Source organism: Oncorhynchus nerka, linkage group LG22, assembly GCF_034236695.1.
Source record: "Oncorhynchus nerka isolate Pitt River linkage group LG22, Oner_Uvic_2.0, whole genome shotgun sequence".
Lineage (NCBI taxonomy): Eukaryota > Metazoa > Chordata > Actinopteri > Salmoniformes > Salmonidae > Oncorhynchus > Oncorhynchus nerka.
This window is the reverse complement of record NC_088417.1, coordinates 10413556-10557734: the sequence shown is the minus strand read 5'-3', so window position 1 is coordinate 10557734 and position 144179 is coordinate 10413556. Positions and strand designations below refer to the sequence as shown.

At 44.9% G+C, this 144179-nt stretch overlaps 1 protein-coding gene and 1 pseudogene across 1 annotated transcript; both read left to right on the top strand.

The window, feature by feature from the left end:
• Positions 1-913: 913 nt before the first annotated feature.
• On the top strand, positions 914-5676 carry LOC115104538 (diamine oxidase [copper-containing]-like). The gene is made up of 4 exons (XM_029625898.2): positions 914-2712; positions 3452-3740; positions 4702-4834; positions 4978-5676. Exons 1-4 carry the CDS (start codon positions 1164-1166, stop codon positions 5245-5247), a joined length of 2241 nt encoding a protein of 746 aa, XP_029481758.1. The 5' UTR covers positions 914-1163; the 3' UTR covers positions 5248-5676.
• Positions 5677-44899: 39223 nt separating this feature from the next.
• LOC115104481 (solute carrier family 12 member 7-like) lies at positions 44900-135413 on the top strand (annotated as a pseudogene).
• Positions 135414-144179: the final 8766 nt, after the last annotated feature.

Here is a 144179-nt window from a genome sequence, read left to right as displayed (position 1 = left end):
TTGAAACAGTGAAATAAAGAGACTCAATGGGAGTTCATTATACCAATTGTGGTTTGAATAATCCTTAATGAGCATACAGTGAAAGTGTTACATTCATTCATTCATTCATTCAGACTCTCTGTGAGCAGTAGAGTATCTCAGACCTCCTGCATATTAGGGGAACATTACTCGTGTGTAATGAACCACTATCCTTTGCCAGGATAAATATTTGACTTATTAGGTATAGTAAATTGACATCAGCATTCCACACAAATGGAATCAGTTCAAAACCACTTGATTCTAATTTTGCCTGGGAGCCTCTTCACACGCAGACCAGTGGAATAAATTATTTATACAGTACTCCTGAGATTTCAACACTTTTACAATCCCTTGTTGACCAATCACATTCCATTGCTGCCAAGCGGAAGGTTATATATAAACACATGTTCATTGAGCCCTGTTTTCATACTATAGGTATCTTCTATCGGGACTGCAAAGGGAAGGATTCAACTGCTTGGCCCGTTCTGGTTCTGGATAAAGCAACATTGTTTCACTCTGTGCCCTTCAACATTTGAAGTACATACCTCAAGTAGGTCAGTTTCTTTGTTGCAATTGGCTACAGCGCACTGATTTGCGTGCTTTTTTAAGTTCAGCCTCATCACAGCATATCACAATATTGCATAAATAGGGTTACAGAAGCATGTTATAACATCTAACTGTAAAACATAAATCCCAGATTCACCTGGGGAGGAGGAGGAGGAGGAGGAGGAGAAGGAGGAGGAGGAGGAGGAGGAGGAGGAGGAGGAGGAGGAGGAGGAGGAGGAGGAGGAGGAGGAGGAGGAGGAGGAGGAGAAGGAGGAGGAGGAGGAGGAGAAGGAGGAGGAGGAGGAGGAGGAAGGTTGCGTTGCCAGATGTGGAGAGAACGGGGGTGGGGGGAATGTGTCTGTATCTGGATGCCAGATATGCTGTAAAGTATGTTTTTCTTTTCAGCGCAGGAAGCACTGGATGAAACAGAGAAGGGATGCTATAAGATCAGTAGAGGGTTTACTCAAGGGCATTTATTAGATAAGCGTCAGACATAGCTTAATAGCTCATGTGCAAGGGTCGAACAGGAAAAACAACAGGGTTGAGAACACATTCTGCACTGTCTGTCTGTCTTCTCTCCCAGTTGTGTCTCAGTAGACATGGCCATGAGGTGCTTCTGTCTGCTGCTGGTGCTGCTGCTCGCTCTGGATGTGTGTGAAGGTGACCGTGGTCGGGAGTGGGCTCACCACGGGGCATCAATGTTCGCCGACCTGACCCCCAATGAGATGCGCGACGTCCGGGACTACCTGCAAGGCAAGCCAGAGTTGGGACTGACAGCGGCCCGGGGCAAGTCCCTGAAGAAGAATAGCATTCTGCTGATGGAGCTCCACCTGCCCCGCAAGCACGAGGCACTGAGGGCCCTGGATCGGGGCCAGGCCAAGCCCATGCGCCAGGCCAGGGTGGTGGTGCAGTTCGGGAACCAGTCCCAGCCCAACATCACCGAGATCATCGTGAGTCCACTTCCCTTCCCTACCTCGTACAGGGAGAAGACCTTCAAGGGAGACAAGCCCATTCGGTTTGAGTCACGGCCCATTACAAAGGCTGAGTACTCGCACATCATCGACATCTTGCAGAAGATCACCGCCAAGGTCCACAAGGTGCTGTTTGAGACCACGGGGGGATTTTCCTTCCACAACTGTACCGACCGCTGCCTGACGTTCGCTGACATTGCACCCCGTGGTTTGGAGTCAGGTGAGAGGAGGACCTGGATCATGCTGCAGAAGTTTGTGGAGGGCTACTTCATCCATCCTGTGGGCTTTGAGGTCCTGGTGAACCATAAAGACCTGAACCCTGAGCGCTGGACGGTGGAGAAGGTGTGGAACAATGGCCAGTACTTTGACAAGGTGGAGGAACTGGCGGACCAATACGAGAAAGGAACACTGGAGAAAGTCAAACTTCCTGACCATGACGACAAGGACTTGTACTCCACTTACATTCCCCGTGGGCACAGCAACACCCGCACCGACATCCACGGCCCCAAGCTGGTGGAGCCCCAAGGCCCTCGCTACCATGTGGATGGAAACTTTGTGGAATATGCAGGCTGGTCCTTTGCCTTCCGTGTCCGCTCCTCAGCCGGCCTCCAGATCTTCGACCTGCGCTTCAACGGAGAGCGCATCGCCTACGAGGTCAGTCTCCAGGAGGCCATTGCCTTCTATTCAGGCGATACCCCCGCCGCCATGCAGACCAAATACATTGACGCCGGCTGGGCCATGGGCACCCTGGACTTCGAGCTGGCGCCTGGCATCGACTGCCCTGAAATCGCCACCTTTCTAGACCTGCACCATTACTACGATACGGACAAGCCTGTACATTACAAGAATGCCCTGTGTGTGTTTGAGATGACCACGGGGATGCCTCTGAGGAGGCACTTCAACAATAACTTCCAAGGGGGCTACAACTTTTTCGGTGGTCTGGAGAACCATGTGCTGGTGCTTCGTACCACCTCCACCGTCTATAACTACGACTACATCTGGGACTTCCTCTTCTATCAGAACGGAGTGATGGAGTCCAGGGTCAGTGCCACCGGTTACATCCACGCCACTTTCTTCACGCCTAACGGACTACACTACGGGTCCAAGGTGTATAACTACGTTCTGGGCAACCTTCACACGCATCTCATCCACTACAAGGTTGACCTTGATATTGCTGGTGAGTTCTGTTCTATCAATCTGGTAGAGTGATTATGTCATTCAGGATTCAGGAACCATATTTTGTAATGCTGTGAATGGTTGCTAAGTATCTATCTGTAAAGCTACAAAGTTATGTCTATATGTACATACAGCAATTTCTAATAACAAATGGGCTGGTATAGTTTCAAAATAGAAAGGAAATGAAATACCAAACAAATGAAGGTGACAATGTTCACACATACAGGCTTGTGTTCTAGCCTTTGTTTGATCTGACACACTTCTAGGGAAAACGTCCAATTCTTGAAGGTATTTTAGATCTTTGGTCCGACATCATCATGGCTGTTGCTCCTAGATGGTTTATGATTGTTGCTCCCAGCCAAATACAATAACATGAGATTATGTCAGACATTGTGATGAATCATTGACAAGAAACCCAAAATAACCTTTCATATCATGTGCCATGGGCAAAACAACTGGTAAATGTGTAATTATATGCCTAGTCTGTGCAATCTCAGAACATTACTTCAGTGCCTAGGTCCACTGCATTTAAACTCAACAAAGGGCAATAAAGGGAGGTTTTAAATGCATTCACTATTGCATCTCAATTCTTCTTTTGAAATTGAAATGGAATTAATTGCAAACACCAGCCCTGCTTGACCCCAGCCCTGCTTGACCCCAACCCTGCTTGACCCCAACCCTGATTGACCCCCAACCCTGATTGACACCGTTAATATGATTGCTTTTGTCAAACACTCCAGGTCGGAAGAACAGCTTTGAGTCGATGAACCTCAAGTATGTGAACTTCACGAACCCGTGGAGCCATAAACATTCCGTCGTCCAATCCAAGCTCGTCAAGACCCAGCACCAGACGGAACGCGGTGCTGCCTTCCGCTTCGGCAAGAAGTTCCCCCGCTACGTGCACTTCTACAATCCCAACGAGAAGAACAAGTGGGGCCACCAGAAGGGCTACCGCATCCAGTACAACTCCCACGCCGACAGTGTGCTGCCCCGTGGCTGGATGGAGGAGAACGGCATCAGCTGGTCCAGGTAACGACAACACACAGCTAAAGGGACTGTTCACCCTAAACTCAAAGTGTACTAGATGTTTTCATCAAATCAAATCAAATCAAATCACATCAAATGTATTTATATAGCCCTTCGTACATCAGCTGATATCTCAAAGTGCTGTACAGAAACCCAGCCTAAAACCCCAAACAGCAAGCAATGCAGGTGTAAAAGCACGGTGGCTAGGAAAAACTCCCTAGAAAGGCCAAAACCTAGGAAGAAACCTAGAGAGGAACCAGGCTATGTGGGTTGTCCAGTCCTCTTCTGGCTGTGCCGGGTGGAGATTATAACAGAACATGGCCAAGATGTTCAAATGTTCATAAATGACCAGCATGGTCGAATAATAATAAGGCAGAACAGTTGAAACTGGAGCAGCAGCACAGTCAGGTGGACTGGGGACAGCAAGGAGTCATCATGTCAGGTAGTCCTGGGGCACGGTCCTAGGGCTCAGGTCCTCCGAGAGAGAGAAAGAAAGAGAGAATTAGAGAGAGCATATGTGGGGTGGCCAGTCCTCTTCTGGCTGTGCCGGGTGGAGATTATAACAGAACATGGCCAAGATGTTCAAATGTTCATACCTCAATCAACATCAGTTCATCCCACACCATCTGTTGAGTAGTTCCCACTGTAGACAGAGGAAATCTGCAGGCCACTACCAAAAATGAATGGGAAAGATTGGCACCATCTAATTATATGGTGGGGTAGTATGGGTACTATCCCTTTAAAGCTGAGGTAGGCGAAACCGCACCACTTCCTGCCCCAGGAGCATTTGTTATTGTTTTTTTTGTTCGGAAGCATCCATCAACGTGGTAAGAAAATAACAGTTCTATCGACGCATGCAGTGATCTGTAACGATGGCCCGAGGGTTTCAGATTATTATAGCGTCTGACATCTACTGTCAGGCAGTTCAGATTCGGTCTGGAGTCTTATCTTCCTCTGTATGTAGATACCCGTTGGCTGTGACCAGACACAAGGACAGTGAGCCCACCAGCAGTAGTATCTACACTCAGAACGACCCCTGGGAGCCGGTGGTCTCCTTTGAGGACTACATTCGCAACGATGAAAGCATCATTAACCAGGTGAGACCTATTGTTACCAATAACTCAACTCATTCTCAGACTCAAAACAGAAGCTTCGCTACCCTGGATGGCATTGCAATTGTATAACAACTAAATAATAAGTCCAATTAATCAATTAATCAATCAACCTGTCTCCTGTGTAGGACCTGGTTGCCTGGGTGACGGTGGGCTTCCTGCACGTGCCCCACTCAGAGGACATCCCCAATACGGCGACGCCCGGCAATGCCGTGGGCTTCTTCCTACGTCCCTTCAACTTTTTCGACGAGGACCCCTCTCTGGCGTCCCGCAGTACCGTCATCGTCCGGCAAGTCAAAGAGGGCAAGCCCAAGGTCCAGAGATGGACCCCAGAGGTTGTAGGTCACTGTGTGACTGACAGGCCTTTCTTCTACAACGGCACATACGCAGGAGTCTGAGGTGCAACTGACAGGGAAGACACATAATGGAGGTTCCATCCTTGGTTCTGAGGGTGGAAATCATGTAAATGTGAAATAATATATTCTGACACAGGCATTAATAAAACTAATATTATGTTGATATCGTTCCTGTTTAGATGTGAAAGAATAACATTATTTTTTATGAGTATGCAAATGTATTGCAACAATTTACCATTCCTAGACACAGGCACATTTCATTAGAAATGTTCTAAAATCATAACTCACCGACACATTTTACCATTGTGCATACATACAGTAACAGTCAAAAGTTTGGACACCCCTACTCGTTCAAGGGTTTTTCTTTATTTGTACTATTTTCTACATTGTAATAGTGAAAACTTGAAGACATGAAATAACACATATGGAATCATGTAGTAACCCAAAAACTATTAAACAAATCAAAATATATTTTATGTTTCAGATTCTTCAAAGTAGCAACCCTTTGCCTTGATAACAACTTTGCACTCTCTTTGTATTGGTGGGAAAGTCAATACTGGCCTGTGACTAATACAGGGATTCAGACAATGTTCAGCTATCGGGACTATTTGATCTGTTCTTCCCAGTCTGGCCTGGAACAGTCCCCAGTCTGGCCTGGAACAGTCCCCAGACTGTTCCTACTCTTGTCCCCAGACTGTTCCTACTCTTGTTCCTTTCCTTTGTATGTTTGGCAGCATGAGTGAAGGATGCTTTGTTGCGAAATAGGAAGCCAATTCTAGATTTAACTTTGGATTGGAAATGTTTGATGTGAGTCTGGAAGGAGAGTTTACAGTCTAACCAGACACCTAGGTATTTGTAGTTATCCACGTATTCTAAGTCAGAGCCGTCCAGAGTAGTGATGCTGGAAAGGCGGGCAGGTGCAGGCAGCGAACGGTTGAAGAGCATGCATTTAGTTGTACTTGTATTTAAGAGCAATTGGAGGTCACGGAAGGAGAGTTGTATGGCATTGGAGATCTTCTAGAGGGTTCTTATGTCATCCATCTTAGAGAAGCATTATCAACCTTAGAGTGAGGTTCCCTGAGGAACAACCTATGTACCCGAACAGGTAAACACTAAGTCTAATATACAGTAGATTGCAACATTGTTTTGACCTTTTTAAAACTTTGACACAGGGTTAATGATTGATATGTGACATAACCTACAGTCTGTTAGCCATAATGATAAGCAGTAGGGGATGAATACAAACATGAGTTTTGCAAAGGAGTGAAAACTCCTTACACAGATCAATGCTACAGTGGTCTAAGTGACATTAACATGACCAAGTGTTCAGCAACAGAGAAACCAAAAACACAGTGTTAATAATTAGCTTTATACAATATATGTTTGGAGGGCCAAATATACTGTCAAAGCAGTCCATTGATTAAAAAGGAAATCAGTTTCACCGATTATCAGTGGTTGGTGGTCAGGAACGAGTCTGGGAAGATGTGAGTAGCTACTGCCATCTAGGGGTTAAATGAGAAACAACTTTAATTTCTGCCTTAGAAAATACAGTACTTACTGTATCTGGGTGGCAGGGTAGCCTAGTGGTTAGAGCGTTGGACTAGTAACCGGAAGGTTGCAAGTTCAAACCCCCTGAGCTGACAAGGTACAAATCTGTCCCTGAACAGGCAGTTAACCCACTGTTCCTAGACTGTCATTGAAAAAAATAATTTGTTCTTAACTGACTTACCTAGTTAAATAAAGGTAAAAACAAATCTGTGTATGGGAAAGGGGGATTCCTAATCAGTTGTACTATAAGAGGTAAGTATATAATTTCATGTGACAACACTGAAGAAATGACGCTTTGCTACAATGTAAAGTAGTGAGTGTACAGCTTGTATAGCAGTGTAATTTAGATGTCCCCTCAAAATAACTCAACACACAGCCATTAATGTCTAAACCGCTGGCAACAAAAGTGAGTACACCCCTGTAATTTGTATCACTTCTTACTTATGTCATGCAATAAAATGCAATTAATTACTTAAAAATCATACAATGTGATTTTCTGGATTTTTGTTTAAGATTCCGTCTCTCACAGTTGAAGTGTACCTATGATACAAATTACAGACCTCTACATGCTTTGTAAGTAGGGAAACCTGCAAAATCGTCAGTGTAACAAATACTTGTTCTCCCCACTGTATATACACACATACATATGAAGTGGACAGCAGTAGTTATGTAGGATGAACCATGACTAGAATACAGTATATACATATGAAGTGACGCACTTCCGGGTTGGAGCGAGCGGTCGCATCTGCACTCGGTCCGCAGGTAGTATTACATTTCATTACATTTCATTATAGTACAACGGTTTGATTTGTCTAATCTTAGCAATTTCTTCTTAGCTAGCTACACAGCCGTCTTTGTATCATAGATAATTGCGTAATTATCGTATTTCGTCGTCCTAACGCAGTCTACACTGCCCTGCAGCTAGCCAGCTAGCTAACGTCCACCGTTAGCTAGTCCACCGTCTACCGATTAGCAGCACAACTATTACACTCAACTGAACGACTTGATTAGTGTAGTGTTAGCTAGCTACATAGTTGTCTTTGCTGTCTTCGTACCCAAGATAATTGTGTAGTTTAGAGTGTGTAGTTTTATGTCGTCCTTAACATAGGAGACTCTGCTAGCTAGCCAACAGCTAGCCAACGTCTACCGAACAGAACTTCTGCACTCAACAATCCGGTCGCATTTCGCTTCGCTCCACAGGTAGTATCACATTTTTCATTTCATTTCATTACAGTACAACGGCTTGATTTGTTTGATCGTAGCTAGCTACATAGCTAGCTACATAGCCGTCTTTGTATCAAAGATAATTGTGTAGTCTAGAGCGATTTCCTAGGTTAGCTAGCCAGCTATTGTCGTTCTTTAACGCAACGTAACGTAATCAACACTGCTAGCTAGCCAGCTAGCCCCGAATAGCAGCACAGTAGAAACTATTACACTCAACGGAACGACTTGATTAGTGTAGTGTCAACAACGCAGCCAATGCCAACTAGCCTACTTAGTCAACAACGCAGCCTCTGCCAGCTAGCCTACTTCAGCAGTACTGTATCATTTTAATCATTTTGGTCAATAAGATTCTTGCTACGTAAGTTTAACTCTCTGAACACTCGTGACGTGTAGTCCACTTGTCATTCCAATCTCCTTTGCATTAGCGTAGCCTCTTGTGTAGCCTGTCAACTATGTGTCTGTCTATCCCTGTTCTCTCCTCTCTGCACAGACCATACAAACGCTCCACACCGCGTGGCCGCGGCCACCCTAATCTGGTGGTCCCAGCGCGCACGACCCACGTGGAGTTCCAGGTCTCCGGTAGCCTCTGGAACTGCCGATCTGCGGCCAACAAGGCAGAGTTCATCTCCGCCTATGTCTCCCTCCAGTCCCTCGACTTCTTGGCACTGACGGAAACATGGATCACCACAGACAACACTGCTACTCCTACTGCTCTCTCTTCGTCTGCCCACGTGTTCTCGCACACCCCGAGAGCTTCTGGTCAGCGGGGTGGTGGCACCGGGATCCTCATCTCTCCCAAGTGGTCATTCTCTCTTTCTCCCTTACCCATCTGTCTATCGCCTCCTTTGAATTCCATGCTGTCACAGTTACCAGCCCTTTCAAGCTTAACATCCTTATCATTTATCGCCCTCCAGGTTCCCTCGGAGAGTTCATCAATGAGCTTGATGCCTTGATAAGCTCCTTTCCTGAGGACGGCTCACCTCTCACAGTTCTGGGCGACTTTAACCTCCCCACGCCTACCTTTGACTCATTCCTCTCTGCCTCCTTCTTTCCACTCCTCTCCTCTTTTGACCTCACCCTCTCACCTTCCCCCCCCTACTCACAAGGCAGGAAATACGCTCGACCTCATCTTTACTAGATGCTGTTCTTCCACTAACCTCGTTGCAACTCCCCTCCAAGTCTCCGACCACTACCTTGTATCCTTTTCCCTCTCGCTCTCATCCAACACTTCCCACACTGCCCCTACTCGGATGGTATCGCGCCGTCCCAACCTTCGCTCTCTCTCCCCGCTACTCTCTCCTCTTCCATCCTATCATCTCTTCCCTCTGCTCAAACCTTCTCCAACCTATCTCCTGATTCTGCCTCCTCAACCCTCCTCTCCTCCCTTTCTGCATCCTTTGACTCTCTATGTCCCCTATCCTCCAGGCCGGCTCGGTCCTCCTCCCCGCTCCGTGGCTCGATGACTCATTGCGAGCTCACAGAACAGGGCTCCGGGCAGCCGAGCGGAAATGGAGGAAAACTCGCCTCCCTGCGGACCTGACATCCTTTCACTCCCTCCTCTCTACATTTTCCTCTTCTCTCTCTGCTGCTAAAGCCACTTTCTACCACTCTAAATTCCAAGCATCTGCCTCTAACCCTAGGAAGCTCTTTGCAACCTTCTCCTCCCTCCTGAATCCTCCTCCCCCTCCCCCCTCCTCCCTCTCTGCAGATGACTTCGTCAACCATTTTGAAAAGAAGGTCGACGACATCCGATCCTCGTTTGCTAAGTCAAACGACACCGCTGGTTCTGCTCACACTGCCCTACCCTGTGCTCTGACCTCTTTCTCCCCTCTCTCCAGATGAAATCTCGCGTCTTGTGACGGCCGGCCGCCCTACAACCTGCCCGCTTGACCCTATCCCCTCCTCTCTTCTCCAGACCATTTCGGAGACCTCCTCCCTTACCTCACCTCGCTCATCAACTCATCCCTGACCGCTGGCTACGTCCCTTCCGTCTTCAAGAGAGCGAGAGTTGCACCCCTTCTGAAAAAACCTACACTCGATCCCTCCGATGTCAACAACTACAGACCAGTATCCCTTCTTTCTTTTCTCTCCAAAACTCTTGAACGTGCCGTCCTTGGCCAGCTCTCCCGCTATCTCTCTCAGAATGACCTTCTTGATCCAAATCAGTCAGGTTTCAAGACTAGTCATTCAACTGAGACTGCTCTTCTCTGTATCACGGAGGCGCTCCGCACTGCTAAAGCTAACTCTCTCTCCTCTGCTCTCATCCTTCTAGACCTATCGGCTGCCTTCGATACTGTGAACCATCAGATCCTCCTCTCCACCCTCTCCGAGTTGGGCATCTCCGGCGCGGCCCACGCTTGGATTGCGTCCTACCTGACAGGTCGCTCCTACCAGGTGGCGTGGCGAGAATCCGTCTCCACACCACGTGCTCTCACCACTGGTGTCCCCCAGGGCTCTGTTCTAGGCCCTCTCCTATTCTCGCTATACACCAAGTCACTTGGCTCTGTCATAACCTCACATGGTCTCTCCTATCATTGCTATGCAGACGACACACAATTAATCTTCTCCTTTCCCCCTTCTGATGACCAGGTGGCGAATCGCATCTCTGCATGTCTGGCAGACATATCCGTGTGGATGACGGATCACCACCTCAAGCTGAACCTCGGCAAGACGGAGCTGCTCTTCCTCCCGGGGAAGGACTGCCCGTTCCATGATCTCGCCATCACGGTTGACAACTCCATTGTGTCCTCCTCCCAGAGCGCTAAGAACCTTGGCGTGATCCTGGACAACACCCTGTCGTTCTCAACTAACATCAAGGCGGTGGCCCGTTCCTGTAGGTTCATGCTCTACAACATCCGCAGAGTACGACCCTGCCTCACACAGGAAGCGGCGCAGGTCCTAATCCAGGCACTTGTCATCTCCCGTCTGGATTACTGCAACTCGCTGTTGGCTGGGCTCCCTGCCTGTGCCATTAAACCCCTACAACTCATCCAGAACGCCGCAGCCCGTCTGGTGTTCAACCTTCCCAAGTTCTCTCACGTCACCCCGCTCCTCCGCTCCCTCCACTGGCTTCCAGTTGAAGCTCGCATCCGCTACAAGACCATGGTGCTTGCCTACGGAGCTGTGAGGGGAACGGCACCTCAGTACCTCCAGGCTCTGATCAGGCCCTACACCCAAACAAGGGCACTGCGTTCATCCACCTCTGGCCTGCTCGCCTCCCTACCACTGAGGAAGTACAGTTCCCGCTCAGCCCAGTCAAAACTGTTCGCTGCTCTGGCCCCCCAATGGTGGAACAAACTCCCTCACGACGCCAGGACAGCGGAGTCAATCACCACCTTCCGGAGACACCTGAAACCCCACCTCTTTAAGGAATACCTAGGATAGGATAAAGTAATCCCTCTCACCCCCCCTCCCCCTGAAAAGATTTAGATGCACTACTGTTCCACTGGAGGTCATAAGGTGAATGCACCAATTTGTAAGTCGCTCTGGATAAGAGCGTCTGCTAAATGACTTAAATGTAAATGTAAATGTAAGTGGACAGCAGTAGTTATATAGGATGAACCATGACTAGAATACAGTATATACATATGAAGTGGACAGCAGTAGTTATGTAGGATGAACCATGACTAGAATACAGTATATACATATGAAGTGGACAGCAGTAGTTATATAGGATGAACCATGACTAGAATACAGTATATACATATGAAGTGGACAGCAGTAGTTATGTAGGATGAACCATGACTAGAATACAGTATATACATATGAAGTGGACAACAGTAGTTATATAGGATGAACTAGAATACAGTATATACATATGAAGTGGACAACAGTAGTTATATAGGATGAACCATAACTAGAATACAGTATATACATATGAAGTGGACAACAGTAGTTATATAGGATGAACTAGAATACAGTATATACATATGAAGTGGACAACAGTAGTTATATAGGATGAACCATGACTAGAATATAGTATATACATATGAAGTGGACAGCAGTAGTTATGTAGGATGAACCATGACTAGAATACAGTATATACATATGAAGTGGACAGCAGTAGTTATATAGGATGAACCATGACTAGAATACAGTATATACATTTGAAGTGGACAGCAGTAGTTATGTAGGATGAACTAGAATACAGTATATACATACGAAGTGGACAGCAGTAGTTATATAGGATGAACCATGACTAGAATACAGTATATACATATGAAGTGGACAGCAGTAGTTATATAGGATGAACCATGACTAGAATACAGTATATACATATGAAGTGGACAGCAGTAGTTATGTAGGATGAACCATGACTAGAATACAGTATATACATATGAAGTGGACAACAGTAGTTATATAGGATGAACTAGAATACAGTATATACATATGAAGTGGACAACAGTAGTTATGTAGGATGAACCATGACTAGAATACAGTATATACATATGAAGTGGACAGCAGTAGTTATATAGGATGAACCATGACTAGAATACAGTATATACATATGAAGTGGACAGCAGTAGTTATGTAGGATGAACTAGAATACAGTATATACATATGAAGTGGACAGCAGTAGTTATATAGGATGAACCATGACTAGAATACAGTATATACATATGAAGTGGACAGCAGTAGTTATGTAGGATGAACTAGAATACAGTATATACATATGAAGTGGACAGCAGTAGTTATGTAGGATGAACTAGAATACAGTATATACATATGAAGTGGACAGCAGTAGTTATGTAGGATGAACTAGAATACAGTATATACATATGAAGTGGACAGCAGTAGTTATATAGGATGAACCATGACTAGAATACAGTATATACATATGAAGTGGACAGCAGTAGTTATGTAGGATGAACTAGAATACAGTATATACATATGAAGTGGACAGCAGTAGTTATATAGGATGAACCATGACTAGAATACAGTATATACATATGAAGTGGACAGCAGTAGTTATGTAGGATGAACTAGAATACAGTATATACATATGAAGTGGACAGCAGTAGTTATGTAGGATGAACTAGAATACAGTATATACATATGAAGTGGGTAAAACAGTATGTAAACATTATTAAAGTGACATCGGATACCAGGTCAGACAGGAGAATTATACCAGATAGGACAGACTGACCCTGTCCCCCCGGCACAGACTATGACAGCATAGATACTGGGGACTGACGGGGGGACACTGTGGCCCCTTCTAAAGTTAACCGGGGACGGGGTCAACCAGGCAGGATGTAACCCCACCCACTTTGTAAAAGCACAGCCCCCACACCACCAAAGGGATATCAAGAGACCACTAACCTAATACCCTGAGACAAGGCCGAGTATAGCCCACGAAGATCTCCCCACAGCACAAGGGAGGGGCGGGGGTGCAAAACCAGACAGAAAGATCACGTCAGTGACTCTACCGGCATGGGAGAGCGAGAGCAAGCCAGTGACTCAGCCCTGGTAATAGAATCTCAGTGGCGAGAGGGGAGCCGACCAGGAAGCGTTTATTTTTTTCATTATTGAGTCAGTACAGAACCTTTAAGTTGTGGTCTTCTTGTTTTAAATATATGTAGTTCTCTCCATGAGATGTTCTTGTCTACTAATGCTCTGTATTTTGTCATGTTTCATGTTTTGTGTGGAACCCAGGAACAGCTAATGGGGATCCTAAAAAAATACCAAAAGAAGAACAAGGAGATTAGCATGTCTTGGGGGTATGATCTTTGACACTGATTCCGGATTATCCGTAATCATGGTAACATCCAGATTAATGTAGGAGTGTTTAGACACATATTCTATTCTTATTTACAATAAAAGTGACTCCAAAATGACACAATTCATTATTTACCATTAATTTCTGTCGGGCATAAAATAATCTGAAACACGACCAAAAACAAACTGCAAATGAATCCAACAAGTTTGTAGAGTCACAAGCTTAATGTAATTATTGCGTGCTAGGTATATGTGACCAAATACTAAACTTTTGACTACTGGGGTGACAATAATTCTGACCTCTACCTTTTTGAGAAAAAAAAACTAAATGTCTTTCTCTGAGCAATTGTATTAGTATAAAATAATATAATTTAAAAAAAATGTTGAGCATACGATATAGCTCAGTATTTTAATTATTTATTTTATACAGGCTTTATTGCCCAAAAAATTGGTGGGTAAACTCACTGGTCGTGGTGAAAAAGGTAACGCTCCCTAAAAGCATTTTTCAGCAAAAGGTTGTTCAACTGATTTCATCAAGATTCTAAAGCTCCTCATTGTGACGTCAGCACTTCCAACTGACGTTCTTTGTATATTGGGCAACACCCCTGGTTATGTCTCTCTGTGTTGACCCTCCACAACACCCCTGGTTATGTCTCTCTGTGTTGACCCTCCACTACACCCCTGGTTATGTCTCTCTGTGTTGACCCTCCACTACACCCCTGGTTATGTCTCTCTGTGTTGACCCTCCACTACACCCCTGGTTATGTCTCTCTGTGTTGACCCTCCACTACACCCCTGGTTATGTCTCTCTGTGTTGACCCTCTACCACACCCCTGGTTATGTCTCTCTGTGTTGACCCTCCACTACACCCCTGGTTATGTCTCTCTGTGTTGACCCTCCACTACACCCCTGGTTATGTCTCTCTGTGTTGACCCTCCACAACACCCCTGGTTATGTCTCTCTGTGTTGACCCTCCACTACACCCCTGGTTATGTCTCTCTGTGTTGACCCTCCACAACACCCCTGGTTATGTCTCTCTGTGTTGACCCTCCACTACACCCCTGGTTATGTCTCTCTGTGTTGACCCTCCACAACACCCCTGGTTATGTCTCTCTGTGTTGACCCTCCACTACACCCCTGGTTATGTCTCTCTGTGTTGACCCTCCACTACACCCCTGGTTATGTCTCTCTGTGTTGACCCTCCACAACACCCCTGGTTATGTCTCTCTGTGTTGACCCTCCACTACACCCCTGGGCAGAGCCACTGGGCCAAGTGGATAACAGTCTTAGACAGCATGAGGGATGCCACTGGGTCAAGTAGATAACCGTCTTAGACAGCTTGAGGGGAGTATTCTCTTCACACTCAAGAGTTGAGTCTAAGTCTAGAATAGGTTCCTGTTTATATTAGCCACATTTTATCCATCAATATGAGTCACGGGTGGGAGTCCCACATATGTCTGAATGATGAGTAACAATTAATGCATGGGTGACATATCCTGGTGGAATTCATTCAACAACAATCAACACCACATTAAGATGTTAACCAGTAACACAAGTTTTCCACAAGTGTAGGGTCATCATCACAATCTATACCCGTTGACTTTAAATGTGGGGGTGTGAAAGAGAGTACGGTTTCCTGTCTTATGGAGGCGAAATAATACCCTTCGAAGGGAATCAAATGTCACCTTTTTGTGAAGCCCTGAGGAGGGCAAACCATGGCAAAAGTTAAAAGACTGCATAGTCACTGAGGAACACGCAGTACCAGTCAAAAGTTTGGACGCACGTACCTACTCATTCAAGGGTTTTTCTTTATTTTTACTATTTTCTACATTGTAGAATAATAGTGAAAAAATCTAAACTATGAAATAACACATATGGAATCCACATATTCTTCAAAGTAGCCACTATTTGCCTTGATGACATCTTTGCACACTCTTGGCATTCTCTCAACCAGCTTCATGAGGTAGTCACCTGGAATGCATTTCAATTAACAGGTGTGCCTTGTTAAAAGTTAATTTGTGGAATTTCTTTCCTTCTTAATGTGTTTGAGCCAATCATCTGTGTTGTGTCACGGTAGGTGTTGTATACAGAAAATAGCCCTATTTGATAAAAGACCAAGTCCATATTTTGGCAAGAACAGCTCAAATAAGCAAAGAGAAACGACAGGCCATCCTTACTTTAAGACATGAAGGTCAGTCAATACGGAACATTTCAAGAACTCTGAAAGTTTCCTGAAGTACAGTCGCAAAAACCATCAAGAGCTATGATGAAACTGGCTCTCATGAGGACCGCCTCTGGAAGACCCAGAGTTACCTCCGCTGCAGAGGATAAGTTAATTAGAGTTACCAGCCTCAGAAATGGGCAATTAACTGCACCTCAGATTGCAGCCCAAATAAATGCTTCACAGAGTTCAAGTAACAGACACATCTCAACATCAACTGTTGAGAGGAGGCTGCGTGAATCAGGCCTTCATGGTTGAATTGCTTCAAAGGAACCACTACTAAAGGACACCATTAATAAGAAGAGACTTGCTTGGGGCAAGAAACACGAGCAATGGACATTAGACCCGTGGAAATCTGTCCTTTGGTCAGATTTTTGGTTCCAACTGTTGTGTCTTTGTAAGATGCAGAGTAGGTGAACGGATGATCTCCGCATGTGTGGTTCTCACCGTGAAGTATTGAGGAGGAGGTGTGATGGTGTGGGGGTACTTTGCTGGTGACACAATCAGGGATTTATTAAGAATTCAAGGCACACTTAACCAGCATGGCTACCACAGCATTCTGCAGTGATATGCCATCCCATCTGGTTTGTGCTTAGTGTGACAGTCATTTGTTTTTCAACAGGACATTGACCCATAACACACTTCCAGGCTGTGTAAGGGCTATTTGACCAAGAAGGAGATTGACGGAGTGCTTCTTCAGATGACCTGGCCTCCACAATTACCCGACCTCAAAGCAGTTGAGATGGTTTGGGATGAGTTGGACCGCAGAGTGAAGGAAAAGCAGCATATGTGGGAACTCCTTCAAGACTGTTGGAAAGCATTCCCGGTGAAGCTGGTTGAGAGAATGCAATGAGTGTGCAAAGCTGTCTTCAAGGCAAAGGGTGGCTAACAGTTTTTTTTGTTACTACATGATTCCATATGTGTAATTTCATAGTTTGATGTCTTCACTATTATTCTACAATGTAGAAAATAGTAAGAATAAAGAAAAACCCCTGAATGAGTCGGTGTGTCCAAACTATTGACTGATCCTGTATCTAAAAGTGTAATATTAAATACCATCAATCTGCAGAATCAAAAAACCTTTCACTTACACGTTTGTCTAAACAGGAACATTTTTGTCCTCCAATCATGACTCTCAAAATACTTTCTTAATCTTCATCTCACCGTGACATAAAGATGAGGAATAGAATCAGCTGGGAGCACTTAGCAGAGTCATGGATGCAAGACTGGCTGGCAAGTGGCCAAGAATGTATTATTTTAATCTCTACACTAATTTGATGTCCATGTAAGTGCATCAACAAGTAAGCTTGAGACACTTTGACAGACGCATCACAATTATTTTGATAGCAGTGTCACGCCTCGACTAGCTATAAAAGGCCTATATGGGACACTCAAGTGTATATGCATACTGCACACTGTACGTGCATAGATATGGTAACTGGTTTCTATGTACAGTGTTTAAGCACGATCAATATGTCAACATGTGAGGAGAGAGAGGGGACGGGGTAGTGTGGGACCATGCTGTGCTCTAGCAGCCCAGTGCTGCCTCCATGCAGTGGGGTTGGGCAGCCTGTCTGTCTCCCCTGGTATGTCAAACATCCAATTCCTCTTTGTCCACCTCTCAAAATAACCCAGAACAGCTGAGACAAAGCCTGAGAGAGCCAGGCAGGCAGTGTCCGGTCCAATCCACTCCGCAGGGGCGGAAAATGGAAACAAAGACCCCCAGGGTAGTGATCTTAGAGGATCTATTAAATCAATAAGGCTCGAGGGGGTGTGGTATATGGCCAATATACCCCATGGCTAAGGGCTGTTTTTAGGCCGTTTTTATACCACAAACCCCCGAGTTCCCTTATTGTTTTTTAAATCTGGTTACCAACGTAATTAGAAACAGTAAACAAGTACCCGTGGTATACGATCTGATATACCACGGCTTTCAGCCAATCAGCATTCAGGGCTTGAACGACCCGGTTTAAAACTAAGCGATAATACATGAGAGGCCATGTGTTATGACATTTCTACCATGGTTGTGAAGTGGTCATAGCAACGAGGCGAAGCCGGCTATTACGCTGACATGAAAGGTTAGAGACCCTTTTTACACAGTACATGACATACAGTATGATTGTATCACAGTAGGTAAAAACAAATGGTTTTCATTAACATGCCACACACTGTAAAAGAACATAGCCAGCACCTGGCATTCATTCCCCCAGGAGTTATGAGAGCTTGGGGGCATGCACGTCAGTGAATTTGGAAACACAGAGAAGGGTTGAGCCCTATTGCATCATTTCCTCCACCCCCAAAGGTTGTTTTGATCCATCTTTCAGGCCTCTCTTTTCATTGTGACCGGGGACATCACCGCTGTCACACAGCCCACAGAGAGGCATGGGGGCTGGGGCCATCACCGGTGTCACACAGCCCACAGAGAGGCATGGTGGCTGGGGACATCACCGCTGTCACACAGCCCACAGAGAGGCATGGTGGCTGGGGACATCACCGCTGTCACACAGCCCACAGAGAGGCATGGTGGCTGGGGACATCACCGCTGTCACACAGCCCACAGAGAGGCATGGGGGCTGGGGCCATCACCGGTGTCACACAGCCCACAGAGAGGCATGGTGGCTGGGGACATCACCTCTGTCACACAGCCCACAGAGAGGCATGGGGGCTGGGGACATCACCGCTGTCACACAGCCCACAGAGAGGCATGGGGGCTGGGGACATCACCGCTGTCAAACAGCCCACAGAGAGGCATGGGGGCTGGGGACATCACCGCTGTCACACAGCCCACAGAGAGGCATGGGGGCTGGGGCCATCACCGCTGTCACACAGCCCACAGAGAGGTATGGGGCTGGGGGACAAAAGCCCACACTGACCCTACTGCTGCTGCTGCTGACGTGGCTGCACCAGAGAGGAAACATCTGAGGACCCTGAACCACCACATTTCATAACCTAATGATGGAGGATGCCTGCTCATGCATTTACATAGCCAGTCAATACAGCCATTGGAGCACGAGTGCACACACACACACACACACACACACACACACACACACACACACACACACACACACACACACACACACACACACACACACACACACACACACACACACACACACACACACACACACACACACACACATACACATACACACACACACAGCAGTCCCCTCTGAATAGAGAACACCCCTGGGATTCAGTTACAGACAGGATCCCATCTGCAAGTAACCTCCCCTCCCCACAGCTGTGTGTTGTGACAGAGAAAGCACAATGGCAGAGCAGTTGGGGGGGGGGGGACCAGTGCTGAGTAAAAGGTGCCTTTCAGGGTACTGTAGTACTGTACACCGCTGACCCACATTTAGACATCATATCTCAGGTTATTACACTGACATGAAAGGGTAACCTTAGAGGTCAGAGACCCTTTCTACACCCGACATGACATAGGATTGTGTCACAGTAGTAGGTACGTCAGATAGGACTCTGGTAAGATTCCCAACTTATTTATAGAATCTACATAGCAGATATGCTATAGCATGGAATTATGTCTTACCTGTTTTAGATTAGAGGATAGAGTCTGGCAAGTATTTCATAACCAATTCATCCTAAAACTAAAGCTGTACAAAGACAAGCCTGAGCTATGTATCACAACAACAGAAATATTGCATTTATGATAAAGCATAAATCCCCACATAACCCGATAACAACTCACTCCTCTTAACAGTAGAGTGAAACTAAAGTGCCGGGGTAAGTAGGACAAACGCATCCTCCAAACCACCTAACAATCGCCTATTAAGTGACTGTCAGGAAGCCAATTTGTTTTATTTCCTTCTCTGAAGAGTCGAGTCACTATGACAACAGCCATCGGAGAGCACTAGAGTGTCAAGAGAAAATTAAGGGGTAGCAACCATGTTAGTTACGACTCCTCAGTGGGCAGCGCACAGTCTGGTGCTGTTATGAATTGTGACAATGAAATACACAGTAGGATCTACAGAACACAGCATAATGTCTTAGGCTAGATGTTCTTACCAACTTCTTTCCAGTGTTGTAATCTTTCATCCCGGGTTAGCACAGAAGTAAAATCTGGTGTATTACGGTCAGTCTCTCCTAGATAGTCTCTGCTCTTGTAGGTTTTTCTTTGGCCCTATACCCTACTGTCTCATCCTCAAGGTACAATTAGGCTTGATTTCTGTTAGGCGACACAGATAGCTATGCATTGCATACAGTATAATTTCCCTAAATAATTAGTGCCTTGAGCTACTGTAATTTGACCATAGAGATGCATTTCACACTTTCATCTGCCACATTTGGGTGTAGCCGCCTGCAACCACTGGCACGCCTGTTCCTTGCCCGTGTTCTAATCTCTATCACAACTATCTTAAGTAAGGAACACTTTACAGCCTACAGTAATTGATACCAGCTACCATTTAAGTTTAATTGAGTAAACTGGGAGTAAATTTAGCATCCTAGGAGGAGTGATGAAGGACAAGCTACCAAAATGAAGGCCTTCACTGAGACCTGGACTACTGGATCCACCCAGTAATACAGCTAAGTGTTTGAGGAAGGAACTCACGGAATAAAACCACATAAAATGTATCTCTGTCTGGATTGTGGGTGGATTGATTCCTTTGTGTATTAGATCCAAATGGATCTGTCTATTTCAGACATTTTAATGATATGCCCTAGCAGTGTCTACTTCTGAGTGGTCTACTGGAAACCTTCCCCCAAAAATATTCAAAATGATATAGTCCCTAGGCATAGTTTACAAACGGTCTACATGCACATGACTCAAAAGACAAATAAAAGCCTCCTTCCCTCCTTCACTTGTAAACTCTAGTCTCGTGGGCCTAGTTAAGAGTATAAAACACACTGTTAAAATGAAGGCAAAATGAATAGGTTAAACCCCCAAAGAAAGGCTAAATGAAAAGTCTCCAAATCCAGTAGACTAAACCCCCCAAAAAAGACTAAATGAAAAGTCTCCAAATCCAGTAGGCTAAACCCCCCCCCCCCCCAAAAGACTAAATGAAAAGTCTCCAAATCCATTAGGCTAAACCTCCAATGAAGGCTAAATGAGAAGTCTCCAAATTCAGCAGGCCAAACCCCCAATGAATGCTAAATGAGTAGTCTCCAAATCCAGTAGGCTAAATGCCCAATGAATGCTAAATGAGTAGTCTCCAAATAGTCTCCAAATCCAGTAGGCTAAATGCCCAATGAATGCTAAACGAGTAGTCTCCAAATCCAGTAGGCTAAATGCCCAATGAATGCTAAATGAGTAGTCTCCAAATCCAGTAGGCTAAATGCCCAATGAATGCTAAATGAGTAGTCTCCAAATCCAACAGGCCAAACCTCCAATGAAGGCTAAATTAATAGTCTCCAAATCCAGTAGGCTAAATGCCCAATGAATGCTAAATGAGTAGTCTCCAAATCCAGTAGGCTAAATGCCCAATGAATGCTAAATGAGTAGTCTCCAAATCCAGTAGGCTAAATGCCCAATGAATGCTAAATGAGTAGTCTCCAAATCCAACAGGCCAAACCTCCAATGAAGGCTAAATTAATAGTCTCCAAATCCAGTAGGCTAAACCCCCAATGAATGCTAAATGAGTAGTCTCCAAATCCAGTAGGCTAAATGCCCAATGAATGCTAAATGAGTAGTCTAATAAATCCAGCAAATCCAGAATTTCTTAACTTTGGTCCCACCGTTCATGTAACTTGGTTGTAGAGCGAGGTAGCGGTCTCAGCACTCATCTACTGTACTTTCAGCAGTAGCCCTATGATGGAGACTAAGGAGAGGCTACACTCAGCTAACACGTTGTGGTGGCGTAAAGTTGCTCTCTGTATTGGGAACACAGGATATGAGGTCAGTGCTACAGCAATATCTTTAGGATATCTGTATTGGGAACACAGGATATGAGGTCAGTGCTACAGCAATATCTTTAGGATCTCTGTATTGGGAACACAGGATATGAGGTCAGTGCTACAGCAATATCTTTAGGATCTCTGTATTGGGAACACAGGATATGAGAGGAGGGTGCTAATGTCTCCTAAACCTCACACTCACTATTCAATGTTTGATTAAATAACACTCAAACTTGTTTGTCGTGTTTTAGAGGGGCAGTTTTGTTGTTAGGACTTTGTTTAGACCCAAGGGAGAATTAGCCTATCATGAACGCGAACAAAAAAAAACGAACAGTTTATTTATGTACTGAACGAAACATATAAACGCAACATTCAATATAATTTCGAAGATTTTTTCGGAGTTACAGTTCACATTCGCCTCACTCCCCTCTATCTGATATACCTACTGCAGCCCTCATCCTCCACATACAACACCCGTTCTGCCAGACACATTCTGTTAAAGGTCCCCAAAGCACACACATTTATTTTATCTTTATTTAACTAGGCAAGTCAGTTAAAAACAAATTCTTATTTTCAATGACGGCCTAGGAACAGTGGGTTAACTGCCTGTTCAGGGGCAGAACGACAGATTTGTACCTTGTCAGCTCGGGGATTTGAACTTGCAACCTTGCGGTTACTAATCCAACACTCTATCCACTAGGCTACCCTGCCGCTCCAAATCGCTGGGTCGCTCCTCTTTTCAGTTCGTTGCAGCTGGCGACTGGAACTTGCTGCAAAAAACACTCAAACTGGACTGTTTTATCTCCAACTCTCCATCATGGACACTCTTACTGACAGTTGTGGCTGCTTCGTGTGATGTTTTGCTGTCTCTACCTTCTTCTTCTTGCCCTTTGTACTGTTGTCTGTGCCCAATCATGTTTGTACCATGTTTTGTACTGCTGCCATGTTGTGTTGCTGCCATGTTGTGTTGCCACCATGTTCTTGTGATGTTGTGTTGCTGCCATGTTGTGTTGCTGCCATGTTGTGTTGCCACCATGTTCTTGTGATGTTGTGTTGCTGCCATGTTGTGTTGCCACCATGTTCTTGTGATGTTGTGTTGCTACCATGTTCTTGTGATGTTGTGTTGCTGCCATGTTGTGTTGCTACCATGTTGTGTTTTCACATGTTGCTGCCATGCTATGTTGTTGTCTTAGGTCTCCCTTTATCTAGTGTTGTGGTGTCTCTCTTGTTGTGATGTGTGTTTTGTCCTATATTTTTATTTTATTTTACATTTTTAATCCCATTTTGCTCATACGATATTTTTCTCATAGGGCCTGCATTCATTTATATCAAGTTATTTACGTTTCAATAAAAGTAGGGTGGATATAGCTGTTCTAATTGCCCCAAACATGACAAACAAAACTTTGTGTTATATCAATTCATCAACATAGACATTAACAGGTCTTTCATAACCAATTACCCAATTCTGAATTATATTTCGCACCGGTTTGCGAGCCCCCCAGCCAATGAGAGAACACGAAGGGATGGACACGCCTCGAGTGTAATCAATCGAAAGGATTAGCGCGTGTCCTGTACATTGTCATCCCGCTAGTCGACCAGACTGGGAGTTTCAATCACAACTCAAAGCCGGTTTCAGACTGAAGTTTTTCTCCACGGTGAGAAGTGTCATAAGGGCAGACGCAGGAGGGACATGAGCGAGAGGTTTGTGGTCGTCCGTGTCGGTCAGGATGACGACGGGGTCAAAAATGATCCTGTACCTGACAGCGGAGGGGCTGAAGGCGACTCCATAGACCCACAAGATTCTGTTCCTATCCTCGAGTACAGTAGAGAGCCCAACAGATACGGTAAGATTTTACCTGTCCCCGACTCAGCCCGTTATTATCTAGTGGGGATTAGCTATGTATTTAACTTTGGGTTGTTTATGGTTACGTAACCCCGGGTGTCCTTACAGAACTTTATGTACGGCACTTTCCAGATACATTAGGCACGAGCTGAAATGACGTCTGTTTATCGTCCAGGGTACAGCACGCGCAGAATTGACCTATTCGTTTTTCTGAGTGATCATAGCTAATTCAAGATATCACTAATTAACCTACTTCTCCATGATATCAATGCTTTTTTTGCTACATACGTGTTTCTGTTCTCCTTTTAATGCACAACTGTAGTTGATGATAGTCATAATCAATAATCTTGTCACATTTAATATTATCATAGCAATTATGTATAACATTAGCTTTGCCTGTTTGCGTCTCACCTACCACACGTCAGGTGTTGCATGGCAACAGGTTGTAATGAAATTGTCACTCTAAAATTAGACTGAAATGTCAAAAAGCATCACCAGGGATAATCATGTTGAGGAATAGATCATTTACAACCCTTACCCTATTTCAGCCAGTAGTTGTCCTCCTGAATATAGAAAACTGTGCTGTAAGTGACCATATTCTCACAAATAAACTGCATCACTAGTTTAATTTTGGGAACCTATGCAATGTCTGGACACCTACAACCTCTTGCCTGTTCATGAGGAGACTATCCACTGTTTCTGAATATAGAATCAAAAGTAGTGAGTTCAGTATTTTAATTGGCTTTCCTGAGTGCGTTTGGGGAGTGCCCAAGACTATCCAGAGATATTGTGGCATGGGAAGCATGCTCATGGAGCTGTTATTAAAAAGGGCAAGTTGGAACCTGGTTGCTGAACATGTTTTTGATATGAAGATATTGACAGCCATGCAAATGAATTCAAACTGTCAAATGAAATGTCATGAAATGTCAAGAGAGAAACAGAACGTGAGTGTGTTTGTGTTTCAGTGTGTGAAGCACATATTGAATAGTTTATGTTATCTCTGCTCGTATTTTCCAGTTCCCTTCTATATTCGGGAATCTGTTTCTTCTATCTCCTTTCATCAGTGAACTTGATATTTTAATCAGTGCTTTAATAATAACTCCATTCCAACATTTAATCTATTCTAATGCATTTAGTGATAAGGGGTAAATCAAATCACCCTCTAAAGAAGATATGACAATGGTGGATTGGGGACAAGATGATCCCTTGGCATTGAAATCATTTATCTTTGATAGATCAGTGTTTTCCCACATTACACTGATAGGAAATGGTCTTCAGAGTTTCAGCAAACAAACCGTAAGCCTATTTGGTAAAAAAAAAAAAAAAAATAGGACAACAAAACAGAACCATCATTTTTTTAATCCTCAAAACATTTCAAGGAGTGTTGCTTACTCCGTTGACATTGGAATTTGGAAATTTAGAAAAAAATTGCTCTATAAAATATACCCCATCACAGACAATTTACCACGTCACAGACAATTTACCACGTCACAGACAATTTACCACGTCATAGACAATTTACCACGTCACAGACAATTTACCACGTCACAGACAATTTACCACGTCACAGACAATTTACCACGTCACAGACAATTTACCACGTCACAGACAATTTACCACGTCACAGACAATTTACCACGTCAAATACATTCTAACCCACGAAAAACAATCTACTCTGTCAAAGACAATTGCTTAAAGCAACTGAACTCTCTTGAACCCAATCTACTGTGGTAGAAAAAGGGTTTTGACCTGCAGTTGCAGATTATACAGCAGTTATCCATGTACTTATAGATTTTAAATGGAATTGGTCCTAAGTGTCTTCTGTCCTCAGTAGCTCAGTTAGCGGAGCGGGGTGCTCTGTAGCTCAGTTAGCGGAGCGGGGTCCTCAGTAGCTCAGTTAGCGGAGCGGGGTGCTCTGTAGCTCAGTTAGCGGAGCGGGGTGCTCTGTAGCTCAGTTAGCGGAGCGGGGTGCTCTGTAGCTCAGTTAGCGGAGCGGGGTCCTCAGTAGCTCAGTTAGCGGAGCGGGGTGCTCTGTAGCTCAGTTAGCGGAGCGGGGTCCTCAGTAGCTCAGTTAGCGGAGCGGGGTCCTCTGTAGCTCAGTTAGCGGAGCGGGGTCCTCAGTAGCTCAGTTAGCGGAGCGGGGTCCTCAGTAGCTCAGTTAGCGGAGCGGGGTGCTCTGTAGCTCAGTTAGCGGAGCGGGGTGCTCTGTAGCTCAGTTAGCGGAGCGGGGTCCTCAGTAGCTCAGTTAGCGGAGCGGGGTGCTCTGTAGCTCAGTTAGCGGAGCGGGGTCCTCAGTAGCTCAGTTAGCGGAGCGGGGTCCTCTGTAGCTCAGTTAGCGGAGCGGGGTCCTCAGTAGCTCAGTTAGCGGAGCGGGGTGCTCTGTAGCTCAGTTAGCGGAGCGGGTCCTCAGTAGCTCAGTTAGCGGAGCGGGGTGCTCTGTAGCTCAGTTAGCGGAGCGGGGTCCTCAGTAGCTCAGTTAGCGGAGCGGGGTCCTCTGTAGCTCAGTTAGCGGAGCGGGGTCCTCAGTAGCTCAGTTAGCGGAGCGGGGTGCTCTGTAGCTCAGTTAGCGGAGCGGGGTGCTCAGTTAGCGGAGCGGGGTGCTCTGTAGCTCAGTTAGCGGAGCGGGGTGCTCTGTAGCTCAGTTAGCGGAGCGGGGTCCTCTCTAGTTCAGTTAGCGGAGCGGGGTGCTCTGTAGCTCAGTTAGCGGAGCGGGGTCCTCTGTAGCTCAGTTAGCGGAGCGGGGTGCTCTGTAGTTCAGTTAGCGGAGCGGGGTCCTCTGTAGCTCAGTTAGCGGAGCGGGGTCCTCTGTAGCTCAGTTAGCGGAGCGGGGTGTTCTGTAGCTCAGTTAGCGGAGCGGGGTGCTCTGTAGCTCAGTTAGCGGAGCGGGGTCCTCTGTAGCTCAGTTAGCGGAGCGGGGTCCTCTGTAGCTCAGTTAGCGGAGCGGGGTGCTCTGTAGTTCAGTTAGCGGAGCGGGGTCCTCAGTAGCTCAGTTAGCGGAGCGGGGTGCTCTGTAGTTAGCGGAGCGGGGTCCTCTGTAGCTCAGTTAGCGGAGCGGGGTCCTCTCTAGTTCAGTTAGCGGAGCGGGGTGCTCTGTAGCTCAGTTAGCGGAGCGGGGTGCTCTGTAGCTCAGTTAGCGGAGCGGGGTGCTCTGTAGCTCAGTTAGCGGAGCGGGGTCCTCTGTAGCTCAGTTAGCGGAGCGGGGTGCTCTGTAGCTCAGTTAGCGGAGCGGGGTCCTCAGTAGCTCAGTTAGCGGAGCGGGGTGCTCTGTAGTTCAGTTAGCGGAGCGGGGTCCTCTGTAGCTCAGTTAGCGGAGCGGGGTGCTCTGTAGTTCAGTTAGCGGAGCGGGGTCCTCTGTAGCTCAGTTAGCGGAGCGGGGTGCTTGCAATGCCAGGATAGTAGGTTTGATTCCCAGGACCACCTGTACATAATGTGTTGTAAGTCAACTTACCTGGTAAAATTAGGGAACAATAAACACATACATGACTGTAGAAGTCGCTTTTGGCTAAAAGTATCTGCTAATTATTATTATTATTGTACATTAGGGACACATGCTACAGATGTCTGGGACGCCAGGCATTACAAAGGTTTTGATGAGGGCTCGCTGGTCTGGATAGAGTACTTCTGACTCAAGGCTCAACACAGTCACTGTCATTAGACCCATGTGTAGAGTCACTTGTTTCACAGAGCTTCCTGTAATTTATACACACTGTTGTCCCTGACCATGGAGAGACAGAGCGAGAGCAACAAGTCTTGAGTGTTTTGAAATGAACTTATTTTCCACAGCCTGTGACTGCCTTCTCACAGTAGCTGTGTCTCTCGTTCAGTTTTGTCTTTTTTTTTTCCTCCACGGGGATGGCATTACAATCAAATAAAAAAATATATATATTTATTTTATTTATTGTAAATTGTAACTTTTTATTTAACTAGGCAAGTCAGTTATAAACAAATTGTTATTTACAATGACGGCCTACACAGGCAAACACGGACGGCTGGGCCAATTGCGCGCCGCCCTGTGGGACTCACCCAATCACGGCCCGTTGTGATGCAGCCTGGATGTCAGGTTACTATGTGATGATTTGTAATCTTCACTAAGGGGGAAATCAATGTCGAAGCCACACATCTCGGTCAACATACAAACATGGATGGCACTTGAGTCAATCAGAGAACTGCTTCTCTAACAACAGCCTATCAGTTATGTTGCCTGAGGTGTCGGGTGTCTAAAATACATTGAGGGAGATACGTGGTGTCGGTGTAACGTCACACACATCTCTATGTCTGGAGTATGTATAGGATTAGGCTACCCTGCTTTCTACAACCCAGTCAAAAGTGGCTTGTTGTAGGAATGCAAAATGACCGGAACTTTCAATCAATTCTCTGGTTTTCCCGAAATCCCGCTTGTTTGGTTCCCGGAATCAGGAGGGGATAGGCAGGAAATCTGTCATCCTCCAACCAGGATTTCAGGAACTTATTGAAAGTTTCTGAAATTTTGCAACCTTACCTGGGTGCCGCTATTAACACTCTGGACGTGTAACCGGAGGACCCCCCCCCCCCCCCCCAATGTTTCTTTAGCCGACACAGATGTCCACTTTTTGAATATTTTCCAAACAGGAAGCTCAGTGGTTTAACTTTGAGGAACATTTACATCTCTAAGGTGATATGCTGTGAAGGTCACTAGGAAGTGACTGCCCCCCCCCCACCTTGTAGTTTTTAAAGCTTTTTGAATGGTCTTCAATGGGCATTAACGTAGTGCAATGGTCTTTTTAAGCTAAAAAAAAATAAAAGGCAATTGGCAGGAGTAAATTCATCCACAAACACAGATATAATTATATACAGTACCAGTCAAAAGTTTGAAGAACACCTGCTCTTTCCATGAAAGCTATGATCCCTTATTGATGTCACCTGTTAAATCCACTTCAATCAGTGTAGAGGAAGGGGAGGAGACAGGATGAAGAAGGATTTTTAAGCCTTGAGACATGGATTGTGTATGTGTGCCATTCAGAGGGTGAATGTGCAAGACAAAATATTTAAGTATCTTTGAACGGGGTATGGTAGTAGGTGCCAGGCACACCGGTTTGTGTCAAGAACTGCAACGCTGCTGGGTTTTTCACGCTCAACAGTTTCCCATGTGTATCAGTAATGGTTCACCACCCAAATGACAACTGTGGCAAACATTGGCGTCAACATGGGCCAACGTCCCTGTGGAACGCTTTCGATACCTTGTAGAGTCCATGCCCCGATGAACTGAAGCTGTTCTGAAGATCAAAAGGGGTTTCAACTCAACATTTGGAAGGTGTTCCTAATGTTTGGTCTACTCAGTGTATGTCTTAAATTACTGTGTTTTCACAAATGTTTTGATGTCATTGTGAAGCCCATTCAAAAGACTAGGGGATGTGATCCGGAAGAAAGGTGGAAGCGATTGTTGCGTTCACAGGGTATTGCCCATCACGCTTGCCTAATTCAAAATGGATACCAAAATGCTAATTTTGGTTTTTATGAATTTGTACGAATTAGCGAATTGTATTGAACCAGGGCCTACCTGTGTTAAAAAAAATAAAACTTTCCTATAATCTGTTGACGATCAGATACTTCCGTTGTAACTGTGGCTCTGTTGCGCTCACATTTTACAGTTGATAGAAAACTTCTGTTTCAAATGTACTCTTTTTTTTTTGTGTGGTCAAATGTCTCTGATGCTGTCGCGTGTCCTGCCGAGTTGTCTGGCCATCGATGACACAGGCTGTGACCTATTTCATGGTCCTATCAACATCTCTGCTCATTAATGCTGGGGTAGGCTAAATTTGAAAAGAACAGTGATGTAGGAAATTAAATATGCTGGGCAGAGCATGCCCAGAGCTCATGGCTGAGTGCCACTGGAATGAAATTGGAGCAAAATGTAATCGAAAGAGAAGACCGACGCTCCAAAAAAATGTTTTAATCTGCTCCAGCCAAATTATGCTCCATTCCTCACTCCTCTGTTCTTATTCTCTAACAAGTGACAAGTGGTCTGTGAGAACTGCAGTTGATTAACCAGATCCTTTCTCAAATGTCACCACACACATGGTATTGACTCAGCTGTCCACTTGACACGGAAGAAATTAAACTTCTATTTTGTAACAGTAGAGTCACATACGTGGAGAATTTAGTGTTCTCTGAATGGAACATTGGCATGTGTTCTATCCTGAGCTAGAGAGGGAGAGAACAGAGATGTGAAATCCATTTAAAGCCCAGAGCCACTTCCTTTGCTTAGTGATTCCCAAACTGTGAGGGGCGTGAGTGGTCGGCGGGGAGGGGGGGTGTGTGACTGACTGAGTAGTGAATCATCAGTTCCTCTTGTCATGTTAGTCATTGAACACCTTAGAGAGCTATTTATAACTTGTCAGAAATGTCCAGATCACCGAGCCCGTGTCCAGATCACCGAGCCCGTATCCAGATCACCGAGCCCGTGTCCAGATCACCGAGCCCGTGTCCAGATGTATTTCCTGTCATGGCCAGAGGGTGCCAGCAGTGTATTTCCTGTCATGGCCAGAGGGTGCCAGCAGTGTATTTCCTGTCATGGCCAGAGGGTGCCAGCAGTGTATTTCCTGTCAAGGCCAGAGGGTGCCAGCAGTGTATTTCCTGTCAAGGCCAGAGGGTGCCAGCAGTGTATTTCCTGTCATGGCCAGAGGGTGCCAGCAGTGTATTTCCTGTCATGGCCAGAGGGTGCCAGCAGTGTATTTCCTGTCATGGCCAGAGGGTGCCAGCAGTGTATTTCCTGTCATGGCCAGAGGGTGCCAGCAGTGTATTTCCTGTCATGGCCAGAGGGTGCCAGCAGTGTATTTCCTGTCATGGCCAGAGGGTGCCAGCAGTGTATTTCCTGTCATGGCCAGAGGGTGCCAGCAGTGTATTTCCTGTCATGGCCAGAGGGTGCCAGCAGTGTATTTCCTGTCAAGGCCAGAGGGTGCCAGCAGTGTATTTCCTGTCAAGGCCAGAGGGTGCCAGCAGTGTATTTCCTGTCAAGGCCAGAGGGTGCCAGCAGTGTATTTCCTGTCAAGGCCAGAGGGTGCCAGCAGTGTATTTCCTGTCAAGGCCAGAGGGTGCCAGCAGTGTATTTCCTGTCAAGGCCAGAGGGTGCCAGCAGTGTATTTCCTGTCAAGGCCAGAGGGTGCCAGCAGTGTATTTCCTGTCAAGGCCAGAGGGTGCCAGCAGTGTGACACCATTCATCTCAAACCCTGCTCTGATTCTATTTACTCTTGAGGAAAGGGGGAGGCTAAAACCAGCAGTGTAACGTTTCATGGGAGAATTGTTGTGAAACGGAGAGCCACCCATGTCTGAAGAGTTTGAGTCCGCTGTGCTGGTTATGTTATGTGCTAACTGACACGCTGCTGTCACAGCATGTACTGTCTGTGTTGTCAGGGCAAGGATCCTCTTCCCCAATATCAACAGGGGGATTGACTTGGCCTGTAATCTTCTCAGTGGGGCAGGAAGGAAGGGTAAATAAACATTGAGAAAGCTGAACCTATAGCCATGTCTCACTGTCCCTGGGCTGAACGTTGTGACGTGGATCCATAGAAACCATATAGCCTTGTCTCACTGTCCCTGGGCTGTACGTTGTGACGTGGATCCATTAGAAACCATATAGCCTTGTCTCACTGTCCCTGGGCTGTACGTTGTGACGTGGATCCATTAGAAACCATATAGCCTTGTCTTACTGTCCCTGGGCTGTACGTTGTGACGTGGATCCATTAGAAACCATTAGAAACCCTATAGCCTTGTCTCACTGTCCCTGGGCTGTACGTTGTGACGTGGATCCATTAGAAACCATTAGAAACCCTATAGCCTTGTCTCACTGTTCCTGGGCTGTACGTTGTGACGTGGATCCATTAGAAACCATTAGAAACCCTATAGCCTTGTCTCACTGTCCCTGGGCTGTACGTTGTGACGTGGATCCATTAGAAACCATATAGCCTTGTCTCACTGTCCCTGGGCTGTACGTTGTGACGTGGATCCATTAGAAACCCTATAGCCTTGTCTCACTGTCCCTGGGCTGTACGTTGTGACGTGGATCCATTAGAAACCATATAGCCTTGTCTCACTGTCCCTGGGCTGTACATTGTGACGTAGATGCATATAGCCTTGCCTCACTGTTCCTGGGCTGTGCGGTGTGACGTGGATCCATTAGAAACCATATAGCCTTGTCTCACTGTCCCTGGGCTGTACGTTGTGACGTGGATCCATTAGATACCATTAGAAACCATTAGAAACCCTATCTGTCCGTGTTTCTGATGTTTCCCCATGGCTCAATACTTTCTATTCCGGCCTGGGCAAGCAATGTGATACAATCTGCTCTTCCAGGAATTGGCAGTAGATAGAACTAAGAATCCTTACTCTAAAGGTAGTAACTTTATCTTGAAGCCCCATCCCCTACATTTTCCCCCTCCATCCCATGCATATCCATACTGCATCAATAATATCTGGTATGCTGTTTACATAGCCTAGACAACCACCTACTGTACCTAATTAGCACTTTTACCATATTGACCAGGGCTCACTTGGAAAATACATGTCAATCTCATTGACTTTTCCTGGTTAAATAAAGGACAAAAAAAAATACATGAATTCAAATCTCTAGAATTGTTTCCAGAGAGCAGGAGCAATTCATAGTTTATTTCAAACACATATCAACGTGTTGCAAAACAAGTCATTGATAGCTTGCGTGATAGCATGCGCTGCCTTTTTTAAAGGAGACACTGTCATGCAGGTGCCACATAATGTTGTTAATACACAAGTAATAAAATACCTGAGGAAACACGCCTTACAGAGTTACTTGTTGACCTTCATGGGAAAGATGGCATGATGTGACTTCACTGTTTAACCTTTTGGTAACCTTTGGCCCTGGTTAATTGTTTCTCAAAGCATTGTAGAATGTTTGTTTCCCAGGTGTTATCGAATATCCACCTTGATTGCTTTTCCTTACCCGGTCAAACCCCGCTGGAAGGACTTCAGAAGAGGGATTCTTTGCGTAACCAAATCCTTCATGATTAGACATTCCTGTTGTCTCTCCAAGATTACTCGGATATGATCTCCCTCACTACCCCTCAGGCTGTGGCAGAGTGTGGGAACTCTGGATGTCTGGAGCTCTAGCACTCAACACAACCTTGGGTAGTCTGCATTAGAGGTTGACCGATTATGATTTTTCAACCCCGATACCGATTATTGGAGGACCAAAAAAGCCGATACCGATTTATATTTAAAATATATATATATAATAATAATAATAGTAAAAAAAAAAATATATATATATATATATATATATATATATATATTTTAAATTGTTTTAAATTTAAAAAAAATATATATATTTGTAATAATGACAATTACAACAATACTGAATGAACACTTATTATTATTTTATTTGACCCCTTTTTCTCCCCAATTTTCGTGGTATCCAATTGTTTTAGTAGCTACTATCTTGTCTCGTCACTACAACTCCCGTACAGGCTCGGGAGAGACGAAGGTTGAAAGTCATGCGTCCTCCGATACACAACCCAACCAAGCCGCACTGCTTCTTAACACAGCCCGGCCCGCCACAGGAGTCGCTGGTGCGCGATGAGACAAGGATTTCCCTACCGGCCAAACCCTCCCTAACCTGGATGACGCTATGCCAATTGTGCATTGCCCCACGGACCTCCCAGTCGCGGCCGGTTACGACAGAGCCTGGGCGTGAACCCAGAGTCTTTGGTGGTACAAGCTGGCGCTGCAGTACAGCGCCCTTAACCACTGCGCCCCCCGGGAGCCTCCAATAAATAATGAAACATGTTCAATTTGGTTTAAATAATAGAAGAAAGTAAAAGTGCAATATGTGCCATGTAAGCTAACATTTAAGTTCCTTGCTCAGAACATGAGAACATATGAAAGCTGGTGGTTCCTTTTAACATGAGTCTTCAATATTCCCAGGTAAGAAGTTTTAGGTTGTAGTTATTATAGGAATTATAGGACTATTTCCCTCTATACCATTTGTATTTCATTAACCTTTGACTATTGGATGTTCTTATAGGCACTTTAGTATTGCCAGTGTAACAGTATAGCTTCCGTCCCTCTCCTCGCTCCTCCCTGGGCTCGAACCAGGAACACAACGACAATAGCCACACTCGAAGCAGCGTTACCCATGCAGAGCAAGGGAACAACCACTCCAAGTCTCAGAGCGAGTGACGTTTGAAACGCTATTAGCGCGCAACCCGCTAACTAGCTAGCCATTTCACTTCGATTACACCAGCCTCATCTCAGGAGTTGATAGGCTTGAAGTCATAAACAGCGCAATGCTTGATGCACAACGAAGAGCTGCTGGCAAAACGCACTAAAGTGCTGTTTGAATGAATGCTTACGAGCCTGCTGCTGCCTACCACCGCTCAGTCAGATACTTGAATGCTTGTATGCTCAGTCAGATTATATGCAACGCTGGACACACTAGATAACTACACATGGTTGATTATATTACTAGTTTAACTAGTGATTATGATTGATTGATTGTTTTTTATAAGATAAGTTTAATGCTAGCTAGCAACTTAACTTGGCTTACTGCATTCGCGTAACAGGCAGTCTCCTCGTGGAGTGCAACGAGAGGCAGGTGGTTATAGCGTTGGACTAGTTAACTGTAAGGTTGCAAGATTGGATCCCTCGAGCTGACAAGGTGAAATCTGTCATTCTGCCCCTGAACGAGGCAGTTAACCCACTGTTCCTAGGCCGTCATTGAAAATAAGAATGTGTTCTTAACTGACTTGCCTAGTTAACCTCTTAAGTCGACCCTCTACTTTTTTGAACATTCTGTTAAAAATCGCGCAACATTTCAGCGCCCTGCTACTCATGCCAGGAATATAGTATATGCATTTGCTTAGTCTGTGTGGATAGAAAACACTCAGACGTTTAAAAAACTGGTTAAATCACTGCTGTGGCTTTACCAGAACGGCATTTACATCGAAAAGCACAGGAAAAACTGATCACTGAAAATGGGAAAATATATCCATGCGCCACTTGAACCCATTGATAAAGGTGAACCACAATTCATTTTTTTTTTTTTTTTTTTTTTTCCTTTATTTAACCAGGCAAGTCAGTTAAGAACACATTCTTATTTTCAATGACGGCCTAGGAACAGTGGGTTAACTGCCTGTTCAGGGGCAGAACGACAGATTTGTACCTTGTCAGCTCGGGGGTTTGAACTTGCAACCTTCCGGTTAGTAGACCAACGCTCTAACCACTAGGCTACCCTGCCGCCCCAATTGACTGAGGTTGCAGTACCTACAGCTTCCACACGGTGTCTAGAGTCTTGTCATTTCCCTTCGAGTTTTTTCTTGGTCAAACACATGCAGGACACCGTATCTCCTCCGGTCTAGGACCGGATATTTTCGTTGAGTTTCTAGCCGGACATTTTTCCAGACGGACAGCTAATGATCTTTACATCGCCTCCTGATGAATTTTATCGCTTATTAACGTTTACTAATACCTAAAGTTGCATTACAAACGTATTTCGAAGTGTTTTGTGAAAGTTTATCGTCGACTTTTTGAATTTTAAAAAATGATGTTACGTTTTGAAACAATGTTTTTTTTGTTTATCACACAGTCTACATATAACGATATCTAGGCTTTATATGGACCGATTTAATCGAAATAAAGACCCAAATAGTGTTTATGGGGACATCTAGGAGTGCCAACAAAGAAGATGGTGAAAGGTAATGAATGTTTTCTATTTTATTGTGCGGTTTGTGTAACGCCGAAATGCTAATTATTTTGTTTACGTCCCCTGTGGGTTTTTTGGGGTGTTGCATGCTATCAGATAATAGCTTCTCATGCTTTCGCCGAAAAGCATTTTAAAAATCTGACTTGTTGCCTGGATTCACAACGAGTGTAGCTTTAATTCGATACCCTGCATGTGTATTTTAATGAACTTTTGAGTTTTAACTAATACTATTAGCATTTAGCGTAGCGCATTTGCATTTCCAGAGCTCTAGTTGGGACGCAAGCGTCCCGGGTAGAAGCAACAGGTTAAATGAAAAATAAATAAAGGTGGAGAAGAAATCTGCAAATCGGTACAGTCAATTCCCACAGTGGACATTGAGTCCTCAATAACACGGGATTCCTTGAAAAGAGGATCTGTTCAGGTTTTCTCAGCATTTTCAGACACTGATGTGGATGCATGTGACCATGTACTGGTGGAAAACATTTGCGAGATGAAACACAGCAAAGGCATTGGTTATCTTCTGCCCACATCCATAGCCTAGGCTAACTCCCAGATGCTTTATTTACCTGTGTAGCTACCGAACTGCTGAGTGACTGAGGAATCTTCCTAGATGAGGAGGGATATTATCAATTTATGAACACACTTGACAGAGCCTGTCTGCTTAATGCAATTTGCAATCACGGATTCCCAGAACCTGTATCAGACCTGTCGGACAAGAGCCCTTGTGCAGGTCAACTCACAATTGTGAAGAAGACGAGCTGAACAGCTCAATGTTCAGTCGATATTCTACATGCTAAGACAGGGAAAACTTTGCATTACCTGCATACACAGTAGCTGCAACACTTTACAATGGACAAGTAGTTTGAGGTAACACCAAGCGCATGGGACAGATTCTCATTCATCGTGTTGTGGCTAGCTGAATACAACGGCACAGCTTGACCTGAAGAAACACAATAACAGGACCCAGAGTGGCCAATGTGTACAGGACCCTTTTGTGTGATTACTTTTTATAGCCTGGAAACGGACATGGGCTGCTGCTTGATATACAAGCGAAAGTGCGGCTCTTGAAGGAAACCCTTTCCCTAACATTTACTGTTGTCGTCCGGAGGCCGAATGTTTTTGAGCCAGATTGATCCTGCTAAACATCGCTGAAGTCATCCTGAGGAGGGGGTAGGGATTGTATTCGACTCAGCTGTGAGAGAACATGGCAGCTGTGTCCTTGTAGCCAGAACACTCTCCATCGGCCCGCTTTGGGGATTATACTGGTCCAGGGTTGTTATTCTGCCTGTGGAGGAAAGGGCTGTCAAAATACTACAATGATTTAACAGTAACACAGTACTTTGTGCTGTGGTCATTGATGTTCTCTGTGAAGTGAAAATCAGGTGAAGAAGAAAAATACTAATATGATTTAACAGTAACACAGTACTTTGTGCTGTGGTCGTTGATGTTCTCTGTGAAGTGACAGTTCCCATGGCTTCACACACAGAAACCTAGGTCGAACAAAAATACAGGTTAAGACAACAATATTTCCATGTGGCAACGTTGGGGAATGAACTCATTCATTGGACCAGTGCGGTTGGTGATTCTACAGGATTAGCCTTGAGAACACGACCAGATGTCAGGACATCAAGTAATAAACGGCTGTTGATAATTGGATTTTTTTTTTTAATGGATTTGAATGACCGTAAAACAGTTATAATATGTGTTTGTTGAGATGATAACTGAAATTCATTCACGATTTTGTGTTTTGATGTCAAACTTTATGTACTGCTAACATTCATTTCCAGTCTTTGGTCCAATTAATTTGTTTATTTTTTTTGAACGCTTTTGCATGGAATTACTACGTTGTCTTAACTGTTATCTTTAAAGGCTGTAGACGTGGAGTCAGAATCACATGGTTACACTATCAAAACCTTTCAGGCACCATTGGGGGAGAGGGTGTCTGTTAGTCACTTCCTGAAGGGGCTGTCTGGGTGACAGTGCCAACCCGTCTGAATCACACTGGAGAGATAAGCAGAGGACAAATACAGTTTTACCGGTGGTTACCCCTCTCACTGGGACTGATAACTGCACATAGAGAGGAAAACTTAAATCTGTTTTTACCTCATTTCTACCAGCATGTCACCTGTGCAAAAAAAAAAAAAAACTATTGATCACCTTTACTCCACACACAGCAAGGCATACAAAGCTCTCTCTCCATTAGGCAAATCTGACCATAACTCTATTCTCCTGATTCCTGCTTACAAGCAAAAAGTCAAACAGGAAGTACCAGTGACTCGCTCAGTATAGAAGAGGTGCGATAAAGCGGAATCGGAACTATAGGACTGTTTTGCACAGACTGAAATACAGTGCATTTGGAAAGTATTCAGACCCCTTAACTTTTTCCACATTTGGTTACGTTACAACCTTATTCTAAAATGGATTAAAAAGTTTTTTCAATAATCAATCTACAAACAATACCCCATAATGACAAATCAAAAACTGTTTTTTTCCCCCCACATTTATAAAAAATAAACATCTGAAATCACATTTACATAACTATTCAGACCCTTTACTCAGTACTTTGTTGAAGCAGCTTTGGCAACGATTACAGCCTCGAGTCTTCTTAGGTATGACGCTACAAGCTTGGCACACCTGTATTTGGGGAGTTTCTCCCATTCTTCACTGCAGATCCTCTCATGTTCTGTCAAGTTGGATGGGGAGTGTCGCTGCACAGCTATTTTCAGGTCTCTCCAGACTAGAGGTCGACCGATTATGATTTTTCAACGCCGATAACGATTTATTGGCGGACCAAAAAAAGCCGATACCGATTGATCTGCCAATGTAAAAAAAAAAAAAAGTTTTTTTTTTAAAAATATATCTTTTTAATAATGACAATTACAACAATACTGAATGAACAACAAACACTTTTTATTTTAACTTAATAAGTAAAATCAATTTAGTCTAAAATAAATAATGAAACATGCTCAATTTGTTTTAAATAATGCAAAAACACAGTGTTGGAGAAAAGTAAAAGTGCAATATGTGCCATGTAAAAAAGCTAACATTTTAATAGAGCTCCCCCCTACTTTGTGCAATTTCCGCCTGAAGACATACCCAAATGCATATTCTTGGTACCATTTGAAAGAAAACACTCTGAAGTTTGTGTAAATGTGAATTGAATGTAGGAGAATAAAACACAATAGATCTGGTTTAAATAAAACAATGGAAAAAAAACATACATTTTTTATTTTTGTATCTTCATCTTTAAAATGAACAAGAGAAAACAAATATTCAGATAGGATGATGGGGACAATTTCATTGAAAAACATAAGAGGGCAACAGTACTTGTGCAAAGTTTCAGAATGATAACTTCCAAAATGAGTGTGCTACATGACATTTATCATGAAGTCACCCAGGTGTCCCACACAAGTAGCCCAAATGTACCCAAGGTATACATTTTGAAACAAATAACTATATACAAAATACCAAAATAGAAAAAAATATTAAAAAAAAAAAATATATATATATATATATATATATATATATATATACACATATTTACAAAATAACATGGGTAACTATTTACACACTTTCAATATTTGGAAGACGCTCAGTATCAAATCTATTTATATAGCCCCAGCTTAAAACCCCAAACAGCAAGCAATGCAGGTGTAGAAGCACGGTGGCTAGGAAAAACTCTCTAGAAAGGCGAAAACTTAAGAGAGGAACCAGGCTATGAGGGGTGGCCAGTCCTCTTCTGGCTGTGCCGGGTGGAGATCAGTGGTTGTAGAGGGTGCAACAGGACAGCACCTCAAGAGTAAAAATGAACAGTTTAGGGTTCCATAGCCGCAGGCAGAACAGTTGAAACTGGAACAGCAGCAAGGCCGGGTGGACTGGGGACAGCAAGGAGTCATCATGGCAGGTAGTCCTGAAGCATGGTCCTAGGGCTCAGGTCCTCCGAGAGAAAGGAGAGAAAGAGAGAGCAGACTTAAATTCACACAAGACACCGGATAAGACAGGAAAAGTACTCCAGATATAACGTACTGACCCTAGCCCCCCCACCCACTTTGCCAAATAACCCCACCAACTTTGCCAAAACTCTAGACAATATTCTACTGTTGATGCCAGATGCCATAGCAGTCTCTTTCTGATGTAAAGCAGAGGGTCACTGAGCATGTGGTGCATGTGATGGGAGACTTCATCTTGCAAACAACACAGCAACGCCTCCATGCTGTGCCCTTTTGGCCCTTAGACACATCCATGCCTGCACACATATATTTGGGCAGATGAACACTTGTGGCAGGAGCAGAAGGGACAGGGCTTGGTGCAGTGGTGCTGTAGCCAGCAAGCTCCTTGATGCTCCCTCTAATGTAGACTGATTGGAGGAAGCATGCTGGCTGTGTTGAGATGTATGGGTTTGCAGTCTACACATTCTACACCATACCATTTTTATATATATATATATATATATATATAATTTAAAAAAATATGTAATGAAATGGGTAAAGTACACGTTAGCTAGTCATTGTGAGTGAGGGTCTGTTTGTTTGTATGAGAACGACCATAGCCTGTGTATATATATATATATATATACAGTGCCTTGCGAAAGTATTCGGCCCACTTGAACTTTGCGACCTTTTGCCACATTTCAGGCTTCAAACATAAAGATATAAAACTGTATTTTTTTTGTGAAGAATCAACAAGTGGGACACAATCATGAAGTGGAACGACATTTACTGGATATTTCAAACTTTTTTAACAAATCAAAAACTGAAAAATTGGGTGTGCAAAATTATTCAGCCCCCCTTAAGGTAATACTTTGTAGCGCCACCTTTTGCTGCGATTACAGCTGTAAGTCACTTGGGGTATGTCTCTATCAGTTTTGCACATCGAGAGATTGACATTTTTTCCCATTCCTCCTTGCAAAACAGCTCTAGCTCAGTGAGGTTGGATGGAGAGCATTTGTGAACAGCAGTTTTCAGTTCTTTCCACAGATTCTCGATTGGATTCAGGTCTGGACTTTGACTTGGCCATTCTAACACCTGGATATGTTTATTTTTTAACCATTCCATTGTAGATTTTGCTTTATGTTTTGGATCATTGTCTTGTTGGAAGACAAATCTCCGTCCCAGTCTCAGGTCTTTTGCAGACTCCATCAGGTTTTCTTCCAGAATGGTCCTGTATTTGGCTCCATCCATCTTCCCATCAATTTTAACCATCTTCCCTGTCCCTGCTGAAGAAAAGCAGGCCCAAACCATGATGCTGCCACCACCATGTTTGACAGTGGGGATGTTGTGTTCAGGGTGATGAGCTGTGTTGCTTTTACGCCAAACATAACGTTTTGCATTGTTGCCAAAAAGTTCAATTTTGGTTTCATCTGACCAGAGCACCTTCTTCCACATGTTTGGTGTGTCTCCCAGATGGCTTGTGGCAAACTTTAAACAACACTTTTTATGGATATCTTTAAGAAATGGCTTTCTTCTTGCCACTCTTCCATAAAGGCCAGATTTGTGCAATATACGACTGATTGTTGTCCTATGGACAGAGTGTCCCGCCTCAGCTGTAGATCTCTGCAGTTCATCCAGAGTGATCATGGGCCTCTTGGCTGCATCTCTGATCAGTCTTCTCCTTGTATGAGCTGAAAGTTTAGAGGGACGGCCAGGTCTTGGTAGATTTGCAGTGGTCTGATACTCCTTCCATTTCAATATTATCGCTTGCACAGTGCTCCTTGGGATGTTTAAAGCTTGGGAAATCTTTTTGTATCCAAATCCGGCTTTAAACTTCTTCACAACAGTATCTCGGACCTGCCTGGTGTGTTCCTTGTTCTTCATGATGCTCTCTGCGCTTTTAACGGACCTCTGAGACTATCACAGTGCAGGTGCATTTATACGGAGACTTGATTACCCACAGGTGGATTGTATTTATCATCATTAGTCATTTAGGTCAACATTGGATCATTCAGAGATCCTCACTGAACTTCTGGAGAGAGTTTGCTGCACTGAAAGTAAAGGGGCTGAATAATTTTGCACACCCAATTTTTCAGTTTTTGATTTGTTAAAAAAGTTTGAAATATCCAATAAATGTCATTCCACTTCATGATTGTGTCCCACTTGTTGTTGATTCTTCACAAAAAAATACAGTTTTATATCTTTATGTTTGAAGCCTGAAATGTGGCAAAAGGTCGCAAAGTTCAAGGGGGCCGAATACTTTCGCAAGGCACTGTATGTATATATATATATATATAGATATATATATATATATATAAACACACACACAGGCTATGGTCGTTCTCATACAAACAAACAGACCCTCACTCACAATGACTAGCTAACGTGTACTTTACCCATTTCATTACATCTTTATATATTGCAAATAAAATGTAAAAACGATCACAAACAATATTTCAAACAACGGCATTAGCATGAGTGCGACTTACCAGTCCAAAACAATGTCCTCTCCGTTCAAAAAATATGCCTCAGTTTCAGAGTCTTCAAAATGGAGTCTTCAAAAAGCAGACCTCACTTTCCTCTAAAATTGTTTCTACATTTGTATATCTAGTCTTAGAATTAGCTTTCCTTGACTTATTCGCCATGATGTTGGATAAATAAACAGCTGAAGATGCAAGTCACAAATACTGCTGTGCGTAATAAGCGTCGCTCCTTCACGGTTGAATTGGCAATGTCGAAAGAACGGTCCTTACGCCAGCGTTCAATGGGAAGGTTTGTCTTACAACAAAGAACCATGGGATATTGCCGTTTACCTCTGCTCATTGGCTATCTACCCAGCTAGATTTCAAGACGATCAGTGGTCATTGGGTTAAAATAGTCAATCAACGAGACAGTGGTCATATAATTGGTGCACAATGGGCTCGTCACTTGTCATCCCGTAAAATGACCCATCAAGTTTGATTGTGTTACAAACAAACAGTTGATTGCAAGGAAACCAAACATGACCGGATAAAGTCAGGGAAAGTCTGTCTATTTTACGTTGGATGTTACATCAAAAATTGAATGACATGAAATTCAACAAGATAAGCGTTCACAAAATGTTTCGTGTTCGGCTATAACAAATAGATTTAACCGAACAAAAGACCATTCATTTTGTAACAATGAGCCTTGGGATTGCAACCAGAGCAAGATCTTCAAAGGTAAACGATTTATGTCAATGCAATCTGTGATTTTCTTATGCAAGTGCTGGCTGAATAAGTAGTTTGACATGGGGGTCTGTGCTCAGATAATCGCAGCGTATTCTTTCGCAATAAATCATTTTTGAAATCTGACAACAGTTGGATTAGCAAGATTCTAGGCTTTCGAACCATGTGAGACACTTGTATTTTCATGAATGTTTAATATGACTATTTCTGTAGCGATCACCGTATGTTGTCAAATTTAATCCCGCTAACGGGTTCGGTGCGCAGAGAGGTTAATCCAACCGCTGTGTCAGATTTATAAAAACTTTACGGAAAAAGCATAATCTGAGAACGGAGCTCAGAACCCAAAACAGCCAGAGGAATATCCACCATTTTGGAATCAAGAAAGTTAGAAACAACACCATAAATATTCACTTACCTTTGATCTTCATCAGAAGGCACTCCCAGGAATCCCAGTTCGACAATAAATGACTGATTTGTTCCATCATTTATGTCTAAATAGCCACTCGTTGTTAGCGTGTTCAGCCCAGTAATCCATCTTCATGAGGCGCGAGCTTTTCGTCCAGACAAAATCTCAAAGTTCCGTTACAGTCCTTAGAAACATGTCAAACAATGTATGGAATCAATCTTTAGGATGTTTTCAACATAACATCAATAATGTTCCAACCGGAGAATTCCTTTGTCTTCAGAAAAGCACTGGAATGAGAAGTAACTCTGTCGGGAGCGCGCGTCATGAGACCAAGGCTCTCTGCCAGACCACTGACTCAAAGAGCTCTTATGAGCCCCTCCTTTATAGTAGAATCCTCAAACCAGTTTCTAAAGACGGGTGACATCTAGTGGAAGCCCTAGGAAGTGCAACCTCATCCATATCTCAACGTGTATTTGGCAAGCCAAGCTTTGAAAAACTACAAACCTCAGATTTCCCACTTCCTGGTTGGATTTTTAGCAGGTTTTCGCCTGCCATATGAGTTCTGTTATACTCACAGACATCATTCAAACAGTTTTAGAAACTTCAGTGTTTTCTATCCTATACTAATAATAATATGCATATATTAGCATCTGGGACAGAGTAGGAGGCAGTTCACTCTGGACACGCTATTCATCCAAAAGAGAAAATGCTGCCCCCTATGCCAAAAAGGTTAACTTCTTGTTAATCCAGCCGCAGTGTCTGATTTCAAAAAGGCTTTACTGCGAAAGCACACCATGCGATTATCTGAGGACAGCGCCCCGCATACAAAAGCACCAGGCAGGTGCGCCACGAAAGTCAGAAATAGAGATATAATAAATGCCTTACCTTTTGAAGATCTTCTTCTGTTGGCACTCCAAAAGGTCCCAGCTACATCACAAATGGTCCTTTTATTCGATAAAGGCCTTCTTTATATCTAAAACGCAGTTTAGCTGGCGCGCTTCATTCAATAATCCACCGGTTTCCCTCCTTCAAAATGCATACAAAATTAATCCCAAACATTACCAATAAATTTCTCCAAACAACGTTTATAATCAAATCTCAGGTACCTTAATACATAGACTATAAAATTTAAGACGGAGAATCGTTATTGTCTTTACCGGAGATAAATAACAAAACGCGCTCTCCTCCACATGCATGAAAACACTACAGCCAAAATGGGAGCCACTGAGAAAAACTACAAATTCTACCTCATTGTTCCAAAAACAAGCCTGAAACTCTTTCTAAAGACTGTTGACATCTAGTGGAAGCCCTAGGAACTGCAATTTCGGTGGTTTTTGCCTCATAATTAACATGACAGCCATCGGAAACAGTGGTAGGCCAACATTTCTTTTTGGGGGGGGGGAGTGGTTTGTCCTCGGGTTTTCGCCTGCCATATCAGTTCTGTTATACTCCCAGACATTATTTTAACAGTTTTAGAAACTTTTGAGTATTTTCTTTCCAAATCCAAATTATATGCATATCCTAGCTTCTGGGCTTGAGTAACGGGCAGTTTACTTTGGGCACGCTTTTCATCCAGACGTCAAAATACTACCCCCTAGCCCAAAGAGGTTAACTGTATAGGAAGTTCTGGGGACAGGTCATCAGGATACTGGACAGCCAATAAATTGGGAGATGCATTGATTAACATTAAATTGATTAACACTTCCATTGTTTAATACTTCCCCGAATTTGAAATGCAGACAGCCCCCATGGTTTAACAACACCTTCCACCTCTCCTAATTTGTCAGTTACCCCCTGATATGTGTAAAAGGGTTATACCTGCAAGAAAGTGATCAATAAGGGGCTGTTTGAAAGGGGCTCGTATAAACATTATATATTTTACAGGTCTTATGTCTGAAATGGGTAAAAAACACTACACAACCTGACGTTAGTGTGTGTCAAGCCATGTCTGCCTCTAAAGGGTGGGGCAGTTCAGTGCTTCCTTATTTGGAGAGGGGGGCTGGTCACATGGGGCCCACGGTAACCAAGCGATAGGGGAGAAAACTGAGAACCTTGAACCGACGGCAGAGCACGAGCACACAGGGACAGAGAGCGAGAGAGGGAAGGAAAGCAGACAACAGAACAGAACAAGGAGCGAGGGAGAGATAAGCGAGGGACTGGCAGAACACTGATAAGCACATGGTGTGAAAATGCCTACAAACTTCACAGTGGTTCCTGTGAAGGATGTCAGGAAGTCCCGGGAAGAGGAAGAGGAGGAGGATGAAGATGTGGATGACAACAATGTCTTCAGAGAGGAAGACGAGGCTGCCCACTTCCCAGGTGAGAGGCAGAAAGTCTGGGGCTTTCATTCTCCACACAACTTACTCCCTCTGCCCTGCGAAGAAGATGCGGACATGACTTGTGGGCTGGAGTAGCTGTTGCTAAGTTGTGACTGAGCATGGCTCTGTAATTTTGTTTTGTCATTAGGTGACTGTCGTTTTGGGTTTTGCTGTGTTTTGTCAGATCAGGTGTATTGTCGGATCAGGTGTATAGTGAAGGGATGTGGTGGTGTGTTGTCAGATCAGGTGTGTTGTCAGATCAGGTGTATAGTGAAGGGATGTGGTGGTGTGTTGTCAGATCAGGTGTTTGATCACGACGGAGGTGGTTGGTGATGGAAAGGTCAAAGCAACTCACTTCCTTGACTCTAACAAAGATGATGGCCAGGGCTTTATAGGGCTGCATTTGCTTTGGCTATACATTTTGTGATAAGCAGCTTTTTCCTCTAGTTTAGTTTTTGTTTCTCAGGTAATACAGATGGGAGACAGTAGACCGGGTCATGTTAGAGAAGTGTTTTCACTCCGAGGCTTTTTGTTTTGTTTTGTCCCGACACGCACGCATGCCCCCTCTCTTCTTCCCCTTCTCTTCTTCTCTTTTTTGTTGTTGCAGTTTTGCTACCACACTTCCTGATCTCATTGCTCCCTTCCCTCAGTCTCTCCACAGTCACACTGTCAGAAATAATTAGCCTTTGCATCCAGAGACATAATGATACATCTTCTCTAATTGAGACTCCAGTGTCTTTCTGTTCCGTTAGCATGCTGCTACACACTACAATACAGTTTACCACTGCAAATCATCATCATCATCAATTCTCCCGTGAACCAGAGCCAATTCTGAATAACAAGCCCTAACATGGGAATGTCATTAGCTGAGTCTTCCCACAAGTCTGTGCTAACAGACTCCACACAGCCCCCATTGTTGTACCAAACCGTTGCTGTTATTTTTGTTTTTCCACTGTTTCACAAGGCGAGGGACAAACAGGTTCCACAGCGGTGCGCAATTATGGCCGCCCACTGTGTGAGATTTGACAGACTGGGAAGAAGAGTGGTGGCTGGTTATATCAGCTCTCTGGCAGGGGTCTATCTGTGTGGCGCAGAGGGTCGGGTAGGGTTTAAAACCCATGCATTGACTTTGTTTACTTGGAGACTGCCAAAAAGAAAGGGAGAGTCGGATAGCGGTTAATGTTATTGGCTTCCTATTGGTTCTCTGTGGGGAGAGTTGAGATTCCACCTCCTCAGAGTGATCTGTAATCGGTCTGGTTCCTGCTTTGTAGTACCTGTATAATACTGAATCACTCCCCATAATAACAATACTAGACTTTGGTTAGAAGAAAAACATGGGGTTATTTGAGACAATCATGACCTCTGGTGCAGCGGTCTAAGGCACTACATCTCAGTGCTAGAGGTGTCACTACAGACACCCTGGTTCGAATCCAGGCTGTATCACAACCGGCCGTGATTGTGCACCTCCCTATGGGACTCCCAATTGGCCCAGCGTCGTCTGGGTTTGGCCGGTGTAGGCCGTCATTGTAAATAAGAATGTGTTCTTAAGTGACTTGCCTAATTAAATAAAGGTTAAATATAAAAAGTTGTTTAGGTGTCTATTGGTCTTTACCCCAATACCTTTTTGTGCTCAACGACCCAGCAGATATTGGAGGGAAGGCAAGCAACTCCTCATGTTTGTCACTGTCTCTGTCTGTCTGTCTGTGTCTGCAGATAATTTGTCATCTGCCTTCCCTCTGTCTTTAGGAGTATTTAAACCTGAACTGGAACGAAACAAAACCTGAGATCTGTGTCAAATTATTCCTGAGCGTAAAAACACCCGATTGAATAACAGGGTAGGAGTAAACCATTTCAGATGTATGCACTGAAGCATCTCACTCAAAGGTTTACAAAGCTAAAGTCATCGTGCTTTTAGCATATTGCGCTAGCCAGCCAAACTAAACAGCCGGTCTAGTTCCATTCAACCTTTGCTTGGAAAAGACTTAGCTCTTTCTATAAACAGGTAACTTTTTGAAAATAATAAATGGTTGTTGACATTTCAAAAACTGATTTTTAGACAAAACTGTCCTTCCGTGTCCTGTGGGTTTAGTACACAACTTTAATTAAATCTGAATTTTGAGCTGAGCTAAATTTAGTGCTCTCTGAATGAGAAGCAGAGCTTTTCCTTTATGTTCGTCCAACTGGAATTCACATTGACCAAAAGTAATCTGTGCCGATGGCCTGTTTCCTCAGTGGACTTGGAAAAACAATGCAGTTGGATGAATGTAACGTTAGGTTGCAACTGGTTTATTATTTTTTACCATGCATGTGTATGACCTTTTGACATGAATAGGCTATAATGGACACAGTTGAAAATGTTGTAACAGACAAATGATACATAAAGCTAAGTCAAGGTGTTCAGTTTGCTGCTGTGTGTCTCTGCAGGCCAGGTGGTCACTGTACTGGGGACGTGGCATGTGTTTCCTGTTTCTCTTCCTCTCCAGGCCCGGTATTGTTTAAAACCAGGCTGTGTTGCTGTGGTAGTGGTGCTTTATTTATTTATTTAATTATTTTACCTTTATTTAACTAGCTAACTTAATCAGTTTAGAACAAATTCTTATTTTCAATGACGGCCTACCAGGGAACAGTGGGTTAACTGCCTGTTCAGGGGCAGAACGACAGATTTGTACCTTGTCAGCTCGGGGGTTTGAACTTGCAACCTTCCGGTTACTAGTCCAACGCTCTAACCACTAGGCTACGCTGCCGCCCGGTAGTAGTAGTAGTAGTAGTGGTGGCGGCGTTAACTCTACCAGCTCTCGTGCTTTTCTAATTGCGCAGTGATCGTTAGTGGTTAATAAGCAGATGGCATCAAATAGCGCTCTAGATCATACTCTAGATCATACTCTAGATCATACTCTAGATCATACTCTAGATCACTCTAGATCATACTCCAACCCGTTTCCTCTAGCTCTCATACGTACACCGTGTGTCTAAAGTCCTGTGTAGTTCAGTGTATTTTCACTACTGGCACACTCAAGCAAATTATAGACTGTGAGCAGGCTGTACAATCTAGTGGTTACTATTTGAAACCTGCAGAACCAGTCCAGGAATGATTCTTTTTTTTTTTTTTTACCTGACCGCTATCTTTTGATACTACCAGACGAATTCAGAAGGAATCATACGATTCCGCTCCATTTATGGATTATTCTAGTTGTAAACCTGGAAAATCTTAACAATACACTAGTTATCTTATTACGTACAGTAGATCTTATGTACGTTACCATTCCATGGTATATCGACTGGTTAAAAGAATGCGTTCACAACAACTCGTGTGAAGGAAGCGGAACATGGATGTAGGAACTACGATCACTTCTGCCTCGTACTGACCCTGACCTCCCTGAGTTCAGCATGATTCCTCCATGCTCCTATGCCCTGCGGTGTTCACTTCTGCCTCGTACTGACCCTGACATCCCTGAGTTCAGCATGATTCCTCCATGCTCCTATGCCCTGCGGTGTTGCTCAACGCGTAGTTGTTTTTACTGAACTGTGTACTGAGGTCAGCTTGCTCCGACGGCAGGTCCTAGGTGTATTCTGAGGCAGGTTCCGTTGCAGTACAGCCCAACTCCACAGACAGTGTAGACCGACTGTGTCTCCAAGTCATGCCACGCCCACTGGGAGTCATGGAGCACGACGTGTTTTCTAAACACGCTCTCACATCTCTGGAATTCCTGAAGACGGTTCAGCTGAGTTGTTCTGAGCGCCTGTCCTGGACTGAGGATTGTGTAATCTGTGTTCATTGGGAATGTTTACAGTTGGAGGGAGAATGGAGGGAGTCACATGTCAAAAGAGGAGCATGGCCTCTTTCACTCCTTTGCCTCAGGGGAAGCGTTTGCTCTGCACAGGAAGCCGGTTGTGTGAGCTGGTTGTGAATGAAGAGTCTCTCTGGGAATCTATGTTCTCTGAGTAATGGCAGCCCACCCTCAAGCCTTCGCCCACACACCAGCAGCACTCGTGTTTTCACACTCATTTAATTGACAGGCTCTGTATCACTGGTGTGTTTGTAAAAAGCCTAGTTCGTCAAATAAAAGCGGTTAAACCGATTGGTTGAGAGCCTGGGACGAGTCGGAGCTACATTGACCTCCTCCAATCACACGTCCTGTTTCCAAGCCCTATGAACCCTCCCCACACAGCCCCTCTCCTGGGTGCTTGACCCGCAATGTGGCACCACTGATAAGCACCCTGCGTGTTTCCCCCTCAGCCCTCACACATGCACAGTACTGCGTAACACAAGATGGTTTCCATGCTATTTCCTCAGGCAACGGCTCAGTACCAACCTGCCCTGAGGGGAAAATATTCAACAATAGCTTTCGTTTCATTGACAGAGCATCTATATTTGATAACACTTGAACCCTCTGTCATAAGGCCTACATAGAACCGTTATATCATAAGGCCTACTACATACAGCCTACATAGAATTATTATGTCATAAGGCCCACATAGAACTGTTGTTATAAGGCCTACATGGAACTGTTGTTATAAGGCCTACATGGAACTGTTGTTATAAGGCCTACATGGAACTGTTGTTATAAGGCCTACATGGAACTGTTGTTATAAGGCCTACATGGAACTGTTGTTATAAGGCCTACATGGAACTGTTGTTATAAGGCCTACATGGAACTGTTGTTATAAGGCCTACATGGAACTGTTGTTATAAGGCCTACATGGAACTGTTGTTATAAGGCCTACATGGAACTGTTGTTATAAGGCCTACATGGAACTGTTGTTATAAGGCCTACATGGAACTGTTGTTATAAGGCCTACATGGAACTGTTGTTATAAGGCCTACATGGAACTGTTGTTATAAGGCCTACATGGAACTGTTGTTATGATAATTAGGCCCCTCATGGAATCTAGGCATTACAGCAGAATTCAACAATATAAAAACATGCCTTAGTAGCGAATCAACTAAATGTAACAAAGTATTTATTTGCCAATGTTTGTCACAATGAACATAATGCATCAGTAATTTGTATTACCTGTGTACTAAGCTATGGGATTGTTTTAAGATGGTCATCCCATGGATAATTTAGCTATTTTATAAAGAAATGTAGGACCCCTTTTTTAGGTATAAAAAAAACAAAACATCTATATAATATAGAATTTGTCCTTTACTATTATAGCCCATAGAAACACATTGAATAAAACGTTCAGAATTGGCAAAAAGACAGTCAAAAAATGTATTGTAAGGAATAAGGTTTTGAAGTGTCTGTCCTACAGTGCTTTAGGAAAGTCTTCTGACCCCTGTCCTTTTTCCATATTTGTTATTATTCTGAAATTGATGAGGGAAATCAATTCAATCCATCTACACACAATACCCCACAATGATAAAGCAAAATTTTTTTACCAAATGTATTAAAAATAGAAAGCAGAGATACCTTATTTACATAAGTATTCAGACCTGTTGCTATGAGACTCGAAATTGAGCTCAGGTGCATCCTGTTTCCATTAACCACCCTTGAGATGTTTCGACAACTTGATTGGAGTCCACCTGTGGTAAATTCAATTGATTGGAGATTATTTGGAAAGGCACACAACTGTCTATAATTGATCTCAGGTGTGGACCTTACAGTGAAACGCTTACTTACGAGCCCCTAACCAACAGTGCAGTTTCAAAAGAATAAGAGATGAAGGTAACAAGTAATTAAAGAGCAGCAGTAGAAAATAACAATATATACAGGGGGGTGCCGGTACAGAGTCAATATATACAGGGGGGTGCCGGTACAGAGTCAATATATACAGGGGGGTGCCGGTACAGAGTCAATATATACAGGGGGGTGCCGGTACAGAGTCAATATATACAGGGGGGTGCCGGTACAGAGTCAATATATACAGGGGGGTGCCGGTACAGAGTCAATGTGCGTTGGCACCGGTTGAGGTAGTATGTACAGTTTAAGTCGGAAGTTTACAAACACTTAGGTTGGAGTCCATTAAAACTTGTTTTTCAACCACTCCACAAATGTCTTGTTAACAAACTATAGTTTTGGCACGTTAGTTGTGTCATGCACAAAGTAGATGTCCGAAGTAATTTTTCCAACAATTGTTTACAGACAGATTATTTCACTTATAATTCACAGTATCACAATTCCAGTGGGTCAGAAGTTTACATACACTAAGTTGACTGTGCTTTTAAATAGCTTGGAACATTCCAGATAATGATGTCATGGCTTTAGAAGCTTCTGATAAGCTAATTTACATAATTTGAGTCAATTGGAGGTGTATTTCAAGGCCTACCTTCAAAATCAGTGCCTCTTTGCTTGACGACATGGGAAAATCAAAAGAAATCAGCCAAAACCTCAGAAAAGATATTGGAGACCACCACAAGTCTGGTTCATCCTTAGGAGCAATTTCCAAATGCCTGAAGGTACCACGTTCATCTGTACAAACAATAGTACGCAAGTATAAACACCATGGGACCACTCAGCCGTCATACCGCTCAGGAAGGAGACGCGTTCTGTCTCCTAGAGATGAATGTACTTTGGCGCAAAAAGTGCAAAGGACCCTGTGGAGATGCTGGAGGAAACAGGTAGAAAAGTGTCTATATCCACAGTAAAAATAGTCCCATATCGACATAACCTGAAAGGTGCTCAGCAAGGAAGAAGCCACTGCTTCAAAACCGCCATAAAAAGCCAAACTACGGTTTGCAACTGCACATGGGGACTAAGATCGTACTTTTTGGAGAAATGTCCTCTGGTCTGATGAAACAAAAATAGAACTGTTTGGCCATGATGACCATCGTTATGTTTGGAGGAAAAAGGGGGAGGCTTGCAAGCTGAAGGACACCATCCCAACCGTGAAGCACGGGGGTGGCAGCGTCATGTTGTGGGGTGCTTGCACCAATTTGTGAATGCACCAATTTGTAAGTCGCTCTGGATAAGAGCGTCTGCTAAATGACTTAAATGTAAATGTAATGTAAATGTGCTTTGCTGCAGGAGGGACTGGTGGACTTCACAAATAGATGACATCATGAGGTAGGAAAATGATGTTGATATATTGAAGTGACATCAGTCAAAGTTAAAGCTTGGTCACAAATGGGTCTTCCATTTGTGACAAAATGGCTTAAGTCAAATCAAATCAAATTTTATTTGTCACATACACACGGTTAGCAGATGTTAGTGCGAGTGTAGCGAAATGCTTGTGCTTCTAGTTCCGACAATGCAGTAATAACCGACAAGTAATCTAGCTAACAATTCCAAAACTACTACCTTATAGACACAAGTGTAAGGGGATAAAGAATATGTACATAAAGATATATGAATGAGTGATGGTACAGAGCGGCATAGGCAAGATACAGTAGATGGTATTGAGTGCAGTATATACGTATGAGATGAGTATGTAAACAAAGTGGCATAGTTAAAGTGGCTAGTGATACATGTATTACATAAGGATGCAGTAGATGATATAGAGTACAGTATATACGTATACATATGAGATTAATAATGTAGGGTATGTAAACATTATATTAGGTAGCATTGTTTAAAGTGGCTAGTGATATATTTTACATTTCCCATCAATTCCCATTATTAAAGTGGCTGGAGTTGAGTCAGTGTGTTGGCAGCAGCCACTCAATGTTAGTGGTGGCTGTTTAACAGTCTGATGGCCTTGAGATAGAAGCTGTTTTTCAGTCTCTCGGTCCCAGCAAATTCCCTCCCAACAAAGTCAAGATATTGGAGTGGCCATCACAAAGCCCTGACCTTAATCCTATAGAAAATTTGTGGGCAGATCTTAAAAAGAGTGTGCAAGCAAGGAGGCCTACAAACCTGACTCGGTTACACCAGCTCTGTCAGGAGGAATGCGCCAAATTCCCCCAACTTATTGTGGGAAGCTTGTGGAAGGCTACCCAACGCGTGGACCCAAGTTAAACAATTTAAAGGCAATGCTACCAAATACTAATTGAGTGTATGTAAACATCTGACCCACTGGGAATGTGATGAAAGAAATAAAAGCTGAAATAAATCATTATCTCTAATATTTTTCTGACATTTCACATTCTTAAAGTAAAGTGGTGATCCTAACTGACCTAAGACAGGGACTTTTAACTATGATTAAATGTCAGGAATTGTGAAAAACTGAGTTTAAATGTATTTTGCTAAGGTGTATGTAAACTTCAGACTTGAACTGTAAATGTAGGTAGAGTTAATTAAAGTGACTGCATAGATGACGACAGAGAGTGGCAGTGGTGAGGAGAAGGAAGAGAGGAGGGTAATGCAAATAGTCTGGTTAGCCATTTGACTAGATGTGCAGGAGTCTTATGGCTTGGGGGTAGAAGCTGTTTCGAAGCCTCTTGGACCTAGACTTGGCGCTCCGGTACCGCTTGCCGTGCGGTAGCAGAGAGAACAATGTATGACTAGGGTGGCTGGAGTCTTTGACAATTTTTAGGACCTTCCTCTGACACCGCCTGGTATAGAGGTCCTGGATGGCAGGAAGCTTGACCCCAGTGATGTACTGGGCCATTTGCACTACCCTCTGTAGTGCCTTGCGGTCGGAGGCCGAGCAGTTGCCATACCAGGCAGTGATGCAACCAGGATGCTCTTGATGGTGCAGCTGTGGAATGTTTTGAGGATCTGAGGACATGCCAAGTCTTTCAGTCTCCTGAGGGGGAATAGGTTTTGTTGTGCCCGCTTCACGGCTGTCTTGGTTGCCTTGGACCATGTTAGTTTGTTGGCGATGTGGACCAAGCAACCTGAAGCTCTCAACCTGCTCCTCTACAGCCCCGTCGATGAAAGTGGGGGCGTGCTTGTTCCTCCTTTTTCTGTAGTCCACAATCGTCTCTTTGTCTTGATCACGTTGAGGGAGAGTTTGGTGTCCTTGCACCACATGGTCAGGTCTCTGACCACCTCCCTATAGGCTGTCTCATTGTTGTCGGTGATCAGGCACTGGTGTGTCATCAGAACTTAATGATGGTGTTGGAGTCATGCTTGGCCATGCAGTCATGAGTGAACAGGGAGTACAGGAGGGGGCTGAGCACGCACCCCTGAGGGGCCCCTATGCTGAGGATCAGCGTGGCGGATGTGTTGTTACCTACCCTTACCACCTTGGGGCATCCTGTTAGGAAGTCCAGGATCCAGTTGCAGAGGGAGGTGTTTAATCCCAGGGTCCTTAGCTTATTGATGAGCTTTGAGGGCACTATGGTGTTGAACGCTGAGCTGTAGTCAATGAATAGCATTCTCACATAGGTGTTCCCTTTGTCAAGGTGGGTAAGGGCAGTGTGGAGTGCAATAGAGATTGCATCATCTGTGGATCTGTTGGGGTGGTATGCAATTTGGAGTGGGTCTAGGGTTTCTGGGGGTTTGTGTTGTGACCGATGACCAGCCTTTCAAAGCACTTCATGGCTACAGATGTGAGTGCTACTGGTCGGTAGTCATTTAGGCAGGTTTCCTTAGTATTCTTGGTAGAGGTCGACCGATTATGATTATTTTAATGCCGATAGCGATTATTGAAGGACCATAAAAGCCGATACCGATTTTAATCGGACAATTAAAAAAAATGGTATTTATTTATTTGTTTTAATGACAATTACAACAATACTGAATGAACACTTATTTTAACTTAATATCATGCATCAATAAAATCAATTTAGCCTCAAGTAAATAATGAAACGTGTTCAATTTGGTTTAAATAATGCAAAAACAAAGTGTTGGAGAAGAAAGTAAAAGTGCAATATGTGCCATGTAAGAAAGCTAACGTTTCATTTCCTTGCTCAGAACATGAGAACATATGAAAGCTGGTGGTTCCTTTTAACATGAGTCTTCAATATTCCCAGGTAAGAAGTTTTAGGTTGTAGTTATTATAGGACTATTTGTATTTCATTAACCTTTGACTATTGGATGTTCTTATAGTGAAAACCTGTCATTCTGCCCCTGAACAAGGCAGTTAACCCACCGTTCCTCGGCCGTCATTGAAAATAAGAATGTGTTCTTAACCGACTTGCCTGGTTAAATAAAGAATAAATAAAGGTGTTGTTTTTCTATTTTAAAAAGTGTGTATGGCTTTAATTGCATTTTTAAATAACATTGACTGTACAGACCACACACACTGCCATTATTCTCACCACTTAGTTAGATTGACATTATTGACATTCTTCTGTAGTTAATTCTCACTAGATAGTGTTGAGTTGGGAAACAAGACAACTTGGAAGTGTTGTAAGGTGTTAGGTAGTAGTTTTGACATCCTTTAGGCCCACTAATATGTTCTACTGAATGTGGATAATGCTTCCAAATGAAGAGTAAACAGTATCCAACTATTGTTGCCTTAGTTTACCCAGTTCATACACTGCATGACCAAATGTATGTGGACACCTGCTCGTCGAACGTCTCATTCCAAAATCATGGACATTAAGATGGAGTTTGTCCGCCCTTTGCTGCTGTAACAGCCTCCACTCTTCTGGGAAGGTTTTCCACTAGATGTTGGAACATTGCTGTGGGGATTTGCTTTCATTCAGCCATGAGCATTAGTGAGGTCGGGCACTGATGTTGGGCGATTAGGCCTGGCTCACAGTCGGCGTTCCAAATCATCACGAAAGTGTTCAATGAGGTTAAGGTCAGTGCTCTGTACAGGCCAGTCCAGTTCTTCCACACCAATCTCACAAACCATTTCTGTATGAACCTCGCGTTGTGCACAGGGGCATTGTCATGTTGAAACAGGAAAGGGTCTTCCCCTAACTTGCCATAAAGTTGGAAGCACAGAATCGTGTAGAATGGAATTGTATGCTGTAGCGTTAAGATTTCTCTTCACTGGAGCTAAGGGGCCCGAACCATGGAAAACAGCACCAGACCATTACTCCTCCTCCACCAAACTTCACAGTTGGCACTATGATTGGGGCAGGTAGCGTTCTCATGGCATCCGCCAAACCCAGATTCATCCATCGAATTGTAAGACGGTGACGCGTGATTCATCACTCCTGAGAACGCGTTTCCACCGATTCCAATGGCCGTGAACTTTACACCACTCCAGCCAACGCTTGGCATTGCGCATGGTGATCTTAGGCTTGTGTGCGGCTGCTCGGCCATGGAAACCCATTTTACAGACGAACAGTTATTGTGTTGACGTTTCTTCCAGAGGCAGTTTGGAACTCAGTAGTGCGTGTTGCAACAGAGGACAGGTGATTTTTACGCTCTACGCGTTTTAGCCCTTGCCGATCCTGTTCTGTGAGCTTGTGTGGCCTACCACTTCCCGGCTGAGCCGTTGTTGCTCGTAGACCTTTCCACTTCACAATAACAGCACTTACAGTTGACCAGGGCAGCTCTAGCAGGGAAAAAAATGACGAAATGACTTGTTGGAAAGGTGGCATCCTATGACGGTGCCACTTTGACAATCACTGAGCTCTTCAGTACGGGCCATTCTGCTTCCATTGTTTGTCTATGGAGATTGCATGGCTGTGTGCTCGATTCTATACACCTGTCAGCAACGGCTATGGCTGAAATAGCGGAATCCACTAATTTGAAGGCGTGTCCACATACACTACATATACAAAAAGTATCTCTTAGAGAAGAGCATCCCCTTTCCCATCTTTGATAACCCCAAAACCAATCATCTTTGAGAAGAGCAACCATTAGAGTCCTGGTACATTAGCTGATTCACTCCGTCCGTTGCGGCAGTTATTAAAGTGGTCAGCCTGCAGCTTGTTTTCCTACGTTTATTGTTTGGCTGCTAAACATAACCATGGGTTCTGGCATTTAGAAATGGAAAACTGGAAAACACCTGGTTCCTACTTGAGCTGTTCAATTCCCTGTTCATAGCTTTGGCAACTGCGGTTAGGAAGTGGACTTTGTTCTTATTGAGTGGGCAACTGTGGCCAAAAAGTATTGTTTTGTGACATACTTTTCCTCGCTATCACGCAAAGGAGGATCTCTAATTAAAAAGTGTTTTTTTTGGGGGGGTGAAAAACGTTGCTTGTTAACATCTCCAACCTATCTAACAGTGACACCCTCTGGAGAAGCCTGGACTTTCTCCTTCAGTCAATTACTCCTATTACAAGATGTACTGTAGCTATGTGTCAATTCCTCCCTTAACACTCGGAGTTGATGTCTGTTGAAATAAAAAATGTGATTTTTATCATGTGATAACTGTGATTGTACCAGAGATTGTTTTGGTATGTTTAAGGAACCTAATTCCCACAAATGCAACATTTCACAACCGTTTTACTTTTTTTTTTTTTCACATTTTCAGTCATTGCTTACTAAGGGCTTGGTTATGGCATACATTTTTACCGGAGGAGGCGAACAGTAATCAGTGTTACTGTTACTAAACGGTAGCCTATAACCAATACTTTATTAAAATATTACGAGCAGCCAAACAGTCAACGGACATTCCATATGATTTTTGTCCATGCAACTCGTGTGGACTCATTAGGCCTATGTGCGATGCCCATTCAATGAAAGGTTTTAGTGACTGTGGGAAGTCTGTTTAGGAACCTCAAGTTATAACAATAGACTGCTTATTGTTTTTCATTCATCATTCATCTGTTGGACCTAATTTCTCAAATGCAGTGCATTTTCAAAATGCGAATGCAATGTGACAAATATATATTTTCATGTTGAAGCCAATAAAAATGAGATTGGCTACATGTTTGTTAAAACTAGGCCTATTGTAGGATTACCATATAATAGTTTTATTAAATATCTTCAATGGCTAGGACAAACATCCATGCCTCCTGCCGAAAAGCTCTTAAGTCTCCGTGTGCACACATTGCCTTATGTTTATGGAAGGAGATATGAGATTTATGAATCCGTGCTTCTGATCCAATACTATTTCAAAATGTTGTTTGAAAAAAAAAAAAGATTTGTTTTTAAGTTTTACTTTGATTAAACAACAAACTTGTTAGAAATATTCAACTCGCTGAGTTTAGAATGTGTGTTTCTGTTGCGATTGTGCATGGCTCGGCTGCAATGCAATTTCATCTGCTATTTCTGGAGAAGGGCAACTATGGTCTGTAAGATGGTTCCATGATGTTTATAAAATATTACATTTGGAACCATAGAGAGTATAACCATAGAGATCATATTCAATTAATACGAGTGTAATGGAGAGTGGACAGTCACCCTTTCTTTTCATAGTGGGTCTTTGTCCAGCTCCTGTGCAAAGTTTGGATGTTCGTAACCCGCCGTAGTCTAAACTGCAATGTCTACATTGCCTCTAATTGTATTTAGATATTGCAGTTTTTATTTTGTTTGTTTAGCCTATTTAAAACAAGTTTCATTTTTATTCAAAATTTATTTTAATTATACAGTGTCTTTTTTAGGCCTTATCAATAGCCTAGTGAATTTTTTCTTGCTTATTGACTGTTTTTGGCATGTCCATGTACTGACTGTAATTTACAGTAGGCCTAGTCCCTGTATCAGTGGTGAATGCTATAGCCTATGTTTACCAATGTATTTCCATATTGAAGCAATGCAACTAGAACAATGGGACTGGAAACATGTTTAACACAGCCTGCCCCATATTTGCTAAACTATTTAACGAACTAGGCTTTAACGGACTAAGATTCGAATTGGAGTTGATGACAACGCAATACATAAAAGACCATAAATACAGAGCTTGAAGCAACCACATATTTTAGCAATGGAGCACATTCTGATTGGCCAGTGGAGCGTTGACACACCTTCAACCTGTTTATTCATCATAACCCAGCCCTTCCGTGCCACTGCCAGCTACTGCGCCCACAAATCTGGATGTGAAAATAGCACAAATATTTCTGACACACCTTTAGCGCTACTGCCAGCCCTTAGATTTAGCGTTGCATTAGGTTTGTTAAAATAGAGCCTTAAAGGTCAGTTGAGGTTGCAGCCATTCATTTCTGTCTTGTGTTTTCCTAGTCAGCCATGACTTAAAAGAATGTTGGTAAAGTTGGACCATTTTATTGATTTTTAAAAACTTTTTATTCCTGTGAATGTGTGTGAGATATGTAAGTACAGTGTGAGACGAACGATAACATCTCTTGTGGCATTAATTAAACAGTATTTTTAATTGAACAAATGAAAATAAAATCCTGCAATGTTCTGTACGATGTGTTCTTCTCCAAGAGGAAACTATAGCAACAGCGTGGGCCAGAGTTACCTACAGTGAAAGCTTGTAGCGTCATACCCAAAAAGACTCGAGGCTGTATTCGCCGCCAAAGGGGCTTCAACAAAGTACTGAGTAAAGGGTCTGAATACTTATGTAAATGTCATATTTCAGCTTTTTTATAACTTTGCCGACATTGTAATTATGTGGTAATGTGTGTAGGTTAATGAGGAAAAACAAATATTGAGTCCATTCTAGAATAAGGCTGTAAAAGTGGAAAAGGTGAAGGGGTCTGAATTATTTCCAAATGCACCGTATGTGAGCAGAGAAGAGAGGACCATTAGGCCAAACAAACCAATAGACATTCTCCTCTTTGCCAGAATTTGGGCTGATCAGAAGAGGAGTGCTTTCTATTCTACCTGACTTGTGGTGATTGGTATTGTCTGTTGAAAGTGTTCTGGTTAAATGAAAATCTCTCTCTGACAGAGAGGTATGAAAACAGACAGACGAATAAAACTGCCTTGAGACAACTCCTACTGCCTAGGATCCATTTAGGTGCATCACCATGTTAACATTACGAACAAGAGTTGTGGGATGATGCAGTAGCCTATGTAGCTACTTTATAGTAGAAGCTGCTGTTTCTCTCTCTCTCTCTCTCACTCACCTCACCTCACTCACTCAACCTCCCCCATCCACCCTGTTACCTAATGGACTATGGTGATGTTTACGTGAAGGTCTTAAAAGCTTATGGCTACACGGACTACAACAAACCTGATTGAGCCTCAGTGAGCCTAGCTCCCATCCCCTCTAGTCACCGTAGATCTTACTGAGCCTCAGTGAGCCTAGCTCCCATCCCCTCTAGTCACCGTAGATCTGACTGAGCCTCAGTGAGCCTACCTCCCATCCCCTCTAGTCACGGTAGATCGTACTGAGCCTCAGTGAGCCTACCTCCCATCCCCTCTAGTCACGGTAGATCTTACTGAGCCTCAGTGAGCCTAGCTCCCATCCTCTCTAGTCACCATAGTATCCGTTTTAGAGACTGGACTGTATCACTTTTAGACTCTCTTAGGACTTGGCTGTAAATTTGAATCAGAATGCAACACAACCTATGCTTAAGGCTGGCAATCAAACTCTCCTCAACTTTGGTCCAATGACAAAATGTAGCTAGTTTATCAAAGGTCACTTTTAGAGGGGACATTTTGGGGTGGCAGGCAGCCTAGTGGTTAGAGCGTTGGGCCAGTAACTAAAAGGTTGCTTGATCGAATCACCGAGCTGACAATGTAAAAATCTGTCATTCTGCCCCTGTTCCCAGGCCGTCATTGTAAATAAGAATGTGGTCTTAACTGACTTGCCTAGTTAAATAAATACACATTTATAGGGCTGACCCCATTTTTAGTTTACTAGTCGATTTGTTTTTGTCGATAGGTTGTTGATTTCTTTAGTCGAGCAGTCACTTTTTTTTATGGTGCACAAGACACCTGTCTGATTCTCACCTGTCTCAATGGTCTAATCCATTAGAGGCCACGGGATGGTACAGTCCATCATTCTAAGACGTGATACTGAAATTGTATATGGTTATTGTCACGAGAATTTTCAATCCCATTGATAATAACTAACATTCAATAAGCTTTGACCAATCCCAGATGTTTGTAAGACCCTGGGTTTAATAATAATTAGGCAAAGACTCTGCTTATGCAAAAGGTTCGTACAATTTATTCACGAGAACGTTCTAAAGTCCACAATACAAAGACATCCATTTTATAACTCACTCCCTACCTACGCACATACCTACACACGAACAGTAGATGGCCTACGCACATACCTACACACGAACAGTAGATGGCCTACGCACATACCTACACACGAACAGTAGATGGCCTACGCACATACCTACACACGAACAGTAGATGGCCTACGCACATACCTACACACGAACAGTAGATGGCCTACGCACATACCTACACACGAACAGTAGGTGGGTTGTATCCTTCTCCAGAGTTCTCACCACTGTTTATCACTACCCAGACAACAGCTCCATTCCCCCGAGATTAGAGGAACCTTGAAAGGACTCCCTGTCCTATCGTACGTTTCTCAGAGTTCTAGACAGGTCAGGTCATACACAGTTTAATTGTTCTCGGTATCTTCTTAGTCACACACACACACACATTTCTACTTGTCCTGACCAAACCTTATTAGACTGAAGTTTACCATTTTAATTCATTATACATGTTACAGAATCGAATGATTACGTTTGTCTAATTATTCATTATATCTGTTACATAATGTCATAATTACGTTTCAGGGTGGAATTGTTTAGTCATTACCTTTTTAAGCATATAAATTCCCTTATCAGTTATATCATGTAAAAAATCACGGTGCAGCACTAATAAATATATTTTCTCCTGCGTTGGATACGGTCGCTGTCTGCGGTTCTGAAACATAAGTGTGCTGTGGAATTGGCAATTTTGCCCATGTTGCTATGTGCATAATAGCAAAGTTAACCAGCATATTGGGATTAAGAACATTTAAAAAAATGTATTTTACCTTTACCTAGGCAAGTCAGTTTAGAACAAATTCTTATTAACAATGACGGCCTAGGAACAGTGGGTTAACTGCCTTGTTCAGGGGCAGAACGACAGATTTCTACCTTGTCAGCTCGTGGATTCGATCTTGCATCCTTTCGGTTACAAATCCAACGCTCTAACCACTAGGCTAAATCAAATCAAATCAAATTTATTTATATAGCCCTTCGTACATCAGCTGATATCTCAAAGTGCTGTACAGAAACCCAGCCTAAAACCCCAAACAGCAAACAATGCAGGTGTAAAAGCACGGTGGCTAGGAAAAACTCCCTAGAAAGGCCAAAACCTAGGAAGAAACCTAGAGAGGAACCAGGCTATGTGGGGTGGCCAGTCCTCTTCTGGCTGTGCCGGGTAGAGATTATAACAGAACATGACCAAGATGTTCAAATGTTCATAAATGACCAGCATGGTCGAATAATAATAAGGCAGAACAGTTGAAACTGGAGCAGCAGCACAGTCAGGTGGACTGGGGACAGCAAGGAGTCATCATGTCAGGTAGTCCTGGGGCACGGTCCTAGGGCTCAGGTCCTCCGAGAGAGAGAAAGAAAGAGAGAATTAGAGAGAGCATATGTGGGGTGGCCAGTCCTCTTCTGGCTGTGCCGGGTGGAGATTATAACAGAACGTGGCCAAGATGTTTAAATGTTCATAAATGACCAGCATGGTTGAATAATAGTAAGGCAGAACAGTTGAAACTGGAGCAGCAGCATGGCCAGGTGGACTGGGGACAGCAAGGAGTCATCATGTCAGGTAGTCCTGGGACATGGCCCTAGGGCCCAGGCCAGTTGAAACTGGAGCAGCAGCATGGCCAGGTGGACTGGGGACAGCAAGGAGTCATCATGTCAGGTAGTCCTGGGGCATGGTCCTAGGGCTCAGGTCCTCCAAGAGAGAGAAAGAAAGAGAGAAGGAGAGAATTAGAGAACGCACACTTAGATTCACACAGGACACCGAATAGGACAGGAGAAGTACTCCAGATATAACAAACTGACCCTAGCCCCCCGACACATAAACTACTGCAGCATAAATACTGGAGGCTGAGGCAGGAGGGGTCAGGAGACACTGTGGCCCCATCCGAGGACACCCCCGGACAGGGCCAAACAGGAGGGATATAACCCCACCCACGTTGCCAAAGCACAGCCCCCACACCACTAGAGGGATATCTTCAACCACCAACTTACCAACTTACCACCAGGCTACCTGCCACCTCTACACTCTAACCACTAGGCTACCTGCCACCTCTACACTCTAACCACTAGGCTACCTGCCACCTCTACACTCTAACCACTAGGCTACCTGCCACCTCTACACTCTAACCACTAGGCTACCTGCCACCTCTACACTCTAACCACTAGGCTACCTGCCACTTCTACACTCTAACCACTAGGCTACCCTGCCACCTCTACACTCTAACCACTAGGCTACCCTGCCACCTCTACACTCTAACCACTAGGCTACCCTGCCACCTCTACACTCTAACCACTAGGCTATCCTGCCACCTCTACACTCTAACCACTAGGCTACCTGCCACCTCTAACCACTAGGCTAACCACCAACCAGGCTACCTGCCACCTCTACACTCTAACCACTAGGCTACCTGCCACCTCTACACTCTAACCACTAGGCTACCCTGCCACCTCTACACTCTAACCACTAGGCTACCTGCCACCTCTACACTCTAACCACTAGGCTACCTGCCACCTCTACACTCTAACCACTAGGCTACCTGCCACCTCTACACTCTAACCACTAGGCTACCTGCCACCTCTACACTCTAACCACTAGGCTACCTGCCTCTAACCACTAGGCTACCTGCCACCTCTACACTCTAACCACTAGGCTACCTGCCACCTCTACACTCTAACCACTAGGCTACCTGCCACCTCTACACTCTAACCACTAGGCTACCTGCCACCTCTACACTCTAACCACTAGGCTACCCTGCCACCTCTACACTCTTAACCACTAGGCTACCCTGCCACCTCTACACTCTAACCACTAGGCTACCCTGCCACCTCTACACTCTAACCACTAGGCTACCCTGCCACTCCAAATGCGGCAGAAGCAGAGATGATTAAACAGCCCTTGACTTGCCTAATTGTCTAAGAAAATTGAGGAGAGAGGAAACACCAACTCAATTAAGTCTATAATCAATAGCCTAACTGTTAAATGTGCCTGGCTTTATAAATCATCCATATAGATCTACAGAAATAAGACAGTTCTAGCTCCTGTTGCCTGTTTGAGTGTTGTATGTGTCAAACTGCTTTGCTTTATCTTGGCCAGGTCGCAGTTGCAAATGAGAACTTGTTCTCAACTAGCCTACCTGGTTAAATAAAGGTGAAAAAAATAACGTTTTAAAATACATTAATGGGCAGTGGACATGGGCATTTTTCCAGTCACCATGCTTTCTCTCTCTATACCTGGACATGGGTACAAAGCTTGGCAAGTCAGTCCACCATGTTGGCATCGCAGCACCCATTTTGATTCTAAATCTTAAACCGGATTTGTCAAAACACTTTCTAGGAGCTCTGGGCTCTCACATCACTCACATTGACTGCCATTGTGCTTGTCAGATGAAAAAGGCCTTAGAGAGTGAACGTTATTTATAACAAGGGTCACTTGGAGAAAATCGGACCTCCTGAAATTAAAATGGATGGCTCTCCTTTCAGTAAAATATATTTGACCTAAACCCTGAACGCTTTAAATAAAACAAGTGACCCTCCCCTACACCCAAGCTGATCTTTTTTTTTTACTCTTTACTATGCTGTTCTAAAAGCTTATTTTTGACGTAGTACTAGTGTAGTTCTAGGAGCTCTGGGCTCTCTCATTTCAACATAAAATGGATAGCAGAGAACTTGCCAACAGTTTACCGTCACTTCTTGGACAGACCTGAAAATCTAAGGCAGTTTTGAAATGTCTTCGTCCTGTAAGTGTTGCAGACATTCTAATGGCGCACAGGGCTGCAGGTCACAAGGTTGTGGGTTCACAGACCACCGTGGACAACAGTACGGATTGAAAGATCTCCTTCATAGTAAAAGCATTGCATGGCTACGCAGACATTCTAATGGCGCACAGGGCTGCAGGTCACAAGGTTGTGGGTTCACAGACCACCGTGGACAACAGTACGGATTGAAAGATCTCCTTCATAGTAAAAGCGTTGCATGAATCTATCATTGTATTTCAGCAGAATCTTAAAAAAAAAAAAAATGTTATACCACTCAAATTACCGAAATGTACAGGCTAAGAATGGACGGAGAGAGAGGTCTATGTGTGCTTCTTATCGTATTTATCCATTGCCAAATCAGTGTGTCTTGTTTGCAACGAAACTGTCCCTGTTTGCAAATAATACAATCTGAGATGTCATTCGGAATCTGAGCGTGGTACTTTTAAATGTAGGTTTGCTGTTCCATCCCGGGGAGAGTAGCCCTACCGACGCAGAAAAATGTAAGCTTTAACTGCTGGCTACACTTCTTCTGTGGCTTAACTCAACACAAAAGCTGTCTGGGGTTTAATAAACAACATCTTCTTTTGTACAGAAAGTGAATAGCTTAATCAATTGATAGTAACAGAATTAGATTACTTCCTAAGCAAAGTCAAATATTTGTTGTCTCAGCTACAGAACGTTGTAGCTCAGCCTCTGGATGTCAAAGAAATGAAACTGATATCCCATAATGCATCACGTCCATTATAGATCACTTTATAACAGTGGCTGCAGAAAGTATTCACACCTCTTGTCATTGTTCCCATTTTGTTTTTACAGCCTGAATTTAAAATGGATTACATTGACATTTTTTGTCACTAGTCTACACACAATACCCCATAATGTCTAAGTGAAAATATGTACTTTTTTTTAGTTGTGCAAATGAATAAAAATAAATTAAACTGAAATGGCTTGTCAGTAAGTATTCAATCACAAAGACTAGGGAGGTTTTCCAATGCCTGGCAAAGAAGGGCACATATACCTGTAGGATCTTAATTTGATCAACCTGTGGTTGCATCCTTTTAGGACAGAATGTGTTTTGAGGAGAGTGTCTGTACTGCACTGTATTGTACAGTATTGTATTGTACAGTCTGCAGTGTATTGTACAGTCTGCACTGTATTGTACAGTCTGCACTGTATTGTACAGTATTGTAGTGTACAGTCTGCAGTGTATTGTACAGTCTGCAGTGTATTGTACAGTCTGCAGTGTATTGTACAGTCTGCAGTGTATTGTACAGTCTGCAGTGTATGCGTGTGTTGTAAATCCTTTGTGTTTTCTCTGATGTAGAGCTACATTCGCTCTGTTCAGAGGCTTGGGATGTAATGGAGTGCTGGATGCTCACAGGTAGAGGATCAGCTGTACATCTCTCTCCTCCTACTTGTGTCTCTCACTCATCCTCTCTCCTCTCACTTTCTCCCGCCCTCTCTCACTGCTCCCCCTGAGAGAGAATAGAGAGAGAGTGAGCGAGAGATTAGGTGATGATTGGGGGGGGGGGCTGTGATGCGTGGCTGCTGCCATCTTCTTCGGCCAGTGTCTCACTCACACACACACAGAGCTGATCCTCGCTCGGGCGACATTGCGTCTCTACCGTAGCCACACAACGCTAGCAGCTCCCGGCCTCTCCTCCTTGACCTCTGCACTTGGGACCTCCCTAACAGCAGCAGCACTACAGGGACGTCTCCCTCCTCAACCCCCCCCCCCACCCCACCCCCGCCTCAGCCCCTCTTCACTCTAGCATGGAGAAAGGAGAAGGCTCGCTGTCGCGACGGAGGGGTAAGTGCCTGGCGACTCTCACCTGGAGGTTTGTTTTCAAACCCCCTAGAGTCTTCTATCTCTCTACCCTGGGATTTCTTAGTCAGAGCCAGGCTGCTACCTCATTATCCTGCACAGTAAAGGCTTCTGAACTAATATATATTTATATATATATATAATATTTAGCAGTCGCTTTTATCCAAAGCGACTTAGTCATGTGTGCATACATTTAATGTATGGGTGATCCCGGGAATCGAACCCACAAACACGTTTCAAGCTCAAACCACCTGCGCTACAAAGGGCATTTCTAAAAACACAATTCCATTGTGACGTTGACTTATTCCAAATGTTGTTGTGTTTTAAAATGTAAAATGAATTAAATTAAAGATTTTTGTGTCACTGATCTGCACGCAATACCCCATAATGTCACAGTGGAAATATGTTTTTAGAAATGTTTACAAAATTAATTAAAAATGAAAAGCCGAAATGTCTTCAGTCAATAGGTATTCAACTCTTTTGTTATGGCAATCCTGAGTAAAAAATGTCCTTTTACAAGTCACATAGGTTGCATGGACTCACTCTGTGTGCAATAATAGTGTTTAACATGATTTTTAAATGACTACCTCATCTCTGTATCCCACACATACAGTTAACTGTAAGGTCCCTCAAGTCGAGCAGTGAATTTCAAACACTGATTCAACCACAGAGCAGGGAGGTTTTCCAATGCCTCCCAAAGAAGGGCACCTATTGGTAGATGGGTAAAAATAATATCAGACATTGAATATCCCCTTAAGCGTGGTGCAGTTATTAATTACACATTGGATGCTGGATCACCCAGTCACTATAAAGATACAGGCGTCCTTCCTAACTCAGTTGCCGGAGAGGAAGGAAACCACTCAGGGATTTTACCATGAGGACAGTGGTGACTTCAAAACAGTTAGTTTAATGGCTGTGATAGGAAATAACTGAGGAACGATCAACAACATTGTAGTTACTCCACAATACTGACATAAATGACAGGGTGAAAAATAAGGAAGCCTGTACAGAATACAAATATTCCGAAACGTGCATCCTGTTTGCAATAAGGCACTGAAGTAATACTGCAAAAAATGTGGCAAAGAAATTACCTTTTTGTCCTGAATACAAAGCGTTATGTTTGGGGCCAATTCAACACAACACATCACCGAGTACCACTCTTCATATTACCAAGCATGGTAGTAGCTGCATCATGTTATGGGTGTGTTTGTCATCGGCAAGGATTAGGAAGTTATTTAGGATTATAAAAAAAAACGTAATTGAGCTAAGCACAGGCAAAATCCTAGAGGAAGTCCTGGTTCAGTCGACTTTCCAACAGACACTGAGAGACAAATTCACCTTTCAGCAGGACAATAACCTTAAACACAAGGCCAAATATACACTGGAGTTGCTTACCAAGACGACATTGAATGTTCCTGAATGGCCTAGTTACAGTTTTGACTGAAATCTATGGCAAGACTTAAAATGGCTGTCTAGTAATGATCAACAACCAACTTGACAGAGCTTGAAGAATTGTTTTAAATAATAATGTGCAGATATTGTACAATCCAGGTGTGCAAAGCTCTTAGACTTCCCCAGAAAGACTCACAGCTGTAATTAATGTCAAATGTGATTCTAACATGTATTGGCTCGGGGGGGGTTGAATACTTGTCTAATCAAGATATGAGTTTTTTTCATTCATCTTTATTTATGAAATATAGATGTACTTTGACGTTAGTGTTTTGTGTTGAAGAAAAATGACAATCCGACTTTGTAACACAACATTTGGAAAAAGTGAAGGGGTGCAAATATTTTCTGAAGGCACTGTAAAAGTAAGTTGTGATATATCAGAAATGGTGTACCAAAATAATTATGCTGTTTAGGTTTATGTACATGTATCTATAGTAGAAGTGAAGGTGGTAGAAGGTTAGTGTGCGTTTTTATTTATTATTATCTTGTTCCGTCTTTCCAAACTTGGTATTTTAAGTGGATTTCTGGACTTGGGATGATTTTTGTTGTCTTTATTGGGCTTGAGTTGTAGTAAGACGAGCTAAAGGGCTTGAAGGAAATACTTTCTGTCTCCCACTCTGTTTCTCTCGTACCGTGAACCGGTCAGACTGACTAACGTTTGGGAGTGCTAGGCAGCTTAATGTGCACAGCTGCCACCGAGGGGAGCTTAGTGGATATAAATACTGTGTGTGGCCATTTATTACCATAGAGACTGAGATGCTTGGCTTCCCCATTAGTGCACAACTAGCTGATGTGCTGTCACACATACTTTAGGGTTGCAAAATTCCAGGAATTTTCAATAATTCCCTGGTTTTCCTGAAATCCTGGTTGGAGGATTCCCGGAATCAGGAGGGAAGGAGCAGGGAATCCGGAATCAGGAGGGAAGGAGCAGGGAATCCGGAATCAGGAGGGAAGGAGCAGGGAATCCGGAATCAGGAGGGAAGGAGCAGGGAATCCGGAATCAGGAGGGAAGGAGCAGGGAATCCGGAATCCTCCAACCAGGATTTCAGGAAAATGTCTTCTCATGCGTGCCTGCTAGAGGTCAGGTTCAGAACGAGCCTCGCTCACACACCTGCAGTCATTCATCAACACAGACAGGACATGCCTTCCTCTAGCGGGTTACTCTTCAATCACACTCATCTACAGATGGAGGATAAATTAATTTGACCTGTTTCTCACAACATGAAAATAATCCTGCAGGAAATATGAATTGTTTGGATTATAATGAATGAAAACGCCTGTGCGAAAGAGTTGATTCTGATTCTGCTTTGTTGGCATATACACTCAGTATACAAAACATTAAGAACTCTTTCCATGACAGACTGAATAGGTTTAAGATATGATCCCTTGTTGATGTCACTTGTTAAATCCACTTCAATCAGTGTAGATGAAGGGGAGGAGACAGATTTAAAGAAGGATTTTTAAGCCTTGAGACAATTGAGACAGGGATTGTGTATGTGTGCCATTCAAAGGGTGAATGGGCAAGACAAAACATTTAAGTACCTTTGAACAGGGTATGGTAGTAGGTGCCAGGAGCACCAGTTTGTCAAGAACTGCAACGCTGCTGGGTTTTTCACGCTCAACAGTTTCCTGTATCAAGCATGGTCCTCCACCCAGAGGATATCCAGCCAACTTGACACAACTGGGAAGCATTGGAGTCAACATGGGCTGGCGTCCCTGTGGAACGCTTTCGACACCTTGTAAGAGTCCATGCCCCGACGAATTGAGGCTGTTCTGAGGGCAACGCAACTTAATATTAGAAAGGTATTCCTTCCCTGTGTATCTGGACAGTTTTCTCTTTAATCCTCCAATGAGGAGACTGCAGTGGCTTCCAGGAAGTTATGTTTTATGAATAGGTGTCTCCTGTTAGAGAGAATTTTGGTTTGATCTACAACCATTTACCACAGCAATGATCTTGTGGATATATATTATGGTCTCTAGAAGAGTCATCTCTGTAGTGGTACTTCCTGTTGGCTCCTCATTGGCTACTCAGAGCCTCCAACTCAACCACATTTTGGAGGGTTATTTTTATGCACAGCATTGCTTCAAACAAACACGCATTACTGCACATTTACTATTGGGTAAATTGAGCTTAATTATGGCCTCTTTATGTTGTTGTGCTGTTTGGTAACACCAAAGTCTACTGTATTCTTCAGAATATATCATTGGTTAGGGTTTAGACATCCTTCAGCAATGGCACAACAGAAAGACTAGTGAGCAACGTGACAATGAGTCAACCCAAGAAACAGCCTGTTATTTCCAGAACCTGGTCCTTCAGGTCTGGCACTCGGGTCGTTGTTCCGAAAAAGAACGTGTTCTTAGCAAACCTGGTTGAATAAAGGCAATGCTTCATATTGGGAGTCTGATGCCAAAACTTTTGGGAAAGTTGTTAAAGTTAAATGGCCATGGCAGCCACTGCTATATCCCTGGATGTCATTAGCCAAGTACAACTTCTCTAGTTGGATGGACTGGGATTGTGTGTCTGCCTTTGTGCACCATTGAGAGCATCTTGACTGGCTACTTCACCACTTGGTATGGCAACTGCATGAAATTTGACTGCAAGGCGTTACAAAGGGTACTGCGTACGACCCAGTACATCACAGGGGCTGAGCTCCCTGCCATCCAGGACCTCTATACCAGGCGGTGTCAGAGGAAGACCCACATTTTTTTCAGACTCCAGTCATAGTCTGTTCTCTCTGCTGCCGTACGGCAAGCGGTACCGATGCATCGAGTCTGGAACCAACATGCCTCTCAACAGTTTCTAACCGGAAGACTGCTGAATAGTTTGTCCGGGTAGGAATTAGTTAACTATTTAACTGTATACATGAACCCTTTTTGCCCTAACGTTTTAGACTCATCACATACACTGCTGGTACTGTTTATTATCTATCCTGTTGCCTCGTCACTTTGTTCTTACCTCTACTGTGCATTTGGGAAGTATTCAGACCCCTTGGACTTTTTCCACATTTTGTTATGTTACAGATAAAGTTTTCTTCCCCTCATCAAACTACACACAATACACCATAATGACAAAGCAAAAAAAAGGTTTTTATTTTTTACTCAGTACTTTGTTGAAGAAACTGTGGCAGCGATTACAGCTTCGAGTCTTCTTGGGTATGACTCTACAAGCTTGGCACACCTGTATTTGGGGAGTTTCTCCAATCCTCTCAAGCTCTGTCAGGTGGGTTGGGGAGCGTTGCTGCACAGCTGTTTTCAGGTCTCTCCAGAGATTTTCGATCAGGTTCAAGTCCGGGCTCTGGCTGGGCCACTCAAGGACATTCAGAGACTTGTTCCGAAGCCAAACCTGTGTTGGTTTGGCTGTGTGTTTAGGGTCGTTGTCCTGTTGAAACATGAACCTTCGCCCCAGTCTGAGGTCCTGAGCGCTCTGGACCAGGTTTCATCAAGGATCTCTCTATATTTTGCTCTGTTCATCTTTCTCTCGTTCCTGACTAGTCTCCCAGTCCCTGCCTCTGAAAAGTATCCCCACAGAATGATGCTGCCACCACCATGCTTCACAATAGGGGTGATGCCAGGTTTCCTCCAGACGTGACACTTGGCATTCAGGCCTCAGAGTTCAATCTTGGTTTCATCAGACAAGAGAATCTTTTATCTCATGGTCTGAGAGTCTTTAGGTGCCTTTTGGCCAACTCTAGGTGGGCTGTCATGTGCTTTTTACTGAGGAGTGGCTTCCGTGTGTCCACTTTTTAAATTGTATTTTAATTTAAATTTTTTACCTTTTATTTAACCAGTCAAGTCAGTTAAGAACAAATTCTTATTTTCAATGACGGCCTAGGAACAGTGGGTTAAGATGCCTGTTCAGGGGCAGAACAACAGATTTGTACCTTGTCAGCTCGAGGATTTGAACTTGCAACCTTCTGTCCTTTGGTCTGAGTCCAATTTTTTAAATTTTTGGTTCCAACCGCTGTGTATTTTTTGAGACGTATTCATCTCCACATGTGTGGTTCCCACCGTGAAGCATGGAGGAGGAGGTATGATGGTGTAGGGGTGCTTTGCTGGTGACACTGATTTTATTTAGAATTCAAGGCACACTTAACCAGCATGGCTACCACAGCATTCTGCAGTGATATGCCGTGCCATCAGTTTTGTGCTTAGTGGGACTATCATTTGTTTTTCAACAGGACAATGACCCAACACACCTCTAGGCTACGTAAGGGCTATTTGACCAAGAAGGAGAGTGATGGAGTGCTGCATCAGATGACTTGGCCTCCACAATCACCCGGCCTTAACCCAATTGAGATGGTTTGGGATGAGTTGGGCCGCAGAGTGAAGAAAAAGCAGCCAACAAGTGGTCAGCATATGTGGGAACTTTTTCAAGAATGCTGGAAAAGCATTCCAGGTGAATCTGGTTGAGAGAATGCCAAGTGTGTTCATAGTGTGTTCATAGTTTTGATGTCTTCACTATTATTCTACAATGTAGAACATAGTAAAAATAAAGAAACACCCTGGAATGAGTAGGTGTGTCCAAACTTATGACTGGTAGTTACCTTGTACCCCTGCACATCGACTCGGTACTGGTATGTGTATGTACCCAAGTTATCATTACTCATTATTCCTTGTGTTGTTTGTCATTTTTATATTATTTCTCATTATTGTTCTCTCTGTATTGTTGGGAATGGACCTTAAGTTAGCATTTCACTCTTTACACCTGTTGTTTACAAAGCATGTGACAAATAACATATGATTTTAATTAAATTAAACTGCGTCAATTCACCTTTGACTTTAAAGCACTGATGCCTTACTGGGGAATACGTTCCTTTGTTGCTGCCTAATGATTTGGGTGAAGCTGGGTTGGTTTATTTTGTGGACAGTGGTTTGCTGTTGCCTGATACTGATGGTTATCCCATGGTTTTTGAGGGGCTGTTTAGAATGGAAGTTTAGGTAAGGGAGCATTGGTTGTATGCCTGCGTCCACAGCATCAGTAAGACGTCTGCTTCACTAATGAGAGTTTTGCCTGGGATAGGCCTAACTGTTGGGTCTTTCTTAGTACACACACACACACAGACACAGACACAGAGCTCTATGTCAGAATCTTACATTACTATGAGGAAGATACTCAACCATTTAACAGCCCACGGCTTGGTTAGCTTGTTTAGTACATGGCGATTGTCTGGGGTTGTTTTGACCTTTATACTATGACGTAGAGAAGCCTCAATGAAACTATACAGTCGGAGACCAAGAGAACACACTGAAAATGGCACCGCGTGGTTCCCATATCTTCTATCAGAGCTGACCTGGGTCAGTGTGAATGTTTGTTGTGCACAGATTTAGGGAAGAATGACAAGAATTTGGGTTTTCTTCTTGAGCAGCCGGCTGAGGCAAAACAAGATGGGTTTAGGCAAAACGAGATGGGTTTAGGCAAAACGAGATGGGTTCAGGCAAAACGAGATGGGTTTAGGCAAAACGAGATGGGTTCAGGCAAAACGAGATGGGTTCAGGCAAAACGAGATGGGTTTAGGCAAAACGAGATGGGTTTAGGCAAAACGAGATGGGTTCAGGCAAAACGAGATGGGTTTAGGCAAAAGATGGGTTTAGGCAAAACGAGATGGGTTCAGGCAAAACGAGATGGGTGTAGGCAAAACGAGATGGGTTTAGGCAAAACGAGATGGGTTTAGGCAAAACGAGATGGGTTCAGGCAAAACGAGATGGGTTTAGGCAAAATGTCGCTGCAGAGAATAACGCCTGTCAGCCCAATCAGCAGCGGACTCTTTCCCAACTCGCACCCTTTCAGAACGGTGTGTTTTTTTTGTCTCTCTCGTCTCTGGCCTTCTCACCCACTCTGATGCTCACCCACCCTCTCTCTCTCTCCAGCTAGTTATCTAATTTGAAGAGGTCCATTGTCTGGCCCAGAGTAGCTGCCTACCTTGAAAAGGGATGAAAAGGCACCTATGACGGCAGCAATGACTCGCCCACATGTCTGTAAAGTAGGTCACCATCTTGGCCGTGGTCGGCTAGCCAATATGAAACTGGACCATGTCTCCAGAGACTTTTCCCGTAGTGCTCCCTCGAACCCCCCTGCCCCCCCCCCCCCTTCCATTCACACATGTACACACACTCGGGCATGTTGCAATACACACACATTCATTCACTCACAAATACACGCGCATACACACCCACACACTTTTTTATTTACTGTCAAGGCTAGACACCCTAACCTCCTCCCCCCTTTTTACTCCCTCTAACATTGACCCCGTCCCTCCTATACTTCTGATAAGATGCTCCAGACAGTCTGTCTGGAGTTCTAGCTGACTATCAGACCCATAGAGAGTACCACGCTAACGAATGTTCGATCTCATTGTCATCTGAGCGATGCTCCCGTGGCCTTTTCAGCTCCTTGCACAACAACATGTCTCTGGTTAGCACATGGATCCATCCTGTGAGTGACAGAGATCAGTGTGAGGAGGTGTTGATGCTCATTTGGTGGACTTTGGCTCTCTTCACCTGCTGTGTTGTCGGATGATAGGGCATGATCCAGGGATTCTGCAGCTTCATTGGCATAGATCGCAGCTGCAGTACATTTATAGCTCTGGGGAAACCTGAGAATTGGATTGTTGACCTGAAACATTGGCTTGAATAATAAATATGTAATTGTCTCTCAGCAATAGGTCAATGAAATTTCGTACTTTCACTTTCCATAGGATTACCTGCTATTGCTGCCATCAATATTGTCTCCAGTTGAAAAGGAATCCAGACCAATGAATTCTGTTGGATCATCCTTACACTGTGTTCCACTTACACACATGGTAATGCTGCAATTACTTCAGCACCGCACTAAGACTAGACCCAGCACACAGGAATTAAACCTTGGTTCAAAGGGGATTTGATGACGTTGGGATTTAGCGTCATTAAAGCCAACGATTACCTGTAGCGTGTACCGTTTCAGACTGTTTCAGACGTGGAGTTGCTACCCCTTGCCTCGCCACATATTTACTCACATTCCCTATATTTATGTCATCCCTTCCCCACACACACTATAAATTCATTCACCATAAGCTCTCTGCTCTTTGCTCTGCGTGTAACACAAGGACGTTCTGACTCTCTCTACGATTACCACAGGGCTTCGGCTGCAAGCCTTTTATTCCCAGCAGCAGGATCAAGCAGCAAAAGTTACACAGTGGTCAATGGTCACATTCCACCAGAATCCATATGAATAAATGGATTTGGCTGACTCGTATAATCACTTCAATGGGTGGGGATAGGAGACACTCTGGTTACTGGGTGTGTTGGAACAGGAGACACTCTGGTTACTGGGTGTGTTGGAACAGGAGACACTCTGGTTACCGGGTGTGTGGAAACAGGAGACACTCTGGTTACCGGGTGTGTGGAAACAGGAGACACTCTGGTTACCGGGTGTGTTGAAACAGGAGACACTCTGGTTACTGGGTGTGTTGAAACAGGAGAGACACTGGTTACCGGGTGTGTGGAAACAGGAGACACTCTGGTTACCGGGTGTGTTGAAACAGGAGAGACTCTGGTTACCGGGTGTGTTGAAACAGGAGAGACTCTGGTTACCGGGTGTGTTGAAACAGGAGACACTCTGGTTACCGGGTGTGTTGAAACAGGAGACACTCTGGTTACCGGGTGTGTTGAAACAGGAGATTCTCTGGTTACCGGGTGTGTTGAAACAGGAGACACTCTGGTTACCGGGTGTGTTGAAACAGGAGACACTGGTTACGGGGTGTGTTGAAACAGGAGACACTCTGGTTACCGGGTGTGTTGAAACAGGAGACACTCTGGTTACCGGGTGTGTTGAAACAGGAGATTCTCTGGTTACCGGGTGTGTTGAAACAGGAGATTCTCTGGTTACCGGGTGTGTTGAAACAGGAGATTCTCTGGTTACCGGGTGTGTTGAAACAGGAGATTCTCTGGCATTGTATCTCGGTTAGTGCTATACGTAGACCTATGGTATCTTAACCCCATATGTTAGAGGCTGTCCACTTCTCCGCTTACTCAAAACATTTGTTTTGCAGAATGCCGAGGAAGTATCGGCTCGGCTCAGTTTGGTGCTAGAATGTTGTGGTCAGACACATGACTACGCCATCTTCCAGTGTGCTGATATGAGCCCTCACAAGAGGAAAGGCTCTACTATTAGTCTCTGGAAACTGTATTATCATTAGCTAAGGTAGCATTTTCAGGACTTCCTCCTTTTTAGATTCAAGATATGGGATGAATTATGCCGGCAATATTTAATTAAGATATTTAATTTTTGCTAGGCGAACAATGTAGAGCATTGTATTGCAAAAATATTAAGTGACTTAAAGCATCTTATTGACCATTTAGCAATAATCAATCAAATGTACAGTGGCAAGAAAAAGTATGTGAACACTTTTGAATTACCTGGATATCTGCATAAATTAGTCATAACTTTTTATCTGATCTTCATCTAAGTCACAACAATAGACAAACACAGTCTGCTTAAACTAATAACACACAAACAATTAAGTTTTCATGTCTTTATTGAACACACAAGTAAATATTCACAGTGCAGGGTGGGAAAAGTATGTGAACCCTTGGATTTAATATTCAACCAAACATTTTCTGTAGTTGCGGATCAGACCTGCGCAACGGTCATGAAGAATTTTGGACCATTCCTCTTTACAAAACTGTTTCAGTTCATATTCTTGGGATGTCTGGTGTTAACCGCTCTCTTGAGGTCACGCCACAGCATCTCAATTGTTTTGAGGTCAGGACTGACTGGGCCACTCCAGAAGATTTATTTTCTTCTGTTGAAGCCATTTTGTTGTTTTTTACTTCTGTGTTTTGGTCGTTGTCCTGTTGCATCACTCAACTTCTGTTGTGCTTCAATTGGTGGACAGATAGCCTTACATTCTCCTGCAAAATTTCTTGATAAAATTGGCAATTCATTTTTCCGTCGATGATAGCAAGCTGTCCAGGCCCTGAGGCAGAAAAGCAGCTCCAAACCATGACTCCCCCGTCACAATACTTTACAGTTGGGATGAGGTTTTGATGTTTGTGTGCTGTGCCTTTTTTTCTCCACACTTAGTGTTCTGTGTTCCTTCCAAACAACTCAACTTTAGTTTAATCTGTCCACAGAGTATTTTTCCAGTAGCTTACTGTGGACTGATGATCATCAAGGCTTTTAGAGATAATTTGGTTAACCCTTTCCAGCTTTATGCAAGTCAGCAATTCTTAATCTTGGGTCTTCTGAGATCTCTTTTGTTTGAGGCATGGTTCACATCAGGCAATGTTTCTTGTGAATAGCAAACTCAAATTACGTGAGGTTTTTCTTTTATGCGCCAGGGCAGCTCTAACCAACATCTCCAATCTCGTCTCAATGATTGTACTCCAGGGTAGCTGACTCCTGACTCCAATCATTAGCCTAGGGGGGTTCACATACTTTTCCAACCTACCCTGTGAATGTTTAAATGATGTATTCAATATAGACAAAATAAATACAATCATTTGTGTGTTATTAGTTTGAGCAGACTGTGTTTGCCTGCTGTTGTGATTAAGATGAATATCACATCTAATTTTATGACTAATTTATGCAGAAATTCAGATAAGGGTTCACCTACTTTTTCTTTCCACTGTATTTTTATTAAAGCCCTTTTTACATCAGCCAATATCACAAAGGCCGATGTAGAAGCACGGTGGCCAGGAAAAACTCCCTAGAAAGTCAGGAACCTATCAAGAAACCTAGAGAGGAACCACGCTCTGAGGGGTTGCCAGTCCTCTTCTGGCTGTGCCGGGTAGAGATTATAACAGAACATGGCCAAGATGTTCAAATGTTCATAGATGACCAGCAGGGTCAAATAATAATATTCACCGTGGTTGTTGAGGGTGCAACAGGTCAGCACCTCAGGAGTAAATGTCAGTTGGCTTTTCGTAGCTGAGCATTCAGAGTTAGAGACAGCAGGCGCGCAAGAGTCAAAAACAGCAGGTCTGGGACAGGTAGTACGTCCGGTGAACAGGTCAAGGTTCCATAGCTGCAGACAGAACAGTTGAAACTGGAGCAGCAGCACGACCAGGTGGACTGCGGACAACAAGGAATCATCAGGCCAGGTCGTACTGAGGCATGGTCCTAGGGCTCAGGTTCCCCGGGAGGGAGAGAATTATAGGGACCGTACTTAAATTCCCACAGGACACCGGATAAGACAGGAGAAATACTCCAGATATAACAGACTGACCCTAGCCCCTGACACAAACTATTGCAGCATAAATACTGGAGGAGAATCATAAGCTTGAGTCATTTGCTACAGTTGCCTCTCATTTTCTTTGATTGTTATAAAAAAGTTTGCTTTAAAGCCAGGTTGCCGTTTTTAACACAGACCAAACAAACTCAATCCCCCTTGTTTTGTTTAGTCTTCATTCCCTGTCTTGGTCTGTAGTTTCCTCTCTGTTGATACAATCGGCTAGCCAGACTGACGCTAACACTAAAACACAGCAGGTTTGAAATGAGAGACTACAGTAGCTCAGTAGGAGTAATCTCCACTTTCCAGCACTACTTCCCTCTAGCAGTGGCAGTTATAGTATTTGATTGACATTCTCTTTTTCTTCTGGGTTTTAAGCGTTAGTCGAGGCTAGTCTATTTATAGCCTGCGACCCAATGGAAATCAATGGAAATGACATACGAGATGTTTTTGAACCATATCCGTGGGGGGGGTGTGCGTTTTACTCCGTTGCAAGTTTTAATAGCTGGATCAATGAACAATTCCCACCAGAGTATAGACATCCATGGTCCTTCATGTCCCAGTAGAGAACGACATTTTTAAGGTTCACCTCTGGTTAACGGCCAGTTAATCTTTTTAATTACATTTAAAATGTTACCTTTATTTAACTAGGCAAGTCAGTTAAGAACAAATTCTTATTTTCAATGACGGCCTAGGAACAGTGGGTTAACTGCCTTGTTCAGGGGCAGAACGACAGATTTTTGTTTTACCTTGTCAGCTTGGGGATTCGATCTTGCAACCTTTAATCTACTCTGTCATCCATTTACTTCCATCAGCCGAACAGTCACTTCAATGACTGCAATGGAGGTTTGTTTTCTCAAAAACTGTCTCGTTTGCTTCCACAGGCGATGGCATGCCAAAGGAAAGCAGTCCCTTCATTAACAACACAGACCATGACAAAGGGAATCTATATGATGGGAAGAACATGGCCCTCTTCGAGGTAACTGTCAACATCCAATAATGACCTTTGACATGGGCGTTTGACCTGGGATTCAATGTTAGATTCAATGTTCAATGTTAGAAAGGAAAGGGGCTTTCCCTCTTTTATACTCATCCATTTCTACTGTCTAATGCCATTTGTCTGCCCTCTGACCTCTCTGTGCTAGTGATCCCTTATACCGAATGAATAATGGAAATCCATTTCTACTGTCTAATGCCATTTGTCTGCCCTCTGACCTCTCTGTGCTAGTGATCCCTTATACCGAATGAATAATGGAAATCCATTTCTACTGTCTAATGCCATTTGTCTGCCCTCTGACCTCTGTGCTAGTGATCCCTTATACCGAATGAATAATGGAAATCCATTTCTACTGTCTAATGCCATTTGTCTGCCCTCTGACCTCTCTGTGCTAGTGATCCCTTATACCGAATGAATGAATAATGGAAATCCCTTATACCATTTCTACTGTCTAATGCCATTTGTCTGATCCTAACTAACCTGTCTAATGCCTGTCTGCTAGTGATCCCTTATACCGAATGAATAATGGAAATCCATTTCTACTGTCTAATGCCATTTGTCTGCCCTAACTAACCTCTCTGTGCTAGTGATCCCTTATACCGAATGAATAATGGAAATCCATTTCTACTGTCTAATGCCATTTGTCTGCCCTCTGACCTCTCTGTGCTAGTGATCCCTTATACCGAATGAATAATGGAAATCCATTTCTACTGTCTAATGCCATTTGTCTGCCCTAACTAACCTCTCTGTGCTAGTGATCCCTTATACTGGGAAATCCATTTATACTTCTCTACTATAATTCACTTCAGCTAAACTATTCCAATCTACTTTGATTTGTGTTCAATTTTGAAATTCCTCTTGATGGTTTCACCCACCACTCCGGTTACCGGGTTATTTGTCTGACCTTTTCTGTAGACAGCATGCATGCCAAGATGTGTTATGATACTTTTTTGTGTTATGTTTTTTAAAATGTGTTATTTTTCACAGGAAGAGATGGACAGCAACCCCATGGTGTCCTCGCTGCTCAACAAGTTGGCCAACTACACCAACCTCACTCAGGGGGTCAAAGAGCACGAGGAGGCAGACGATGATGAGGGGCCAGCCAGGAGTAAGAAACCAGTCAAGGTGAGCATGTTGTCTCCACAGTGTGTGAACAATAAAGTTTTTCAATTCCAGATACACTTTTAGTGACACAAGCCACTTCTAAGCACAACAGACTCCTACTGTCTGATATTGGTGATAATGACAAGGCAAATGTAATCCTCTCAACGTGTGGGTGTTCTCAAGACTGGAGGAAACGGCTTTGCTTAGACTGTCGGTATTTAGGACATATCATTGTTTCCAGGTTTTAAAATGTCTTCACTTGGTTAGTGTATCCCGTCATACATATTTACTGTTGATTAATGGTGCCTTTTTTTTAAAAGTTCTGAATAAATCATTCCAGAACAGGGTCTTTGACCAGAGAAAACATTCGTGTGTAGCACGAAGGACATGTAAACATGCTCACTCTGTTTGTCTACGTGAGCTAAAGTGTGATTGATCATTGTTGGCTTTATATTTTTTATGTTTCAAACAAGCCACCCCGCCCTCTCCTAAATCCACCACAACGCCCTCCCATAAAGCTACCACCACCACGCCCTCCCCTAAAGCTACCACCACCACGCCCTCCCCTAAAGCCACCGCCACCCCGCCCTCTCCTAAATCCACCACACCGCCCTCCCCTAAAGCTACCACCACCACGCCCTCCCCTAAAGCTACCACCACAACGCCCTCCCCTAAAGCCACCGCCACCATGCCCTCCCCTAAAGCCACCACCACCACGCCCTCCCCTAAAGCCACCGCCACAACGCCTCCCCTAAAGCCACCGCCACCACGCCCTCCCCTAAAGCCACCGCCACCACGCCCTCCCCTAAAGCCACCGCCACCACGCCCTCCCCTAAAGCCACCGCCACCACGCCCTCCCCTAAAGCCACCGCCACCACGCCCTCCCCTAAAGCCACCGCCACCACGCCCTCCCCTAAAGCCACCGCCACAGCAAGAAGTGAATGCAGGTCTGTGTCTGAAATGTATCTGTATTGGTACTCCACCAGAGTTCGACATGGGAGAGGGTGCCAGGTGGTGGTCTGGGTGTTGTGCAATAAGTCAAGCAGAGTACAGTGTGATAGTTGAAGGGACCTGTGTGGTCCTTGGGATGAAAGCATGATTGATAATCATTCAAGCAATCTTTTTTTCTACTGGGCTGAATTTATTTGCTGTTCAGTTGCTTTATTTACATTTACATTTAAGTCATTTAGCAGACGCTCTTATCCAGAGCGACTTACAAATTGGTGCTTTCACCTTATGACATCCAGTGGAACAGCCACTTTACAATAGTGCATCTAGGTCTTTTAAGGGGGGGGGGGGGAAGGATTACTTTATCCTATCCTAGGTATTCCTTAAAGAGGTGGGGTTTCAGGTGTCTCCGGAAGGTGGTGATTGACTCCGCTGTCCTGGCGTCGTGAGGGAGTTTGTTCCACCATTGGGGGACCAGAGCAGCGAACAGTTTTGACTGGGCTGAGCGGGAACTGTACTTCCTCAGTGGTAGGGAGGCGAGCAGGCCAGAGGTGGATGAACGCAGTGCCCTTGTTTGGGTGTAGGGCCTGATCAGAGCCTGGAGGTACTGAGGTGCCGTTCCCCTCACAGCTCCGTAGGCAAGCACCATGGTCTTGTAGCGGATGCGAGCTTCAACTGGAAGCCAGTGGAGAGAGCGGAGGAGCGGGGTGACGTGAGAGAACTTGGGAAGGTTGAACACCAGACGGGCTGCGGCGTTCTGGATGAGTTGTAGGGGTTTAATGGCACAGGCAGGGAGCCCAGCCAACAGCGAGTTGCAGTAATCCAGACGGGAGATGACAAATGCCTGGATTAGGACCTGCGCCGCTTCCTGTGTGAGGCAGGGTCGTACTCTGCGGATGTTGTAGAGCATGAACCTACAGGAACGGGCCACCGCCTTGATGTTATTTGAGAACGACAGGGTGTTGTCCAGGATCACGCCAAGGTTCTTAGCGCTCTGGGACGAGGACACAATGGAGTTGTCAACCGTGATGGCGAGATCATGGAACGGGCAGTCCTTCCCCGGGAGGAAGAGCAGCTCCGTCTTGCCGAGGTTCAGCTTGAGGTGATGATCCGTCATCCACACTGATATGTCTGCCAGACATGCAGAGATGCGATTCGCCACCTGGTCGTCAGAAGGGGGAAAGGAGAAGATTAATTGTGTGTCGTCTGCATAGCAATGATAGGAGAGACCATGTGAGGTTATGACAGAGCCAAGTGACTTGGTGTATAGCGAGAATAGGAGAGGGCCTAGAACAGAGCCCTGGGGGACACCAGTGGTGAGAGCACGTGGTGAGGAGACGGATTCTCGCCACGCCACCTGGTAGGAGCGACCTGTCAGGTAGGACGCAATCCCAGCGTGGGCCGCGCCGGAGATGCCCAACTCGGAGAGAGGGTGGAGAGGAGGATCTGATGGTTCACAGTATCGAAGGCAGCCGATAGGTCTAGAAGGATGAGAGCAGAGGAGAGAGAGTTAGCTTTAGCAGTGCGGAGCGCTCCGTGATACAGAGAAGAGCAGTCTCAGTTGAATGACTAGTCTTGAAACCTGACTGATTTGGATCAAGAAGGTCATTCTGAGAGAGATAGCGGGAGAGCTGGCCAAGGACTATGACGTTCAAGAGTTTTGGAGAGAAAAGAAAGAAGGGATACTGGTCTGTAGTTGTTGACATCGGAGGGATCGAGTGTAGGTTTTTTCAGAAGGGGTGCAACTCTCGCTCTCTTGAAGACGGGAGGGACGTAGCCAGCGGTCAGGGATGAGTTGATGAGCGAGGTGAGGTAAGGGAGAAGGTCACCGGAGATGGTCTGGAGAAGAGAGGAGGGGATAGGGTCAAGCGGGCAGGTTGTTGGGCGGCCGGCCGTCACAAGACGCGAGATGTCATCTGGAGAGAGAGGGGAGAAAGAGGTCAGAGCACAGGGTAGGGCAGTGTGAGCAGAACCAGCGGTGTCGTTTGACTTAGCAAACGAGGATCGGATGTCCGACCTTCTTTTCAAAATGGTTGACGAAGTCATCTGCAGAGAGGGAGGAGGGGGAGGGGGAGGAGGATTCAAGAGGGAGGAGAAGGTGGCAAAGAGCTTCCTAGGGTTAGAGGCAGATGCTTGGAATTTAGAGTGGTAGAAAGTGGCTTTAGCAGCAGAGACAGAGGAGGAAAATGTAGAGAGGAGGGAGTGAAAGGATGCCAGGTCCGCAGGGAGGCGAGTTTTCCTCCATTTCCGCTCGGCTGCCCGGAGCCCTGTTCTGTAAGCTCGCAATGAGTCGTCGAGCCACGGAGCGGGAGGGGAGGACCGAGCCGGCCTGGAGGATAGGGGACATAGAGAGTCAAAGGATGCAGAAAGGGAGGAGAGGAGGGTTGAGGAGGCAGAATCAGGAGATAGGTTGGAGAAGGTTTGAGCAGAGGGAAGAGATGATAGGACCGGGGGAGAGAGAGCGAAGGTTGGGACGGCGCGATACCATCCAGTAGGGGCAGTGTGGGAAGTGTTGGATGAGAGCGAGAGGGAAAAGGATACAAGGTAGTGGTCGGAGACTTGGAGGGGAGTTGCAATGAGGTTAGTGGAGGAACAGCATCTAGTAAAGATGAGGTCGAGCGTATTGCCTGCCTTGTGAGTAGGGGGAAGGTGAGAGGGTGAGGTCAAAAGAGGAGAGGAGTGGAAAGAAGGAGGCAGAGAGGAATGAGTCAAAGGTAGACGTGGGGAGGTTAAAGTCGCCCAGAACTGTGAGAGGTGAGCCGTCCTCAGGAAAGGAGCTTATCAAGGCATCAAGCTCATTGATGAACTCTCCGAGGGAACCTGGAGGGCGATAAATGATAAGGATGTTAAGCTTGAAAGGGCTGGTAACTGTGACAGCATGGAATTCAAAGGAGGCGATAGACAGATGGGTAAGGGAGAAAGAGAGAATGACCACTTGGGAGAGATGAGGATCCCGGTGCCACCACCCCGCTGACCAGAAGCTCTCGGGGTGTGCGAGAGCACGTGGGCGGACGAAGAGAGAGCAGTAGGAGTAGCGGTGTTGTCTGTGGTGATCCATGTTTGGGTCAGAGCCAAGAAGTCGAGGGACTGGAGGGAGGCATAGGCTGAGATGAACTCTGCCTTGTTGGCCGCAGATCGGCAGTTCCAGAGGCTACCGGAGACCTGGAACTCCACGTGGGTCGTGCGCTGGGACCACCAGATTAGGTGGCTGCGGCCATGCGGTGTGGAGCGTTTGTATGGTCTGTGCAGAGAGGAGAGAACAGGGATAGGCAGACACATAGTTGACAGGCTAGAGAAGAGGCTACGCTAATGCAGAGGAGATTGAATGACAAGTGGACTACACGTCTCGAATGTTCAGAAAGTTAAGCTTACGTAGCAAGAATCTAATTGACTAAAATGATTAAAATGATAGAGTACTGCTGGGGTAGGCTAGCTGCGTTGTTGACACTCCCTAATCAAGTCGTACCGTTGAGTGTGAAGTTTCTACAATGCTGCTGGGAGCCAGCTGGCTAGCTAGCAGTGTTGGTTACGTTTGCGTTAGGAGAACGACAATAGCTGGCTAGCTAACCTAGAGAATCGCTCTAGACTACACAATTATCTTTGAAACAAAGACGGCTATGTAGCTAGCTATGTAGCTAGCTACGATCAAACAAATCACACCGTTGGGACTGTAATGAAATGAAATGAAAAAGTGATACTACCTGTGGAGCGACGCGGAATGCGACCGGAATGCGAAAGTTCTATTCAGTAGACGTTGGCTGGCTATTGGCTAGCTAGGAGTGTCTCCTACGTTAAGGACGACAAAATAGCTGGCTAGCTAACCTCTGTGAATTAAGATAATCACTCTAAGACTACACACTCTAAACTACACAATTATCTTGGATACGAAGACAGCAAAGACAACTATGTAGCTATCTAATACTACACTAATCAAGTCGTTCGGTTGAGTGTGATAGTTACTACAGTGCTACGGTAGCCGGTGAACGTATGCTAGCTGGCTAGCTGCTAGGCAGATAGGAGGGCGACGAAATACGATAATAACGCAATTATCACTCTAAGACTCCACACTCTAAGCTACACAATTATCTTGGATACGAAGACAGCAAAGACAACTATGTAGCTAGCTATGTTTTTTTTATTTATTTATTTTTTTTATTTTTATTTCACCTTTATTTAACCAGGTAGGCTAGTTGAGAACAAGTTCTCATTTGCAACTGCGACCTGGCCAAGATAAAGCATAGCAGTGTGAACAGACAACACAGAGTTACACATGGAGTAAGCAATTAACAAGTCAATAACACAGTAGAAAAAAAAATGGGCAGTCTATATACAATGTGTGCAAAAGGCATGAGGTAGGCGAATAATACAATTTTGCAGATTAACACTGGGGTGATAAATGATCAGATGGTCATGTACAGGTAGAGATATTGGTGTGCAAAAGAGCAGAAAGGTAAATAAATAAATAAAATAAAAATAAAATAAAAAAACAGTATAAAAACAGTATGGGGATGAGGTAGGTGAAAATGGGTGGGCTATTTACCAATAGACTATGTACAGCTGCAGCGATCGGTTAGCTGCTCGGATAGCTGATGTTTGAAGTTGGTGAGGGAGATAAAAGTCTCCAACTTCAGTGATTTTTGCAGTTCATTCCAGTCACAGGCAGCAGAGTACTGGAACGAAAGGCGGCCAGCTAGCTAACACTACACTAATCAAGTCGTTCAGTTGAGTGTGATAGTTACTACAGTGCTACGGTAGACGGTGAACGTGTTGGACAGATAGGAGACGACGAAATACGATAATTACGCAATTATCTTTGATACAACGACGACTATGTAGCTAGCTAAGAAGAAATTGCTAAGATTAGACAAATCAGACCGTTGTACTATAATGAAATGTAATGAAATGTAATGAAAAAGTTATACAACCTGCAGACCGAAGCGCGGATGCGACCTTTATCTGATGCTGTTAATCAGGTGCTGTCCTTTTTTGAAGAACAGAAGGCCTCATTCTCTTACATGTGTCTGGCATACAACCCAGTCCTTTATACCTCTTTTCCCACAGTTCCAGCCTGGAGAAACCTTTTATTAAGTTGTTGTCCTACCCCAGTTTGTTGCTTAAAATCCAAAAGGGAAAACCCACCGTCCAACATTGTTTTCCAAGTGTTGCGGCAATTCCATTGTAACCACAAACCCTTTCCCAAACTAATCACATTGGTCTCAGAGTGCTAAGGATGGCTCAATGGGGGGAAAAGTTGACACCTCTTTCCTGTCCTCCCCTCTCAGACCACGATCAGTGGGACTTCCCTTTGGGTTTAGATTGAGAGATGGTCAAAAAGGTAGCTACCACTTTGGACAAATAGGGGATGGTACTCTATTGGGACAATTTTTTAACAATTATGGTGCCCCCTTTTTGAGCTGTTGTGAAACTTCCTTTTTGATGGAATGTACCTGTGAGGGTGATGCCTGTGATCAAATGTCTTGAAGGTTTCATCACGGTACAGGGTGGGCCTCTTAGCTTCACTGTGCATTTGTTGGAGTATCTGTGGTGGATTTGGGATGCCTTGCCCTTCAGATTTAATTCTAAAAGTCCATTTTCCAGCACTCTGAAATGTTAGTTACCTTGAGGTTAAAGTACAAACTGTCAGCTTTAATTTGAGGGTATTTCCATCCATGTGTAACAGTATCACTTTAGACCGTCCCCTCGCCCCATACCCGGGCGCGAACCAGGGACCCTCTGCACACATCAACAACAGTCACCCACGAAGCATCGTTACCCATCGCTTCACAAAAGCCGCGGCCCTTGCAGAGCAAGGGGAACTACTACTTCAAGGTCTCAGAGCAAGTGACGTCACCGATTGAAACGCTATTTAGCGCGCCCCACCGCTAACTAAGCTAGCCGTTTCACATGTCAGGTGAACCATTTTAAAAATTGCAGCACTTGTTGTACATAGTCCAGTCCCGTCCCCCCCCCCCCTATTTTAGGGGACCAAAAGTATTGGGACAAATTCACTTATGTCTATTAAAGTAGTAAAAAATTAAGTATTTGGTCCCATATCCATATGACGCAATGACTAACTACATCAAGCGTGTGTCTCTACAAATTTGTAGGATGCACTTGCTGTTTGTTTTGGTTGTGTTGCCGATGTTTATTGTGTGCCCAATATAAATGAATTGTGTATATAATGTATTGAGTCACTTTTATTGTAAATAAGAATAGAATGTGAGAAAGTTAGATGCACAGAAATCATACCCCCAAGACATGCTAACCTCTCACCATTACAATAACAGGGGAGGTTAGCATTTTATATCATACCCCCAAGACATGTTAACCTCTCACCATTACAATAACAGGGGGAGGTTAGCATTTTATATCATACCCCCAAGACATGTTAACCTCTCACCATTACAATAACAGGGGGGAGGTTAGCATTTTATATCATACCCCCAAGACATGCTAACCTCTCACCATTACAATAACAGGGGGGAGGTTAGCATTTTATATCATACCCCCAAGACATGCTAACCTCTCACCATTACAATAACAGGGGGGAGGTTAGCATTTTATATCATACCCCCAAGACACGCTAACCTCTCACCATTACAATAACAGGGAAGGTTAGCATTTTATATCATACCCCCAAGACATGCTAACCTCTCACCATTACAATAACAGGGGAGGTTAGCATTTTATATCATACCCCCAAGACATGCTAACCTCTCACCATTACAATAACAGGGGGGAGGTTAGCATTTTTGGGTGGGTATGATATTTGTGCTTCGAACTTTCTCACTCGTCATTATTCACAATTCATTCAGGATTAGCCGTAACCGTGGTAGCATCCACATTTAATGGACAAAACACACAATGTCCCAATACATACCCTTCTTTGTAACACTTTACCATATCACCGGACTGTAGTAAAGATTATATAAAATTAGAGCCAGCAGGACTTGTTTTGTCGACTGTGGGCCTAAAAAGGCTGGACATCTCTTTATCACAGTCAGACCTCTCCCCATCTTTCCAACAATTGAATCAATACCATTACAATTTACAGTCTAAGTTGACACCGAGAAGTTTAGTCTCCTCAACTTTCTCAACAGCCACATAATTCATTACCAGATTCAGCTGAGGTCAAGAATGATTCCTACCAAATAATCAAAATCAAATCAAATGTATTTATATAGCCCTTCGTACATCAGCTGATATCTCAAAGTGCTGTACAGAAACCCAGCCTAAAACCCCAAACAGCAAGCAATGCAGGTGTAGAAGCACGGTGGCTAGGAAAAACTCCCTAGAAAGGCCAAAACCTAGGAAGAAACCAGGCTATGAGGGGTGGCCAGTCCTCTTCTGGCTGTGCCGGGTGGAGATTATAACAGAACATGGCCAAGATGTTCAAATGTTCATAAATGACCAGCATGGTCGAATAATAATAATCACAGGCAGAACAGTTGAAACTGGAGCAGCAGCACGGCCAGGTGGACTGGGGACAGCAAGGAGTCATCATGTCAGGTAGTCCTGAGGCACGGTCCGAGGGCTCAGGTCCTCCGAGAGACAGAGAAAGAAAGAGAGAATTAGAGGGAGCATACTAAACTTCACACAGGACGACACCAGATAGGAAGGGAGAAGTACTCCAGATATAACAAACTGACCCTACCCCCGACACATAAACTACTGCAGCATAAATACTGGAGGCTGAGACAGGAGGGGTCAGGAGACACTGTGGCCCCATCCGATGACACCCCCGGACAGGGCCAAACAGGAAGGATATAACCCCACCCACTTTGCCAAATCACAGCCCCCACAAAGCCACAACACATATGTTTTGCCAAAAACACATAATGTCAAAAGGTTGCACTGAAATCTAACAGTACAGCTCCCACTGTCTCATTATTATACATTTTCTTTCAGCCAATCATCAGTCATTTGTGTCATGGCATTACATGTTGAGTGCCCTTCTCTAAAAGCATGCTGAAAGCCTGTTGTTTAATGGTTCAAGAAAAGAAACCTGTGTTCCCAAGCTATAATGACTAATGAATCCCTTTTTTTGTAAAAGCTTTTTCTGCTATTTTTTTTCTCTCCTTGTGTGTTTTGTTCTAATAGGCAAGTGGGTGGGATGTTGGCTAGCCCAGCATTCTGAGCAATGTGATATTTAGGTGTTACACCATGGTGGCGGATGGGAACACCAACATACAGTGCATTCGGAAAGTATTCAGACCCCTTCACTTTTTCCACATTTTGTTTATTTTATTCTAACCCTGTTCTAGGTTTTTTTTTATTTTTATCCTCATCAATCTACACACAATACCCCATAATAACAAAGCGCAAACAGGTTTTTTGAAATGTAAATGCAAATTTATTACAAATTAAAGTATTTACTCTGACTCGAAATTGAGCTCAGGTACATCCTGTTTCCTTTGATTATCCTTCAGATGTCTCTACATTTACATTACATTTACATTTAAGTCATTTAGCAGACGCTCTTATCCAGAGCGACTTACAAATTGGTGCTTTCACCTTATGACTCTACAACTTGATTGGAGTCCACCTGTGGTAAATTCAATTGATTGGACATGATTTGGAAAGGCACACACCTGTCTATATAAGGGTCCACTGTTGACAAAACCAAGAACTGTTTTTGCTTTGTTATTATGGGGTATTGTGTGTAGATTGAGGGGGTGGGGACAATTTAATCAATTTTAGAATAAGGCTGTGACAAAGGGGTCTGAATAGTTTCCAAATGCTCTGTATAACGTGTCGTGACACCTAATGAAAGGCAAAATCTTAAATGTAATCTGTTATAATTTACAAATAATAATTTGTTATTAACTGACTTGCCTAGTTAAATAAAGGTAAAAATAAAGAAAGAAATCATTTCTGGTTGACCCTTGAAACACAATCACTTCCTCTGTGGGTTGAATGATTCGATATGGTGGAACTTACTACCTAATGACCCCCTGCCTTCTCTCCCTCTCATTGTTCCCTCTCACTCTCCTCTTCCCTCCACAGAGTCCCGCGTTGGGCACATTAATTGGGGTGTACCTGCCCTGCCTCCAAAACATCCTGGGTGTCATCCTGTTCCTGCGTCTCACCTGGATCGTGGGAACCGCCGGCATCATGGAATCCCTTGCCATTGTGGTCATGACCTGCTCCTGTGTAAGGAATATCCTATAATATGATTATTGCTATTTTGTGTCCCACCATCTGGATTGGTTCCTTTTGTTGTGTAATATGAAATGGTGTTTTTAACATCGGATAAAAGTAGAGACGCCGAGCTAGAAAATGGTCTATCATACACTTCGGGTGTACCAAACTCCACTTTTGTACACCTACTGGAGAGCTCTTCTTTGTCTACACCCATTCAGTATCGTTCACACCCTCTTAAGCTTTAGCCCCGCCCATCTCTTTAAGGATTCACAGTGTAGTGGTGAAGGTCGTAGCAAAACGTAGTCGTAAAAATTCACTTAATCTATTCCTTAGCCTATATCTTGGGGCGGCAGGTAGTCTAGTGGTGAGAGCGTTGGGCCAGTAGCCGAAAGCTTGCTAGATCGAATCCCCGAGCTGACATGGTAAAAATCTGTTGTCCCGCCCCTGTACAAGGCAGTTAACCCACTGTTCCTAGGCCATCATTGTAAATCATAATGACTTAACCTCGTTAAATAAAGATAAAAATAAAAATATCAGGTCATGTTGTTCTTTACATTACCGTCTCTGGTAAACACACACTATATAAAATAAAATCTAAGTTTGTCACAGGATACAGGTGTAATCGGTACAGTGAAATGGTTGCTTGCATAGAGGAGTATATTTGTTTAGACAAATATGAACCATAATGAACCATAATCCCAACTCTAATGCCACATTCAAAACACCAGGGATCTCGGGAATCTCTGACATCCGAGCGTTCAACTCTGGGGAAAAATGTATTTGAACGGTCATCCAATTTGGAATTCACACTCGAACTCGGTCCTCTTTCTAGAGCTCAGCCTGAAATCACCTCTTCGCTGTCGACGTTGAGACTGGTGTTTTGGAGGGTACTATATAATGAAGCTGCCAGTTGAGGACTCCTGGGCCAATACCCTCTGTCTTGACGGAAGGGTAGTGTGTTCTTATAGCCGTGCAATGGGATGGTCTGTGTGGACAATTAAGTTCCCCTCTTTGAACCAATCAGAAGATATTGTCCTTGAGGGGCTTCTTTTTGTATTTATTCCATGCAGTGATATTTTTGTGTATATAAGGGGTACTGTACTCTGACGACCTCTGATGACTTCTTTATTCCATGCAGTGATATTTTTGTGTATATAAGGGGTACTGTACTCTGATGACCTCTGCACAGGGGGAAGCCGTCTCTCCATTTGGGTGGGGGAGGCTGTGATGCTCTGCTCTCATTGTTGGGCTCAACGCCTTTCACACCTATCCCTTCCACACCTCGGTGCAAATTGAAAACTGAAGTTGCAGCTGGGACATCTGTCCTATCCTAGCAAGCTTGGTAGCTTGGTAGCTTTAACTTAGCATCAAGTATTTATATTTTTAACTTTTTAACTTTTTGGCTTCAGACTGAACATTGCCCTATTTCAGGTAAAAAGGGGCTCATATCAATTACCCAGATGCCTGCGATTGTGTTCCTAAAGATTTATAAGCCACAGCTGAGTCGTTTAGCCACTAAATATGGGATAAGCTGCTCCCCCCCCGATTTATTATTCTTTGGATTCCATGCATTTTAGATTCACAAATATTGCCCTTGCTTAACGTAATCTAAAATGTTGGGATTTTTTTCTCTCTCTTCTTCGCAGACAATGCTGACAGCCATATCAATGAGTGCCATCGCTACGAATGGTGTAGTTCCAGGTAGGTTCACTGTGGATAATGGTACATTTCTACTAAATAGAATTGGGCTGACATTTCCTTTCAAGAATTTTAACTGAGAATTAAGATGAAAATCGTTTAGCGATTTGGGTTCCAGAGTACCAGAGGGAACAATATGTACCACTCCACCTCAAAGTGAGTTTTCTCCACGGCTGTGGTTGTGACTGGCTCTGTCCCCCGTTGTTGTTGGTCTGTAGCTGGAGGCTCTTACTACATGATCTCAAGGTCGCTGGGGCCAGAGTTCGGCGGGGCTGTGGGGCTCTGCTTCTACCTGGGGACCACCTTCGCTGGCTCCATGTACATCCTCGGTACTATAGAGATTCTGTTAGTGAGTATCCTTTGCAAAGATACTGTCGTTTTTACCTCATCTGTAGACATTAATACATGAGCGGATAACAACACCTGATGAGGCTGTTATCTGAACCTTTCATAACGCTGTACCCTACTGAACTGAACGTCTCTGATGACACCCCCCCCCGGTCTCCTCCCAGACCTACATTGTGCCTAGTGCGGCCATCTTCAAGGCAGAGAAGAAGGAGAATGAGCCGGAGGCACTGCTCAACAACATGCGGGTGTACGGCACCTGCTGCCTCACCCTCATGTCCCTGGTGGTGTTTGTGGGGGTCAAGTATGTCAACAAGCTGGCCCTGGTCTTCCTGGCTTGTGTCATCCTCTCCATTCTGGCCATCTACGCCGGAGTCATCAAGACCGCCTTCGAACCGCCAGACTTCCCGTGAGTCTAGTCTGAACTTCACGGCCTTGTTGAAAAATACAACCAGAAACCACTAGAAGCGAACACCCTCACACACATATGCTCGCGCGCGCACACACCCACACACACACAAATTACTCTTGGTCTCCCGATCAGGAAGACCAGGGCCAGATCATCAAAAACAGTTTTTTTCCCCTGTGAGATTTAAACTGTTTTGTTCTATATCCTCCTCCCAGTATTTGTCTGTTGGGGAACCGCACTTTGCAGAACCACAACTTTGACCAGTGTTTGAAGACGATGGAGGTGGGCAACGTGACGGTCACCACCAAGCTGTGGTCCCTGTTCTGTGACTCTCCGGACCTCAACGCCACCTGCAACGAATACTTCACTCTCAACAACGTCACTGTGATCCAGGGAATCCCTGGCCTGACCAGCGGGGTCATCAGAGGTGAGAGACCCCCCCCACACGCACACACGCACACGCACACACACACACACACACACGCACACACACACACAACTTTTGTGATTAAATTATGCAACAAACTTTAATTGTGGGGTGAATGTTCCCATGATGTAAAGTCTGCTCTCACTGCTAAAAGCAATGCTCTTTCCCCTCAGTCCTGACACCCTATCCTAATGGAAACCAGGATTACAATCATTTGTTTTTATTTGTAGTAGAGCATAACGCTGTGTCAGTTCCTCTCAGACTACTTACTATATTACCCTTGAAGCTCTTATGAGAATTAGATTAGGAAGATTCCGTGTGGCTCAGTTGGAAGAGCATGGCGCTTACTACGCCATGGATGTGGGTTCGATTCCCACGGGGGGGACCCGTACTAACAAATATGAAAATGTATGCAGTCGATACTGGAAGTGGCTCTGGATAAGAGTGTGTGCTAAATGAGTAAAATGTTAAACGAAGATGTACAATGTCATCGTGACATCCAATAGAGAGTGATGTTTTTCCCTTGCTGGGAATACTGACACCAAGGATGAGCTGTACACCCCTCTCAGTCTGCGGTTGGTTATCTGCTTTACACTATTGAGATGGACCCCTATAAAGAAGAATGCATCGGGTCCATCTCGATGGTGTTAAAAAGTAGTAGAGACCGGGGGAAGTTTTCGGGACCAAATGTCTCGTTTATTTACTGACGGGATCTGTTTTTATTAAATCCAATGATGAAGGGAAACTGTCTTCACTTCAATCAGCATAGTATCATCTACTACCATCCTAGATTTAGGTTGAGATGAAGGGATACCACGGCCGGCAGAACAATTGACATACTCTTGTGTTATCGTAACATATTCAAGACATTCCCGAACTCTGACATTGATGTCCACTCCCCCATCATCACTTCCAAATTGCTCAAATTCCTTAAGTTATGGAATCAGGCGTGTGGAGGCAGGTGATTTGACGAGTCCCTTATGTACTCTGTGTTCTTCCTTCAGAGGATAGTGACTAGTGATTGTCCTCCCTCCCTTCCTCTCTCTCTTTTCTCCCTTCTCATCTCACTCCCTGTCTCTTAACCACCCCTACGCTCCCTCTTCCAATCCCTCCACTTCATCCTCACCCTTCATCGACCCCCATCTTCCACAGACAACATCTGGGGGGACTACGGTCCTAAAGGGATGTTGGTAGAGAATAAGCACCAGGTGTCGGAGCCGGCTGCAGACACCTCCCAGGATATATACATGCCCTACGTGGCCAATGACATCACCACCTTCTTCACCCTGCTGGTGGGCATCTACTTCCCCTCCGTCACAGGTATGTTCAAATGGACATCTACTTGTATGAACAGGAGGAAAGGGAAGTGCTGCTAAGGTACACAATAACATGTACGTGTTGGTGAGAGCCTCACCTTACAATAAACAATCTTTGTAGATAAGAAACATTAGACATTTTTTTGACATGTATTTATTTATGGCAATAAACGGTCTCCACATATACTTCCATAAAACCATTTCAGCTGGCACCTGGGGACCTTTTAGAGGAGTCTTGTGAGACCTGTGGGCGTATTTGCGAGAGTCTCACCTTTCCACAGAGGGGTTATGTTAGTGTTTAGCCCAAACTGTTCAGACGCTACAGACAGAAGATGATCGGCTGTACTTACTTAAGACGAGTCCCAAGACGCTTGTGGGGGTTGTAGAGCAATGTGGAGAACACTTTCGTGTTTGTGAGAGTCTTCTCTTTCCATGGAGGGTTCGTAATAGTTTGCAGGCCAAACCGTTCGGACGTTACAGACGATTGTGTTTTCTGGAAGTGTTTTCGGGAAGTGCGACATCCGCGGATGCGATGGATTGAGACTCATCCAATGCAAAAATATCTCTACCTTTAAAACGGACAGATTTTTATGGTTGCGGACATCGACTCTAGGGGGTAAAATAAGAAAATGGCGCCAGAGGAGATGGCCGCCGTTTTACGGTCTGCTATTATATAATTATTTTTCACGATATTTGTCAATTATTTTGTACATAATGTTTCTGTCACCGTATCTTACGGCAGAAAAGAGCTTCTGGATATCAGGACAGCGATCACTCACCTCGGATTAGACACAGAGATTCTGGATATCAGGACAGCGATCACTCACCTCGGATTAGACACAGAGCTTCTGGATATCAGGACAGAGATCACTCACCTCGGATTAGACACAGAGCTTCTGGATATCAGGACAGAGATCACTCACCTCGGATTAGACAGAGCTTCTGGATATCAGGACAGCGATCACTCACCTCGGATTAGACAACATTCTTCAAGCAGACCACCATAGTCCCTGTGCCCAGGAACACAAAAGCAACCTGCCTAAATGATTACAGACCTGTAGGACTCACATCTGTAGCCATGAAGTGCTTTGAAAGGCTGGTCATGGCTCACATCAACACCATTATCCCAGAAACCCTAGACCCACTCCAATTTGCATTCTGCCCAAACAGATTCACAGATGATGCCATCTCTATTGCACTCCACACTGCCCTTACCCACCTGGACAAAAGGAACACCTATGTGAGAATGCTATTCATTGACTACAGCTCAGCGTTCAACACCATAGTACCCTCAAAGCTCATCACTAAGCTAAGGAACCTGGGACTAAACGCCTCCCTCTGCAACTGGATTCTGGTCTTCCTGACGGGCCGCCCCCAGGTGGTGAGGGTAGGTAGCAACACATCTGCCATGCTGATCCTCAACACTGGAGCTCCCCAGGGGTGCGTGCTAAGTCCGCTCCTGTACTCCCTGTTTACCCGCGACTGCATGGCCAGGCACGACTCCAACACCATCATTAAGTTTACTGACGAAACAACAGTGGTAGGCCTGATCACCGACAACGACGGAACAGCCTATAGGGAGGAGGTCAGAGACCTGGCTGGGTGGTGCCAGAATAACAACCTCTCCCTCAACGTAACCAAGACTAAGGCGATGATTGTGGACTACAGGAAAAGGAGCACCGAGCACGTCCCCATTCTCATCAACGGGGCTGTAGTGGAGTAGGTTGAGAGCTTCAAGTTCCTTGGTGTCCACATCACCAACAAACTAGAATGGTTCAAACACACCAAGACAGTCGTGAAGAGGGCACAACAAACCTATTCCCCCTCAGGAAACTAAAAAGATTTGGCACGGGTCCTAAGATCCTCAAAAGGTTCTACAGCTGCAACACCGAGAGCATCCTGACCGGTTGCATCACTGCCTGGTACGGAATAGCTCAGCCTCCGACCGCAAGGCACTTCAGAGGGTAGTGCTTATAGCCCAGTACATAACTGGGGCAAAGCTGCCAGCCATCCAGGACCTCTACAGGTGGTGTCAGAGGAAGGCCCTAAAAATTGTCAAAGACCCCAGTCATAGACTGTTCTCTCTACTGCTGCATGGAAAGCGGTACTGAAGTGCCAAGTCTAGGACAAAAAGGCTTCTCAATAATTTTTACCCCCAAGCCATAACACTCCTGAACAGGTAACCAAATGGCTACCCGGACTATTTGCATTGTGTGCCCCCGCCATCCCCTCTTTTACGCTACTGCTACTCTCTGTTCATCATATATGCATAGTCACTTTAACCATACCCACATGTACTACCTGAAACATACTACCTCAATAAGCCCGGACTAATAAGCCCCCCCACACACACACACCTAAAGAACAAGCAGCAGGACAGTAACCCGGCCTAGACCCCACCCCCACACCTAAAGAACAAGCAGCAGGACAGTAACCCGGGCTAGACCCCCCCACACACCTAAAGAACAAGCAGCAGGACAGTAACCAGGCCTTGACCCCCCACACACACCTAAAGAACTAGGGGTGGTAGCCTAGGTTCTACCTGGGCACCCAGAGCGAAGATCATATTTAATAATATAACCAACTTCCTATTTCCCCACTTCACAGGAATCATGGCTGGATCCAACAGGTCTGGTGATCTCAGGGACGCCCAGAAGTCCATCCCCATAGGAACAATCATGGCCATCGCCACCACCACCTTCATCTGTATCTTTAATGACAGCGACAACAGACCAACCATACAAGTGTCTTAATAGGACAAATACAAGCACCCAGGGGTGGGACTCACTGGGGGCATGTCCCCCCCACATTCCGAAATATCATTTTTATCCCCCACAGTTTTATCATTGGAATGTGATACAAAACGAGGCGACGGTGTGCCTTTAGGACCTTCTGGACATCTCTGAGTGATCGGGTAGGCTGTTTGGAGTGTTTATCCGACTGGGAAATACAAAAAATGCCCCACTTCTAAAACCAAAGTTGTGCCCCTGCAAGCACCTACCACATTATTATAATACATGATCAGTCAATGTGTTGTTATGTACACTTTAAACTGTAAAGGTAGGTGGTGTTCATTTGGGTTCTCCATAGCAAAACGTAGCAATGGTAATCGCAAATGACAATTCTTTATTGGACAAGTTCAGGTAGCCTTACCGAACTTTACTCTGTTTGGCGCTCAAATTAATGTGATCATGGTTTTGTTTTTCAACTCTTGCCGTCCCGATGCTAATTTCCTTAACGGTGCCACCCAGACATTAGTTCTGTCATACTGTTTGGCGCCTGCATCGAGGGGGTGGTGCTGAGAGACAAGTAAGTGCTGTTTCACTTTTCACACTTGGTATGAAAGCAATGCAAATGTCATGTTTATTAGGTTAATGAAAGCAGTACCAATGTCTTGTTTATTAGGTTAATGAAAGCAGTACCAATGTCTTGTTTATATTAGGTTAATGAAAGCAGTACCAATGTCTTGTTTATATTAGGTTAATGAAAGCAGTACCAATGTCTTGTTTATATTAGGTTAATGAAAGCAGTACCAATGTCTTGTTTATATTAGGTTAATGAAAACAGTACCAATGTCTTGTTTATTAGGTTAATGAAAGCAGTACCAATGTCTTGTGTTTATTAGGTTAATGAAAGCAGTACCAATGTCTTGTGTTTATTAGGTTAATGAAAGCAGTACCAATGTCTTGTGTTTATTAGGTTAATGAAAGCAGTACCAATGTCTTGTTTATTAGGTTAATTACCAATGTCTTGTGTTTATTAGGTTAATGAAAGCAGTACCAATGTCTTGTTTTATTAGGTTAATGAAAGCAGTACCAATGTCTTGTTTATATTAGGTTAATGAAAGCAGTACCAATGTCTTGTTTTTATTAGGTTAATGAAAGCAGTACCAATGTCTTGTTTTTATTAGGTTAATGAAAGCAGTACCAATGTCTTGTTTTTATTAGGTTAATGAAAGCAGTACCAATGTCTTGTTTATTAGGTTAATGAAAGCAGTACCAATGTCTTGTGTTTTTAGGTTAATGAAAGGAGTACAAATGTCTTGTTTATTTGTTAAAGCAGTACCAATGTCTTGTTTATATTAGGTTAATGAAAGCAGTACAAATGTCTTGTTAATTTGTTTCGCCCCCATATGGGCATTGAGAGAGAAATGATCATCTGGATTGAAAACATCTTTTTTGCCTTCATAAAGCTGTTTGTCTGAGCCACATAGTAGGCCCTTGTAACACACACAGCGTTATAAGGGGGAGAGTTGGAGTTAATTATACTGGATACACAATGGTCAAAGCGAGTGAGTGTCTTTCTGGCTAGGCTTTTCTCTGTTTCAGAAATGTGGTTATGCATATCCCAGTGTGAGCGTAGTATCTGAGGACTTTTCTAGTGAATACGTCTGTTTGTCCTAGGTTTGGGGACTCTGTCAAAGGGAACCTGGTGATTGGCATCTTGGCTTGGCCCTCCCCCTGGGTGATTGTGATTGGCTCGTTCTTCTCATGCTGTGGAGCAGGTCTACAGAGTCTCACTGGAGCCCCCCGGCTGCTGCAGGCCATCGCAAGGGACGGCATCGTGCCATTCCTACAGGTCAGACACACACATACTGTAGATGCACACGCACGCACGCACGCACAAACAAACAAACCAACTCTCTGGCTGTCCCTGTCTCCCAGGTGTTTGGTCATGGCAAGGCTAATGGAGAGCCCACCTGGGCCCTGCTGTTGACTGGTGGGATCTGTGAGATCGGTATCCTCATCGCTTCTCTGGACGCTGTCGCCCCCATCCTCTCAATGTGAGTACCCCCCCTCTACCATCCTCTCCATGTGAGTACCCACCTCTACCATCCTCTCCATGTGAGTACCCACCTCTACCATCCTCTCCATGTGAGTACCCACCTCTACCATCCTCTCCATGTGAGTACCATCCTCTCCATGCGAGTACCCACCTCTACCATCCTCTCCATGTGAGTACCCACCTCTACCATCCTCTCCATGTGAGTACCCACCTCTACCATCCTCTCCATGTGAGTACCCACCTCTACCATCCTCTCCATGTGAGTACCCCCCTCTACCATCCTCTCCATGTGAGTACCCCCCTATACCATCCTCTCCATGTGAGTACCATGCTCTCCATGTCAGTACCCCCCTCTACCATCCTCTCCATGCCAGTACCCCCTCTCTACCATCCTCTCCATGTGAGTACCATCCTCTCCATGTCAGTACCCCCTCTACCATCCTCTCCATCCTCTCCATCCTCTCCATGTGAGTACCCATCCTCTCCTACCCCCTCCATCCTCTCCATGTGAGTACCCCCCTCTACCATCCTCTCCATGTGAGTACCCCCCTCTACCATCCTCTCCATGTGAGTACCCCCCTCTACCATCCTCTCCATGTGAGTACCCCCCTCTACCATCCTCTCCATGTGAGTACCCCCCCTATACCATCCTCTCCATGTGAGTACCCCCTCTACCATCCATCCTCTCCATGTCAGTACCCCTCTCTCCATCCTCTCCATGTGAGTACCCTACCATCGTACCATCCTCTCCATGTGAGTACCCCTCTCTACCATCCTCTCCATGTGTACCCCTCTCTACCATCCTCTCCATGTCAGTACCCCCTCTACCATCCTCTCCATGTGAGTACTCCCTCCCATCCTCTCTACCATCCTCTCCATGTGAGTACCCCCTCTACCATCCTCTCCATGTCCTCTCCATGTGAGTACCCCCTCTACCATCCTCTCCATGTCAGTACCATCCTCTCCATGTCAGTACCATCCTCTCCATGTCAGTCAGTACTCCCCTCTACCATCCTCTCCGTCACCCCATCCTCTCCATGTCAGTACCCCTCTCTACCATCCTCTCCATGTCAGTACCCCTCTCTACCATCCTCTCCATGTCAGTACCCCTACCATCCTCTACCATCCTCTCCTCCATGTCAGTACCCCTCTCTACCATCTCTTTCCATCTCTACCATCCTCCATGTCAGTACCCCCTCTACCATCCTCTCCATGTCAGTACCCCTCTCTACCATCCTCTCCGTCAGTACCCCTCTCTACCATCCTCTCCGTCACCCCATCCTCTCCATGTCAGTACCCCTCTCTACCATCCTCTCCATGTCAGTACCCCTCTCTACCATCCTCTCCATGTCAGTACCCCTCTCTACCATCCTCTCCATGTCAGTACCCCCTCTACCATCCTCTCCGTGAGTACTCCCCTCTACCATCCTCTCCGTCACCCCATCCTCTCCATGTCAGTACCCCTCTCTACCATCCTCTCCATGTCAGTACCCCCCTACCATCCTCTCCATGTCAGTACCCCCTCTACCATCCTCTCCATGTCAGTACCCCTCTCTACCATCCTCTCCATGTCAGTACCATCCTCTCCATGTCAGTACCCCCTACCATCCTCTCCATGTCAGTGCCCCCCTCTACCATCCTCTCCATGTGAGTACCCTCTACCATCTCTCCATGTCAGTCTACCATCCCTCTCCAGTACCACCCCATCCTCATCCTGTCCATGTCAGTACCCCCTCTACCATCCTCTCCATGTCAGTACCCCTCTCTACCATCCTCTCCATGTCAGTACCCCTCTCTACCATCCTCTCCATGTCAGTACCCCTCTCTACCATCCTCTCCATGTCAGTACCCCTCTCTACCATCCTCCATGTCAGTACCCCTCTCTACCATCCTCTCCATGTCAGTACCCCTCTCTACCATCCTCTCCATGTCAGTACCCCTCTCTACCATCCTCTCCATGTCAGTACCCCTCTCTACCATCCTCTCCATGTCAGTACCCATCTCTACCATCCTCTCCATGTCAGTACCCCCTCTACCATCCTCTCCGTGAGTACTCCCCTCTACCATCCTCTCCGTCACCCCATCCTCTCCATGTCAGTACCCCTACCTCTCCTCTCTCCATGTCAGTACCCCCTCTACCATCCTCTCCATGTCAGTACCCCTCTCTACCATCCTCTCCATGTCAGTACCCCTCTCTACCATCCTCCTCCATGTCAGTATCCCACCTCTACCATCCTCTCCATGAGTGAGTACCCCCTGAGTACCCCCTCTACCATCCTCTCCATGTGAGTGCCCCCTCTACCATCCTCTCCATGTGAGTACCCCCTCTACCATCCTCTCCATGTGTACCCCCTCTACCATCCTCTCCATGAGTACCCCCTATACCATCCTCTCCATGTGAGTACCCTCATCTACCATCCTCTCCATGCCAGTACCCCCTCTACCATCCTCCATGCCAGTACCCCCTCTACCATCCTCTCCATGTGAGTACTCCTCCCCCCTCTACCATCCTCTCCATGTGAGTACCCCCTCTACCATCCTCTCCATGTGAGTACCCCCTCTACCATCCTCTCCATGTGAGTACCCCTCTCTACCATCCTCTCCATGTCAGTCAGTACCCCCCCTCTACCATCCTCTCCATGTCAGTACCCCCTACCTCCTCTCCATGTCAGTACCCCATCCATCTCTCCATGTCAGTACCCCCTCTCTACCATCCTCTCCATGTACCCCTACCATCCTCTCCATGTCAGTACCCCCCTCTCCATGTCAGTACCCCTCTACCATCCTCTCCATGTCAGTACCCCCTCTCTACCATCCTCTCCATGAGTACCCCTCCATCCATCCTCTCCGTCAGTACCCCCTCTACCATCCTCTCCAGTCACCCCATCCTCTCCATGTCTCTACCATCCTCTCCCCCTCTCTACCATCCTCTCCATGTCAGTACCCCTCTCTACCATCCTCTCCATGTGTCAGTACCATCCTCTCCTCAGTACCCCTCTCTACCATCCTCTCCATGTCAGTACCCCTCTCCTCTCCATCCCCTCTCCATGTCACCCCCCTCATCCTCCTCCCAGTACCCCTCTCTACCATCCTCTCCATGTCAGTACCCCCTCTACCATCCTCTCATGTCAGTCACCTCCATCCCTCTCCATGTCAGTACCCCTCTCTACCATCCTCTCCATGTCAGTACCCCTCTCTACCATCCTCTCCATGTCAGTACCCCCTCTACCATCCTCTCCGTGAGTACTCCCCTCTACCATCCTCTCCGTCACCCCATCCTCTCCATGTCAGTACCCCTCTCTACCATCCTCTCCATGTCAGTACCCCTCTCTACCATCTCTCAGTAGTACCCCCTCTACCCTCTCTACCATCCTCTCCATGTCAGTACCCCTCTCTACCATCCTCTCCATGTCAGTACCCCTCTCTACCATCCTCTCCATGTCAGTACCCCTCTCTACCATCCTCTCCATGTCAGTACCCCCTCTACCATCTCTCCATGTCAGTACCCCTCTCTACCATCCTCTGTCAGTACTCTACCCTGTCAGTACCCCCATCCTCTCCATGTCAGTACCCCCTCTACCATCCTCTCCATGTCAGTACCCCCTCCCATCCTCTCCATGTCAGTACCCTCTCTACCATCCTCTCCATGTCAGTACCCCCTCTACCATCCTCTCCATGTCAGTACCCCTCTCTACCATCCTCTCCATGTCAGTACCTCTCTACCATCCTCTCCATGTCAGTACCCTCTCTACCATCCCATGTCAGTACCCCTCTCTACCCCTCTCCATGTCAGTACCCCCTCTACCATCCTCTCCATGTAGTACCCCCTCTACCATCCTCTCCGTGAGTACCCCCTCTACCATCCTCTCCATGTGAGTACCCCCCATCCTCTCCTCTCATCCTGTCAGTACCCCTCTCTACCATCCTCTCCATGTCAGTACCCCTCTCTACCATCCTCTCCATGTCAGTACCCCTCTACCATCCTCTCCATGTGTACCCCCTCTACCAGTACTCCCCTCTACCATCCTCTCCGTCACCCCATCCTCTCCATACCCCTCTCTACCATCCTCTCCATGTCAGTACCCCTCTCCCCATTCTCTCCACCATCCTCTCCATGTCAGTGGTACCCCCTCTACCATCCTCTCCATGTCAGTACCCCCTCTACCATCCTCTCCATCAGTACCCCTCTACCATCCTCTCCATGTCAGTACCCCCCTCTACCATCCTCTCCATGTCAGTACCCCTCTCTACCATCCTCTCCATGTCAGTACCCCTCTCTACCATCCTCTCCATGTCAGTACCCCTCTCTACCATCCTCTCCATGTCAGTATCTACCATCCTCTCATGTCAGTACCCCCTCTACCATCCTCTCCATGTCAGTGCCCCTCTCTACCATCCTCTCCGTGAGTACCCTCTCTACCATCCTCTCCGTGAGTACTCCCCTCTACCATCCTCTCCGTCACCCCATCCTCTCCATGTCAGTACCCCTCTCTACCATCCTCTCCATGTCAGTACCCCTCTCTACCATCCTCTCCATGTCAGTACCCCTCTCTACCATCCTCTCCATGTCAGTACCCCTCTCTACCATCCTCTCCATGTCAGTACCCCTCTACCATCCTCCTCTCCATGTGAGTACCCCTCTACCATCCTCTCCAGTCATCCTCTCCGTCACCCCATCCTCTCCATGTCAGTACCCCTCTCTACCATCCTCTCCATGTCAGTACCCCCTCTACCATCCTCTCCATGTGTCACCATCCTCCCTCAGTACCCCCATCCATCCTCCGTGAGTACTCCCTCTACCATCCTCTCCATGTCAGTACCCCTCTCTACCATCCTCTCCATGTCAGTACCCCTCTCTACCATCCTCTCCATGTCAGTACCCCTCTCTACCATCCTCTCCATGTCAGTACCCCTCTCTACCATCCTCTCCATGTCAGTACCCCTCTCTACCATCTCCATGTCAGTACCCCCTCTACCATCCTCTCCCATACCCCCTCTCATCCTCTCCCCCCTCTACCATCCTCTCCATGTCAGTACCCCTCTCTACCATCCTCTCCATGTCAGTACCCCCTCTACCATCCTCTCCGTGAGTACTCCCCTCTACCATCCTCTCCGTCACCCCATCCTCTCCATGTCAGTACCCCCCTCTACCATCCTCTCCGTCAGTACCCCCTACCATCCTCCTCTACCCCATTCCATGTCAGTACCCCCTCTACCATCCTCTCCATGTCACCATCCTCCATGTCAGTACCCCCTCCCATCCTCTCCATCCTCTCCATGTCAGTACCCCCTCTACCATCCTCTCCATGTCAGTACTCTCTACCATCCTCTCCATGTCAGTACCATCCTCTCCCAGTACCTCTCTACCATCCTCTCATGTCAGTACCCCCTCTACCATCCTCTCTCTACCCATCCTCTCCATGTCAGTACCCCTCTCTACCATCCTCTCCATGTCAGTACCCCTCTCTCACCCCATCCTCTCCATGTCAGTACCCCTCTCTACCATCAGTGCCCCCTCTCCATGTCAGTACCCCCTCTCTACCATGTCAGTATCCTCTCCATGTCAGTACCCTCTCTACCATCCTCTCCATGTCAGTACCCCTCTCTACCATCCTCTCCATGTCAGTACCCTCTCTACCATCCTCTCCGTGAGTACTCCCTCTACCATCCTCTCTACCATCCTCTCCATGTCAGTACCCCTCTACCATCCTCTCCCATGTCAGTACCCCTCATCTACCATCCTCTCCATGTCAGTACCCCCCTCTACCATCCTCTCCATGTCAGTACCCCCCTCTACCATCCTCTCCATCCTCTCCATGTCAGTACCCTCTCTACCATCCTCTGTCGTCAGTACCCCCTCTACCATCCTCTCCATGTCAGTACCCCCTCTACCATCCTCTCCGTGAGTACTCCCCTCTACCATCCTCTCCGTCACCCCATCCTCTCCATGTCAGTACCCCTCTCTACCATCCATCCTCCATGTCAGTACCCCCTCTACCATCCTCATCCTCTCCATGTCAGTACCCCTCTCTACCATCCTCTCCATGTCAGTACCCCCTCTACCATCCTCTCCCCCATCCTCTCCATGTCAGTACCCCCTCTACCATCCTCTCCATGTCAGTACCCCCCCTACCTCTACCATACCATCCTCTCCATGTCAGTACCCCTCTCTACCATCCTCTCCATGTCAGTACCCCTCTCTACCATCCTCTCCATGTCAGTACCCCTCTCTACCATCCTCTCCATGTCAGTACCCCCTCTACCATCCTCTCCATGTGAGTACCCCTCTCTACCATCCTCTCCATGTCAGTACCCCTCTCTACCATCCTCCTTGTCAGTACCCCCTCTCTACCATCCTCTCCTTGTCATGTACCCCCTCTACCATCCTCTCCTTGTCAGTACCCCCTCTACCATCCTCTACTTGTCAGTACCCCCTCTACATGTCATCCTCTACCATCCTTGTCAGTACCCCTCTCTACCATCCTCTACTGTCAGTACCCCATCCTCTCTACCATCCTCTACCCCATCCTCTCCATGTCAGTACCCCCTCTACCATCCTCTCCATGTCAGTACCCCCTCTACCATCCTCTCCATGTCAGTACCCCCTCTACCACCATCCTCTACTTGTCAGCCCCCTCTACCATCCTCTACTTGTCAGTACCCCCTCTCTACCATCCTCCCTTGTCAGTACCCCCTCTACCATGTCAGTACCCCCTCTACCATCCTCTACTTGTCAGTACCCCCCCCTCTACCATCTTCTACTTGTCAGTACCCCCTCTACCATCCTCTTGTCAGTACCCCCCTCACCATCTCTACTTGTCAGTACCCCCCCCATCCTCTACCATCCTCTCCATGTCAGTACCCCTCTCTACCATCCTCTACATGTTAGTACCATCCTCTACATGTCAGTACCATCCTCTACATGTCAGTACCATCCTCTACATGTCAGTACCCCTCTCTACCATCCTCTCCATGTCAGTACCCCCCTCTACCATCCTCTCCATGTCAGTACCATCCTCTACATGTCTACCATCCTCTCCATGTCAGTACCCCCTCTACCATCCTCTACTTGTCAGTACCCCCCTCTACCATCCTCTCCATGTCAGTACCCCCTCTACCATCCTCTACATGTCAGTACCATCCTCTACATGTCAGTACCATCCTCTACATGTCAGTACCATCCTCTCCGTCAGTACCCCCTCTCTACCATCCTCTCTGTGAGTATCCTCCCAACTTTTCTCCACCTACACATCAACCTCTCTCTACCTTCCTCTCTTTCTTTCCCTTCTTCGTTTCATCCTTCCATCCCTCCCTCTCACACTTGCTCTCCCATCTGCTGTAATGTAGCCTAATCGTAGTGTTGCAGAACTGCTCTCTGGATGTTAACTGACAGATGGTAGTGGTGTGTAATCTCACCTCTCCGTCATTGTATATCTCTCTCCCCGTCAGGTTCTTTTTGATGTGCTACCTGTTTGTTAACCTGGCCTGTGCCCTCCAGACCCTGCTCTGCACCCCCAACTGGAGACCCCGCTTCAAGTTCTACCACTGGTAAGGGGAAAGCCCTCTCTATTACTTTATATCATGGTGCTGGCTCTTCTAATGCCCTCTCAAATTAGCACTCTAAGCTTCACTGTTTTCTCCTGCTTCATCAGGTACTGTAGTAGTCTCTTGGGACTCTGTTAGCCTAGGAACTAACCAGCTAACTTCACCTGAGGAGGTTGTTATTGAGCTCAGTGACAGGACCTCTGAGGACAGACACAGATACACATCACACGTACACACACACACACACACATACATCTGGCACAAATACCCTATCCCTGGAGCCGTGGCTTGATGCAGCTATGTGCCAGGTGTTTCTATAGCCTAGCTAAGGAGCTTTGGCTCTGCTCCCCATGGGCGACTCCAGAAAGCAGGTCCCTGCTGGGCGTGTCTGAGGGGTGTGTCTGAGGGGGCGGCAGCTATCTACCGTCCTTACTGAGGGGGCCTATCTACTGTCCTTACTGAGGGGGGCAGCTATCTACCCGTCCTTAGCTGCCCCCTCAGTATCTACCCGTCCTTACTGAGGGGGGCAGCCATCTACCCGTCCTTACTGAGGGGGGCAGCCATCTACCCGTCCTTACTGAGGGGGGCAGCCATCTACCCGTCCTTACTGAGGGGGGGCAGCCATCTACCCGTCCTTACTGAGGGGGGCAGCCATCTACCCGTCCTTACTGAGGGGGGCAGCCATCTACCCGTCCTTACTGGGGGCAGCTATCTACCCGTCCTTACTGGGGGGCAGCTATCTACCCGTCCTTACTGAGGGGGGCAGCTATCTACCCGTCCTTACTGAGGAGGGGGCAGCCATCTACCCGTCCTTACTGAGGGGGCAGCCATCTACCCGTCCTACTGAGGGGGCAGCCATCTACCCGTCCTTACTGAGGGGGGCAGCCATCTACCCGTCCTTACTGAGGGGGCAGCCATCTACCCGTCCTTACTGAGGGGGGGGCAGCCATCTACCCGTCCTTACTGAGGGGGGCAGCCATCTACCCGTCCTTACTGGGGGGGGCAGCTATCTACCCCTCCTTACTGAGGGGGGCAGCTATCTACCCGTCCTTACTGAGGGGGGCAGCCATCTACCCGTCCTTACTGAGGGGGGCAGCCATCTACCCGTCCTTACTGAGGGGGGCAGCCATCTACCCGTCCTTACTGAGGGGGGCAGCCATCTACCCGTCCTTACTGGGGGGGCAGCTATCTACCCGTCCTTACTGGGGGGGGGGGGGGGGGCAGCTATCTACCCCTCCTTACTGCCATCACCAAAAGCCCTACTGGGCAGCCTAAATCTCATGATCTTAAACTGGCCAGTTAGTCAAGGTCCACGCTAGAGGTCATGTAAGCTTGCATTGTGAATATACAGGCACACATCTCTTTAATCGTGTCCACAGGTAAATGGATCTGTGTTAATTAAAGGTCCAATGCAGTGTTTTTATCTCAATATCAAATCATTTCTGGATAACATTTAAGTACCTTACTGTGATTGTTTCCAATTAGTGTTAAAAAATAAACAATCTTAGCTAAGAGTCTTCTCTAACAGGGAAAATTATCATAGTTTTCACAGTATTATTCCAACCTCCGTACTGTGGAAATGTAAACAACACACAGGAAAATCACGTTTTTTACTGCACTGGGCCTTTAAACAAGTACGGGTATTTGCTGTCTGCTACTGAAGTCCAGAGAGAACGTGTGATTGACTTTGGTGATCCTTAAATGAGGTCTAACATGCTAAAATTTGAATTTTCCCTTTAAGACAAGTGACTTTTACCTCCATTTTGTCTTTCTCTCATCCCCCACAGGGCTCTGTCTTTCCTGGGCGCCAGTCTGTGTGTCTCCCTGATGTTCATCTCCTCCTGGTACTATGCCCTGGTGGCCATGCTCATCGCTGGCTGTATCTACAAGTACATTGAATACAGAGGGTAAGAGCTCATTTATTCTACATTTTGTCCTCAACACAAATAGGATATACATATTATAATAATGGTGAGATCCTGGTTAGTTGTAGCTCTCTCTGTTTGTCCTGGACCTCCTGGCACTCCTCCTCTTCTCGTTCTCTCCATCTCCAGGGCGGAGAAGGAGTGGGGGACGGTATCCGTGGTCTATCGCTCAACGCTGCCCGCTACGCCCTCATTCGCCTGGAGGAGGCACCGCCTCACACCAAGAACTGGAGGTGCGCGTGTGTTTAGGTTTATGTGTATATACGTTTGTTTGCTACAACAGTGACACCACATTTGTGAACAACCAGCAGTAGCCAGATGTGGGACTCTGCAACAGGGGCTAGACAACATGGTGTATTCTTACCATTAACTGAGTAATCCATAGAATGAGAGAGAATTACTATTTGATTAATCTCTGAGCCTTCTCCGTAATCTCACTGTGGAAAAAAAAGATATCGGTAAGCCTAAACAGCATAGCAGCCCCAGGACAGTGCCTGTCCAAAAAGTGGAGCATTTACATCAGGAAAGATTGAGGTCAAACTTGAGTATTGGGTCCTCTCCCGTCTGCCACTGGCATCATCCACAGTGCCATTCCCAGGGCATAGCCTAATCTACAGTATCAAAATCAAGATTTCTCCCTGTGCCATCTGGCGCGGCGGGGTGGGATACAGAGTATTTACACCCACCCAGCGCCCACGCTCGGCTCACGACGTGCCCCCCTAAGCCTCTTTACACAGTAGCTGACGTGCCACCAGCCTTCGACAGCAGGAACCATGTACCGAGACTGTTAGGAAGCAGGAGCCGTGTACCGAGACTGTTAGGAAGCAGGAGCCGTGTACCGGGACTGTTAGGAAGCAGGAGCCGTGTACCGGGACTGTTAGGAAGCAGGAGCCGTGTACCGGGACTGTTAGGAAGCAGGAGCCGTGTACCGGGACTGTTAGGAAGCAGGAGCCGTGTACCGGGACTGTTAGGAAGCAGGAGCCGTGTACCGAGACTGTTAGGAAGCAGGAGCCGTGTACCGAGACTGTTAGGAAGCTGGAGCCGTGTACCGAGACTGTTAGGAAGCAGGAGCCGTGTACCGAGACTGTTAGGAAGCAGGAGCCATGTACCGAGACTGTTAGGAAGCAGGAGCCATGTACCGGGACTGTTAGGAAGCAGGATTGGATGTATAGTTTTGATCTGGTTGTTTAAATCTTATCATCTGTCCAGTTTGTTTTGACTCCAAATGACCTCTAGTGAGAGTGTATACAGGATTTCCCTTCACTATTAAACCCTGTGTGTGTGTGTGTGTGTGTGTTGTGTGTATGTGGCTAACAAAACCATCGGACAATAGACAAGTTTAGTTTGTTATTTGATGTGTTCCATCACATTTACTCTGAGCCATCCAGGCTGAATGACTCATACTGATCTCTGGTTAACTGAGCCATCCAGGCTGAATGACTCATACTGATCTCTGGTTAACTGAGCCATCCAGGCTGAATGACTCATACTGATCTCTGGTTAACTGAGCCATCCAGGCTGAATGACTCATACTGATCTCTGGTTAACTGAGCCATCCAGGCTGAATGACTCATACTGATTTCTGGTTAACTGAGCCATCCAGGCTGAATGACTCATACTGATCTCTGGTTAACTGAGCCATCCAGGCTGAATGACTCATACTGATCTCTGGTTAACTGAGCCATCCAGGCTGAATGACTCATACTGATTTCTGGTTAACTGAGCCATCCAGGCTGAATGACTCATACTGATTTCTGGTTAACTGAGCCATCCAGGCTGAATGACTCATACTGATCTCTGGTTAACTGAGCCAAACAGGCTGAATGACTCTCATACTGATCTCTGGTTAACTCTGAGCCATCCAGGCTGAATGACTCTCATACTGATCTCTGGTTAACTCTGAGCCATCCAGGCTGAATGACTCTCATACTGACCTCTGGTTAACTCTACAAAGCATTTTGACCTCTGACCTATGGACAGAAATGAATGATCTACATGAACATCCAAGTTACGCTTAGATACTGTTATAGGCTAATGCAGTGTAATGTAACTTATAACACAGTATGTTCACCCCTGTCTTCCCTGGTCATAGGCTATAATACAGTATGACTTGGTTATGTCTCATTACCCTTGTCTTCCCTGGTCGTAGGCCCCAGATGCTGGTGCTATTGAACCTGGAGTCTGACCACACGGTGAAACACCCACGCCTTCTCTCCTTCTGCACCCAGCTCAAAGCAGGGAAAGGCCTGACCATCGTGGGCTCTGTGCTGCAGGGCACCTACATGACCAAGGAGGACGAGGTCAAGAAGGCTGAGCAGGTACTGTTGGCGCCCCGGCTCAGATTCTACGCTGTGGATGTGTTTCAATAGTCGTACGTGGCTTCTTCTTCTTCATCCGTAATGACGTGAAATAACCTGGTAGGTGAAAGGAAAATGGTGGGAATCTCTCTCCTAACGTCTTTAATGTAGCAGGGATTTATGGAGGAACAGAGCTGAGGGAGGAAATACCCTGTAGACTACAGTAGATGTGTCCTATGTCTCTGAGACACCTGTTCAGAGAAGCAACTCAGCGTGAGAGGAGTTTAGAGGTTGCTGCAGGTTATTTCTTTAAAGAGACTGTCATCTACTGGTAGACCAAAGCCATTTTCAGAGAGCAGTTCCTCAGATTACCACGAGAATGCTACAAATATCATGCCTCAACGCCTAAAAAAACAAACATAGGTATTGAAGACGAGGGTAATGATAACCAGGGTTTGAGTCCATTACGATTCTTTCACATCAGGAAATCATATTATTGTCCTTCTTTTCTCACTCTTTCTCCATCAGAACGTCAAGTCGTCGATGGCAACGGAGCGTACCAAGGGCTTCTGCCATGTGGTGGCATCGTCCAACCTGCGCGATGGTTTCTCCCACCTCATCCAGACGGCAGGCCTAGGGGGCATGAAACACAACACAGTCCTCATGGCCTGGCCCGGCACCTGGAAACAGTCTAATGACCCTGTATCCTGGAAGAACTTCATAGGTTAGTCAGTGTGACCCACTGGGATTTGAGACTGCGCCAGTCTCAAATGTATTTTATATATATATATATATATGAGTTTACAAAAGAAAAATACAAAAAAACGCATGTTTTTTTCTTTTGTATTATCCTTTACCAGATCTAATGTGTTATATTCTCCTACATTCATTTCACATTCCCACAAACTTCAAAGTGTTTCCTTTCAAATGGTATCAAGAACATGCATATCCTCAGGTCCTGAGCTACAGGCAGTTAGATTTGGGTATGTCACTTTTAGGAGAAATTTTTTTAAAAAGGGTCAAACATTTTTTTAGGTTTAAATATATACATCTGAGTTTGCAAGCGACGTTGTGTACTTCTTCAGAGTGGACCAGTGAGCAACAACATCACCTCACCGAGTCATCCATGACTTCTTTAAGTTTAGCACCATATCTACACATTTTTGAATGATGTTGATTTATGATGGTGAAGGGGGTTGGCAACGGGGGTATACAACAGGGGTTGGCAACTAGGTTGTGGAATTCCAACAATTGGTTCCTGAGCTTGTAGTAGTCGGTGGGCCAGACTATAATTAGCCAATAGCCTACTAGCTTCCCAGTTCATAGCCCTACGCTAGACATTTAATGTTGTTAGTGGGATAATCAATTGAATAACAAAAATATTATAATGTGTATCTGATTACAGTGGTACAATCACCAACCAATTAATAGTCCTACCTACTCTATTCAAATATATTCATCTTACCTTATTTCTCCAATGCCAAACCAGTGTGTCTCGTTTGCAACGAAACTGTCGCTGTTTGCAAAGAATTCAATTTGATTTTCCGCCCGAGTCCGACGCAGAAAGGAGGTGGGCCTATTTAAGGAATGCAAGGTGACTGTATTGGAGGAAATAGCTGTCCCGACAAATAGGCTATATGGATAACATAATTGCGTCTGTCAAACAGGTAAGCCTACCTCCTATGTCTTAGTGTTCTTGTTGGTGCGTTTGCCTTCTGAACATTCATATGGATTTTAGAATTGATGGCTGCATCTCAACTTGTGTATCTACACACGGAATTGATGGCTGCATCTCAACTTGTGTATTTCCACACAGGATTGATGGCTGCATCACAAACTCATTTATTTTCTAATGGATCCAATTATATTCCATTCTCTTGTTTTTATCATGGACATAATATTGAGAATTCACATGAGTTTTACACATTTTATCAAGCTGTTGGTGCTTTCTTCTATTTATATCAAACCATTTGACCCACTGCAGGTTGACATTGTTGGTTCCTAACATTATTTCTTTACAATTTTCTGTAGTGAATAAAACTTTTTTTTAAATATAGCCATCAAATCCCACATTATGTTAATGAAGTCCTGTGTGTTTTTGTGTCTGACTTCCTTCTCTCGTTGATACGTTTCCCACCTTCCCAATCAATCTTATCTTACAAATTCTCTTCCGTTTATGAGTTGCCACTCCTCATGCCACGAAGGAGAAAATAATACCAACATTAAACTTTGATTCATTGATTGAATGAGACCATATCAATGCTTGTGAATCATGACGGTCGTTATGACTGGAAAAGTTCAAACAATTCAAAGATTCACGTTTGTAAATGGACCTTAGGAGAGGAAATCACTTCTCACACATAGGTCTAAACAAAACATAGAAAACACTGCCAGAAACACACAATAGGACCAGTCAGACAGATACCTTTCCTCCCACCCCACACCTGTCCATATATCAGATACCTTTCCTCCCCTCCCACCCCACACCTGTCCATATATCAGATACCTTTCCTCCCACCCCACACCTGTCCATATATCAGATACCTTTCCTCCCCTCCCACCCCACACCTGTCCATATATCAGATACCTTTCCTCCCACCCCACACCTGTCCATATGTCAGACAGATACCTTTCCTCCCACCCCACACCTGTCCATATATCAGATACCTTTCCTCCCCTTCCACCCCACACCTGTCCATATGTCAGACAGATACCTTTCCTCCCCTCCCACCCCACACCTGTCCATATGTCAGACAGATACCTTTCCTCCCACCCCACACCTGTCCATATGTCAGACAGATACCTTTTTCCTCCCACCCCACACCTGTCCATATGTCAGACAGATACCTTTCCTCCCACCCCACACCTGTCCATATGTCAGACAGATACCTTTCCTCCCACCCCACACCTGTCCATATATCAGATACCTTTCCTCCCCTCCCACCCCACACCTGTCCATATGTCAGACAGATACCTTTCCTCCCCTCCCACCCCACACCTGTCCATATGTCAGACAGATACCTTTCCTCCCACCCCACACCTGTCCATATATCAGATACCTTTCCTCCCCTCCCACCCCACACCTGTCCATATGTCAGACAGATACCTTTCCTCCCTCCCACCCCACACCTGCCCATATATCAGACAGATACCTTTCCTCCCCTCCCACCCCACACCTGCCCATATATCAGACAGATACCTTTCCTCCCCTCCCACCCCACACCTGCCCATATATCAGATACCTTTCCTCCCCTCCCACCCCACACCTGCCCATATATCAGATACCTTTCCTCCCCTCCCACCCCACACCTGCCCATATATCAGATACCTTTCCTCCCCTCCCACCCCACACCTGCCCATATATCAGATACCTTTCCTCCCCTCCCACCCCACACCTGTCCATATGTCAGACAGATACCTTTCCTCCCCTCCCACCCCACACCTGCCCATATATCAGACAGATACCTTTCCTCCCCTCCCACCCCACACCTGCCCATATATCAGATACCTTTCCTCCCCTCCCACCCCACACCTGTCCATATGTCAGATACCTTTCCTCCCCTCCCACCCCACACCTGTCCATATGTCAGATACCTTTCCTCCCCTCCCACCCCACACCTGTCCATATGTCAGATACCTGTCCTCCCCTCCCACCCCACACCTGTCCATATGTCAGATACCTTTCCTCCCCTCCCACCCCACACCTGTCCATATATCAGATACCTTTCCTCTCCTCCCACCCCACATCTGTCCATATGTCAGATACCTTTCCTCCCACCCCACACCTGTCCATATGTCAGATACCTTTCCTCCCCTCCCACCCCACACCTGTCCATATGTCAGACAGATACCTTTCCTCCCTCCCACCCCACACCTGTCCATATGTCAGATACCTTTCCTCCCACCCCACACCTGTCCATATATCAGATACCTTTCCTCCCCTCCCACCCCACACCTGCCCATATATCAGACAGATACCTTTCCTCCCACCCCACACCTGTCCATATGTCAGACAGATACCTTTCCTCCCCTCCCACACCTGTCCATTTGTCAGACAGATACCTTTCCTCCCACCCCACACCTGTCCATATGTCAGACAGATACCTTTCCTCCCACCCCACACCTGTCCATATATCAGATACCTTTCCTCCCTCCCACCCCACACCTGTCCATATGTCAGACAGATACCTTTCCTCCCCTCCCACCCCACACCTGTCCATATGTCAGACAGATACCTTTCCTCCCACCCCACACCTGTCCATATATCAGATACCTTTCCTCCCCTCCCACCCCACACCTGTCCATATGTCAGACAGATACCTTTCCTCCCCTCCCACCCCACACCTGCCCATATATCAGACAGATACCTTTCCTCCCTCCCACCCCACACCTGCCCATATATCAGACAGATACCTTTCCTCCCCTCCCACCCCACACCCTGATACCTTTCCTCCCTCCCACCCCCCCATATATCAGATACCTTTCCTCCCCTCCCACCCCACACCTGCCCATATATCAGATACCTTTCCTCCCCTCCCACCCCACACCTGCCCATATATCAGATACCTTTCCTCCCTCCCACCCCACACCTGCCCATATATCAGATACCTTTCCTCCCCTCCCACCCCACACCTGTCCTTTCCTCCCCTCACCTGATCAGATACCTTTCCTCCCCTCCCACCCCACACCTGTCCATATGTCAGACAGATACCTTTCCTCCCCTCCCACCCCACACCTGCCCATATATCAGACAGATACCTTTCCTCCCTCCCACCCCACACCTGTCCATATATCAGATACCTTTCCTCCCCTCCCACCCCACACCTGTCCATATGTCAGATACCTTTCCTCCCCTCCCACCCCACACCTGTCCATATGTCAGATACCTTTCCTCCCCTCCCACCCCACACCTGTCCATATGTCAGATACCTTTCCTCCCCTCCCACCCCACACCTGTCCATATGTCAGATACCTTTCCTCCCCTCCCACCCCACACCTGTCCATATATCAGATACCTTTCCTCTCCTCCCACCCCACACCTGTCCATATGTCAGATACCTTTCCTCCCACCCCACACCTGTCCATATGTCAGATACCTTTCCTCCCCTCCCACCCCACACCTGTCCATATGTCAGACAGATACCTTTCCTCCCCTCCCACCCCACACCTGTCCATATGTCAGATACCTTTCCTCCCACCCCACACCTGTCCATATATCAGATACCTTTCCTCCCCTCCCACCAGACACACCTGTCCATATGTCAGACAGATACCTTTCCTCCCCTCCCACACCTGTCCATTTGTCAGACAGATACCTTTCCTCCCACCCCACACCTGTCCATATGTCAGACAGATACCTTTCCTCCCACCCCACACCTGTCCATATGTCAGACAGATACCTTTCCTCCCACCCCACACCTGTCCATATGTCAGACAGATACCTTTCCTCCCACCCCACACCTGTCCATATGTCAGACAGATACCTTTCCTCCCACCCCACACCTGTCCATATGTCAGACAGATACCTTTCCTCCCACCCCACACCTGTCCATATGTCAGACAGATACCTTTCCTCCCACCCCACACCTGTCCATATGTCAGACAGATACCTTTCCTCCCACCCCACACCTGTCCATATATCAGACAGATCTGATGGAAGCAGTGGTGGAGTGGATGGTCTGGACAGGAGGTCATGTGATGTGCTTTTCACTGTATAATGTGTTTGTTCTATGGATGGGGGTCGTCAGTTTAGATGCCGTGGACAAATGACATGGTAGACCTTCAGGCTACTCCAGTGATGTGTAATAGCCTCTATTTCATGTGTCTATAGAAACCTTGAGATCCTCTGGTTCTCACAGTCAAGGTAATGATACCATACCTCGTCAGTGTACTCTGAAGAGGGAACAATGATATGTAGTTTAAAAACATTGTTCCAAAAACGGCACAAATGCGAGTTTCATTTTCGCTATAGAATCACTGGTCCTCATTCCAAGTTGCACATCAAAATATGTATTTGTTCTGACATTCCTCCCCATCACACCAGGGCTGCCCAGAATATCGGGTTGCTATAAGACGTAATGGGAAAATAATGGACCCGTGAAAAAAACGATCAAATAGCTTCCCACTACCATGAGATGTATATATTTAATGTATTAATTTAATGATTGCCACAGCCCTTCCGAAAAAAAACACATTTAAATCATGTTTTAATGAGAGAGAAAAAAATCCCACCCTGCTCCATGTGTTCAATGTATTCCATTTCAAATGTGGCTCCCAGTGCGACTCCTTCCTGGCTATTATGAAGCATCTGATAATTACATGTGTTTAAAAAATAAAAATTAATTACATGTGTTTTTTAAATGAACATGATGCACAATCCTCTATAATAAAATTACTGAGATGGGGGCGTGTGTGTTTGTGTGTACGTTTTTAACCGCCTTTCCATCTCTGTCCTCTCCACAGAAACTGTGAGGGAGACCACGGCGGCAAATCAGGCATTACTGGTGGCCAAGAACGTGGACAGCTTCCCCACCAACACGGATCGCTTGGGCGAGGGCACCATAGACGTGTGGTGGATCGTCCACGACGGAGGACTGCTCATGCTGCTACCCTTCCTCCTCCGCCAGCACAAGGTATCTACGGTTATCTACCAGGTTGTAATACAAAAAAAAACACACCCTGGCCAGTTTATTAGGTACGTCCATCTAGTACCTTTGCCTCCAGAACAGCCTGAATTTTTCAGGGCGTGAATTCTACAAGGTGTGGCGTTCAAACGTTGCTCAATTGGTATCAAGGGTCGTAACGTGTGCCAGGACAACATTCCCCTCATCATTACTCCACCAATACCAGCCTGTACTGTTGACACAAGGCAGGATGAGTCCATGGACTCATGCTGCTTATGCTACTTCCTGACTCTGCCATCAGCACGACACAACAGGAACCAGGAGTCGTCGGACCAGGCAATGTTTTTCCACTCCTCAATTGACCAGTACTGGTGATGGCTTGCCCACTAGAGCCGCTTCTTCTTGTTTTTAGCTGATAGGAGTGTAACCCGGTGTGGTCGTCTGCTGTAAGTAGCCCGTCCGCGACAAGGATGGGCTACTTAGTTCCGAGATGCTGTTTTTTTTACACCACTGTTGTACTGCTCCAATATTTGCCTGTTTCTTGCCGTTCTCCTTCGACCTCTCATCAACAATCTGTTTTCGCCCACAGGACTGACGCTGACTGGATGTTTTGTGTTTGTTGCACCATTCTCTGTAAACCCTAAACACTGTCGTTCGTGAAAAGCCCAGGAGGCCGGCTGTTTCTGAGATACTGGAACCGGCGTGCCTGGCAACGACGATCCGCTCTCTCTTCGCTCTCTCTTTGCTCTCTCTTCGCTCTCTCCTCACGCTCTATCTTCGCTCTCTCTCTCTCCAGGTCTGGAGGAAGTGTAAGATGCGTATCTTCACGGTGGCTAATATGGATGACAACAGTATTCAGATGAAGAAGGACCTGCAGATGTTCCTCTACCACCTCCGTCTGGACGCTGAGGTGGAGGTGGTGGAGATGGTGAGCTTACCTGTACACCTCTGGGGCACTAACATGTCCCATTAATAACTAACACGCCCCAGTTAATAACTGACCTGCCCACATAATAACTGACCTGCCCACATAATAACTGACATGCCCCAATAATAACTGATATGCCCCAGTAATAACTGACACGCCCCAGTAATAACTGACACGCCCCGTAATAACTGACACGCCCCGGTAATAACTGACACGCCCCGGTAATAACTGACACGCCCCGGTAATAACTGACACGCCCCGGTAATAACTGACACGCCCCGGTAATAACTGACCTGCCCCCGTAATAGCTGACGCGGCCTGGTAATAGCTGACGCGGCCCGGTAATAGCTGACGCGGCCCGGTAATAGCTGACGCGGCCCGGTAATAGCTGACGCGGCCCGGTAATAGCTGACGCGCCCCCGTAATAGCTGACCTGCCCCCGTTAATAGCTGACACGCCCCGTAATAGCTGACACGCCCCGGTAATAGCTGACACGCCCCGGTAATAGCTGACACGCCCCGGTAATAGCTGACATGCCCCTAAAGAATCAATAATAACTAACATGTCCCATTAATAACTGACATGTCCTTATAGAACCATGCATAACTGACATGTCCCTATAGAACCATGCTTAACTGACATGTCCCAATAGAACCATTCTTAACTGACATGTCCCAATAGAACCATTCTTAACTGACATGTCCCTATAGAACCATTCTTAACTGACATGTCCCTATAGAACCATTCTTAACTGACATGTCCCAATAGAACCATTCTTAACTGACATTATGCCTTACCCTGCATAATAATGTGTGTGATCAGCACGACAGCGACATCTCAGCCTTCACCTATGAGAAGACCCTGGTGATGGAGCAGCGCTCTCAGATGCTGAAACAGATGCAGCTGTCGCGGACGGAGAGGGAGAGAGAGGTAACGCCGCCCCCTGTCTACAGGGCACACTCACTACAACAGTCGGCCTTTTAAGGTTCCGTACCAAATGGCACCCTATTCCTTTTATAGGGCACTACTCTTAACCAGGACCTATAGGCTCTGGTCAAAAGGAGTGCACTAAATAGGGCCATTTGGTACGTTACCCATGTCAGTGTAGGTATTTTTTTTCTATAAAGAAATATAATCTGTTACTGATTTTCAACACCTTCATCAGAAAATTAATGTTATATTCCTTTAGGACTTTTAACTTGAAGGATTTTAATTGCAGTGCTCGTGTTATGTGGTTTCATGTTTCTTTCTTGAATGTACTTATTGTGACTTGCAAGTCAGACTTGATGAGACAAAAATGTGCATAATGCCATTGGAATGTGGGTACATTTCTGACTTGGGTCACATTTGAGCTGTTGTTGGTCCCTGGATGGACATCACCAAAGAGGTTAGATATCCAGGGTTTTATCTATGGGAGGTTGTATAAACACAACCTAGATATGTCATTGGATTGTGGGTATCAGAGCTCTCCTAGCCCCTCCCTTACCCCTACTGTTCGTTGTATGACATTTGGCCCCCTGTACTGTCTGGCTGCTGATGCGGGGCGGCACGGTCCTCAGATTCAGAGTATCACCGACACGTCGCGTAGCTCCATCCGGAGGAAGAACCAGACCGGAGCCTCGGGCTCTGAATCTGACCCCAGTCGACAGCTGGAGGGCACACAGGAGGACGAGGTAGCCAACACCCCCTCATCTGTAACCCCAACACCCCCTCATCTGTAACCCCAACACCCCCTCATCTGTAACCCCAACACCCCTGTGACTGCAGGCCCCTACCACCGCAGAGACCAGCATCACCATTACTACCAATCACCAACCACCAGAGACGAGCATTACCTATACCCCCCAGTCACCAACGACCAGAGACCAGCATCACCATTACCCCCCAGTCACCAACGACCAGAGACCAGCATCACCATTACCCCCAGTCACCAACCACCAGAGACCAGCATCACCATTACCCCCCCAGTCATCAACCACCAGGGATCAGCATCACCATTATCCCCCAGTCACCAACCACCAGAGACCAGCATCACCATTACCCCCTAGTCACCAACCACCAGAGACCAGCATCACCATTACCCCCCAGTCACCAACCCCCAGAGACCAGCATCAACATTAAGTCACCCCCCAGTCACCAACCCCCAGAGACCAGCATCACCATTACCCCCAGTCAGCAACCCCCAGAGACCAGCATCACCATTACCCCCAGGCACCAACCACCAGAGACCAGCCTCACCATTACCCCCAGTCACCAACCACCAGAGACCAGCATCACCATTACCCCCCAGTCACCAACCACCAGAGACCAGCATCACCATCACCCCCCAGTCACCAACCACCAGAGACCAGCATCACCATTACCCCCAGTCACCAACCCCCAGAGACCAGCATCACCATTACCCCCAGTCACCAACCCCCAGAGACCAGCATCACCATTACCCCCCAGTCACCAACCACCAGAGACCAGTATCGCCATTACTACCAATCACCAACCACCAGAGACCAGCATCACCATTACCCCCTAGTCACCAACCACCAGAGACCAGCATCACCATTACCCCCAGTCACCAACCCCCAGAGACCAGCATCACCATTACCCCCCAGTCATCAACCACCAGAGACCAGTATCGCCATTACTACCAATCACCAACCACCAGAGTCCAGCATCACCATTACCCCCAGTCACCAACCACCAGAGACCAGCATCACCAACCCCAGAGACCAGCATCACCATACCCCCCCAGTCACCAACCCCCAGTGACCAGCATCACCATTACCCCCCAGTCACCAACCCCCAGAGACCACGCTTACACAGCCACAGCTGCTAGAAGTCAAGGACCGGAAGTAAGATAAAGTCTAGTCAAAATTTCCAGTTAAAGTCGCCCCCCCGGATAGACCCACGATGGCAGATAGTGACTGTGGCTGTGTAGGTTACTCACCGTAGTGAGCCTATGGACATCATGGACTCACGTCTTTCAGCATGCGTCATCAAGTGCACCGTGGTGTCATCCTTCTTTGGTTTGCCCCCCTCCACCTGGTTCATTCCCCTGTGGATCTTCACTCCCCCCTCCACCTGGTTCATTCCCCGTGGATCTTCACTCTGTCTCAGTGTCATAGCTCCAACTAGCATGTTCTCTCACTCCTTACCAAAGGGCTAGTGGCCTGTGTAAAGAACACTTTGCACATCATAGATTTGGGTATGACTGTAACCCTGTGTACTTTCCATGTCATTCATGTTTATTGTGAAGTAACATGTGTTTTTGCTATGTGAGCTGACTGCATGAGTGGTGTCTTTCTGACTACCAGGTTTGTGGAACTCTATAGTTTAGTCTCTCCCACTCTGGAAATATTTCGCTCTTCTTCCGTCTCTCTCTCTCTGTCTCTCTGTCACTGTCTTTGTCTTTTGTTCACTCTCTCTCTGTCTCTCTCTCATATTTGATACATATTTGTATTTGATACATCAGAAAAGCAGAACTTAATATTTGGTACAGAAACATTTGTTTGCAATTACAGAGATCATACGTTTCCTGTAGTTCTTGACCAGGTTTGCACACACTGCAGCAGGGATTTTGGCCCACTCCTCCATACAGACCTCCAGATCCTTCAGGTTTCGGGGCTGTCGCTGGGCAATACGGACTTTCAGCTCCCTCCAAAGATTGTCTATTGGGTTCAGGTCTGGAGACTGGCTAGGCCACTCCAGGACCTTGAGATGCTTCTTAAGGAGCCACTCCTTAGTTGCCCTGGCTGTGTGTTTCAGATCGTTGTCATGCTGGAAGACCCAGCCATGACCCATCTTCAATGATCGTACTGAGGGAAGGAGGTTGTTGGCCAAGATCTCGCGATACATGGCCCCATCCATCCTCCCCTCAATACGGTGCAGTCGTCCTGTCCCCTTTGCAGAAAAGCATCCCCAAAGAATGATGTTTCCACCTCCATGCTTCACGGTTGGGATGGTGTTCTTGGGGTTGTACTCATCCTTCTTCTTCCTCCAAACACGGCGAGTGGAGTTTAGACCAAAAATCTCTCTTTTTTTGTCTCATCAAACCACATGACCTTTTCCCATTCCTCCTCTGGATCATCCAGATGGTCATTGGCAAACTTCAGACGGGCCTGGACATGCGCTGGCTTGAGCAGGGGGACCTTGCGTGCGCTGCAGGATTTTAATCCATGACGGCGGAGTGTGTTACTAATGGTTTTCTTTGAGACTGTAGTCCCAGCTCTCTTCAGATCATTGACCAAGTCCTGCCGTGTAGTTCTGGGCTGATCCCTCACCTTCCTCATGATCATTGATGCCCCACGAGGTGAGATCTTGCATGGAGCCCCAGACTGAGGGTGATTGACCGTCATCTTGAACTTCTTCCATTTTCTAATAATTGTGCCAATAGTTGTTGCCTTCTCACCAAGCTGCTTGCCTATTGTCCTGTAGCCCATCCCAGCCTTGTGCAGGTCTACAATTTTATCCCTGAAGTCCTCTCTGGTCTTGGCCATTGTGGAGAGGTTGGAGTCTGTTTGATTGAGTATGTGGACACGTGTCTTTTATACAGGTAACGAGTTCAAACATGTGCAGTTAATACAGGTAATGAGTGGAGAACAGGAGGGCTTCTTAAAGAAAAACTAACAGGTCTGTGAGAGCCGGAATTCTTACTGGTTGGTAGGTGATCAAATACTTATGCCATGCAATAAAATGCAAATTAATTCCTTAAAAATCATACAATGTGATTTTCTGGATTTTTGTTTTAGATTCCATCTCTCACAGTTGAAGTGTACCTATGATACAAATTACAGACCTCTACATGCTTTGTAAGTAGGGAAACCTGCAAAATCGTCAGTGTATCAAATACTTGTTCTCCCCACTGTATGTCTCTGTCTCTAGGTGTGTCTCTGTCTCTCGGTGAGTCTGTCTCTCTCTCTCTCGGTCTGTCTCTGTCTCTCTGCCTCCGTCTGTCTGTCGGTGTGTCTCTGTCTCTCATCACTTCCGTCTCCTTCAGGCCCAGCTGATCCACGACAGAAACACGGCGTCCCATGCCGCGCTCAATGACAAGCCCGACACCGGCCCTGACCGAGTCCACATGACGTGGACCAAGGATAAGTTCCTCTCCGAGCGCAACCGCAACCGCTCCGAGGTCAACATGGGTGTGCGCGACCTCTTCAACATGAAGCCGTAAGTCAACCACTATGAACCTCTTATCCTTCATCCTTCCAGATCCAAAATGCAGTAGCCAATGACTCTTCAGCAAGTATCTCTGTTGTACTGTTAGGACCATCTGTAGAACCCCTTTTTTAAAATGGTTACACGTTCTGCATGGTGTGTTCAGGCTGCGTTGGCATGTTGACTGTGTAACGGTGTGTGGACACATCCAATGCATGGCTCCACCACGCAGAGCATCACATGCACCGTTTGGACTAATGACCATCATGTCTTTGTCTCTCTGAACCCACCATCTCAAAGGGCAGATAGAACGTCTAGTTGAATACACAGCCTAAAATCAAACAAGCCCCAACATTACTACGACACTATACTGGACCTGACCCACAGAGGCTAATAATGGAGAACATACATTTAAAAGAGAGAGTTACTTTGTCCGATAGTTTTCCCCACCTCTTGACTACAGTACATTTGAGCTGTGAAAACATCTGTCTGGAACCATCCCGCTAAAATTAGGGAAGCACTGTGTTTAGCTGTGCTACAGTAGATACACCAGGGGTGTCTGTGTTTAGCTGTGCTACAGTAGATACACCAGGGGTGTCTGTTTAGCTGTGCTACAGTAGATACACCAGGGGTGTCTGGTTTAGCTGTGCTACAGTAGATAAATAAGGGGTGTCTGTTTAACTGTGCTACAGTAGATAAATAAGGGGTGTCTGTTTAGCTGTGCTACAGTAGATACACCAGGGGTGTCTGTTTAACTGTGCTACAGTAGATAAATAAGGGGTGTCTGTTTAGCTGTGCTACAGTAGATACACCAGGGGTGTCTGTTTAGCTGTGCTACAGTAGATAAATAAGGGGTGTCTGTTTAGCTGTGCTACAGTAGATACACCAGGGGTGTCTGGTTTAGCTGTGCTACAGTAGATACACCAGGGGTGTCTGTTTAGCTGTGCTACAGTAGATACACCAGGGGTGTCTGTTTAGCTGTGCTACAGTAGATACACCAGGGGTGTCTGGTTTAGCTGTGCTACAGTAGATACACCAGGGGTGTCTGGTTTAGCTGTGCTACAGTAGATAAATAAGGGGTGTCTGTTTAGCTGTGCTACAGTAGATACACCAGGGGTGTCTGTTTAGCTGTGCTACAGTAGATACACCAGGGGTGTCTGTTTAGCTGTGCTACAGTAGATACACCAGGGGTGTCTGTTTAGCTGTGCTACAGTAGACACACCAGGGGTGTCTGTGTTTAACTGTGCTACAGTAGATACACCAGGGGTGTCTGTGTTTAGCTGTGCTACAGTAGATACACCAGGGGTGTCTGTGTTTAACTGTGCTACAGTAGATACACCAGGGGTGTCTGTGTTTAGCTGTGCTACAGTAGATACACCAGGGGTGTCTGTGTTTAGCTGTGCTACAGTAGATACACCAGGGGTGTCTGTGTTTAACTGTGCTACAGTAGACACACCAGGGGTGTCTGTGTTTAACTGTGCTACAGTAGATAAATAAGGGGTGTCTGTTTAGCTGTGCTACAGTAGATACACCAGGGGTTTCTGCAAAGTGTCTAAGCCTGTTTGTTGTTTTGTCTCGTTTTCCTCCTTCTAGAGAGTGGGAGAGTCTGTAAGTCACATTTCATTTTGCCATAGGCTGTGTGCATGTGTATGCCTGTTGCTCTGTAACATTAGTCAATTTCTGTGTCTTTCATCTTGTTTACCTCCCAGCCATATCCCATTCCTCCCAACATTTGTCTCGTAAACTGGAAGGACCTCCCTAGAGTTAACCTGGAAGGACCTCCCTAGAGTTAACCTGGAAGGACCTCCCTAGAGTTAACCTGGAAGGACCTCCCTAGAGTTAACCTGGAAGGACCTCCCTAGAGTTAACCTGGAAGGACCTCCCTAGAGTTAACCTGGAAGGACCTCCCTAGAGTTAACCTGGAAGGACCTCCCTAGAGTTAACCTGGAAGGACCTCCCTAGAGTTAACCTGGAAGGACCTCCCTAGAGTTAACCTGGAAGGACCTCCCTAGAGTTAACCTGGAAGGACCTCCCTAGAGTTAACCTGGAAGGACCTCCTAGAGTTAACCTGGAAGGACCTCCCTAGAGTTAACCTGGAAGGACCTCCCTAGAGTTAACCTGGAAGGACCTCCCTAGAGTTAACCTGGAAGGACCTCCCTAGAGTTAACCTGGAAGGACCTCCCTAGAGTTAATTTGCATGTGATTGCATCATGTTATGTAGCAGGTGCAACCAAAAATTGCGCTTTCCATACATAGACCTTAGTCATAGCAAACAATACTGTTAATGCCTTGTTGTCTAGTATAGAGACCAGATCCAAAGGCTATTAGGGGATCAAAATCCATTTCAATTGGTAATTACAATCAGTCTGATATTGTCCTTACACTGTCAACTGGATGGAAAACAGCAGGTTTTTGGAAGTGCCTCGTTGTATTAGTGATGTGTTTATTCAGCTTCAAGCCATTCATATCATGCTCTGCATTTTATTTGATTTACTTTGCTGTTCGCTCTAACTCAAGAAGGGCTTTTCAATATATCACCCAATATCATATTGAACTGGTCAATTAAAGAACAAGTTGCATACTGGAGTGCTGTGTATACAACACAGTATTATACTGAAGCAATAAGTTCCAAGGTGTGGTATATGCCCAATATACCAAGGCTCAGGGCTATTCTTAGTCACGATGCATCGCAGAGTGCCTGGACACAGCCCTTAGCCGTGGTATATTGACCATATATCACAAACCCCTGAGGTGCCGTATTGCCATTATAAACTGGTTACCAACGTAATTAGAGCAGTAAAAATACATGTTTTGTCATACCCGTGGTATACGGTCTGATACCATGGCTGTCAACCAATCAGAATTTGGAATATTTCATACCCACAGGCTTACCCATTGTGTTAGTCAGTACACCAGACCCCTCCTGCCACGGCTGCTATGTGAAGTATGACGCTGCTTCGATTACCATCCTGATCTCTAATTCAGAGTGTAATGATAACGCCTAAGGCTTCGCTATCATAGCCACCCAGCGGTCCTGCTTCGTGTCCTGCTTCGTGTTCTCATCTCTTTGTGTTAAAGGCTACCAATCTCACAATACAACACTATTTGCTCAATATTATCAAGAAGTGTTTTATCAATCATCACTGAATGCTTTGATTTTGACAAATCGCATTTTCTTACCAATATTTAGTGTCAAGTGAGAACAATGACAGATTTTTAGATTAGCTGTTGTTGGTTGAGTCCTAATTTTAGACCGTGTTTTATACATTGATGACATACACGGAGGATCATTGGTCAACGTTGGAGCTGAGCATTGTATTTCTAGTGAGGATTCAATGTCAATATTGGAAAAGTCAGGGTCGAAGTTCAGGGTTGAGGTGTGTTCAGCCTGCTCTCTTCACTGTCACCGTTGTGTGGTATAGGAACCAGTCCAACGTACGCCGGATGCACACTGCGGTCAAGCTGAATGAGGTGGTGGTGAACAGGTCACAAGGAGCCCACCTGGTCCTGCTCAACATGCCGGGGCCGCCCAAGAACAGAGGGGGTGACGAGAACTGTATCCTTTTTTAAAGACAAATGTCAGTTTGATTCAACTTTCACTATTTATGTCAGTAGAATTGTGCATTGCTTAGTTGGACATGTTTACCCGAAGTTAACTTTAAATGCATCGTTGTTGGAGGAATTTCTAAATTCCTATATGTTTTATAGCCAAAACCAAATTCGCACTCTTTCTAATTCATTAATGATTTGTAAGTTCATTAATTATGCATGAAGTAGATCGAGACCAGTCTTAAAAGCCAAGGTAACAGCGTTTAATTCAAGAGAGTACTGCCACATACACATATTTCCACAGGTTATAAACTGAAAATGACGTCAGCGTTTTCTAAACGTTCTATCTATTTCACCAGTAGAGGGGCTCTCTAGCTCTCGAGCCTTCACGTTATCAGCACGAAGTCAAGGTCAGTCAGTATAAATCAGCATTCTAGACAGTCTGGAGATCGGCCGTTCCTGCCACCTGGAGATTTGTACAACTGAATGAACTAAGGAACAGACCTTCATTGTTACTAAACTCCTGACTACATTATATACAATTGGGAATGGGAGCAAGAGAGAAAATTCATATGTACAGTACATTATAGCATTTGGACTAGTCAGTTCTGATTGGAATGTATACATAATTAGTCATTTCAACCATAATTTCCTCTAACAATCGTCATCGGCGATCTGACAAGGTTGAGGATGGTCTCTTTGCAGAGGTTGTTTAGTCGTTAATAGTTGAGTTGTATCCCGAACTGTACGTGTGGAACTGCTATGCTTTATCTGTAAATGAGAACTTGTCCTCAACTAGCCTACCTGGTTAAATAAAGGTGTCCTCAACTAGCCTACCTGGTTAAATAAAGGTGTCCTCAACTAGCCTACCTGGTTAAAAATAAAATACCTGGTTTTGAATACTACCTGGTTAAATAAGGTGTTCTCAATAGCCTACCTGGTTAAATAAAGGTGTTCTCAACTAGCCTACCTGGTTAAATAAAGGTGTTCTCAACTAGCCTACCTGGTTAAATAAAGGTGTTCTCAACTAGCCTACCTGGTTAAATAGGTGTTCTCAACTAGCCACCTGGTTAAATAAAGGTGTGTCATTTTTAAATGTTTCTACCTGGTTAAATAAAGGTTTTTAACCTGGTTAAATGTGAAATAAAATATTTGAATACATATTATTTATACGTGACCTGGTCATTTTTAAATTTTCTCATTTTTGAGACCTTTATTTATCAGGACTTTTCCATTGAGATAATAGAGAGACCTGGTCCAATAGCAGCAAGGGGAACAACGTTTCAGACAAAACAACTTACATACACTAACACAACATTAAACACAACTATAAACACACATACAGTACAACAATGACATATTATATTAAAAACGCAAACATCTGGACTAAAAACAGCTGGCCTAAAAACAATTACACTCTTCTATGATATATATATATACATCAATCAAGTGTTTAAACTCTACCAACGAAACTAGATCATCACATTTTAAAATGTTCAGGAGAGAATTCCAGGACCACGATGCTAAGTAACTAAAACTATTTCTACCATGACCTGTTCTAATTCTTGGTTCTGTTAGAAGCAAATCAGAATGGGACCGTAATGATATTGATTTACTGAACTGACTAAAAAAGAACAGAGATAAAATGGCATTTGACCCAATATGGCCTAATAAATCAGTGTATACCAGTGTTTAAGCCTACAATATGGCCTTGTAAACCAGTGTATACCAGTGTTTAAGCCTACGCAAGGTCAATGACGACCAGCCAACAGCGCTGTAGAAATCACAATGATGTGTTAGACGTTTCTGATTTGTATTGAACCTGAGGGCTGCATGATACACTGAATCAAGTGCTCTCAGGGTAGTGGCTGCGGCCTGCATATATATATATACCATCACCACAATCTAAAACCGACAGTAATGTACATCATACCAGCTCCTTCCTGACATCAAAAGAAAAACAATGCCGGTAATAAAATCCTATTTTCAGCTTGAGCTCCCTTATCAAGTTCTCTACATGCACTGTGAAGCTCAGCTTATCATCAACCCACACACCCAAATATTTGTACACTTTTATCTTGCTCTATAGTATGTCCAGCCAATGTAGCAATGACATACATGATTTGTAACATGCCTGGCATTTGAAAATAACATTGCATTTTGTTTTACCTGAATTTAGAACCAGTTTTAAATCATACAGATTCTGTTGTATGTTAAATGCTCTTTGGGCATTTTCAAAAGCTAAAGATAAACTACTACCACTTGAATAAAGAACACTATCATCTACATAAAAATTAACATCCTCTGTTTCAACAAGATCCCCAAATGTTGTTGATGTACAAAATGAACAACAGTGGGCCCAAAATAGAACCTTGCGGAACACCTGAGCACACCTCTATGGACTCATTATACACATTGTGTACAATTTGATAGGTAATTTATAAACCAATCTAGAGCATGACCAGTAATTCCACAACATTTTAACCTTTATACTAACACAGCATGGTCCACAGTGTCAAAAGCCTTTGACAATCAATAAAAACAGACACACAATGTAACGTCCTATCAAGAGCACAGTGGCTGTCATTTAAAACCTTCAATGTTGCTGAAACAGTGCTGCGGCCGGAACTAAAAGCCGACTGCATTCCATTTAAGATGTTGTTTTCCTGGAAGTAGACCTTTAGCTGCCTACTAACTAAGGACTCCAGTACCTTTGACAGTACAGACAATGTTGATATGGGTCGATAGTTGTCAAGTAGCGAAGGATCTACACCTTTCAGGAGAGGCAGTACAAAAGCAGATTTCCATAACTTGGGGATTTCCTTAACATCAAGTGTAAGGTTAAGCAATGATGTCTGCAGCTAGGTGTAGGAGGCAGGGGTCTAGTTCATCATGGACAGGGGATTTTTTAAAAATCAATTACACACTTCTGAAACAGAGAAGGATGAAAAGGAGAACCAATTATACCTTTGACCTTTTCAAAACTGCCTGCATCTAAAAAATGCTGGTTCAAGGCTTTCAGAATGGAGGTTCTCTCAGTTACAATCTGTGTGTCGACCAACAATTAGGCAGCTATGTATCTTTTCTGCACTCCAAACCTTTCACTACTTGCCAACATTTGGATGGATTATTTACATTTTGTGAAGTAGATTTCAGGTAGTGGTCTGCTTTCAATTTACAGATCATAGCCACACCCACATTTCGAAGATGTTTAAAAGCCATCCAATCATCTGCCAAACCAGTCTCTGTTGCTTTAGCCCACATAGCATTTCGTGTCATGTAATGTAACTGGTTTCTTCCTTGACCCTTGGCGTCTCAGACATGGAGTTCCTGGAGGTTCTGCTTGAGGGTCTCAACCGGGTCCTCCTGGTCCGCGGGGGCGGCCGCGAGGTCATCACTATCTACTCTTAAACGCTCATTCCCACAAAATGGCCACGGCAATAGATGGCATTTTAGGGAGAAATAGTCCTTTGGGTTGCTGTGGGATTGTCGGAGGGGGGTGGGCATGGTATTGGACAGAGGACTTCTTGACCTCGGAAGGGACGACCAGTCAGGGTTGTGTGATGTGATAGCATCGCCCTGATTCGTGGAGAGCACAGGTGTCCTGGGGCCTGCCTATCACGCCTAGCGACTGGAGGATACAACATTCATACACTTTAACTTTTTAATTTGACACATGTTGATGTTTATTGTTCAGATTTTCTTATTCTCTCCTCACTCTGTGTGTGTGTGTGTGTTGAGTTGTCATGTATGTTCATGGTAATTGTGTACCATGGACCCTAGTCATGTGTAATGGACTATGTAGGGGATCATCATTTAGTTTGTCCTCATTTTGGTTCAAATTGATGTCACCCGGCTGCCTCTAAGGTATCTCTCAGCTCAGAAATACATCTCCTATGAACCCTGAAATAGATTAATATTTCCTGGTCCATCTAATATCGGTATGAACCAAATAGAAACATTTTGCCTTGGAATATCACGCTTCGGTGAATCGTTGCAGTATCCTAGAGTGGATGGAGGTGGCAAGTCCAAAACAAAGCTTACTTTTATTTCAAATCTGTCCCACACATCAAGTTGTTGCTATAGCTTTCCTGAGCTCCGTTGTCCCTTGATTATTAAAGGTGGGGGTCACATTAGGAGCTCTTCCGTCCTACTGGTACACTCTTATTCGTCTGAATCTACTCGCAGAGGAGTTCTGTCAACCTCACTTCCAATTGAGGAGGTTTAGCTCATAAGTGGATGGGTCCACCAGTTTGGACTAGGGTTCATTCATTTATTTCAATTGTCAAGGGATTAATTGTTAATGTTGCTTGTGCTAATTGTCCGCTCGTTGTTGTTGAGTGCAGCACAATGTCTGAAAGAGGTATATGTGTGTGTGGTGGGGGCTTTGGCATGGGATAGGCCAAGGATTTGGCTGTGCAATAGATTCTGTTGATGTGGTGACTTGCAGACATCTCACTAAGCCCTGAGACACTGAAGGTGGTCCACCTTGCCTGGGAGGTCTCCTAAATGGACCCTGTGGTATTGGCTCTGTAGCATTGGTCAAAGCCCCCCAAGTACAGCCGTTGCATTGGGAAGATAGCCATACTATATACTATTGTATTTAGCCCTTGTTGACTGTATGTTACACACAGTACACCACATTACGCATATTTATATAAAGATTCACAAAGTTGCGATTTATTGGAAATTGTATTCAAGGGTTGCAGGGTATGGAAATGACTTTTTTGTTGTAAAGATCCTATGTTCAGGAGTGCTGGTTTAAATTCATGTGCTGTTCCACAGCTTAACAAGTCTAGGACAACTGGGGTCATTAAGGCGCTTCCCCTACCAGAGCCCTTTAGATCTATGCATCAACGTACAGGACAAATCATGAGCTGGTTTGACACTACAGCTCAATCTGACCTAATCATCAACTAAAAGAATTGGTCAATTGTCTTCGACCCTCAATCAGAAACAAAAGGTTGTTGTTGGAGCCATCGTGCCAAATGGTGTTCCCCCGGCCAAATAGATATAGCAACGGACGCTAATGGTTTAGAGGGGCACACTATTTGGCATGACAGAACCACTGTTTTGTCTGTTTTAGGTGTCATTAGGGACATCGTCAACACACAGCATTTTGCTCCCGTCTTTTCGATTTACAGTACTGCAGTATTTTCTGTTCACTGCATAGTTTAGCTCTGCTAATAGACGTCTTTAGGCTGGGGATGCTATCACAGGGGTTGGGTTAAATGCAGAAGACACATTTTAAGTTGAATGCATTCAGTTGTACAACTGACTCTAGGTATTTTCCTCCCTTTCCTTGTAATTCAGTGACCACTACATTCACAGGGTTGGGATTTGTGAGTATCACTCGTCTATCGCAGGACACCAAACCAAGATTCTGTACTGGAATAGAATAGACGGGAAGAGTCATTATGAAGTAGCTCTGAACCATCACTGTTTTCTCTCTCTGGAGATGAGCATGCAGAGCGGGGGGGGGGTTACTGAAAACATGCTGTCTTTTAGAGCAATCATATAGGACAGATGTGGGGGGCCATAGGATGTGGGTCCATAGAAATCAGCTGATCACACTGTTCAATGTCAGGCTTTGTTCTCCTATTATTTGTATGCTTATTCTCTAGGTTTCATGTCAGCTGACCCCGATGAATCATTTAGACTTTGTATAGGAAGAAGCGTGCCAAATAGACTGATGTGAAAGTCTGTTTGTCAATGTCAGCCACAGTGCACGCGTTAACAGACGAAGGTGCTTTTAGGGCGGGGCAAGATCACTTTAATTTGTAAATACATTATAATGCATTATAACCACTTAATTATTTTGATTTGGAAACAGCGATTTACACACATTTGAACACAAATTATTAGCACCAAATTTTTTTTTTGAGTTTCTGGTTACAAAATTGAAAAGGCACTCTCACATCTGAGCTGTCTTTGTAGCAGGTGCATGGTAACAGTTGAATAAGATGAGGGGGAAATAAAAGAGAGCTCTGACGAAGGCCTTGAGGACGAGGCGTAAAGCTTAATAAAGAGAGCAGTGATACCAACGAGCAGTATGCAGGTTCCTAGTTACAAAATTACTTCCTTGTAGGCTGCATATTAACAGTGGAGGCAATGGCATCTGTGATTTCTAGGGCACATGAAGGCTACTTCTATAGGCAACTGACACCAGATATAGGAAACTATTGGGACAAAGGAAGGAACCAATCCCCTAACTCCTGTATATATACCTCCGCATTTTAGTTTGAACTTTTTGTTTGTAGCTGTGCAGTATTTTGTAGCCAGAACATTGTATATTTCAACAGTATTTCTCAATTAGTGTCTCCATCGGTTAGACAATGTTGTGTCTAGTTAGTTGTAGTTTCTGTCTGTCCTTAACAGTTACGTTATACCGGACTCTGTGACTTTTCAGGACTGGAGTCTTGTGATTTTAAGGAGGGGTAGGGGTTATATGTCAAGACATTTGCAGGTGTGTTTGTGTTTTTTTTCCTAACCCATGGGAAACACGACATGGACAAAGTTTTTGAAGACCTCTGCTTGGACTCTGGTGGAGATTTCACAGAAAGGATTTTAGAGGAGCCAGTTGGAGAATGGGTTATGTTACTAATATGATTTTAAGTTAATTTAACATGTTTTATTATTTTAAGGTTTCTAGCCCCCCAAAGATCAAATCTTTGAGTCTGATATGAAATATCACGTTGTTAGTAGTGTAAAAAAACCTTAGAGGACACAGAGCTAAGGCTTCTGGGTAACTGTATAGGACGTGTAAGCAGCATATGTTCCACCATTCTGGTTCAAGTGACGAGAGAATGTATCTCGAGGTGAATACCGTGGATACCGTTGTCAAAGGAGAATAAACCTGTTCGAATCGCTTTCTCTCTTCTTTTTTTCCCTCTCTCTGTAAATGGTAACAATCTTTTATATGAAGCGATTGAGGAGTGAGCCTCCGCTCATTCTGAGGGAGAAGCAGTGTATCCGCGTGTGGTGGTACTGCTTCTGTCCCAGCTTAGTGGATACACGTCACAGACTCCAGTAGGAAGTCACTTGTGGGCACACGTAGTGGAGGGGGTAGCCCTTTTTAAATTGTATCCGTGCCTCTGAGTAGATATAAATAAAAGTGCTGAATTATGTCAGAACTGTATAGCCTACTGTGTCATTTTGTTAGGTTTGTCATTGAATAAAAATATTTATTTCAGCAGGGTAATTATCTCCTATTCCAACATAATTCATGGGCTACATTGTTGGACACAACTGAATGTAGTGTTGAGCTATACATTATATTCTGTTGAGGTAAATACAGTATATTGTGTAGGAGATACAGTGCATTCGGAAAGTATTCAGACCCCTTGACTTTTTACCCATTTTGTTACGTTACAGCCTTATTCTAAAATGGATTCAATTATTATTTTCCCTCACCGATCTACACACAATACCCCATAATGACAAAGCAAAAACAGGTTTTTAGAAATGTTTGCAAATGTATTAAAAAAAAATGTAAATGTACCTTATTTACATAAGTAGTCAGACCCTTTGCTGTGAGACTCGAAATTGAGCTTAGATGCATCCTGTTTACATTGATCATCCTTGATGTTTCTACAACTTGATTGTAGTCCACCTGTGGTAAATTCAATTGATTGGACAGGAGTTCAATAAAAAACATTTGAAAAGGCACACACCTGTCTATTTCAAGGTACCACAGTTGACAGTGCATGTCAGAGTAAAAACCAAGCCATGAGGTTTTTGCTCTGACATTTACTATGAAGTGGAAGGACATGTCCGTAGAGCTCTTGAAAGGATTGTGTCGAGGTGCAGATCTGGGGAACGGTACCAAAATAAATTCTACATCTTTGAAGGTGCCCAAGAACACAGTGGCCTCCATCATTCTTAAATGGAAGACGTTTGGAACCACTTAAAACAAATGTTCATTATGTTAAATTGACCGCAGGATAGGTATGCAAGTATATTGTTATATTGAGAAGTGGCAAATAAATGCATCTACTTACATAAGTGATATGAAGGCTCTATTGTTTGTTTTTTAAGGTACCTTTGATTCATGTAACTGATCCCATGAAATTGCATCTGTCATAAGGGGGTATAACATTGTAGAATCTCTCCACCAGGGGGCAGCCAATGAGAGAGCGAGAGAGAGCTGTAGAGTCCATTACATCACAGAGCTCATGGAGATGCTGCATGTCATATCGGAATCTCAGGGAGCTCACACTAGTAACCCCATATGTTATAGTATTAACATGAACGCCTAACATGCCAGTCGGTGTGAATTGCCGAATTCAAACAAGGGTTATAAAGATGCACCTTCTATAGCCTCCTGAATGACCTTTTATCTGGTTAAACAAGACCGTAGTGTTAAAGCAGTGCCCTCTGTGTGACTCTTTCTGACCTTAGTCACCTCTAAGAGGTACTGCTGAATTGCAGTTTAATTTAGTTTTGGCATTAAACACCCCTGTTGTTTAGCAACGGAACAAAAATGGATGAGGATGGTTTGGATCATTTCAGTCAGTGGAGCCTCCTCAGAGGAGGAAGGACCACTTCAGTGAATTTCATAAAAATTGTAAAACATTTAAGATAAAACTATCCTAAATATAATCACTTCACCAATGAATTGATTAAAACACACTATTTTGCAAAGAAGGTCTACAGTAGTGTAACAGTATAGCTTTCATCCGTCCCCTCGCCCCTACCCGGGCTCGAACCAGGGACCCTCTGCAAACAGCCAGTCACCCACGAAGCATCGTTACCCATCGCGCCACAAAAAACAACTACTTCAAGGTCTCAGAGCGAGTGACGTCATCCATCAACGCTATTAGCGCGCACCACCGCTAACTAGCTAGCCATTTCACATCGGTTACAGTAGCCTCAGCAGCACTCTGTAGGGTAGCACCATGGTGTAGCTGGGGGACAGCCATCCCCTTCCATCCTCTTCTGGGTACATTGACTTCAATAGAAAAACCTAGGAGGCTGATGGTTCTCACCCACTTCCATAGACTTACACAGTAATTATGACAACTTCCAGAGGATGTCCTCCAACCTATCCGAGCTCTAGCAGCGTGAGCTGACATGTTGTCCACCCAATCGAAGGATCAGAGAATGAATTTAGTACTGAAAGCATAAGCTACAGCTAGCTAGCACTGCAGTGCATAAAATGTGGTGGGTAGTTGACTCAAAGAGAGAGAAAGACAGTAGTTAACAGTTTTGAACAAATTCATTTCTTCCAAAATTAAGGAAAAGCAAGAGATAGAGATATAATTTTCCCCCTTCAGTTTCAATTACTTAGCCAGCAAATACAACTAGCTAGTTTAGCCTACTGAAAACACCCTGCTCAAACAGAGGGATGCTATGTTAGCTAGTTGGCTATGACAGAGGGATGCTATGTTAGCTAGCTGGCTATAACAGAGGGATGCTATGTTAGCTAGCAGGCTATAACAGAGGGATGCTATGTTAGCTATCTGGCTATAACAGAGGGATGCTATGTTAGCTAGCTGGCTATGACAGAGGAATGCTATGTTAGCTAGCTGGCTATGACAGAGGGATGCTATGTTAGCTAGCTGGCTATAACAGAGGGATGCTATGTTAGCTAGCTGGCTATGACAATCCAACACAACACTGGAACTCTTCCAAGTCAAGGTAAGCTTTTGGTTTTACTAATTTATTGCCACCGGGGCCCGCCGGTGTAACTGCTTACTGACTGAACACTAATGTTACTGCATGATTGTAGTGGGTTTACTAACGCGTTAGTTCTATTAGCTATGCTGACTATGACATTACTTTAGATATTATGGTGACAACGATGCGAGAAGGAATACAACTTGGCTGTGTGTTTACATGTGATCATTCATTCCGCCAATTACATAGAAAAAACAGGGATAAACATACTTGAATTTGAGTATCATGTAGTAACCTAAACCTATTGATGTTACATTGAACTGAGTGAATGGAATATGAATGACAGTCATCCAATATGCTGTAATAGAAATAAGGCCATGCTCATGAATAGAAATTGTCCTCCCTCATCTTAAACAGCATCTGACAGCCACTGATTTCAGTGCATATTCAGTCTTGCTCTTGCTAACATATAAAAACTCATTTCAGAACATGTATTTGTGTATTTAGAGTGTTCTATGTAAAGTTACGAGTATTCATACAATATATAAAACACGAGTTTTATATAACAAGTCAGAGGAATTGTTGGTTACAATACAATCACGACAAGCTGTTGGTGCTGTAAAAGCGCTATAGGTCCTTCTGATCAGGGCCGGCCTGGGTCTCAACTCGCTATTGACCGTTAGAATAGTAGAATACACACGGTGAAATGTGGTAGCGCATCAGCAGATTTCCTCTTAAACCAGTCACTGACAGTCACTCAATTAGCCCATGTCAACAACATTTTTTTTAAATTTATTGGTAAATTAGTCTCTCGTCAGCTATCTGAAAAATACACATTTTCCACCGGCAAGAGGGGGGCCACTTAAAGAATGTGCCTGCAAGGTGCCACCCCAGCCCTGGCTCTAAACGTAAACAGGAAATGACATATATAAAAGATGCTGCATATAGTCTGGTACTAATTATTTGACTTCCTATTCTTTGTCCATTAGGAGCTCTGCCCTGACAGTATAGGCTCAGGCTGAGGCGACACAGTAACCATCTGCCATTATGACCAAGTCTCTAAGCATCATACTAAAAAATGGTGCAGGCAGGGGCAAGGAACGTGTCTCGTGTGAGCTGCTGGCTGACACAAGGTTTCAAGAGGGAAAGGCATTTTTTTTTAAATCAGGGATGATAGATCGGTGGGGATTCTCCATGTCACTATGATTAACCTGACGGCAGAGGATGAGGTCTTGTATCTGTATGTTGTATCACTTTACAGGAAGGATGGCTACCACCACTTTATCTCTATGTCAAATCAGGGGAAGGTTTTGGGGTTTGTTTGTGTGTGTGTGTGTGGTGACACTCCTATTTTGTCATGTTGATGGACAGAGAAAATGTTGTGAGTACATTCAGGCTTCCATACTAACGCTCTATATCCAGTAGGTCCCAACCAGAGCCAAGGAGAGCCAACCAGAGCCAAGGAGAGCCAACCAGAGACAAGGAGAGCCAACCAGAGCCATGGTAAGTCGGTGCCTCTTGTCACTCCTCCTAGCCAGACAGACACCTCAGTCACATTCCGCATGGTTACATGGCCCATAGCAGGACATCACTGCCATCTTCAGCAAATCAACAGCACGAGGATTGAATTAAATTAGAGAGCAAACGAGAGAGAGAAGACATACCAGAAGCAAAGTGTGTTGCAATGTTATTCAGTTTGTTTGTGATACTGTGTCATACACACACACACACAGATGACTCACCTTGGCATGAGCCTGCTGGCCTCACTTTTGGCTTGAACACTTCTTGCTCAGACATGAGAATGGGTAGCCATGGTGACTGAAGCTCCACATAGCCTATGTGGAATGTGTTGGTCTCCGTTACTGTAGGTAGGTTAAAACAAGCCAGTGCTTGTAAACCATGTCCCTTACTACCCTTACTAGTCCCATGTCCTTCCTATACCTACAGGCTCATATGGACGCTCACCAGATGGATTCTCTTTGCCATCCTGCAAGCCTGCACTGTGGCTGCTTCAAGGTGAAGGGAGATAAATGCATAGCGACCCCAAGCCCTGTAACCCCTCACTCCGAAGTTGAATTGCCCTTAATAACCGCTGGTCCAGAGTCAGATATTCTTCTGTCCCCATAAGATTAAGGGTTTGGATTGGGGTTAGGATAATCTGATCCTAGATCTGTGGTTCGAGGAAACTTCTCAAGTTCTTCCTCCACTGGACCAGGAAAGAACCAGAACTTTGGCCTTGAATGACCTTTGACCTCCTACGTTATATGAATAGTCAGCACAAGCTGGGCAAAGTATCGCCACGGTTTGCTCTGTTGTTTACCAAATCAATGGCACACTGATAGTAACTAGTAACTACTAACAATTGGATACCACGAAATTGGGCTAGAAAAGGGGGTACTATAACAAATTCAGGAGAGGAATTCCCGCTGTGCAGTTTCCGTGCGTGTTCGCACTCTGAAAAGATGTCTTGGAGCAATGCAACGTTACAGCAACCTCTATCACGATGACATTCACATCCTCACCGCTACCAGGGTTTTGGTCTACACTGCAGAATTCAAAGTAGTCATAAGATATGACTGCTACCAATGACGTTCCAAGCTTTATCCCTTTTGTTCGCGGGCTCAAGTATATAAAGTATGTAGCCCTGTGTCATGTGGAGAAGTTTCCTCATTTGGGAACCTATTGTAAAAAAAAAAAATGCTTTCTCCTCTTAAAAAAAATGTGTCTATCCACACTTGCTGTTTCGCTTCATTAACTAAACAATTGCTAGAGCACCTACCAATCCGTTATATCCGGTCTGTTCTCTGTCATCACTCCAATCATTTGCTGAACATTTTCAATGACAGAGTGCCTTTAGAAAGTATAAAGACCCTCTTGACTTGTTCCACATTTTGTTAGGTTACAGCCTCAATCTAAAATGTATTTAAACAGTTTTTCCCCCCATCAATCTACACACACAATACCCCTATAATGACAAAGCAAAAACAGGTTTTTATAAATGTTTGCTAATTTATCAAAACAAAAAACAAAACTAAAATATCACATTTACATACAGTGGCAAGAAAAAGTATGTGAACCCTTTGGAATTATCTGGATCTCTGCAGAAATTGGTCATAAAATTAGTCACAACAACAAACACAGTCTGCTTAAACTAATAACACACAAATTATTGTTTTCAATATGGACAAGAAAAATACATCATTTAAACATTCACAGTGTAGGTTGGGAAAAGTATTTGAACCCCTAGGCTAATGATTTCTCCAAAAGCTTATTGGAGTCAGAAGTCCGCTAACCTGGAGTCCAATCAATGAGACGAGATTGGTGATGTTGGTTAGAGCTGCCCTGCCCTATTAAAAAAAAAAATCACACAATTTAAGTTTGCTATTCACACAAAGCATTGCCTGATGTGAACCAGAGATCTCAGAAGACCCAAGATTAAGAATTGTTGACTTGCATAAATCTGGAAAGGGTTACAAAAGTATCTCTAAAAGCCTTGATGTTCATCAGTCCACAGTAAGACAAATTGTCTATAAAGACAATTGAGAAAGTTCGGCACAGTTACTACTCACCCTAGGAGTGGCCGTCCTGCAAAGATGACTGCAAGAGCACAGCGCAGAATACTCAATGAGGTTAAGAAGTATCTTAGTGTCAGCTAAATACTTATAGAAATCTCTGGAACATGCTACCATCTCCGTTGACGAGTCTACGATACGTAAAACACTAAACAAGAATGGTGTTCATGGGAGGACACCACAGAAGAAGCCACTGCTGTCCAAAAAAAAACATTGCTGCACGTCTGAAGTTTGCAAAAGAGCATCTGGATGTTCCACAGCGCTATTGGCAAAATATTCTGTGGACAGATGAAACTTAAGTTGAGTTGTTTGGAAAGAACACACAACGCTAAGTGTGGAGAAAAAAAATGCACAGCACACCAACATCAATCCCTCATCCCAACTGTAAAGAATGGTGGAGGGAGCATCATGGTTTGGAGCTGCTTTTCTGCCTCAGGGCCTGGACAGCTTGCTATCATCGACAAAACAAAAATGTATCAAGACATTTTTCAGGAGAATGTAAGGCTATCAGTCCGCCAATTTGAAACTCAACAGAAGATGGGTGATGCAACCCAAAACACAGAAGTAAATCAACAACAGAATGGCTTCATCAGAAGAAAATACGCCTTTTGGAGTGGACCAGTCAGAGTCCTGACCTTTTGAGATGCTGTGGCATGACCTCAGGAGAGCGGTTCACACCAGACATCCCAAGAATATTGCTGAACTGAAACAGTTTTGTAAAGAGGAATGGTCCAAAATTCCTCCTGACCGCTGTGCAGGTTGGATCTGCAACTACAGAATACGTTTGGTTGAGGTTATTTCTGCCAAAGTAGGGTCAACCTGTTATTAAACCAAAGGCTCACATACTTTCCCCACCCTGCACTGTGAATGTTTACGCAGTGTGTTCAATAAAGACATGAAAGTGTATAATTGTTTGTTTTTAGTTTAAGCAGACTATTTGTCTGTTGTGACTTAGATGAAGATCAGATCAAATGTCCTGACCAATTTATGCAGAAATACAGGTAATTCCAAAGGGTTCACATACTTTTTCTTGCCAATGTAAGTCTTCAAACCCTTTACTCAGTACTTTGTTGAAGCATCTTTGGCAGTGATTATGTTACGCCCCTGAAAACAGGGGAGAAATAATCACGAGAGTGATACGGTGTTGTATTCTCAAGTCAACATTTAGTTCAAATCATTTCACAAAAGTAACACATTACATAACATAAAACCCATTATACAAATAACACAGCAAAATATCTTATTAACAACACGCATGTTCATTCACAATCGACATAAAATGGCAGCTACTCTCAGTACGATGCTATCCTTCACTTCAACCGAGCAGGGCTAATATTACTCTCTTCAAACTTAACTCTAACTTCCTCAAGACGTTACTAAAACACACCTTAAACACTCTTGACATGTTCGCTAGTTACAACATTTAAATTACTATTTTTATCATCAATAAAGTACCTGAAAACAGGGGAGAAATAATCACGAGAATGATACGGTGTTGTATTCTCAAGTCAACATTTAGTTCAATGAGAAAAGACCGCGAATTTCCCCAGGAATATGGGTGGAGACCAGAGCAATCGATCTCCGGCTCATAGATTAAGAGCATTTCGTAGATCACAGATTAACACTTTTAGGCACCACAAAATAAAGTAATCAATATAACGTTTACACATTACTCTCACAATTCGTACCCTTTGACAGATTTGAACTTTAACACAATTATATGAATGTTATCAATCTCTATCAACTAATACTGAATGCATATTTTTAACCTTAGATGTTTTAAGATCCTCACATACTATGAACTTACTAATACTTTTCAATGTATAACAGGCTATGAATATGTCCTTTAACCTGTCACAATTACAGTCTTGAGTCTTCTTGGGTATGATGCTACAAGCTTGGCACACCTGTATTTGGGGAGTTTCTCCCATTCTTCTCTGCAGATCCTTAAGCTCTGTCAGGTTTGATGGGGAGCGTTGCTGCACAGCTATTTTCAGGTCTCTCCAGATATGTTAGATCGGGTTCATGTCCGGGCTCTGGCTGGCCCACTCAAGGACATTCAGAGACTTGTCCCGAAGCCACTTGTGCGTTGTCTTGGATGTGTAGTTAGGGTCATTGTCCTGTTGGAAGGTGAACCTTCGCCCCAGTCTGAAGTCCTAAGTGCTCTGGAGCAGGTTTTCATCAAGGATCTCTCTGTACTTTGATCCGTTCTGCTATGCCTCGATCCTGACTAGTCTCCCAGTTCCTGCCACTGAAAAACATCCCCACAGCTTGATGCTGCCACCATCATGCTTCACCGTAAGGATAGTGCCTGGTTTCCTCCAGACGAGACACTTGGCATTCAGGCCAAAGAGTTAATCTTGTTTCTCATGGTCTGAGAGTCTTTAGGTGCCTTTTGACAAACTCTAGGTGGGCTGTCATGTGCTGTTTACTGAGGAGTGGCTTCCGTCTGGTCACTACCATAAAGGCCTGATTGGTAGAGTGCTGCAGAGATGAATATCCTTCTAGAAGCTTCTCCCGTCTCCACAGAGTAACTCTGGAGCTCTGTCAGAGTGACTATCAGGTTCTTGGTCACCTCCCCGACCAAGGCCCTTCTCCCCCGATTGCTCAGTTTGGCCGAGCAGTCAGCTCTAGGAAGAGTCTTGGTGGTTCCAAACTTATTCCGTTTAAGAATGATGGAGGCCACTGTGTTCTTGGGGACCTTCAATGCTGTAGAAATGTTTTTGTACCTTTCCCCAGATCGGTGCCTCGACACAATCCTGTCTCTGAGCTCTACGGACAATTCCTTTGACCTCATGGCTTGGTTTTTACTCTGACATGCACTGTCAACTATGGGACCTTTATATAGACAGGTGAGTGCCTTTCCAAATCATGTCCAATCAATTTAATTTACCACAGGTGAACTCCAATCAAGTTGTATAAACATCTCAAGGATGATCAATGGAAACAGGATGCACCTGAGCTCAATTTCGAGTCTCATAACAAAGGATCTGAATACTTATGTAAATGCATTTCATTTTATACATTTGCAAAAATCTTTTCACTTTGTCATTTTGGGGTATTGTGTGTAGATTGCTGAGGCTTCTTTTTTTAATCCATTTTAGAATAAGGCTGTAACATCAAGGGGTCTGAATACTTCCCGAAGGCACTGTATGTGAGGCTACTTTAGACTCAGTGACACCAGTTAAAACCAAGATTAAACTGTCTGCCATGAGTCTCACCCTGGTTAAATGACCACACTTGTGCCTTAATAAAAAGTGAATTTAGAAAGGCTGAACGTAAATAGAAGGCCTGCAAACTTCCAGTATTTTATGAAATAATGAGGAATCTGATGATCAATTTCACTGTTGCGATTAAAGATGCAAGAGCGAACTAGTTCTCCACCCTAATCTGAGAAATTCCACAAATCAGAAATGAAGGCAATTGAGTGTTGTTGGTGCCCCCCATATATACTATATGGAAAATTATTCATTTTAAAATCCCCAATAAAAACATGCTATCGGATCTTTCAGCACTCTGAAGGAGTTGACGTTAAACATCAGCACCATCAGATTTTTGTTTACGGAGTTGACAAAAATTGAATT

What these genes read in the sequence shown, in the direction of transcription:
- LOC115104538 (XM_029625898.2), top strand. Translation starts at nt 1,164, where the DNA reads ATGGCCATGAGGTGCTTCTGTCTGCTGCTGGTGCTGCTGCTCGCTCTG. An exon ending in AACGGCATCAGCTGGTCCAG is followed by an intron (nt 3,741 to 4,701) that starts GTAACGACAACA and finishes CTCTGTATGTAG; the next exon opens with ATACCCGTTGGCTGTGACCA. An exon ending in ATGAAAGCATCATTAACCAG is followed by an intron (nt 4,835 to 4,977) that starts GTGAGACCTATT and finishes TCTCCTGTGTAG; the next exon opens with GACCTGGTTGCCTGGGTGAC.